The sequence below is a fragment of the Hetaerina americana genome, unplaced genomic scaffold (assembly GCF_022747635.1).
Source record: "Hetaerina americana unplaced genomic scaffold, ioHetAmer1.1.p SCAF_10, whole genome shotgun sequence".
NCBI classification, from domain to species: domain Eukaryota; kingdom Metazoa; phylum Arthropoda; class Insecta; order Odonata; family Calopterygidae; genus Hetaerina; species Hetaerina americana.
In genome coordinates this window covers 37577663-37721841 of record NW_027286070.1, presented here as the reverse complement: position 1 = coordinate 37721841, position 144179 = coordinate 37577663, and positions in this window count along the sequence as shown.

Below are 144179 nucleotides of genomic sequence, written 5' to 3'. Positions count from 1 at the left end.
TAAGGCTGTATCGGACTTCAGTCAGCTCTATCCTCACTTAACGCATCATCCTTCCATTTGATTATTTCAATATTTCAATAATTCTTTTATTTAAATTTTACACTCTTTGCACCTCATTTTGGTTTCCATTCTCTTAGAATTACTATTGTTTATCATGATTTTGTTAAAAGATGGCTCGGAATACAACAAAAATTAAACATATTATTGTTATTTTGCGGAGGTGTATCAAGTTGAACTGGCGTCCAAAGTAGAGGTCATGATTTGCTAAATATGTTGAATATCGCAAAATTGAATATGTACATATATACAACTGGATATTAAGGGATTATATCGCATATTGTATATGATTTACGGCTGTATATTTTGAATTGCAACACCTTTATCAATGTACATTACTAATATTTAACTCCCCCAATGCCAGAACTCTCCAAGGGACAGATTTTAGCACTCTAGCGAAATGATCAGCATTACTAGAGGAGCATACTTGGTCATATCCACAGGGTGCTTATTAATTTTAATGCAGGATCGATGCTGAAGTAATTTATTTTATATCTGAGAATAAACGCAGGTTTACTGCCAGATGGTCAAGTTAATTTTGCGATGGGATATTACGATATACGGCAAAATTCAATGCATTGAATTCCCTAGAATCCAGTGTAACCTTCTCCAGTTACTCCTGCTGGCGCGCCTATCATGTCTGCATCTGTTACGAGACAACAAGAAGACGTGTGGGCCTATCGGCGCAAAAGAGGTTCACCCGTTAAATTCTTCACGTCCTCCCCTCCAGCAGTTCCATCACACCCAGAACATTGAGAAGATAAATTGAGTTTGTTCTAGGACAACATATATCAAAGTTTGAATTTTGGAAAAAATAATTGCAGGTCAAAGTACACATTGCTAAAATGCTTCCAAATGGCATCCTTTTGAATCAACACACCGATTCCAGCGCCTCTGCCTGTCGCGGTACGCTCCATTGAAAGCGTTGACTGGACACTTATTAAGGCACCACGTCACGGACTATTTGCGTTTTCATCGTTTCAAAATGGTTGTCTCTCAAACTTCTTTTTATTCTTCATAAACAAAAAAACGCTCGGTGTCTCATCGGTGTTGTAGGTAATTTTCACAAGGATCCTAGAGATCACGCGAGATTGTCGCACAAGCAGCATTCTGATCTTCCTGTAACTTGGGGACCATTTTAGCAGACTACTCCTTTATCATGAGTGTTAGGTGCCCTGACACTCCTAGCCACACGCCCTTGCGCCGTGTTTTGTTACTATAGAAATTAAGGAAACACGATAAATTAAGCTCAATGGGAATATAGAAATACTTATTGAGTGAAAAGTTCAATTTATTAATTTTAATTAAAACTTAAGAAAAATTAAATTATTGACATTTTCAGACAATAGATCTAAGATATACAGCAGGGCAGCAGGGAAATTAAATAATTATTTCAATAGTTTTAGACCACTGTGAAAACGGATGGTTATGGTATCTGATATATGGCGAGGAGGAACTTATACGAAGGCTTTAATTTGAAAGGGGAAGGAATATTTGGGGAAGGTAGAGAAAGGAAGGATAAAATCGGAGTTGGATAGCGAATGATGGATAGCTCCATGGACAAGGCATGCAAAAAATAAATCGCAAATACATGTTTCGTTGCCTTAATCTCAGAAACATCAATATTAGCAGTTAATTTTTAAGGAAACGGCTGACCGGTTTTAATTATTATTATTTTTATTGTTGGTTCAAGTGTTCTACTTGAGGCATAATGCGGCGAACGCTAGCGCGTTCAAGAAATAAGATCGCACCTTTCCTCGTATTGCAAAAAAGCCATGTCACATCTCGAGCTCCCGCTATCTGGTCAGTCAGGTAGGTAGAATGTTTTTTAACCATGTACATATTTTAACCACATATGTAATAGTTTGAACCGACTCTTTTGGCGTTTATCTAAAGCTCTGGCGTTGGGATTTCATTTCCGAGAAAGGGCGGAGAAGGTAGGCTGGGGTCCTTTTAAGCCGACGCCTGCTTAATTGGGACTCCCGCCCTCGCTCAACCCCAATCTCCTCCACATGCCGCCGCGGCATCTTTTTTTCCTTTTCCCTTTCGTCGTGTTTCACCCCCTCACGCCGACCGGCTTCCCTGCGCCCACGAGGGAGGGGCGGTTAAGTGGGACTTGGGAGTGATAAAGTGGGGCCGGCGGGGAGAGAGGGGAGAACCGAAATTAGTTTCGCTGATGTCTCAAGGCACCTTGTCGCAACCTGTTGATTCTCCGTCGAAGAGAGTGGGAGGGGGGAATATTTAACCTCCTTCCCTCCACCAACTGGATCTGCCTTCCTCTGCCAGGGAACATTTTTTCGACTCTCTTACCCCCTTACCCTCCAGGGTTGCCAAGGAAATCGATGAGGTTCGCGGGGTTACGCCCCAGCACTTCTCAAGGTGGACCTTAAATAAAAAATACCCTATAAAACGTGGCCCCATTTTTACATCCATTTATACCTTCTCGCAGTCGTACGATAGCATACGATATAGTATAGGACGTCGTAGACCTTTTGGTAAGGTGGTCACTGGGCCCGGGAATTGAACAAAGTCGGGAATCGCACAGTTGATTAAAAAAATGCTGTTAATAATCAGGAAAAAGGCCGAATTTATAGAAAATGTGAGGGAACATATGTATGTCCGATTCGTGCTCAACGAGGGCTATCTCTTGTGGAAGCCCAGGCAAATTCAAAAGCTAAATTACGGTTGGATCGATTGCCAGAAAAACCAGAGGTCGTGGCACTTTCTTACCAGGTCTATTTTTCAAGGTAGTTATCAAATTACTAATTCGATGAAGGGGTATATTTTGAGAGCGAAAGGGATGTATAAAGGATTCGGCATTAAAGCATAATTTAATATTTCGTGGGGTGTCAGGTTTTGTCCTTTTGGTCAAGGCTGGGAACTGTACCGGTGATCAATCTGTGACCATCAAAAATCTAACTTAAACAGTAGATCAATAATATTAATGAAGCGTAAGTTATCGCGATCTGGGCGAATGATTTTTAACCACAAAACTTCCCATATTTATTTTCACATCAGTGAGTGACTCCACTAAAGTTATTGTCATGGCATTTCCTTTGAATTCGCACTGACTTTGGTAAATATTTATGATAGAAAGAACTAATCTTCAAGATAACGTATTATTTATTATGTGTGAAATCCAAAGATTTCCAGAAATGTAGATAAGTAGGGAATGAAGATTTCCAGCCAGACTGAAAACGTTTGCCCAACGGTATTTGTGGAACAGGTGAATAAAAGTTTTGGATCTACAATCCAAGGTACACCATTGGAAGAAGAATTCAATCTACAACTTTAACATGACCGCCTTACTTTTATCATGACCATTTTGCTGCAGGTATGCATTGAGCCGATATGGAAAAGAACTGGCTTAGCAAATTTTGGATTCTCATTAGGATTGGAATTTTGTGTTGGTAGAATCAAGCCTTTATTTATTTCATCATATAAACCCCGGAAAGGCTTTTACTGAAGTATAATGCGTTTATTTTATAATTACATGAAAATTATCCGATTAAGGTCGCTTTGAATTTTTCTAAGGATAAAGTACCAATAATAATTACTACGATGTTACAATGAACTATTTATTGGCACTATATAATGAAAAATATAGTAACGGAAAAGGATTTATGAAAGAATCTGAAAGTTTGACCAAATTCTTTATAATGGAGTCCGAAAATGGTAATGGAATAGAAATAAGACTTTTACGGAACGGAAAGAAAATAAGCGCCTCCCCACAGTCGTTTGTTGAAGATCAAAATGTTAAATGCAAAATGTTAAATAAAAAATAAATGTTAAATGCAATGATCGATACATAATATCTTCATTTCATGACCTCCCGTGATATTACAAAGTGGACTGAATCTTTGAGTCATCAGTAATTATATCAGATGATCGCTCGATCAGGGCCCTTCAATTTTCCTTTCAGTCAAATTCTCGCCGATAGCTCTTCTTTTAGAACTAAAGTATCTTTGCACGATGCGCTTGTCTTTTGCCTTCATTGAGCCCATACTTTTCTTTCCCTTATCCCTTACCTTATGGATATTATGTTCCCAACAATGTGTTAGTGTCTCAGGGTGTTACGAATCCATCTGGTTATTCTTTTTATATTATCTTATCATCAAGAAACAACTAACACTTTCAAGTTATCTAAAACTTACAAGTTCATTAATGAAATCGTGGATTGGTTTAAAAATTAAGAGCGAAAATATGAGGGCTATTCAATAATGTGAGGCATTTTTAGCATAATTTAATGCTCAAAGAATTTAATTTAAAATTATACGTTAGCTTCTTGTCATATTTGAATGCAAGGCTGCATATTCAAAATGCGAAGAACACAGGACATTGGCCTGGTGACTCAAGCATCAAAAATCCTTACTCGGTTCGTTAGCTGAAGAATAGAAGAAAGGATAGAAGGAAACCTCTCAAAAATCCTATTCGGATTCAGAAAAAAACGAGGAGCAAGAGAGGAAATTCTCTGCTTGAGAGTTCTGGCCGGAAAAATGAGACACTTAAATAAGCCATTACATGTGGCATTCATGGAATTTAGGAGGCTTTCGACAACGTCAAATGGAACAATATGTTCAAGGTACTATAAGCGCCCGGATTGGGCTACAACGACAGAAGAATTATCCATGACCTCTACAAGAATTAGGTTATAATAAGGCAAACGAATAATGGAAGAAAAATAGAAGCCAAAATAAACAGAGGAGTAAGACAAGGATGCAACCTGTCGCCAGCAATATTCAACGTATACCTGGAAGAGGCAATAAAAGAAACACAAGAATGGGGTATCAAAGGAGTCAAGGAAAATGGAGAAAAATTCAACATGCAACATTCAACAATTCAACGGTTGGAAGATGACATCGCAGTAGTGGCGAAAACGCGAGAGGAACTTAAAGCAACTCTTTTCGCATACTGATGTTGTATATCTTGCGAAAATAAAATGTGCACTGTGATCTTCATTCTCACTATAGTCCAGAGCTGGACTAGATATGAATTTTTCTTGTTCCTCGAAGTGAAGAAACACCTTGGAAATAATTTTTCATCATCAGTTGCAGGCGTACATGAGCATGTTTCAAGTTGCAACGGCTGCCGCTGACGCAATACTGGGGTCAATTCAGTGAAACTTGAGCTTCATTTACATTAGTAATTGCATGAGTTTCATATTTTCACACAAATAATCGTGAAAATAAAAAAAATTGGATAATATATAATTAAAAAACGTCTATTCTTAGAAATAGCTTATTTTACACCTCTCTTTTCCTCAAACGTATCTTCATTGAGTGGGTGTAGTGGTATTCGCTTCAGAAGTAACAGGTTTTAGCCTGTGACATAAAGTTATCATGAATATGAAGTGTAAAATATCTTGAAATTTTTGTACTTCATGCCCGTTGAACTTCTCTCATATTTTATGAATCTATAAAATGAGGTTAATTGGAGGAAGGAATCCATGTATAAAATCTATATTATATCATGTATGTATCTATGTAATATTTTATGAATCCATAAAATGAGGTAGATGCCTGGGATTGCCTGAATTCATTGCCTCACAGAGCAAAGTCTCTCTTCAGCTTTTCCCTTCCGCGTGTGAGCATCTTAATTGCTTACCTTTCGATTTTCATGTTATAGCCTGTAAGTATTATATCGATTGCGCGAACTGATGCCTACGGGTCTTCTGGTTTTTTTACAGTGAGTTACGTTTGACGCCCATCCAAGAGTAACGCGCTTCAATCCCTTGTTCAATGATTCATGAAGCGTGCATGATAGGTATTTGGAACAGCCCGTAATGTTTATTAGCATATACATGCATTCATACGGCGATTAAAAATGAATTCAAACTGATGTTTTATTTATCTAGTACTTGTAAAATTTGCATCATCGTTGGTAAGCCTGGGTGCTTAAGAAAAAACCTGAATGGGTAACGACTACATATAAAATACCTGATTTAAATGGCATACAAGGTTGTGTTAAGCACAACAGATTTTTGGTGATGGGAAAACTGACATGTTTCATTCTTCTTTTTATTGATCTAATTAATTAGGAATTCACGAGAATCCATCGAGAATTCCCATGAATTTTGACTCTGATTTCAAAATTTAATAAAACTAGAATGTGAGTTAAATAATTATTACTCTGATGGAATCTCATGGAATATTCGCCAAATTTACATCTACACAACACCCCGCAAGCCGCCGCAAGGGTGTGTGGCGGGGAATGTTAGGTCACCACCCATAAACTAGAATAAAACTGCATGTTAAACCAAATCATGTTACTTCTACACCAATATTAGTTTGTTCAAGCACTCGACAAACCTCAATCACACGAAAGAAAGTACTTACATGCAACAATATTTAATAACAGGATACGTGCATTCAATCATGCTGCAGAACTATTAAAAACATGGGTCTGTTAAATAAAAAGAATAACATGCTGGAAGAAACATGCAAAATGTCGAAAAGTATATACACTATCTATGCTAATTATTGTCATGTCTATAATGGTTTCTAATTGTTCGAGGTAAAAACGACAGTTTAAATCTATCTTAAAAATATCTTTCTTTTCCTCTGACTGCAAACCTCACGCCCTAACCTTTTAGATTCAAGGATATTTTCCTTATTATTTTGGTAGTCCTGTTAAATTTTGAATAACGCCCATAAAATTGAAATATTATTGTGATTATTATTTTTTGCAAGAATCTACCATTTCCTTATCCATTATTGCTTATCTTCCTCTCTCCACTCGTGTTCCTAAAAAATTAATCGCCCAGAAGGGGCTATGAAGGTTGGAGCAGCGCTATGGGAAGCGTTTGGCAACCACTGTGGTTAGGTGTGGAGTGTTTGTGTAAGAAGTTCGGTCGCCTAAGGAGAGTGGTGGAAACATAAGTTTTTATCTTGAACGACGCAGTCGGACCCTATCGGAAGTTACGCTGCCACAGTCGTAGATGCGAAACGAAATGGGGCGTGATCTGCGCGATATCGCGTCCTCAACTGTGTCGTGCTTGAATTATTATGTCGTCTCGGGAAGTAAGCAGGGGCGGCGATCGCTCCGTTCGCGGAATCGTTTATTTCTTTCCGCTCTGCCGCGCGGACGAAAGCGTGCCCGCGTGAGATATAGATGGGGGGATTGGTTCGGTGGAGGGGGAGAGACGGGCGGGCGAGTGCCGAGTGTCATAGGGCGATCGAAATCCCCCCTCGAGGGTTTACGGAGGCGTGATTCACGCACTTATTCCCTCTCCGGGACACGCATTGGTGGCTCGCCTCGTTGATTGTCAATCTCCTTCCTCCTCCCGAACAGGAAGCCGGTCGGCGGGATGGTGGGGGACGATGGGGATTGGGGAGGTTGCGGTGAACAGCCTCCATCCCCTCTCTCCCCTACCCCCCGTAACTCCGAACACCATTATCGCCCCCCTTCGTATTTGGCCGCAATAATATTCCGGAATGGGGTGGCCTAACCCGCCTGGTTGGGGTGTTTCGATCTCTGTGACATTCCCCGTTCCCCGAGGATATACAGGTCCAAAAAATATACATATATGCGATCGGATCATGGGTCCCTAAGGTGTGACATAAGGGGAGTCAGACTGGCCCCCGTACGAAGGCTCCTCGCCAGCCGACCGTTTTCATCCAGCGTACCGAGTGTTTTTCCATGTTATTTTATGTTTATGCACTGCAAGTTTATTGACGTGAAAGATTTAGTCAATATTTAACAGAAACTTAGTATTGGAGGGCAGATATACCCATGCCCATGACCGCAATATGGCTTTGTTACGGATGGTTCTTATAATCGAATTCAATGGTTTAAGGCTCTACTTTTTGATAATTCATCATCACCGGATAAATGAGCATTGTGTTTTTTCACAGTAAACTTTATTTCACTACTATCGGTTTTGACTCATTGGCGAGGGCATCAGGTATGGTGATGAATGACAGGCTTACATGAAGACATTTGCATGCGTGTAAGTTGAAAGGATTTTGGCATGAATTTATGCGCTACTGGGAGAACAGGTTTTCATGGATGTGTTGATTTTGCATGTGTTTTCGTTCCCTTTTATAGGTGGTAACTTAACACTCACCGCCACACGCCCTTGCGGCGGCTTGCGGGGTTTTATGTAGATGTAGATGTGAAGAGTTCGCCAATGCACCGGAACCGGTAGTGGTGAAATCAAGTATACTGTGAAAATATTTGTGCACATTTACTTATTCAGTAATGATTGTTAGCCTCCATGTTCCAGCGTGGAAGATTGTTTTGTGGATGTTCCGGCTTTAAATTTGTGAGATCCTAAAACACAACATGTACCTTTTTGAATCCGTGTACTTCTCAGGACGTCAGGATATACTGAAAAAGGAAACGGATCTCACTACGCTGACTCACCGCGTTTTTCACCGCTTAGTAATGGTACCAAGGGGCTATCAAACAGACTTTTAGGTTAAGTATTGTGGTTTTGAATTACAGTGGGTTCATTATTTTACTACGAACTTCGCAATCGTGTTTTGAAAAATATTTTAAGGTAGAATTTCAACAGATTCAGTTTTTTTCTTCTCTTGAGTTTGTACCAAATGGGACTGCGATCCATGTTTTTGAAAATTATTCTGAAAAAAACCTAGACGAGACATTCGATCTGGCATAAAAATGCGAAATATTTGAGATAATCTTACCAGCACAGTAATGTCTAGCAGAAGGAAATTACTTACTTTTCTCGACACCCATAATACTATTATTTTGGGCAGTGTGCTGGCTATTTTTAGCTTTAGTTAGTTTGATAACGTTGTTGGCTTTTTGCTATTAGTAAAATCCCGACTAAATATAGCTGCGATGATTTGCGCACATGAGAAATGTATTAATATGCATGCATGAACTTGTTTTTGCATGTGTGGCCGGTACCATAACAACCCGCGCGATACTCTCTACTAAATCTACTTAGGTATACAGCAGGGGATAATTCCATGCCGGCTATGCAGCATCAAAATAGAGTTTTTTTCAATGGTAGTAAATGCTAAGAATGTAAACTTTTTTAAAAGAATGGAGGTAATTTTAAATACAGCCAGATGGATTTCAGTGTCTAACTGCAAAACACTTCTCTATGCGTGAGAAACGATCTGCTAAGATCACTATACTAAGGGTTATATGTAAAATAATATATAATAGATTACTTAGAATTGAAATAATGGAATTGTTCCCTCGGACTCGATTGTTTGTAGTTACTTTAATTGCTAACCGTTCGCGGCAAAAATGACATAATAAATCCTTCAATTCGATCCTTGATATCTCTAATCTTATTTCCATGAACGCTCCTACCGTAGTACAATAGGTCTCGTAATTCATTTTTAACATAATTCCTGAAGAGACTAGATTCTAATTTATGAAGAGATTTATTTTGTAATTTACCTTCTTTCCGTGACCGATTTTGAACCTAGCTCTTCTGCTAATCTAGATACGCTACTAAGTTTATCATAACAACGTTAAAAAAATCTTCCTCATCTTCTCTGCGCACGATCTAATTTGGCAATCAAATTGCCCTTCCGGGGGTTTGCAGGGCGTTGTAAAGTTGAAGAAGTAGGCCTAGTAAAGCGTACCCATTTAATCAGCTTGAAAATGATAAAATAATGAATTTTATGCGGAGATAGCTGGACTAATTTTGACTCCACATTACCATCTTGGAAAAATTACGACTCCTCAATAAAAATGTAATATTTTTAAGAAAAGATTGGTTAGATTTATTGATGCTGAAATGTAACATTTTTTTCTGTCATATTCTCAGCCGGCAAATTTCAGGACTAATGCAATTAGTGATCATCGATTTCGGGTGTATTTTCCAATCTTGTAAATACCGTCATCGCTTCGTGAATAGAGGTAGAATAACGCACGATTTTAGAAATATCAAACAATTTAATAAGACCTTTTATCCTATTTCAATATCACAAAATCGACTTTGTGAGATTTAGGAATATTTCAAAAACGGAAGCGATCTATTTATGCAGAAATTCTATTCAAGTTACTTTATAATTTATGTAGACAGCTGATTTTGACCGGAATGAAATCTTGAAACTCCATGCCATAACTTAGATAGAGTCTAAATTATTGCAGCATTCAACGGCATGGGAATTTCAATTGAATTGCTATTTTTAATTGCTGTGGAATTGGGTTTCATGAGTATCTCTAGTTACGGTCTCTTCGAACCATTAATGTTTGAATTTATAATAAAAATCTTCTCTTCACATTTTCACTCTCATTGCTCAACCCTTCATGACCGAAGCAGTTGGATTAGCAGACGAGGAGATTCCTCGACGAGCTACTCGGTTTGCATGCTTTTTAAATGTCGGTATTATTTAAGGTGGTCGGCGAGTTTACCGTGTATGAAATCGTTTCCCTGGCGTCTTTATCGGAGGTTTCATAAATTTTTATGAGCACTTGAAAGCTATGTATGTCAAGAGTAACGATGCTAAAAAAATCTTGCCTGCTTAAACCCAAGCTAAATAAAACGCACGAATCCGAGGTCTTACATGCAAATTTTCTCCGAGGTTTCCATCGTAGTTTTCACTATTATTTCCAGCCATTAGTTTGTATGAATGTGATTCCGCGTGTTCCACTCGGGTTCTATTATCCTCTGTAATCATAACACATGAATCGTGCCTTCATGAAGGTTTTGTCGAATGCATTGCATTGAGACGGTGCCTTAAAAGGAAACTCTTCCAGCCTGCATTGATTAGGAAAGCCGCAAGCATTCGGGATGTATTTCTGAAAACGTTCATCAGATAACTGAAAAAATCAAAGAATACCACAAAGTGTGTAAATCCTTTCATGGGGTATAACCTTCAGAAGAGTATACGAGTCAGCCTTTAAGAAGCTAGGTTTCATTAAGTCTCAAGTTGTAGAAACATTAAATGAAATATTCAAGGTGTTGCGAGTTCGTAATTTCCTTTCGTTTGGTCACATTTAGAACATGAGGCAAGTAATCCCTGATATCCATTGGAGAAGAAATTATATAAGGGATTAGATAAGGTTCAGAGAAAAGTCGATTAGTTTGCTGAAAATTACTACGAGAGTCGAGTAAGCGTTACGGGTATGCTGAAGAAATTCTCGAAGAGAGCTGGCTGGACTTTTTGGATGGTACAGGGTTTTTGAGTATTCTTGTGACACAGAGGGAATTATTAAGGCACCAAATTAAATTAATAGATTCCACCATCGGGATAAAATGAGAGAGATAGACACCGTTACGGACAGATTCAAGTAATCGTTTTTCCTTTGCTCCATACGCAAACAAAAAAATCGAACCCGAAGATATAGAATACACTTGAATGCTAGAATTTGGTGAATTAGTCAAATGCAACCATTATTTCTTGATGTAGATAGGCATGATGGTGCACGATAGTTGTATATGGGCTAACTTTTATTCAAGTGTGTGGATTAACTAATAATTCTGCAAGCATGGCTGGTACCATAACAACCCCCGCCACACACACTCATGGCTTGCAGAGCATTCTGTGGATGTAGATGTGCGTACATTATGCCGTGAAATAAATGAATGCGTCACGAAGTTACCTATTGTATGAGGAGGGAGCTTCTGGGCTACACAAAAACTTGACGGTCAGCTACTATTATTGCAAGGCATCAATTGAAATTTTGTTTGCGACATCGAAAAAGTAACCCGTGCCCAAAATTAAACTACCAGGCCAGTAAGTGATACCGTGATATTTTGAAAGAAGACTATCAGGCAACTCGATTTAGGGATTCCTTACTCTCTCACCAAATTCTCAACCACATCTACACAGTACCCTAAATTCTCCCCCGTCAGGAAGCATGGCGGGGGTCGGGGTGTTAGAAAACCAGTCATGCACACAAAAATATTAGTCCATTCATGCATTCGAATAAATGTTAGCAATATACTGAAGCACTGTATCCCTACACAACCATTACACAATAAGGGAAATACACATATTTCGATATACCTCTTACTTACAGAATTCCTCCCCATCTTTTTCATGGCCATTGTCTTAGTTTTCCTTTGCTCACTTTCTAATGGCTTTTAGGGTACCCATAGGGTTCATCTTTACCCATACTTAGTCCTCATTTTCAAGAATACTTTCCATACAAAATGAATGTTCGAATAGGTAGGTACTCGATGTCAATTTTCAGGTGTTTATCGGTTCTTGTATGGTGGCTCCGTAATGCTGTTTCTTTGGCTAACGAAACACGGTCGGAGAGGTGGGTGGTAAGGCAAAGAAGGAGTGGAGAATAGGGTGGGTAACCAGGGCGGAGGAAAAAACTGAAGGTTGGGTACTACCTGAGTCTCTCGCCATCCGAGATAACGAGTGAGTTGAGCCTGGGAGTGTCAAATCCTTCCAACTGGATTGTTAAGAACCTTACTTAAATATAACCGTTCAAGGAATTATAAATCCAGCAAATAAGTAGTTTTGCTGGCTTATCTGGCCCAATACATTACGACGGCTACAATTTTGAACTGAAATATTTGATTCTACTCAAACCTTAGACTTAATGAAAATTAATTTTCGACACAAATTGGGCGATGTTAACAATTTCCAAAAACTCATGTCATTAATTTTATATTACGAGGGTCATCCGGAAAGTAGTACCCGTTCGTGAAATAAAGACACAAAAGTAAATATTAACAAACATAAAAAATTTTATTTGAAAGAGGATACTTTAAACTACTTCTCAACATAATCTCCAAGCAAATTAAGGCATTTGTCATAACGTGTGACAAGTTTCTGTATTCCTGCTGCATAGTCCTTCGCCGCCAGCTCATTGAGATACGCGAGGGACCCATCTTGCACAAATTTTTGCATAATGCAGATGGTGTTTAACAATTTCATGAACAATTGTTCGAGAAACATTGGGAAAATGCTCACAGATGTCATCAATTGTGACGCGCCGATCGTTCCTCACGAATTCGTCAACTGAGCTCACCAGTTGGTCTGTAATGACAGACGGTCTCTCCGAACGCTCATCGTCGTGTGTGTTCCCCCTCCCCATGTTGAAGTTGCGACACCACCGCCGAACAGACGACTCGTCCATTACATTGTCTCCATACACCTCCTTTAATTGGCGATGAATATCACATGGGCGAACGTTTCTTGCATTGAGGAATTTAATCACTGCCCTCACTTCACAACTGGCGGCGTTCTCAATTTTTTTAAACATTGTAAACAATCACAGAAACAACACAGGCAATGCTAGCGTCACGCAACTTGGCTCAGAGAAGGCAGACAAGCCACTGAAGCTATCTGACCTCGTCCAGCGGCTACTCGCGTCGTCAGCACTTCATGCGGCACGAACGGGTACTACTTTCCGGATGACCCTCGTATTTCCTCACTGCCATTCATTGCATCTTCCGATGATAGAATTTTGTTTTACTTCTTGGTTCTTGGCTTTTATTCTCAACGATATCGTATACATTATTGACTACAAAAACCTAGATGAGGTTCCAAAGTTCATGTAATTTCTATGAAAGTACTAACCTAATCAGTCTAAAAAAGGATTAGTGTGGATATTATGTGGCATAAGATATGTAATATTTCTGAAAAAAATAATTGCGTCATATCGCTGCAATTGCATTCGCATCTTTAAGTACTTCAAATAACCATGCAAAGGTTTTTAGTGTTCATTTGTTTTTAATGCTTCCAATTAATTAAAATTGCTCTAGATTTCGCGTCCTTTGCTGGCAGAGTCATAAAGCTTTTGAACCTAAGTTTGAGAAATGTAAAGTAACAATCTTTAATTATCGCTGAAGAAATCTTCGTCACTCACAGGTTTTTTTAACTTGCTTAAGTTAAAATACGATAATTTATTCGTTTATTGTTCCCGTCAAGGTACACGAAGAATAACTGAATCAATTTAAGGTATAAAGGTAAGGTAATGATGAAACTGACGCGATATGTAATATTTATTTAGCAAGGATACTCCTGAATATTCAGTACTAACTTATTCGTGCTAGTTTCTGGCTATATAGAAAGTATCATTGGTCTTTATTAAAGTAAGTCGGTTAAACCTGAAATAAAAATCAATTTATTAATTATTAGCTAACTTCAATAATTTATCTTCTAGCAGTTTATTTCTCAGCAAATTCACATATCCTTCCTGTCAAAAGCCCGCAGATGCAAGACGAGTACTTACAATGTTTCAGTTCACAGAAATATTTTTAAAGGTAGTTGAATATATTTTTTACGATGCGCTATATATTTGTTTGCAGAAACGCTGAGTCCTACTCTAGCGGTCGTCGCAGAAAGAAAAGAAAAAAAGAATGTTATTGACTTTTTTCTAGCTCTCTTTGAGTCTCCATGATAAGTTGAGTGCAGTTGGGTTTGGATTATCCGATAACACGAATCTTTATTTCTTCGAGCTAATTGCGATATTTACATTGGAAACTATTTTACTCAACTATGGATTTTACATTTTTTAAGCTGCGCTTGGTCTTCAAATTCACATGAAAAGTCACTTTAGCTTGGGTGACATGCTATCATATTCTCTCGTGGTAGATAGCAGGATAATATTACTTAGTATGCCGTTGTCTGATCCAAAACGATACTGCCACGCGTCGTGTGTGAACAGAACGAAAAATCGCTCTGCGATTATCGTGTATTAATGTCAGGGTTCCCCGGAGGGAGGAATATATTCATTGCCAAAATCCAACGGAAATACTAGTCTCAATAATTTGATCCCTATCAGCCGGAAGTGTACTTACTAATTCGGGAATTTCCTGCGGGTTCCCTTAAGCACCAAAAGATTTCTCCTTTTGGTGAAGGGAGTATCCCAGTATGTATATGTGCTTCGAAAGTACGTAACGACTGCATCATACCTTGTGCAGTTGTAAAAAAAACACTGTACTGTTTTCTTCATGGAGACATTTAGTAAATCGTTATCATAAGTCCGCTTGATACAATTGAACTATCTATCTATTGAAGCATCGATATAGAGGAATTGAGGAAACCGTTGCAACGTTGTTAATATAGGATATGGAATACCGCGATAGCATATGCTATTATCGTTTGTCACGCTTCTCGCTGATTTTTGAAATTTTAAAGATGGTATGATATCTAGCGTATTTTATATCATCGTAAATCGATGCATAAGAATCTCTAGTAGCGTTTCAAGAATATTATATTCTTTTCTGTGAATTTCGAGTTGTCTGAAAAGTTCCCGACCTCAACATGAAGATAGCAGCACTCTTCGACAAAAGTTGGTGAATGTGTTTGCGCGTTGAAAGGCACTCGCCAAAATTTCAGCCATTTTAGACTCTTAGTTGTGGTTTGAAAATCTTCTTAGTTGGTCGTTGCGAGGGTTTTTGTGAAAATGGAAAAAAATTGAGTATCGAGCTGTCATTAATTATATTTAATTTTGAAAGGCAATACGCCCACGGAAATCAAAGACGAGTTGGATGCTGGATACGAGGACTCAGCAGTATCCTTTACGACCGTGATAATTTGGGCAGCTAAATTTGAACGTGGCCTTACCAGCTTGGCTTGGCCAAAAACTGCAGCATCCACCGATAATATGGAAAAGGTTCACCAAATGGTACTGGGCGAGAGTCGAATCACGGCTAGAGTCACGGAGTTTAGTTCATGGATTAAAATTGGCAAAACATTGCAAAAACAACTGCTTTTTAAGAAGAAGAAAGTGTTTTTTCATTCGGACAGCGCAACTGCTAACACTTCGGCGGTCACCATGGGTAAAATAAACGAAATGCTCTTCGAAATGGTTGACTACTCACTATATTCACCAGATCTGAACCCCAGTGATCATTTTTCCTGATTCCTTACCTCAAATGTTTGCTTAGAGGACATATTTTCATCGGATGAGGAGGTTATCGCATACGTAAACACCTATTTTGCAGCGAAATACATCAACCACTATTCGGAAAATTTCCAGACCACCCTCGTCCGTCTCCTGCAAATGGCAGACAGAACATTATGCTGACATTCATGAAGCCAGCATGCAGTTATAAGGCAAGAAAAATATGCAAGTCCGAGGCGATAATTTTACATCATTTAACAATGAACAGTAAAAGCCGTCATTGGAAGTCATTATTTTTTTTATTTCTACCTACTTTCCCAAACCCAATTATATATTTTCTCATATACATTATATATTTTCCACATAGTGCTTTTATGATTCGTGGTTCGAAAAATGGATACATATGTATTCGGTAGGTTATTCGGTACATTCGTTATATTCATTCAATATATATATTCATATATATTCGGTAGGTTAGGACAAAAAGTTACCAAGTATTTATATTCATTGAGGCTTAATTTTCCTCAAAAGTGTCGCCATCAAGTTATATTGCCACCTTCTTGACACAGTTTTCAATCGAATCGAGTTTTGATAAGGAAACGCAAGCATTATTTTACCCTGGCTTTAAGTGTTATTTAATCGTCACGTGTGTCGTGAAGATGGGGGACTTGTTCCGATGGGGACCGTTAATTTTGCTATCGAATGATTTGTCAAGGACAAACTGGGGTGACGGTTCTGTTCGAAATAGCTTGACCACCCCCCACCCCTACGTATTTCCTATGCCCGAGTACTCAAGTACTCCGCAATCCCCCACCCTCATTTATCCCTATCGCACCTTCCTTATTCGCCATGCTCCAAAATTCGTCTCACTCAATGGGATACCGGCCACGCGTGCGCCATTATCTCCCGCAGACATTCGGCGTGCGACGCGTTCGTCACGCGTGACAAATGACCGACTCGTGAGCTCGCTGACGGCAATGTTCCGTTACGGAATGGGAATCGTATTTAATGCACGGGATACTATGCTTTCAATTTCCGTTGATCTGGCAGGAAAAACCTTTTAAGGATGAGTCTACGCGTTAGATGTTTTACAAGGGTTCTACAATTGTAAAATGGGTGTGTACTTCGTGTCCAGAAATGGTCTGTCGATATTAGACAATCCCAAATTTTATTTATTAACAATTTTCTTCCGGCCAGAGTAGGTACTCACAACATCAATTACAATAAACCATTCTTCAAAAGTGGTTATTTCAAAGGAATTCTTAATATTCCACAGACTTTATTTTATGATTCAGGACGCGTCACCGAATTACGTCATAATCATCAGTTCTATGATTCCACAAGGCCCCATGTCCATACTACGTTCATCCCCCTGCGTCAACGACCGTTTACGATGCACAATCTTCACGTCATTATGCATTGAAGGCCCCATGTACTTAACTATCACCTCTTCGTAAAAGCTTCTCCATCTAATGCAATTCTTATTTTTCATAAATATGTATATGTACAGGTGTGTATGTATATATGCCTGTGTGTGTGTATATATATAAAACCACAAACACAGTAATCAACCCGAAGGTCGGTTTGGTAGATGATGGTAGAGTTCACCCAGTAATAAGCCCGACGGCGTGTGAAATTCACACATCAGGGTAGAGGGGTCAATTCCTTTCCGTGTACCGGTTATGGTTTCCCTGGGAGATCTGGTACCCGAAATATCACATAGCTTGAATGGAGCTGCAGATGCTCAGAGAGGCTTGCCCGGGAATCGAACGAACTTTTTTTACTCGAAACTTTATCCTCCTTTATTTCCTCTCTCAACTCCTCCTCCTCGGTATCTTCCACTTCTTCAATATCTGACTCGAATATCACTTTCCTAGATATCGACATTCACCTCCAAAACAATACGTTTTACACCTCAGTCCACCTCAAACCGACCAATAACCAAGAATATCTTCATTTCGACAGCTGCCACCCATCTCATACAACTTGCTCCATCCCCTTCTCAATCTCAGTCCTTGGCTTCCGTCTCTGCAACAACACCCCCTCCCAACAGAAAAACATGGACCAGCTACATGACTCTCTCAGAAAATGTGGGTACCCTGAAAAACTACTGAACAGTAAAATTCTCAAACCGTCGACCCAGTACACTCCTCTCCCCAAACGAAACCGCCCAAAATGCCCTAATGTTATCACCACTTTCTTCCCCGGAACACACAAAATTAAACATTTAATTCGTGACCTTTTACCAACTATTAATAGCAGTCAGTCAACATCAATTTTATTCCCACATTGCCTCTCCGTTTTCGTTTAAACGCCCGTCGAACTTGCGAAACAACTTCAAGTCGACAAAACTAACTGCGAGCACCCCCGTCTCTTCCCCGCCCCTATCTGTATCCCATCGCTATTCCACCAAATCTCCAACCTTCCTTAATTATCCCATCCTTACTCACACTGCTTCCCACAACCAATCTTTTGATGACTGCTTTTCCATTTCGGTGATTGAAACCCTTCCCAAATCTGCAAGTATCATAGAGGTGAGAACCCGTGAGATGGCGCATATCTGGGTGTCCCAGTCATTTAAACCGCCCGGGTTGAACCAAGCCCACTGAATGCATCCCATAGCTGCCTACATATCCCCTACCGCCCCCTTGTTTTTGTCCTATTGGTCCCTTCCCTCTCCTTCCCTCCCCCCTCCCACGCACATGTCTTCTCAGCTCTTCCCCGAGAACGCCATTCTGATGACGACTTATTACCTAGCATGACACCTACCAACTCGCCTAGGATGACACAACCAGACGACCCACGCTTCAATAAACTCTTCTTCAATTCTAAGTCTATTCTTTCCGAGGATGGTGATTCCAAAGAAAGATGGAGATTTTAAAACAGGAGGTAGATTATGCCTAAAAATAAAATTTTATCCTCCGTCCGATTTTAGTCGAACAAATTCTAAAAAGAACACATTAAGCCGTGGCTTTTCGAAAAATGATATTTCTGAGCGGCCGCTTCTTGAGGACAGGATGCGGGGAAAAGAAAGGGTACATTTGACGCCTCTCCCGCCCTCATGAAGGGGGGTTCAGCCGTCACCGCCGCGTCCGACCAAAGAAGGCGAGAGACATGGAGGGAGAGGGAGGGGTAGAGCGGCACGTGCGTTGGCCTCCATTGCCGCGCCCGTGAGTGAAATTCTTAAAAAGCTTTCTATTCGACTTTTTTTCAGCAACTCGTCCTCCCTCTTTCTCGTTCCCCTCGTCACCACCAATCGACGCTTTCTCCTTCCCTTCCCCTGACGAAGGACTCACCAAACCGGGTATTTTCCCGCCCTGGAGGCAGAAAATGTGATTGATATCTTCCCGCATCCTGGGATTTTGTGACAATATTTCGAAACGGCCGCACTCATGTGTCCTTCGCAGAAAAACGTATACATTTACTGACGGATTCCAGATTATTATCCGATTTTCACCTCTCGGGTTTCTCTAAGACGGGGAACATAGGAACTTGTCAATAGGTGAAAGTGGCTGAAAAGCGAAGTGAACTTCGAAGGCCGTAATGTTATCCAGTTTCATCATTGGAATGTGGCTCGCACGCGCTGTGTTGAAGGTTTTCAACCCTGTTATGGGAAGAGGTGGAAGTTTCTTTCTTCTTTCGTGTAGGTGTAATGCGAAGAAATATGTCGAGTTTTATGATGCCAGATTTTATTTGGAAGGAGGCACTCCATTTTCATTCAAATACAAGGTGTATTAATCTCTGTATCTTTTACATATACAGAAGTCATACCCCTGATCATGGCCTTGGACGAATGGACGATTTATGGACGAATCAGGAAAGGAGATCGTTTCGCTTTTGTTCGTCCCATCTGATGATCTATTTGAGTACAACTGAAAAGAAATTGCATTGGAGAATAGAAATTAATCCAGAGAAATGAAACTTTTAATTTGCACGGACCCTCGTACAAGTTAGCACACACCCCTTTAAACCTATTTTATCTTTGAGCCTCCCATTTTGTATTTCCCAAACGTCGTCTGAAAAAAATCCTGGCACAAACAAAACCTCCATCAAAGCTGTAGTGATGTTTCCCGCCCCTCCTAGTTGACGACGTGAAAGATCCCTATACTGCCAAGTGTTTCGTCAACGCGCACCGTTCTTGTAATTTTTCGGCTGCCAATTCACGGAGCAACTGGCAAAATTCAATCCCGAATTAATTTCCTCAATATTGGCTATTTTTTATTTGAGATGACCCCGGTGAAGCAGTTCATTAGCCATATTTTCAATGCCACGAAACAATTGCAAATTACTGACTGAACCAAATAATCGTTTATTTATCGCTTATTCTTTATTTCAGAAATAAACACACCTTACAGAAATATTGAAACACATTCCTTCTTCATATGAAAAGAAATTACTTACCTTGTGATCGTGAAAGTGATAGTGCTGAAGAGGATTACTATAGCTGAATTTATTTTGAAAACGAGGGAATAATTATGGCACAAAATTACAATGGTAGAATCTATCACCGAAGTAAAATATGAATGATAGTTTCAAGTATTCGTTCTTCCATTGCATAATACGCAAAAAAAATCGAACCCAGACACCCGAATATATTTATTTAAAAACATTTCAATATTCAATTAGTTATTGCGTGATGTATGTAAAAACATGTGCATGCATGTGAACGAATGTTTTCGTGTCAGGTAATATGTATTCAAATGCATTCATGAGCTCATGAAGTTAGATACATTCCTGGGGCCCCCGTAATACGCCCTAGCAGCGGTTTGTCGAGTATTATATGGATGTAGAAGTACTTTGAATAGATAAAAAATTACATAATTATTTTAAGAAATGTGTTAAAAATTCTATTCTATTCATAAAAGGTTTTTTGAACAAAAATTGTTGATAGCAGAATTTGTTGTTGATTGTCGCAAAAAGTTCACACTTACTATTATCGAATATTGGATAACGAATACCTTGTGTGTACGTACTAATTTATCGACAAGTCACGTAAGAGGGTGTCCGAGCATTACGTCAGATACAGAGGAGAATGAAGAGATGCAGCAAATAGGAGATGAAGGGAATTTTATAAACTACACAAAAATAACAATTCAACATGATTGGCAACTTTTTTAGAAAGGGTAATTAATGTGAAAAAATTGAATCAAAATTTTATTCCTGAGCGTAAAAACAGCAGTCAGTAAGTTGAAATATGTGTTTGAAATCAGATGCCTTTTTGGAGGGAAGACAAAATGGGCGAGAGTAATATGCAATTAAATGCTTCGAAAATTAGGTACAAAGCGTGATGGGGGAAGGGAAAGGCCCCGCTTCAAATTCATTAATACGCTCCTATAGTCAGGGTTAAAATTTTAAGATGTAAATTTGATGAAGCTCTGAGCATGAAAGATAAAAGTTATAAGTGTATGGAAGCTATTAAAGGACTCCGTAAACGTATTTTTGGTTCCATGTTTTCCCATCGGAGAAGTTGGATTCATAATGTTATTGATTTTTTTCTAACTCACATACGAGTATATTTAAGATTCAGGATTTTCAGAGTCCCAAATCCACTCAAAAGTTGTGTGAGGAGATGTTTCACGAAATTTAAGGAAAACTGTACTTCTAAACTTTAATAAAATGGCCTTTTGCATAAAACATTGCAATTAACTCACCTTTAGCGAGTAAAAGGTAATGTGGATAGTTATAGAAAAAATTGTCATTGATTAGCATCATGCATTAATCAGGCGATAAAAAGGTACTGCATATTGACGCATAAGTGATGTTACAATTAGTTTCGTTTCCTTTTTTTTAGACTCATATAACTTCTATGCACCTTCTTTCCGCCCAAGATACCACTAATTATTATTCTCCTTTCTCCAGCCAAATTAACGTTCTTTCTTCTATGTAATTTGGCAATCCATCAATCATCTATATGTTGTTTATTTTTTCTAACTTCTTCAAATTTCTTCCCTTCTTCCTGTAAATGTTATATTTATTAGAAAATGTGGCGTGAAAATATCCTTTCCATCCCCACAAATCCGACCATTTTCTGTCTCACTTTTTGCAGCAGTCTTAATTTTGTTCATTGTGAAATGAATGGGAAAGCCACATGTTCTACCTCTGTTTGTTTTCCATCTTAACTTCTACTCGCTTTCCTCGAGAACCGAGAAGAAGCGGGAAGCGTTCGTTATTTGTAACTTGATCTGTACATGGGGTTTAATTACTTAAATGACATTACGATTCGCGCCTGCTATCACTTTCTGCAGTACCATTTGTCCATGCATCACATAACAGCGAAAAACATTGCGCATATTTTTACAACCTCATTTCACGTCTCTCTGCAAAGCTTTTGTTGAGATTCTAATGGCCGCTATTCGCGCTGTCGAACACTTTTTTATGGCTAATGGTGCTCCGTTCTCAATACCATTCTGGTTTGAGGACAAGAAACCAAACAGAATAAAAATGAAATGAGGTGAGTGGGAGGCGGGGAAGTTACGACGGCGAAATGGCCATTATCACCTACAAACTGATCTTTTAGCTGGGAGCTTAAATACCCTAGTTTACAGTCACGCAGTGATCTTCAATCGCTGCTTGCCCTCTTCCTTCGGTCGCTCCCATCAAAACCAAACCCTCACCACCCCTCTCCGGGTGGACTTTGACTTTTTTTTCGTGCTTGTGTGCGTATGTGTACTTACATGGGTCGTAAAAAGGATTCATTGGCAACGTTCCAACCGTGTAAAGACTCGTATTGATGATGGAGTCCCGCGGAGGGAGGTTTGGGGACAGTGCTGATGTTGTGGATGAGATGAAGTGGTGGAGGGGCATAAAATAAATAAATCCCACCTCTTGCGGGCATTATAAGTGGCTCGGGTGGTTTTCCTTTAGCCCTCTCAATAACTCCCTCAACTAGTTCAAGCCTCTCCCATCCCCGGGTCCTCCCCGACCAAGTCGAAACGAAGAGGGGGAGATTCTCGCTCACAGACCGCCGTTCACCGCCTCACTCTTCACGCCTAGATCGAAATACCAATCGCTGCTGATGTGACCGCAAGCATATATCTATTGCGCAACTTTCAGATATATGCTTCCCTAGTGGTGATACGTCGATTGTTGTCAAATTTCACTCGTCCTGTCTTCTCGTATGAGGAGTAGATCATACTCAAGGAAAAATGTTACGAGGATGGGCGCCATTTTGGACGGCTTCTTTCTCACGAAAAACCCTTTTGTTGTAGGTATTATGGGTATCTTCGTTGAATAAATGCTGCGTGATATGGTGCACGTGGTTGCACCGTGAACCTCCTGCGATATCAATGTACTCGAGTCAATTAAAACTTTGACAAGGTTATGGCCTTTTCTGTGGAATTCTCTATTGTTTAAAATGCCGTAATATACGACCTAACCTCTTTGTTTCATGGCTAATATTTGATCTCTTCTTCTTTCAAGTATTGTACAAATACTTTAGATTATTTTTAAGTTCCAATTTTAATGATAAATATTCGTTAAGAGATGAAATTAATTATTTAAAATGCACAACACGCAGCAAGCCTACCCAAGACGTGTGGCTTAGGGTGGTACAGCATCAGTTATGCATACGCAGCTAATATTCATACATGTGCTCGAATATCTGTTCGCTGATAAACAAAACACTCGCATACACACGTTTATCAACGTGGGTACATTATGCAATATTTGGATAAATCAGTCAAGGTTTGTCTATAAGTAATAATGTATTTGGCCATTTGGGTTCGATATATCTATGGTTGCGTATTGCGCGAGGTGTAACACACAAGTTTACCAGTTCTGAGATACTTAATTCGGTCACGTCTACATTAAAATTTTAATTTAATTTTTCTTTTCCTTTATTTCAAAACTTCAGTACTGCATATTTTCTAATACTTAATTTTAACTCCCATTCCATACACCACACCGACATATGTCTATATCGCTAGAGAGTAGCCCGACAGTAATCACTGTGTTTTCTGCAAATAATTTAAAAATGGCACTGACGTCACAATTTCATTTATAAATGTATAAAAAGAAAAGTAAGGGTCCTGCAGCACTTCTCCGTGGCACTGGGAGGTGTTTTTCTATTCATAGCTGAGACAAGAATATGTCGCTCATGAGCTTTGTAAATGTGTGGAGGTTACCCGTTGTGCCCTGATTGTTTTGTTGTAGAAATTCGGAAAGAAATTGTTTAGGATATTTTTCTTTTTAATACTTTATATTACTATTTTTCTGCTTTTACCCTTTAAATATACTACAACAGTGTGACCTTTCTCTTTTGTTTTTCTGACATACGACAAATATGATTTTCTGTTATCCTCTAAATATTTCTATAACCATTAGTATTAAAAGGTCTTTTCTCATTATATTTTTTGTTTTTTTTTTCGAAACATGTGCTTTCGTCTCTTTATTAAAACTTTTTTACTAGCTATGTAATTATTTTTTAAATTTTAATCGACCTTTCTTTGCCACCTTAACGCTACTATGACTTCTGGGGGTGGGTTGGAAGCGAGGTTTACCGCACATCATGGAATTTACTATGCTCCTGGAGGCTGGGGAGGGAGATCTTCTTTCTGGATGCCTGAAGTACTGCTGGTTTGATGCATCAGGTGGGCTTAGAAGCTGTTTACTCCTGTCTTCAAAAATGTCTCAGTCCACAGCTAAAACGCACTATTCAAGAATGAAAAATTGTCACCTGGCGGATTAATTAAGGAGCTTGGTGTAAAATGTCCTTGCCATCAACCTTCTTCCCTTTGCTAGAGCTTCTGTGCATATTAAAATTATTTTTACGACTTATATTTTTGTCTTGAGCAAGTGAGACCAATAGGACGATCGACCTATCTGTTTACGCCAACCTATCCTTTAAAATATGTGAAATAGGATGCCTCACTGAAGTTTACTCCAATAAAATCGAAAATATTCAACCTTGGATGATGTCTGTGGCCGTAAAATTCAATTTTTTCCGAAGTATCAAAGCCAATTGTAGCCGAAGACAATTTGGCCACTCTTTCCAGCACACTTCTTAGCAGGTTACTCGCTCTAATTTATACCCCACAAATTTTGATAATTTATGTTATCTTCCCATTTCTTGAGTCGTTGGTTCCTATTTATGTGATCATAGTAATCGAGAGTATAATGAAAAGTTCAGAAAAATCAGACAGAAGACACCTCTAGTGAGTATCAAAGTCATTTCCATGACGTAGCATCTCTTTCAGCACACGCTAATACCAAATCAGATTGATCTATTACTCTCCGTTTTAAGTTCATTTGAATCGAGCTAGTGATTGATTTCTAAAAACTGGGCGAAGAGAATTTAATGGGTTGATGAATTGGTATTTGATGGAAGGCATTTCGAAGAATTGAAGAAGACATTGATGAATGATAGAAAAGAGAAGGTACATGGGATTGCTAATGCACCTCGAGAGAACAAGTACATAATATTTTGCATCAAAATTTGTCCATTTAGAGGAAGCTCTTCGCAAGATGGGTGCACGTTTCCTCAGCAGTGATGTGATGTTTTGTGGGATTATAAAAAAGAAACCCATGATTATTTGAAAATGGCAAACTGTGACAGTTGCATACTATGCCTCGTTATTAGACCGTTATAAAACCGAACTGCCAAAAAGACATCTACAATTGACCCACCTAAAAGTCCTTTTCCATCACGACCACGCACCAGCTTATTCCTCTGCAGTTGTTGCTACAAAATTCGTTCTTTATTCCCCATAATCTCCATATTTAGCTCCCTCAGGCCAATGCCTGTTTTCAAATATGAAGAAAAGGCTGACTCACAATGCCTCTTCCACAAAAGTTCTCTCAGTATTTATGTTCATGGCGCGGAAGCATAATTTGCTGATTTGAATTCAAAACCCATTCAAATCAGCAAGTTACGCTGCCACAACCTGCAAAAATAGTGTATGTTTTTTCTAATCATAAAGTATTTTTAGTGTCCTAATTTGGGAGTTATCGTACATTTATTTGTCGGCATATTGTGTCATGCTTATTTCCTTGTATTTCACCGTTCACACATTGAAGTACCAAATTAAACTAAGGTAATACGGATCGTTCTCATAATCTTTTCGCAAGCTTTTTCTTCTTGTATATTTCCCTTAATTTTAGTTCAGAATTTGATATTTATCTGGAGACTAAATCGTCTCTCCGGGCTTTTGTTTCTGAAAGAGTAGTTCTATAAAGCATCAGGTTGATCAGAGATGGTTGTGTGGGGGTTGTTCTAATTGAAGGATACGGCCTAGGGCGAGCGAGTCATCCCCTCGTCACTAATCATCCCCCCCCGATCCCTTGCCGTGTTTTCTCTGGTAGAGGACTCGTGCCGTATGCTAGTGCGTACTCCGATCGAGAGGACCGGTCACACAACACGTGCGCCGCCGGCACGTGGTCATGCAAAAAGGCTTCGCCTCGGGGCGCTGTCGTGAGAATGGCAGCCGAATGACTGGTGTTTAACTACATGCGATTTGAACGGATGGGCACCGTATTTATGTGAAAATTGCTATGGGGCTCCATATGACTGAGAGAGAAAGAGAAGGCCGATCACGCCAAAACTTTATGACTGAAAGCCGAGACAAATGCCTCTTTTGTATTCACCCATAATTTACTAAGGTTTTTTGACGTTACGAGATTATCGTATTCAAGAGAATAGAGAAACCTCCCCGTTCCATTATTAATTTTCAATAAACTATCGAAATTGGCTGACTTATGAACGATTTATGTTTAAAGAGCATCTGCAACCAAAATATCTGCATGATCTATTTTGCCGAGCATAAGTCGTCAAATTGCCTATATGTCGTACTATATGCGTTGTGGTATAATGAATGCTGCGATTAGTGTATCCGATTTGTCGGCACTGCAGATTGCACGGCCAATCAGGAGGCAGCCTGTTAGACAGGATACATCGTATGAAAACGTAGTTAAAGAAAGAGAAGGGAATTTGAAAGTGACACTTGTGCACTTAGTGTACATGGTAAAAAAAATTAAAATCACGGTGAGCAAAAACAAAGCCAAGGTTATTGTTTACAGCTGGAGAGAAAAAAACATTATAGCTAAGAAAACTTGGATTTAAAGGAAAACTTGTCAACAATGGAATCGTAAAGACGGATTACGTTGCTAGAATAGCTTAGGCAAGGAATGAATCCTACCAGAAAGAAAATCTTCCGATAATCACTAAAAAGAGCATAGAATTAAGAAATCTTTTCATGAAACCTTATATCTGGAGCATTCCTTATCACAGTAATGGGGCGCGGTTAGTGACGGCATCATTAAAGACAAGACTGGAAGCATTGAGGTTGTGGTGTTGCCGGAGAATGTAGAAATGAAATGGATAGATAGAATTATTATCGAAGATGTTCTACGAATAGTAGACTCATAGAAACAATAGAATAATTTGAAAAGAGGAAGGCAAAACAAAATACAAGAATGTAGGATATACATATCGTATATTTTGAGGACACAATGATGAGGACCGATTTCGAAGGAATAGCTAGCTATTGGAAAGAACCAGAGGTGTAGAACAAGTACTGTAAATCGCCAAAGTGAGGAATAATTATTTAAATAAATTGATTAGTCGGTGGAAGAATGGAATGGAGATCATTAGGGGCTACCTAAACTTTAGGAGTGCCAAGAGGAACTGTTGTAGGGTCCCTTCATTTCTTAATATATACCAGCAAGCTAATTTCTCACGTTAGCAGTAATCTTAGATGATTTGCATACGCTACAGTGGTTTACAGAGAAATAAGGACACCGATCGATTGTGACTACTCTAGTGATGAAACTATAACGTATATCGGATCGGTGGTTGGAATGGGAGTTAGAAATATGTATTAGAAAATTTACAGAACTAAAGTTTTGGAATAAAAGAAAATGGAATATGCAATAAATAAATTATGGAATAGATAGGACCGATTCAAGTATCTCAGAAAAAGTCAAATACGCATACTTGAGCGTTAAACTGACATGAAACCTTTCATGGAGTACTTACTTCAGAAGGATATTGCTGATGACCAGTATTAGAATCCACATACATCTAAGCCTAGATACTATCCCGAAATCCGCCGCAAAAGCTTATAATAGGGAGTGGTGGGACACCAGCCATGCATACACAACTATTAGTTCATAGATGAATTTGAATATATAATACCTCATGAAGAAACACTTATACACATATACTTGTCCAGATACATCATTGAGTAATTAACAAAATCATTAAATGCTAGCTTTACGTAACATACGTACGCTGACGTTACGTACGCCTTAACGTCTATACGTAAAATATTCAGGTGCTTTAGTGCGACTGTGTTATGATTGCGTTTTATGAGAGGGAAGAGCGATCGCATTAGCGCGACGGTTACCGTGTCCATCTTTCTTATTTTAACTCGGTGATAGAATCTGCTCGATTAATTCCGTACTTAAATAATTCCTTCGTAGTCGCAAGAAAATTCAGGTACCTTTACGTGCCTTTCTACAAGCCAAAGTCTCGCCTGCTGTCTTAGAGAATCAAGGGGTTCCTGGTAGATATTAGTTGATACAGATATTTATATATTAAAGGCTGGTGTCCTAACACCCCGCCGCACGCCCTCAGAATAGCTTTCCGGACGGCCGACGGTTGCATGGATGGCCTTACGAGAAATTATTACTGGTAAGGTGTCAAGCTAGTAAACGGAATAGCCCGGAGTTATACCAGTAGATTCGATCACCTAGTTAAAATAAGAGAAATAGATACTGTTACCGATGGGCTAATGTGATCGTTCTTAGTAGTAGTAGGTTTTATGGGAGGCGACCGACATCTAAGGTCATTTGAGCCATTAGGGATGATTGGGAAAGGAAGTGTGGAGAGAAACCCGGCGTCGGCATTAGCCTACTCTTGTCGAAAGGCGCCAAGGGGTTCGCAGTTTAACGTCCATCCGACGGACGTCGTCTTCACTCAAAGTGCTCTCCACGAACCACCTCAAGTAGGGATCGGGATACCGCTGAAAATTGCACAAATTGAAAATTTGTGCACGCAAATTGCTTTTGCAGTATTTTCCAAACTCTCATCAGTTATGAACCTAAATGTGAATAAAAAGGTAAAACTTCACCTTTTTCTTTTGAAATACATTTAATACTACTTGACCATCAGTACTTCGTGGTACATTGGTACTACCAATATAAATTTATACACTTGCGGAGCAACATTCTTGATTGCACACAGCCGGTAAATACGAAAAAGAGTTAGTGAGTATTGGCGCAGATATTAACAGATATTCAGGTTTTAATAAGTGAAGTAACTGAATGTTAATAAATAAGGATGAATGGAGGGGGATGCAGCATGTATATGCATTTATCGTAGCGTTATCTCATGATACTATTATTTAACATTTATCGTTTACTTAATCTCACATTAGTTAATTCTCAAAACGTTTCAGTAAAGCGTGGGGAATTTTTTATTTGATACAGAACATAAAGCAAATCACCTGCCTCAGTTTTATTTAGTTGCCTAATTAAATTCATTTTTGTGCCTAATCTAATAATAGAGAAGTTTTTTTGGAGTGCCTACTGTGACGTATTTCTCATTGTTCTCGCGTACGCTTGTGCGTGGGGAAAATGATTCCTTATGACGGCTGTTTCTGGTCCTTTACCGGCTGTTTATGGTACTCATTGATTGGATGAAATTTCGTGACAAAAATTAAAATCATTCTTGTAAACGAATGGAAAGAGGGGAGTGATCATCACTCCTCAGAGGATGCCGTATACTTATAAAAGAAGCCTGGGTTAATTCTGAGTCATTACTTTTTTCAGTTAATTAAGAAAGTGCGAATTATTTTTTTTTCAAATTTTAACAACATTTTTATGATATAATTTTCTCTTCATGTTATTGCGAGATTATGGGTCAAAGATTAAAAAAATAAATTGTAAGAATACCGTGCCTAATTCCAATTTTGATTCCCTCAATTTTAGGATGTCTTGACTTATTTGACATTTATTCTGGTCCCTTTCGAAAGCACTTCGCTTTTGGAAACCGTATCGTGAAAATATCTGAAGTTTTATTTCGTCTCGGGGGTTTTCTGGTGAATGTGCAGGCGTAGGAGACGTTTTATAAAAGCCCAAGGGCCGTACGCTGAGAAGTTGACTGAACTTCAAAGGTGGTTTCAGCCGCTGTCATGTTTCTTCGCACAAACCCCCCAACCCCTCGTCCCGCCACGGTACGCAGGCGTGCGAGAAAGGGGATCGGACAGCGGGATTCGTTTGCTTCGAAGCGTAGGAGTGCACTCGTAGGAAGAGTGTGCGCGGCGGGAAATTGGGAAAGTAGGAAACGGTGGTGGGATTGAGGAGTTGCCGTGCACGAAGGGAGCGATTGGTTGGGGTGTGCAGGAGGGTAGAGGGTTAAAATGTACGCTAGCGGGCCTCCTCTCACTCAGCCTCTCTTCATGCCGCGGCACTTACGTAGCATGTGATGCTGGGGTCGTGTGGGGGTCAGTAAAGGTGAGGAGAGGGAGCGGGGAGGCAGGTGACGCAACACGCGGAAGGTAATTCATGTCGCCGCCGGAGTGGCCTTTTGAGAAAGGGACAAGTTGAGATGAATGGGTTCAGAGCGTGTCTGCGCGTGGGGGTGGAGGGGGCGAAGAGTCGGCCATGGGTTTAGCGCTGGTGACGGAGGTGGGTGGGGGGGGGAGAGAGTTGAGATTATGCCTCCGCCGCCAGCCTCTCACGAAGGGATTTACAGAAGATGGAAAGTCCTCTCGGAGCGTAGCCCTCTCATGGAGACGGTGCCTAGATCTCCAACACGTCCTCTTAAAGTATTCATGAAATATTAGGGTTTGACCCCACACGTTGATGGAGGTGGTGGGTGGGTGGTCGAGGAAAAGGGTGGATAAGAAATGAGATTTCCGACCGGCGTTTATCAAAGCGGTCACCTGGTGCCGTTCCATGAGCCGTCTGTCCGTGGTGATCTGCCTAAAAGTAACATCGTTTTCAGAACCCACTTTGATTCTCTTACTTCGTTGGATAAATTCGTTTGTTGTGACGAGTCTTTCAAGGGAACACAACTTTTAGAGTTGTAACGTTTTCAAATTTTGTCTCCAGTGCGAGACATTGCCCGGTATGGGAAAAGATTGCTTCCTCTCAAGTGAATTAAAAACTGTCTTAGTTGACTTCGAGAGTTTGGAATCGAAACTACAGAATTTAAGCCATTTACTTGCAAATACCCCTATTCCATAATTATACAAGAATTTTTAGGACTTATTTCGTGCATCAGATACTATATTTCATGAGATATTGTTTCATTTTTCAATGAACAACAAAGTATTCGAATTTTCCGCACACTAGACATTTATTTACCAATTTTTCTCGCAATATTTCATATTACATACTTGGGCGAGAAATTTCAAGAGTTTTAATTCACAGTGCGAAGGCTTTAATGAATGTTATTAGCAAATCGTTATTACTGAGGTGATTTATATGGAGTAGTTTTTTCTTCCTTCACAATGTGAACTAGAATAAATTAGAATTTTATTTCCTAGGAAATATGCTACGAGAATATGTTATGTATCTAAACAAAGATAAATTTCCCCTAATTTTATTTAAAATAATATGACGCGTAAAAAAGCAAGGCAATATTTATGTCTCCATCGAAAGAACTTTTAATTGATTAAAAATTGTTGGTAACGATTTTATTTGTAAAATTTATAGAAGCAATTCAGGCTAGGACCACCGCAAACGAGGCTCTGCCCCTCCATACGTGTAAATGCATGCACGACGGCATAGGAAAGAAAATTCTGCAAAAACGCTCAACGAGCGTTTTCATCATATAATTTATAAGACTTGACAACCTGGCTGAATGTTACCTGGCGGGTAAGTGAAATGGGCGATCGGTTTACCCCTCGTATCTCTATACAAGTCTGTAATTTGGCGAGCATTGCAGCGCTGAGTTTTATTTCCATATAGAGTTATTGCCTGCCAAGTACGATATTTTCCCATTTGCAAAATAGTCACTCAATGTAATTCCGTGTAGTACAGCCACAGGAAGAACTTACTTCTCAGCACACAGCATTTGGGACATTTCCAGGCAGTGATGAAAATTGAACGAAGAGGTTACACTCTAATACTATGCTTAAATACCAAAGGTACTTAACTAAATCATTTTGTGTCTCCTGTCAATAGTACATTAATACAAGGACTAAAGCAAATGCTGCAGAAAAATAAAATAAATCTCGTAAACAAGTTTTTCTTTATTAACACCGAGTCTATACATTATGTCATGAAGCGCAGCGTACGTTGACATTTTTTGTTCATTTTTACGTTTCAGCCAGATGTATTATGTACATTTTACCGTGGTGAAAGTCTCTTATACTTGGAATTTAGGTTGATATACTCAAAAAGAGTAGCACTGGCTCCAAAACATTCAAGGCCCGCTTAATGCAAGTATTTACTTCACCATCTGTCTTTGTGTGCTAGTAATAGAAGCAAAACGATTTCTTCAAGAATTAGAACCTCTTCATTTTATCGAAGCCCGCGCTGCATTAGTTTCCAATTCTGCTGTACTCTTTTTATTTTATTTTCAGCTTCTTGCATGAATTTATTATGTATGTAGCTACCGGGGGCGTAATAGTCCTTTGGGTAGATCGTTGAACCAGAGAGACCTCTATTAACGCCTCTGGGCACCCTTAGTTTTTACTCAAGTTGTATGATTTTCGAGTGCTAGAACTTCGTGGGAAACCATAGATGGCACTGGAAAAGGACTGCTCCACCTGCCTTAGCGTGTGAATTTCACTCACCTATGGGCTTAGTATTTAGTGAACTCTATCCTCACCTTTCAAACTGGTCATTGGGTTGAAAACTATGGTTATACATCTTCACAATACCCCGCAGCCGCCTCACGGGCGTGTGTTGGGGATGTCAGGACACCACCCGTAAAATAGAATGCAAGTACATTCAAAACATGCAACGAAAATGCTAATGCACTTCCACAGCGACGAATATATTCATGGAAAGCTTATTTTAACTTAAACAAAATGAAATACATAAATAAACAACTGATATACAGAAGCAAATGCGCCCACGAATGCGCTACATGTCCACGCAGCATTTAAACTTGTTTCCGCTTATGGTTTTGTGGATAGCTACCGAGTTCTAGCGCTAAGATCAATAAATGTATATATTTATTGAGCTCTGCCTCGATATACGAAGAACTACGAAGTATGGAAAGTAGGAGGTGAGTTATTATCGGGATGTATTTTTCATATAAAGTTAGAAGATTCATTTTGAAAAATGGCGGAATCAATCTCATAGTTTAGTGGTTGTCTAATTAGATGCATGCCAACTAATGTCTACATATTTAACCGAGTGTTGAATTAATAAACATTAGCAATTATTATGTTCGTCATTAGCAGTAGTAGTAGCTCACCGACTTTGGAGTAGGTTTTTGATGTACGAGTACCCTGGCGCTCGGCACTCATAAGTCTTAAAAACTGACGTAGGATATCATTGGAATATATACTATTAAGCTCTTTATGGTTTCTGTATCCCTTTCTATATCCCTATATCTATTTCCATTTCTATTCCATCTCACAAGTATAATTCATATTCGTTTCCTCCCACTACCTCGCTATTCCTTTATTATCTTCCCTATTATCGCTTTCAGTATTACCTCTCAGTACGATTTAATATGCTTCAGCTTGCCCTGCTTTCTTTGAATTTTTTCCAGCAGCCGTTGCTTTTCTTTCCCTACCATGCCTGGAAATCCATCGTTTCTTTTACTCCGGGCCATTTCATTTTCTTTATTAATATACTTAACCGCATCTCAAAATTCTCGGATCCACTCATGTCCTCTCGCTTCAAAGGCCTGGGCGATTCAAAACGACGATCCTATAATATTTTTCACTACTCTTTACTACATCTTTATTTTAGGTTTAGGATAATTAACTCCCCGGTTTTCGAAAAAGTATTGGAGCTTTTGTAATAAAATATAGTGTAATCTCTATCATGTAGCATTTGCAGCAAGTTTTTATGCACAGAATTGGAGGGTGCGGCTTTATGGACATGAAGGTGGTTCACGTATGACTGACGCTAAAAAAATCTGGCTAATGGGAATCTCACAATGCGATGTTCACCCCGCGAATCTCATAAAATCATCTCACTCACACCCCCGAGCCGTCGCGTGAATGAAGCTTCACACTGGGTCGCTACTCGGGACGCTTGCCTTACTCCGGACTCCTCGGAAACAATGAGTGGAATGCAGCACGGCCGTGTGAGCGTGGGCAACGGGGCGAGGGGAAACCGTCTACCGCCGCCGCGTTGCCTCGTGATTTGCGGCGTTCGTTGATGGGGGTAGCAAGTGACGGGAAGACGGGAGAGCGAGGCTTGCCTGCCTCCTGGATCTCGGGTCGGCCTATCACCGCCGCTAATGCGCTCTTGGCTCGCTGCCGTCATATTTCCTCATTAAAACGAAGTGATTGCCGTGCTTATCGAGAGCGCACCCGCGGAGACTAGAGCGTTAATGTCCGGCGGGGGAGAGTCCCTCTCGCGCGGTGATGGTCGGGGGGATCATCGAGCCTCATTAAGCGCACAATGCGGTTCACTTTAATGCTCACTTTTAACGCGTAACCACGGAGGGCAAGGAGAACCTGTTAGGGAAAGTCAGCCTCCTGGCACAAACACCACGCCTTAGTTTATCAAGTAGGATATCCTCTTATAATACCTGTTCTATCCCACGTCTTGAAGCGTGATGCAGTGAAATACTTATTTAAAATTAAATAAATAGCCAGTGCAATCAATTGACGGTACAGCTACCTGAAAAATTACCCTTTGCGCAGTTTTTTACACTGTAATGGGAGAAAGATTTGACTAATTCTTCAACTTCTTTTTTCTCTTCTGGGTTGAAATAATGCCGACGATTTGCCACTTAACTTCTTTTTATTTCTCGTAAATGAGTCGGTTCCCTAGCCCACGACTTATTAAGTGAAATCGGTAAAAACATACGATACTCCGGGGGAGGGGCATGGTAGTGCTGTGGGTAGAGAGTTTGACTACCGACCAGAGGGCCCGAGTTTAATGTCGAGTGTCGCCTTTGGGCACCCTCAGCTTCATCCGAGTTTTGTGATTTTGTGGGCTACAGATTCCTAAGAAAATTCCTCGATAGCTTAACTGGCTAAAGCACTCGACCGGACATTTAGGGATCCGGGTTCGAATCCAGGTCAAGGCGAATGATTTTTACACTCTGAAATTGTTGTATTGGGCTACAGATCTTCCTGTGGGACCATAGGCGGCACGGGTAAAGGAACTGCGTCCTCCCCCATACTTATCGATGCTTGAATTTCAAATGCTGTCGGTATTATTATTAGATGAAGCTTTAACTTCACCTATCACGCCAAGCTTTGGGTAAAAATCTGGTTTTATACTGACGGTGGAAAGGCCTAAATATCAAAATTTGAAAATATACAGAATATAATGTACGTAAACTAAGAGAAAAGGAGTATATAAAGAATTGCAGTAAAAGGTATATGGTGATGTTTAATGAGACACAGAATATGATAACAATTTAGGAAGAGAAAATATATAGATATCAATAATCACAGTAAATGACTTGGGACATTCTCAAGAGTGTAGCGTACAAAATATACGAATATGTAAATTTGACACGCAATGATTCGCATCTAATTCCGTTTGATCACGTGCTCGTCGTTATTGTTTTTTTCAGATTGATGCCTCGTTAAAAGACTTGACAGATTCCGCAATCATAATTCTCATTCTAAAAAAGAATGTAAGTAAAATATCAATATTATATTGATGAAATTTCTCTAGTTTATACAAATATTTTCTCTTCATCTTTTTTCTAAATGATTTTACTCCTACGTAGAATATCAGTTTTGATATCTACGACGCTTTTTTTTTCTTTCCGTGATCTTTTGGAAATATCTGCATGGACTACAAGCAAAAAAACGGTATTAGCGGAAATGACACAGTTTCAGGCGTAATATGGTGGAAATTCTTCATGATAAAAGAAGACATTTTGCTTTTCCACATATAATTCTTTTATATTACAACCTGGGTTAGTCACACCGTAACATCTTCAGGTGAAATTGAAGATGGTACGCTGTAACGAGCCCGAGGTCGTAGTATAAAAAAATTCTATGTGGAAAATCAGTGTCTTCTTTCATCGGTGTTAGCGTAATGCATCCCATCGCAACCAAAATTCGCTCCTTCACAATGCTATCAAACCGTATCTAAATATTTGTAATTCATAATTTTTTCAGAATTTTAAGCAGCGAATTGTGAGAAGAAATAAGCATTTCTAGGAACAATGGTTGATATTATCGGAAGAGAGCATTAGCAGTAAAATATCGTATGCACGCAATATTTAAAAGTAATTTTGAAACTTCAGAATGATTTACTTCCATATAGGAAGCTATTCAATTATTTCTTAGCACCATATAGTTGAATTAAATCAGGATTCAAATGAGAGCATATTTCTTCATTAAAAAGCGCGTACTTGAATAATGGGGTAGCCTTCGTCTGGTAGCCATTTCCTGGCCGCGGTCACCTGCATTTGAATATCGAAAGTAGAAATGTTTTCGATGCTTGTTCAAATCCACGAGAACTGTGATTCATATTTACGAGAAGAGTAAATTAGTTCCGAGTAAATTAAAAATAGAGCGAATAAATCCTTAAATTAATTTATAAACCCATAATTTTAGTGGGGTAATTATATGCTGATGGTAATGATAGAGGGGAGAATGTGAGGAAAACGAGGAAGGGGTAGGAATAGATCTGGCACGTTCAACATGATGAAGGGAGGAATTATGTGAAATTGAAGAGAGGTTTATTGTAGTGTTGGATGTAATGTATTTTTGCTGGGACAGTTAAGGAAATTGCTTTTGTACTTTTTTGGATCCTGTGTCCATCCAAAACCGATAGATTACCATTAATAACAATGCTAGTGGTTAGTGAACCTCTACATGTAACAAAGATTCGCAGATGGAGGAATTCTACTGCTAACTGCATTAAATATTCGCTAATATCGATGGAATAGGATATTATTAGTCCAGTGAAGGCAATAATCTCGATCTCGCCTGCGGAAATGAATGTTTACTGCCGTCAACAGTTCCAGAGTTCTAGATAATGCTCGCACAGGTCTTAAAACTGCTATATTGTGGAACACATTTCAAGGATATTGGACTTTTGGAAAATTAATGAGAAATTTCAGAGTATATACAATGCAAATATGAACGAGATAAAGGGGTAAGAGATAGCAACACATATTTTCCCGACTTCTTTTTCCTGGCTATAAGTTTTAGGATTAAAAAATGAAAAAGAGATTGAATTTTCACTCTGCTGCCTAGTTTTCAAGTATTAGGCCATAAGAACTGAGAATCGAGATAATGTTGTTGCAAGAGTACTGGCTTCCAATACGAGGGCCCGGGTTCTAATCCCGACGGTGGTAGAATTGTTCAGAGGCATCCCGATCCCTATATGGGTGTCATATAGGGATCGGGATGCTCTAAAAATGAGTGCGTCGTCCGTCGAATGGGTACGAAAAATTGTAGACCACTTGGTGTCTTTCAACAAGAGTAGGCGAAACCGATGCTGGGTTCCTATATAAATGACCAATATGAAAAAATGTGGCTATTTTTATCAAATATGTACGCTTTGCTGTAACTGGAGATTCCTTATGTTTTTAGCACCTGCACTTGTATCGATACACATGTGACGCAGAAATTGTTATACTTTAATAATAAAGGGACTCGCGATTGAGCATTTACATAATCTCTATGCTATTCCAAAACTTTGAAACTTGTGAATTCGGATTACCTACTTGTGAGGAATAACGAACAATCCAACTGGCAGTTTTCGAAACAATTATTGCGGATGTCCCGGACTACGTATTAGCCAAGAATATCAATGGTCGGTCTTCGCTCCACTAAAAAAAACTTCAGGTCCCCACAAACTAAGCCCTCGCGTACCCCCATGCCGTCTCGGCCCCACCTATTTCCCAATCGATATAACCCTCCCAACCTGAAGCGGGCAGAGGGATGGGGGCCTTCCTCTGAACCCCTCTTCATTTGCCAGCGACCCCGCCGCCGCTATGACATCCTTTTTCGTCCTTCCCCTCTCCTCCTCCATCCACAAACACCCCTCCACCTTTCACTCCCCCGCACTCCCGAAACCTACCCCCTCCTCCCAATTTCCCGACAAATCTAATCTACCCTTCAGCATGTGCGACGGGAGGGGAAAAGAATGGGGAGTGTTTCATGCGATGTGTGTGTGCGTGATGAAATGGGGGAGTTTTCGGGGGAAGCAGGGGCGTGGACGATGCTCGCATGCATCCCTCATGCGTCGTGCACTTGACAGAAAAGGCCGTGATTAGGTTGTGCGCGGCACTTGGCAGCGAGCCGGGCATGAAATGTCTCCCTACCTCCCCCCATTGTGGGGGCTGAATGGCCGGGGGTATGGGGAAGGGAGAGGCATGGAGTAACGAGTGTGAGTGTGGGAGGGTGTGGGACGAAGGGGAGGGGGGAAGCGGAAGAAAAGAAGGGAGTCTCTGGGTGTTGTTCGCGGACTCCACCCTCTCCCCTGAGGGGCCTTGGTCCCCTCCTCCCTCTCTCTTCTCCACGCTCCGTTGGCAGTGTCTGCTGGCGTCGACAATGGCATCGACACTGGCATCGCACTGGCTCCTCCTTGCCTGGACACGACCCTTCTTCTTCCTTTGGTGATTCCCATCCGGTGAGCTCGCCTCAGTGAACCATTTCCGGATCTTCGTAACCCGGTGGCAATTCGCATCCAAGGGTATGAGATGGAATCGCATCATTGAAGTGTTGCGAGGGTTTCTTCAAATGCGTGTTGGGACCATATAGATGAGTGTAGCCCGGGGAGAAGGAGCGAGGGTGTTGAATTTCACATCCCTGAAGACTAACCTGATATTGATGACTGTTTTAGGGCCAGGGAGATAAATGTGAATTTATATATTTTTAAAATGATTCGAACTCTGCAAATGAAATGAGTTGCCACAATAATAGAGCTGTGGACACGTTGTGAGAGTAAAATATATGCTATTCGTAGAAAAATAGCGGGCAATGGTATTCTATCAACCCTCCTCGAACAATCCGTCTTTGGGGATAAATAACATGTTAAGAATCTATGAAATGATAATAAATGTAACCTTTCAATGTATATTATTTATAAATTTCGGTAATATTTTCCGACTACAATTATACAAAATTTCAGTACCAGAACTTGGTCAGTTAAGAGCCGGAAATCACAAGGATTTTATTTGTAAAAGTAAGAGAGAACTACAAAAGTTTTCTTTCCGTGGGTGATGATTTTGTTTTTCTCCTCCAGTGCAGGATGAAGGTTTAACCTGTGAAAATGATAAAAATGATGATGAGTATGTAATTATTTAAGGTATACACGTACGAATAGGATCAGGAGGGTCCATGAAAACTTTAGCTCATCACCATTGAGTTATAAAGAAGACCCGCTCATCATGAGATCATGATGTTCCAGTGAATTTTCGTGAAACGCTCTTTCAGCCCCTCCATGTCTGATATCTTTATGCCTCTTATGTTTTTCCTCCTTCCTTTATGCTTAACTAAAATTCTTTATTCTTCCCTAGATTTCAACATCTCAATATCTCTCAGTGTTTCCTGCATCTACTTTTTCTGTGTTGTTTCGATTTCTCGCAACTAATATTCCGCCCTTCCCATGTAGTATAGCACCTCTATGTGTACTTTATACTTTACTACCTACTCTATACTACCTACTCAGCTTCATCGGCTGTAAGAGAATAATGTTTAGAGAAATATCTTTGTCTCCTATTTCTGAATTACTAAGGAAAAAATATTTTCACTTCTGGTCTTAAGAATATGGCTTCTCAAGTATGAGGGAATAAGAATTTCGGGTTGGAAGCATTAGAAAAAAAACAAATTTAAAGCTTAATTGTTAATAAATTGAAAATTCCGAGTCTAGGAGGGTTAACTCCTAAGGAGAATGGATAACTTTTAGCTAAACTAATAATTAACTAAGTAGAACATACTGTATATACAGAATCAAAGGAAAGAGATAACATAACCAGTTCATTCATGAATTCCAGGAAACATTTTGTTCCTTTAAAGCCCCAAATATTTCAGAGTTTAAGAGGACGCCTCGATAGCTTAACTGGCAAAACACTCCGCCGGGCATCGAGGGATCCGGGTTCTCGGTCAAGGGGAATGATTTTTGAAATTGTTGCATTGAAACGGATTTATGGAATTTTGGGTGAATAATACGAATAACTCAATGGCCCGCATTTTCCTGAGGCCGTTGAGTGAAAAATGACCATAATTCTGTAAAACTCTTATGAAAGATTAGAGTTGTAGAAATCGATGAAAATCGAACGATGAGTTGTATGAGAAGAGGATATGACTAAATTATGTTTTTTTCCCGTAGTTTCCATGCAAACAACAATCAGAAGCAAGCGTGATGCGAAGGCCTGAGAATGGTGCTGATGTGTGGAGGTTTACCAAGGCGGGAATAGGTAAGTTTTAATCTGACTTTGTAATAGATCTCCTGTATCAACCCCATGTATTTTTTCCGTCTAATTGTCAATTTCTGACCTAGGAAAAATCTTTAAGTTACTCCGTACTGTCGATATGCTGCCAGTGCCGTAACATTAGTCATAGTTCTGCTCCTACTGTATGGTTGTATATCTAGTATATACATGTATAAATAAATAAATACATATATATATATATATATATATATATATATATATATATACACACACACACACACACATACACGTAAATCAGTTACAGCAAAATGGTGCCAGCTGCCCGTATATTCTAGTTATTCTTCTAACAATTTGATCAGTTATATGTCGAAGCATGTCGATTCAACCCTAAAACAACAAATAGTATATTATCCCACAAGTTGAGTACAGTTTAGAGCAAAGCACTAAAGAAGGTGCTCGTATACGTGTATGTTCCGATGAATGGGAAACGAAGGAAAATTAAGATAAAACTCTCCGTCGGAATGAACCATATGAAATTTGATACAAAAAGATTGTAATTTTTGTTTTTGAACATCATTTTAAGGTATATAGAGCCCCGGAATCTCTTTGTAAATCATGAAATATGTTACCAAATTGAACGAAATGAAAAATTGCATCCACTAAAAACTAGGGGGTTATTCCAGTGTCGCTAAAAATCAAATTGAAGTATTGTATACAATATTTAAATTCCTTTAAAGTTAAAATATACGTTTCGCCATACTTGAGTATGGCGAAAGGATGATTTTTATAGTTTTGCCCGCCATCCTGAACTAAAAAGGAGCCATATTTAAGTTATGTTCCCACGTTGATTTCTACGTCTGCAGAGGCTAGAGAAATTTACTATAGCACAGTTTCTAGTTGAACAACAAATATGTTTAGTCTCATTTAAATTATGTATAAATGTTGTTTCTTAATTTAAGAATCATAGTCTCTTTCAAAATGGTGAAAGAGACTTTATGATTCTTAAATTAAATGGCCGCCTGAATTATACAAAGTATATTGCGCTTGTTAAAACTCTTTATAAGAGGCTATGCTATATTTTATTAGCTATATTTGTACAAAAATGTTAGTACATCTAGAGTTAGCATTTCCTAAAATTTTATACCCAAATATCGTTCTTTATTCGGTGAGAAAATTTAAAATTAAAATCGGCGAATATTGAAATCCGCCATTTTGAAGCTAGAAAGAGTTGTTTAACACTAATTAAAATTAGATTTTAAAACAAATTTTAATTTAAGAGAAATTTAAAAAAAAATTATCATTTATTTTGATGTTTTCACCCCAAAATAAATTATCTTAAAATCGAAAGGCATTCTCGGATGGCGTGTCTTTTCAATATCCTTATAAATTTTTGACAACGAAATACTATATTCAAACCTAAAAAACAGTCCAAAATAAGCTTACCGTATAAAGTTTTTATATTTAAACCTCTCATGAAGTAAATTTCGAAAGAAATAATTCCATTGATTCACAGCTTGCTTTTCCATTTTATTTGTCTTTGTTTTTGAGATCACGTAACCTTTGTTTTAAAACAATTTGCAGTCATAAGTGCATTTACAAGTGGAAGCTTTCACAAATCCGTACTCAATCATATTTTACTCGAATATGGATGTCTTGGATATTTCGAATGATGATTCACACTGGATTCCTGCTACAATAGTCACTACGTCACTGACGCAACTGAGTCGTCGTGTACGAACGGGTCAGCAAAAGGGCGAAAGTTTTAGGTTTTTGGGGAATATCAATATTTGTCGTGGAATGTGATATTTTATTGATCGTGATTTATTATTTGCGCATCAAATGAAAATGTCCGCTTCTGATTCATGAAACGCTGTACGAATTATGAGTTAAAATTTAAAATCCAGTTTGGAAGAAATTTACCTATCGGTGAAAATAACTGGCACATATGAGTGGGAGCTGGAAAAATGATTGCAAGGAAGGTTTAATATTGCAGGAAATTAAAATTTTTGCCATATATCAGCAAATATATGCGCAATAAATTCTCCCTCGCGCGTCTTCTCGAACGCAATATTTAACGGAAACATGGTCCTAATTAAATAGCGTCTCACAGGCTTGACAGAAGTCCACGGCTGAATGGAAGTCAGTTGTGCTCGTTTGAATCAACCGTTGACCGGCTTCGTGTGACTAAGTAGGCAGATCATTTCATAAGACGTAAGGATATGAGATACTGTTTTCAATAGTATTATTATGTCCGTTTCTTAGGTACAATATAGAGTCATCCCTTCCCCATGGCTGCAGCCTTTATATGGTGCAAGAGCAAGCGCTGGCCGGGCTAGTCTGGGGATAAGAAAGACATTTTTTAGAACGTATGTTGAGTGCAGCACTTATGGGTGTGAAACGTGGAACACCCTAATAGAATACGAGACATAAATACATAAATCAAAGTAATCGAATTTGGGTGCTACAGACGAATGCTAAAGCTGATATGGATTGATAGAATTACTCATGAGGAGGTACTAAGTAGAGAGGGAGAAAAGAGGGATCTATGGCAGCATCTGGTGAAAAAGTGGACATCGTTGATTGCACAATTACTAAGGCATGAAAGGCTTCTCCCTACGACGCCAAAAGGTAAAGTCAGAATAAGGTGAAGAAAAACCGTGACGACAGTGCATACAGCAATTAATGCAGGATACAAGATGCAGAAATTACAGGAGACTCTAAAGGAAAGAGTCAGGGTGAAATGGAGAATTGTGGCAGCTGCGGACACCAAACTTTATCCTTAATACTTGAGAGATAAGGCTGTGGAGACAGATCATATCCGCACATATTAAGCGACACGTTTGAGAAAACTTTATGAGTCAAGTCGTAGCTTTTATGAGGGATGAATTTGGCCGGAAGATACAGTCAGATAATTATGGGTTCCCATCCCAAAAAAGGGAATGGCAGCTTTATGTGAGGACTATAGCTCAATAAGTTTGATGCAGTTAAGCTTCTATTTAGGACGATCAAGAACAGAATGAACAACAGGTGGCCATTATTATGCATGTTGTGATTAGGTCACTAATAGAAAGGAATATAGAATACAATCAGGATGTATTTGTCTTGCGGTTTCTAGAAGTCGTCATAAAGAGTAAATTAGGCAGAGTAATTAATATATATATACAATTATAGCTCTCAACAAACAATTTTCATAATTTTTACCTTAATTCGGAAGGGTAATGATATTAATTATCGCTTTTTCTTTTTAGATTGAAACTGAAGTGGTAAATCCCTCATGATTATCGATAGGTATCTACAGGTATAGCCCTCAATATAGGGTTAAGTTACATTACAGAGTGACCACTCAGTCGGACATATGGGTCGGATATAAGGGAATATGTCGGTAACGAAATTGTTACATTTAGAATTTAGGGAGAAATGGGGATAAGGGCCAATTTTTACCAGGAATTTAATCGGGAATATGGAAATCCTAGATGGGAATAACTTTCCTTTACGTCGTGAGCTCATTTCATGCACGTCATGGGCCATCGCTCTTGCAGGCCTTGGCGAAAACTGGAAATTTATTAGATTTAGTAGGACCGATTTGGGCAATAAAAGTGAATCGCGAAGTGATGATCCACATGAAAATGCTTTTGGGTATTCAAACTTTTGGGAGGGAAATAGTGAACAAAGGTGGTGGGTTCGTCGGAAAAATTGGGAAAAGTTTGATGATGGAAATTTAGAAAATTAGTAGCCACTCCCTGCTTAAGTGAAGACATTAAAGAAAGACTAGTTTAAATCTTTAATACAGAGAGCTTAGCTTTTTATCCCTCGAAATCTAGGCCGTTGAGGTAAGACGATAAGCGCTGATTGGAGGCCTTTGAGATGTGGGTGTGGAGGGAAAAGGGATAAAATAAAATGGAATGGCAGGACAGCCAAGGGTGAGGTTCTAATCACGTTAGGGGAAGGGAGACGGCTGTTGGTTGAAATTAAAAGTCAGGACAAGTGGATGCAAGTGATACTTAGAGGCAATGGGATGCGGTAATAGAGAGGAGAATGGTTTGAAAGCGAGGTAGAAGGAGGAAGTGAATAGAAATTTTGTATGGAATAAGGTAGAAAGTAGTCATTATAAAGAGTGAGTTATTTTTACATGTATTATGGAGTTTAAGAATATTTTTTATGCCATAATAGTTAGAGCTTAGGAACACCGGCTGGGTTCATCGTATGCTTACCTAACCACGTAGGCTACTACTGATACGTATGCTGGGCGAACATATACATCTTTTTTATTCATTTGAGTTCTACTTTGGTATGGACCTCGCGGTATACCTCCCGAATCGTATGGAATTTATTTATTTTTTGTATTTGAAAAGCTTGAGAAATGTTTACCAATACAATCGGTAGCTTTGAGGTAGGACGAGCGAGTCATGAGAATGAAATGTAGTCACCCAGAAATGCTACTCTTGTCTTCAAGATACAATATCAGATAAGGAATTTTTGGCAAAAGGGAATGAAAAAGTTAATAAACATAGTTTATGGCTATAAGAGCCGTCACGTTGAAAAGTAAATCATTAATATTGCATAGGGTGTGATCATGAGCCCGCTAACTTCAAGCCGTCGAAACGGAACAATCCAAGGCCACTAGAGCGATTTCCTACACCACCCGCGGTTTTATCCTTGTCACGTTGGAACAGTTATAAATAATCCTTTACGAGAATTTTAACCTGATAAATGAGATCCTCTTTTTTCCAATTCCCTTCTCCCCGATATCCCACTGTGTCTCCTGCCCTCCGCTCACCTTTTTTGGATCCTTAGCCTTCACCTGCCAAATGACCATAGCAATAATGAGTGACCTAAGCTGGTACCTCTCCGTTCTCACCTCCACTTCCCTCCTCTTCCTGCGTCGTCCATTAGGCCAAGAGGTACGTATGTCCGTTCACCTGTGATTTTTGCAAAGAGTATTATTTTTTCCCATGTGATGATGCCATATCGGTAAAAGGTGGTTACTGATTAAGAGTAAGTAGTGGATTCTCACTAATTTATATCACCTACCAGTTACGCAAGAGTTGCACAACGTCCGAAAACGTCACATTTATCAAACACATCAAATTTCTTTTGATTCACATTTCGTTCAAATAATTTATGGACTACTGTTTACCAATCAGTCTTCACATTACATTTTTTATGTATTGCTCAAAATCATGCGGATTGTAGTATCGACCCCGTATCAGGGAGCTTTTCGATTTATATGTTAGTAGGTAGAGAATGCATTTCAAACGCCAATCTCCCTTAGCGTGTATTCATTACAGCAATTGGGCTGGTGTTTGAAAAGTTTTGTATCAGACGTCAAATATCATGCCAAAACAAATAAAAACTGGCATTGGGTCAGGAAAACATTGATTTGCGAATTAAAAAGTTATAAAAAAATGAGGGGATGGAATCTTTCATGAGATTGAACTCCACTGAGTTTACATAATAGTTTCCATCCAAAGAGCGAGTTTAAGCGAGGGTTGAACTCTAAGATGATCCAGCGAAAAATTGCGAGTTTAAAGAAAGCGGTGCCTCTAGGTATCTAAATAATTTTGCTAAAAGTTTTCTTGGATAAATATGCTTTTTCTTGGAAGCGCTTTTTGTGGAATCATAATCACTTTTTTCACTATGGCATTGAATACACTTATTCGCTGCCATTCAGCATCAATCATTTAAATCTGTGTAAATATAGTAATCAATTGGTTATTGTTAATGAAAGCAATCTAATTGTCAGGGTAGATTTTTCATGACTCCAATTCACTAAGCACTGATACACTTCTAAGCGTCAACTAATAAGACATCATAAATAAACAATGTAAAATATATCTTGTTTAAAGTTGAAATGAAAATAATTTTCATTAACTTTGGTGGCCATATATTTGGTTCAATAACTCCTTTATTTTCGACTTTCGAATTATTTTCCATTCGTTCGATTTGTAAGATTATTTTCCAAAAGGTCGCAACTCAAGTTCAGCTGTAATAAAAAATACTACCTCATTTGATTGTTACCTTAAGTAAAGCAAATTCCACATTGGAAAGAAGCGATAGGTGTATAATAGCGATAAAATGCAAATTTCATTCCATTTATGTTATAATTAACCAGAATCGATATCAGGGAGAATAGTTCTGGACCACGAACCATCATAACAAGGGATATTCAAGTTGTCCCTTTGGTAATTTAGAAGACACTTGTAGCGATTATTAATGAAAGGCCTCTCTTCAGCTCATTTGGTAGATCTATACACTTACTCGTGTCCAGGGAATGCAGATGGAGTGTGAAAGAAGCGCGGTGTTGCAATATCCTAGATCCTTCAATGGACTATTATCCTAGAACTTTGAATAGTCTCATACACGAAAAAGGTCAGTGGACACTATTCATAAGTTTCAGTGTTTACTTCCTTCGCAGTGAGGAAATGCCCTTACAAGGGTACTACTTGTGTTAATGTGAAAAGGGAGGAAAGTAATCCAGACTAATTCAATCAATTTAGTAAATTCGTAGTGATAAATCCCTATGTCCAGGAAGAAGTTTAGTTATGACGTTGTCAGTGGGCGCATTTCAATGCAAGCGAACGCTACTGCTGAATGGACTTCTTCAGTTGGATCTAGCACTTAATATTTTATCCCAGTTATAATTGTACTCATTTTTTATCAAGATTTTTTCTTGAAAAATAAATAAAATTATTTAATTCTGATCCAATGAATGCGTTCGCGCAAATGGTTATATTTATACACCTGTTACTTTGAATGCGCGTCGTATACATTCTTCCATTTGACCATCATATCAAACACTCGCGTCGAGGTGTCCCATTCTCGATAGGAGATGCCCCATCACTGATCAGAGATTATTACATGCCGTAGGGCTTAATAGGGAATAAGATCCACTCTCACCCATAACGTTAAGCCAAGTTTAGGATCGGGTTGTTGCGGGTTGGTACCGACTTCCCACTCCAAGGACCCGTTTGCGAATCTAAACGGTGAGTAGGTTTTTCCCTACTCGGTCTGCTGTGTGGCGAACACTTCAAGCGCGTTGATTCGTTCGTAGGATGGGACTTTAAATTTGGACCCCTTGGTGCCTATCGTTTTGGGCAGGCTAATGTCGACGCCGGGTTTCTATCCACCCTACCTTCTTTCCCTGACAATCCTACGCCAAATTACTTGCATATCCATTATGACGCATCCGTTGGTCGCCTCCCCTAATAATTAACTTACACAAACTAAGGTTTGATTTGATACCTATCCTTTGGGTTCGGTTAAGCGTAAAATGGTTACCATTCATTTGTTTTGTTTTTTAATATGTAAAGTTGAGAAACTTTACCCTTATATTACATGAGGAAATTAAGAACTTCTACTCAAGTAACCGACAATAATCTTTGTTTGATTTTCCCTGGTTGAGAAAGGAAATCCTTTCCATCCAGTTTGTGCTATTATGCGAAGTGATAGGAAAATTAGATCATTTGCAGCAATTGGAATAGGTACGTAAATTGATATGCCTATTCAGGAATTGGAGAGAAATGAGGGAGCGTAGAGAAAAATTGAGTCATCATTTACCTACTCGGTATCATAAGATGCAAAGGACACAAATGTTGACTATTTGATCCCAAAAACCGAGTAACTACTGCTTTTCATAGTTTGAACTTATCTGAATTTAAGAAAAAATGAATTTCCGTATAGTCATTCTGGAGTCAGCGCAATATTACAAGAAACTGAAGGAGATGCCTCTTCAGTAACTTATAACCGAGTTATACGAAATATGCGCATTACATTGCAATAATTTAAGAGTGTAAAAATCATCCGCCGGCCATTCATCGTCCTGGTCGAGGTGAATGATTTTTACACTATGAAATTGTTACATTGCAGTTAGCACAATATATCACTAGGTATCGAAACCAAAGAACCGAGGTTCAGCTTTCATACCAGGCTGTTTCTGTTTCATTTTATATCCTAAGAATGCAGAAAATGTAAATATCATATGATTTCAAAAATAATGCAATGTTAGTCGGCTGAATAATAATATTTAAGTTTATGTGTATTCTTCCTCGATATTACGTGATTGAAAGGAATTAATGCTAGTACATTCATTCTTTTTACCTTTCTTTCTTCATCGAACCGATATTGTGGCCGAAAGAACGAGCAATTCCAAATTAAGGCAAGGAGCACGAAATCTGCGTAGTATTCCTTCATTAATACCATAAATTAAAATATTTCAACACATGCAAGCTGCTCATGTAGACCTGCACATCAGCCAACTAGATGACCAGGGGCTCAAATTCCGTCCCTAATCTGGCGCTCCGATGCCACGTAAAATATTGTTTCTTATTTAGTAACGATATTGTTCTTGTCGTTTGATTTTCTTGGATATTTCTCAATCCCGTTATCGTTTGAAATAAACTGAAGTCGCACTACTAAACAGAATAGGACAATATGGTAATTTTTAAATCATTAGAGAGTTTGAATGCTACAAGGACATGCAAGTTTTAGACAATATAAATATTATTCTAGAAATATTTTGAATAAATAATCGTTTATTATGAGTGTACAGAACGTATTTATTATGAAAAAATGGCCGCAGAGCTTGTAAATGAAAACAAAATTTCAGAACTTAATGTAACCAGCGCATGTTGAAAATATAGTCCATTAAAACGAGCATTAAAAGTTTAATATGGAAGGAAAAAATGGCGGAAATTTGAATGACATAGTTTTAAATTCACGTTCTTTCCCACCAAGAGGATTTTTGCAATTTTAATTATGCCTGTGGCCGAGTGCGCTGTTTCGTAGGCCTTATCGAATTCTAAAATTACCTTAAAAGAATATCTATGGCTGATATCTATTTTTTCTTAGTGTAAACCCTGATGGTGGCTCGGACACCCTCGGGATATCGTAAGCTTTTTTTATCATCAGAACCCCTGAAGGGTATCCGTCCGAGGTTACACATCGCCCAGGGTGAGATTCGAACCCACGACAAGTTATTTAACAGCCTGGCGCGTTATTATCAACCTACCAGGTCAGCCCATGATAAACTTTACTTTGTATTTTCGGCCATTAAAAAAATATTTGCCTGTATTAATAATTAATATTGCTCTTTATAGGGAGCCGAAATGAAAAAATCATTGTGCGGAGAGGTGGTCCTTACAATTATAAATAGTGGCCCTTCTATCGTCAAATCTATGAATTCTTCAGTTAACAGGCACAGGAAAAAACTTGAAAACTAAAGAAATATGTACTTAGATGTTATTTATGTGCAGGTTTCAATGTTTATGAAAGAATTTAAATGAAAACATCGTTAAATTAGTGAAGATACCAATTGGTAAGATCATTTTATTTTTCTTATGGAAATATGAGAGCGTTGAATATCAGGCTAAATTTGACTACTGCAGGATTAAATGTTTATTTATATATGAGCGCAACCTACTCTAAATTTCGTGTATTGTTTTGAAAAATTTGTTTGCAGGAGTTGCGCTGACGAGCACAATCAAAATAAAAATAAACTTTTGTGCTTCCATGAGCTTTCTATTGTATTTGAATGAATATGACGGGCAATGAATATTAATCAACAAATTAAAGCATTTACAGAATATGAATGTGGAATGAAACAGGCATACAGACTCACCTCTGGTGATTATATTTTAATGAAAATTAATGAAATGATGTTAGTAAATGAAAAAATCAATGGGAATTGTCTCTGAATATGTTACTAAGTTACAGATATTATCCTCAACTTAGCGGACTATTTCAAAAGAAAAGGTATAATGCTGGTAATTTGAATAACAACATATTGAAATAAATTTGGTGGGCTGTTTTTCATTGCGATTTTGTTGTTACATTTTCGAATGACGGAATGCAGTACTTGGAGGAAAATAATTTAATGCCATTCTATTGTATTAATTATTTCATAGAGACTTTAAATTATGCCTAGTTGTGCCACTTCAACCCGCCGAAGTCTCTAACTTGTCCTTTAAATATCACTGATAGGATGATTATGAGATGATTTTGGCACGGACATTGGCTTTCTCCTTCGATCATTCCAAATCGGTTTGTTTGAAGAAAAATGAGCTAGGAACAGAGGATAAAAAACTGTTGCAGTTATACTTTCACATTATATTATGAAAGACCTACCCTGCTTTTATTCGCTGCCATGCAGCTCCACCAGATGGGTGGATTAGGGTGTTCATTCCTCTGATGTGATAAATTAAGGAAAAGTGGGCCAACGAAAGAACTGAGATTGGAATCGGGCATATCGGAGAACAATCCGAGCTACTGACAGATAACCTTAGCTATACATTGATAAGGGGAAATATTGAAAAATTAGTTCATATGTGAGGCGGAGGCCTGGGAAATATTTCCATGCAATGTGGCTAGGAAATTACACATGCCTATTAGACCGATTATGTCGTTTATATATATCGTATGTATTTTGGTCAATCGTCTATCCAGCTATTGTCTGGCTTCTCAGATCAATGAAAAAGATTTCACGTTGAGGGTGGGGAAGGATTTCAGGGTCCATGAAAGAACACGGGATGCCTTAAAATGACAATAATATTCGTTGTTTTTATTCCCAGAATGTTGATATTCTGAACATAGCAACAACGTTCGTATTTAGCGTTCTCAGAATATTGGTATTTAGTTATTTGGAAAGAAGCGACAGTGATGTGAAAAAATATTTGTTTAAGTTTCACCGATCAATAAAAATCGTGGATATCTTTTTTAATAAACTGATAATTGTATTATGTAAATTTAAAATCGTTTTGAGCGCAAATTATCAATTCTTTCGAGTAGAGTCAACCTCAAAGTTACGCTCTAATCTGTTGTTCGTTGATCTAAGCTTTATTTTAAACTTGCACCACCATTTTATTCCTCCATTTTTAAAGTATTTCGTTTCAGATGCCAAAAATCATAATTCACCAATACCGAAGAGATTATAAGCCACGTTTTTAATGCCACAGTTAAATTATTTCGCTTAGCTTTGCAACCAAACTATGTATAAGAAAAATACATATAAAGATATGCGTGTGACATCTATTTGTGAAATGTAGGGCTTATTATAAATTTTGCTTTAACATTTGAGTAACATGGCACGCGTACTTCCAAAACTGTGCGCTATGGTACGAGCAGAGGTATTATCGAGCGTACAAAGGCTGAAGCTGATAAAATCATGGTTTTATTTAATAGGTTATTCTATCACATAACATATCACCTTATGGATAGATTTTTTTTAAATCATCGCTCTCATTGCTGCCTTGATGACAGTATGGAAATCGAGGGTGATCTTTTTAATCCAAAAAAATGCACGCTTGGGCCCGAGAAGATTTTAAAAATCGTGATTTTCATCCCGAAATATGTGCAAAAACTTACAAATGACCTCAGTCGCCCAGGCACCTAAAAATCAAACTGCTATCGATATGAGTTTAAGTTTCCTAGCACAACCTAGTTTTATTACGAATTGTTTCAGAGGAAAATATCGAATACTTAATTTCGGCGCTCATAAATATCTCCTATTGGCGCTCCCAATGTTTGGATTACCTGGCACGAGGATGGTGGGTGGAGGAGGCTGCGGGAATGTTAAACGGAGAGGAGGCAGGGTTGGTGGGGAAAAGAGAAGCACCGCCCTACCGTGAAAAAACGCAAATGAAGCGGGCAGAGGGATGGTTGGTTGGGGGGGTTGAGGGATAAAGGGGTCGCGAGAGGGGTTGTTATGGGTGGTTGTGCCGCTGGGGGGAAGGGGTATTGTCCGGATTCAAAAAGGGAGCCGGCTATTGAAATTCGAACGCTACTTCCGAGGGGGAAAAAAGGAGAGGACGAGGGATGATGGATTCCATTTACGCTTCGATGGAAATTGGAATCGTACCCCATCCCTCGCTCACATTTTTTCGACCTCCGTTTCAAATTTAAAATCATACAACGATAAATAATCTGGGTCGTTGCAAATTTAATGACCGAATGCTGCGTTACGGATACTAATTATTATGTGGAATTTTTAACTCATAAATTGACCGTTAGACATGGACTCCAAATTTGTACCTTTAATTCAATGGTCTTAATTGGCCATTTTTGGTAATAATGATAGAATGTCTGCGTGTGGTGAGCATATAAAAGTTTTATGTCGTTGAAACTCAACCCTCATTTCCTCATTTTTGTATGGGGATATATTTATTAACGATATTAAATATTTAAAACGTATCAAGTAACTTTATTCATTTTGTACACGATATTCACAAGAATTTATTCACCCACCAACACGACCGAAAAGTCCACCGAATTGTGTTAGTGGGGGATCCTCCCCTAGATGTAAATGGTAACTGCCAAAAATCAAATGCACGACAGAAGAGCAGTCAAGAAAATAAGTGGAAGAAATTGAAGGATATATTTGTCTATCCTCGGGTGAGATAGGCGAAAAAATTAAAAAGTGATAAAAATATGCCTTGACATGACGAATAGAAGCCATTATAAAGTAAGCCACCAAATGACCCATGCGAGAGCAGCAGCTCTTTGTCTTATGCCTGAAGGTGGATAGACCATGAATCTGTACAGCAACACTCACCTAATTACAGGCATATAAATAATTGCTATAAAAGTGTAGAATTCTGATATTGAAACCGGTGGGAAACTACCAGAAAATTTTTTGAAACACACCCTTTCTTTTTTTAATTTAATGAAATATTAGTATATGATCTCAATCTTTATGACCAAATAGAATCCTCTAGAATAATACAGTTTTATACAGTAATACTGTATATGTCGATGGTAAACCAGTCGCCAAGAAGATCTGTACAGGATGGGGCTAACTCTGATTGTACAAAAGTAAATTGAGTTAAATTCTTTAGGATTAGAATTAAAATTGTAAGATTATTTAACAGCCAGGCAGGGGAACTCGGAAATGAAATACCAGGGAATAATAACTAATATCGGGGTAGGAAGCTTTTGAAGGACACTTACCAGAAGAAGAGGAAAATAATTGGGCACATCTGATGCACAATAGCTTACTGAGGACCATAACTAAAGGGAATTTGGAGGAGAAGAGTTATAGAGAAAGGCCAAAGATGAACTTAGAGAAGAGAATGATGGAAAATGTCGGTGCATGGATCAATGAGGAAATGAATGGATTATCAGGGAATAGGATGGTTTGGGAGGGCTGATAGAAATAATCATCAGATTAACAATTCGTAATGAAGAATTTGGGGATATTTTGGAAATGAATTAAATGAAAATACATGAAGAAATGCACGGTTGAATTGAAGCTTGCATCTTTAATCAAAATTTCAATTTTCTTTAATGTCTACATCAAATTAGAAATAAATGAAACAAATGGAATTGTTGTGTTACATTTAGATAAGGTACTCTAGCCGTTAAAAGAATGTTTTGTGCCGTCACTAACGGTTAGCATCTTGTATATATTGCAAGAACTTCCTTAATTTTCCGTACGTTATTTACTACGTAGAACGTAATTCTACGTAACTCGTAAGAACAAAAATATCACACTGCTGGATTTTGTCTATGCCATGGCTACAAGAAAGAGAAGTGATGATCTTGAGAATCTGGTGAAGACAATGGCCCACCTAGTTAGGCTGAAGTTGAGTGAGAAAGGAACCAAAGACAGTAATCCTTTTTAGCTAAAGAGCAGGAGGCTACACATACTACATACATTGAATATACTATACATAGTATATTCAATTGAGTAATGCCAAGCTGAAAGAAATTGAAGTGTTCTATTACTTAAGAAGCAGAATTAGTCGTGAAAGAAGGAAAATGGAAAGAATAATTATGAGAATGGCTCCGATTTTAAGGGGTGTAGTTGTGCAATGGGATAGGGCGCTGGACTACTGACCCGATGGCCCATGTTCAGTCCCCGATGACTGTGGAGACCCCCTGCCTTCGTTCAAGTTTGGTGATTGTTTGCATTCTTGTTCATCCTCCTGGAAAAGCACACGTTGCTCAGGGGATACGGAATTGCCACCCATGATCTGATGGGTGGATTCAATGCGCCATTGTGCTTGCTTGTAGTATAATTTACTCTCAGCAATCAGACCAAACTTCGAGTTGATTACTCTGTCTAACATGAACCGGCAACACGAGTGAGGAAGTACGAAAACAGATCATATGAACATATTTATGCGTGGTTTTAATGATGGTAAGACACGAAAAAAAGGAAGAAACGGAGATATGGGAAGTGAAGAGCTAAGAGGGTGTAACGGAGGAATGGGGAGAATCATACAGATGAATATCGATTACTTATGAAAGAGCAGAAGAAAGACAACTAATGAAAACTCTGATAATAAGAAATAATTACTGTGGTAGAGGTGGATCCTTTAACTCGCCGAACCAAACCTCCAAAGAGAGAGAGGAAATCGGTAAAACTACAGAGAGATACGGTATAAGTGAAAACATTTATAAAAATTTTGGTGATGATAAGTGTACTCCGAGAAGAAAAGTAACATACCAAAGAACTAATTTTTCGCCGTTCTGAATTTTATGCTTATTTAGCCGGAAAAACATTATACACCGTCAAATCTTCTGGAGAAAGTAAGAGCAAACACACGCTCGCTGACGCCCTTTTGCTCGTATACGAGTATATGGATATGCGTTTCTCGACCGGCACAATTGTCATAGTTCGTCTGTACCGTCCATCGCAGAAGAGACGCGGTCGCCGTCGAATCTGTGTTTCGATTTCCACTGAGTAAATAAGTATGTTCTGCACACGGCGATGATGGTTTATCGCTGTGTCAGTTGGGAGCCAGCGTATTTGAACTCGCCTCATTATAATAATGAAGTGCGCTTCAGCTTCATATCCTTCGCCAACTTTAACCATAGTCGACGGCGACAATTTAATGGAATCATCAAGGATATTTTCGCTTATTCAAAGTTCAAACCGTTTGCACATAACATCTAAAGTTAAATCAGAAAAAATTTTCACCTGCTCATAGTTACTTAGATGCCTTAAATAGTGGAACTTCGAATAAAGTTCACCAGTCTTCAGATTTTGAGTGATACATGTTTTCTTTAAGAATTAAATAACTGGCACAAAAAATTAATGTCATATTTCCATTGTAATAATCGATATCAAGTCACTTGACCTCTCCTATTTTTTCAAGAAAAACTTATATTTTAATAAATATATTTCGCTCAGCCGTGTCCCTTAATTTGGTACCATCCGCATCCAAATATGAGCCTTGGGTCTCTAATACCCACTCCTTCCCTCTAACGCAGCGGAGATGGATCAAATACGAGAATGCACCCTCCATCTTCTGTGTGATAATCCGTTGGGGAAAACGTTCACCAACACTGACAAATGAGCTCGGAATTACGATTGGCGGATAGTTTATTCACATCCTTTTGGATTAATTATCTCCATAATACATTACGTGTTAAAGTTGGTAACTTTAATAATGTGGACGGATACATATTGGCGGTTTTTCTGTCTCCATACTAATCAGTCAAAATGAAGGACCCGTTAAATGCATAAGAGAAAGCAAAACTTAGAGGACCTAAAAGAAAATAGAAACTTAGGGACGATCAATATTTTTCATTTTTCCAAAAGGCTGCAATCATTACAGAGTCAGTATGATAGGCATTGGGTGGGAAATAATCATTAGAAAACGAAGGGAATGCAATTCTCAAGAATTTCGGAAGACTATGATAAACAGAAATAAAAAGAATAAAAATAAAGATAAAGATAGAAAGAAAAATTACGTTGGGTAATGACGCCTTTACAAAAAGGCGAGATTTAATGACAGACACCTGAAGTAAAAATATAAAGAAAATCTGGTGGAAACTTTAATATGAAGAGTAGTTTTTTTTGGCTTGGACACTTGGTCGTTAAGGCAAGCGTTGATTGGAGACCTTTTAAAATGCGGGTGTGGAGAAGAATGAAGAAAATAAAATGGAATGAAAGAAGAAAAATAGTTGAAATTCTAAGACATAGTAGGAGGAGAGAGAAGGCTGTTGGGAGAAATTAGAAGAAGTCAGGACATGTGAATGTAAGAGTCACTAAGAGGCAATGGGATGCTGAAAGCGGTAATAGCGATATGTATGCTAGGAAACATCTACATCTACATAAGCACGACAGAGAGAGAGAGAGAGAGATAAGCGTTTGTGGTATAATCAAGAGAGGTAGAAAGTATACACTTGATAATGAATATTTTAAATATGTCGTATGGCGGGTAAAATTTTTTTCCGTCATATTAGTTAGCGATAAGGAGTACATATGTGTTTAGAACTAGGGTCCATTTAAAGCCTACCCTATACTGCTGCTAATAATATAAAAGCTAGCCGCTTAAATTAAGCTTCCGTCTTGATTGTTAACTAATCTAATCCTTTAATTTTTTTCATCTTTGCACTCGGTCCCAACTAGAGATTCTCCAAGTACTTCAATGAAAGCCACAGGGTAGATCAGGTAAATCGTGATGGTCGATCAGAGATTCGCTTTGTTTTATTTCTGATGCTCTTATATCAACATATCAGCCTCGTGAGAACTTGAAAGAAAACTTCCGGATTCACAGAGTACTTTAACGAAAATAATCACGTTCGTTCAATTCCCTTTACGATTTTTTGCTACCATATTAAACCTTCCAGAGATATTTGTTCATCAAACTCGAATACATTCAGTTATGCGCTGTTTAACCTTTCGTAAGTAGAAATCATGCAGAAAGAATATTATTAGATCCTAAATATTGTTTTTTCATCATTTTTTTGAATGTGTGACTTTTCATATTTTTCAAGCTTGGTAACGACTTGTACATAATGGAAACCCATTTCCACCAATTGACCTTACAAGCTTATGAAACTTAAAATGCTTTAATACCTTTTGATACGATCTGCAGTAATAACCTTGCGAATCACGAAACCCGTTTCCTTCATGTCTTCTGATCCCATTAATTTGCCGCCAATTTCAATGATTTTCCTTTAATGGCACATTTACTTGAAGGTTTTTGCGGTTGATTACTCACCGCTGGGGGTAGATTGAACGGAGGACTTGTTCGGAGGATGTAATTGCGCTATTGGCTGTATCCTCTATGACTGAGCAGGTAATTGATTTGTGCTTGTTCATCGTAAGAAATTTACGTATATATTAAATAATTGTGACAAGAGTGGCATTCCTCTTCCAACGCAAATTATATGAATGGGTTATATTCGTTAGAACTCCCTTTTAATTTTAACATTTTGCGTTACAAATAAACACAGTAATCAACCCGAAGGTCGGTTTGGTAGATGATAATCGGGACATTGAGTAAAGGTGTTGAGAAAAGGCTCGTTAAAATTTTGATACGGAGCAGAAAGTTGCCCATTGAAGTAGGCTGATAGACGTAGGCTGAAGGCTTTTGAAATGTGGTGTGGAGAAGGTCGAGTGGACAGAAAGGAAAATAAATGAGGAAGTGCTGGGTGTGGTGGGGGAGACAAGGGGGTTGCTGGGAGATATTCTAAGGAGACAGGAAAAATGGTTGCAAAGCTTTTTGATCGGCAATGGGATTTTTAAGACTAGTGAAAGAGGGGAATGTTCGGCAAAAGAGGAAAGGGCTGATATAGTATAAGGACGTCGGAGGGAATGAAGGAAGGAAAACGGTACACTGAGATGAAGAGGAACTTTAGAGTAGGATGTTGGGTTTTATTTTTGTCAGGGGAGATAAGAGAAATATTTGGTAATTTCGTCAATTCAAAACATACGTTATCCGGTAGATTACCTAGAGTAAAAACCGTATTCATTAGCCTAACTTTTTCGCCTATATTTAACCCCATTTATTTTGTCCAAAATAAGGGTTCTTTCCCGTTCTCTTTCCCATCACCCAACAGTCTCTCTTTCTTCGTAGAGTTAAACATCCCACCGTCTCTCAGAATCTCTCTTCAATCCACTTGCTCTTCATTATCCTAACGTTTTTCAACATTTTTTTCTCTTTCTATATGACATATGTTCATAATTCTTTAAAAAATAAGTTATTTATGAGAAATAATGCGGAAGGTTAATGAATGTCAGTGAAATGACAGAATGCGATGGTAGAAATTCTATCAGACGAATTTTCTCTCTATGCCCTCATTTACGAATCCTTGGAGAAATTTCTCCGAATGTTTTATAGAAACCTGCTTGTTTCACAATTACCTACAGATATTTCACTTTCTATTAGTTATTTCATAGCTTCAGGCCATCAAGAAACATTTAGACATGCACTGCGGGATTAAAAATCTAAAACGAAACTCTCCGATGCATTGATAGCAAATCAATGTAGGCATAAAGTATTAAAAAAAGGAAAGTATGCTGATTTAATTTGAGAGAACGAGGAGAAGTTTCTTGAAAAATGCATTCAGCTATCGTTTAGAAATTGCCGTTTAACGCCAAGTTAGCCTAAGTTTGCTCTAAACAATAGGAGTATTAATAGCCTAGTTACACGCCGACTCTTTTTTGTTAGTAGGTATTCGTAAGGTGGTAAATTTTGATTTTTGTGTAAAAAAAAATTGCGTAGATTGATTGCAGCTAAGAAAAGGCAAAACGGCTCGCTTAAATATCTGAATGCCTAGCACACGGGAAACCTAGAGGGCTAGGATTTATATGGTGGTCGCTATTTGAATGATGAATTTATTCTTCGCGAAAATTTCATATTCATGCATAATTTACGCTGCTTGAAACGTGAATTAATGCACAACAATTCTCTCACAGCAAAATTATTCAGTAATGTATTTTTATTAGTCGAACCAAAATATGGAATTTTAAAACATTTATCCCACTAGTATCATAACAGAAGACAATTTATTTTCTACTGATTGCTCGCCCTTAATTGAATCGAAGACCTTTCATGCGGAACGCTCAAAGTACCGATGAAATGCGCGTATTTTCCGCGCGACAGCATCCCGTTAAATCCATTTGATTTTCCCCGTGTAATATTTGCTGTTTAAAATTTCATGTTGCATGGGGATGAAATCCTTATTAGTTATTTCATTTACCTAATAAATGATTCCACGCAAACGCATCACCTATACTTTTTATTTTTGGCCGGATCTCATTATGGTTTAATAAGAATGATAAAATGAATATAATTTCACTTTCAAAGATAAATAAAAAGCGTATAAAAAATGAAGTTTTGTTAAAGTTAGACATATTTGTTTACGCTGCCGAATTTTTGAAGGCATGGAGTGGCCGTTGAAAAACCTTTTTACCCTGGTCCCGTGAATGTATATTTTCTTACCTTTTCCATGTTTGGGCATATTTTTCCCACTAAAATGCATAGTATTTAGCTAGTAAATGCATAGTATATCTGTGAATATGTGACTCATTTGATTTCCTTTAATTCGGTAATAACCCACGCAGTACGCACAGTCGAAAGGGCGAGCCAAAAAGGACATTTTTTGCAAGATTTTTAAAACGTTATTTTGATAAACTTAGTACCGTATTCAAAATATTTGAGGTGATAGGCTGGAAATCGCTCACAGAGGGAAGATTAACTTACAAATTAAATCTCTTGCATAAAATGGAAGGATGTCTCTTGAGCAATGCTGTTAATATATGTTATTACCGCCTTCGCCCCACGATAGGCGAGACCATTTAAACAAAGTTAGAGAGATTATTTGTAGAAGAGATAAATTTAAGATGTGATTTTTTCCACGAACGATTATGGCTCATGATAAGATTGTCCGACCGCGGTAGGAGTAATAATATTCGGGTCAAAATTAGTCTGGTGTGTATTCACCCTCTGCTACATACCCTAGCTGTGGCTTGCAGGGTAATAAAAAATAAAAAAATTAATAAATGAATAAAACTTACCAGCATACAGAAACTACTTTTCTACGGATGCGAAATCGTTAGCAGATTCACGACTATAAAAAAGATGGAACTTTTGAAACTCAGAAATAATGGAAGTTCAAGCTGCCAAATTAAGAAAAAAGCTAATGATATAGTCCGATAATACTATGTCCACAATAATGATTGTAGACCTGATAAATTAAAATACAAGACAGAAATTGTTTCAATCAGCATGTACATTTTTCGACAGAAATCAGAGGACTTAATTTTACGAAAGCTCTGGTGGGAGTCAGATTAAATTTGTTTCGTGCTGATTGAAAAATGAGAGTTCAAGAAGACGATCGTAAAAGGCAAAGCAAACGAGATCAACGATGTAATATCTCGGGTACGAATCATGAAACAGTCAATGGAAATCAGAGAATAAACGAAATATGAATGGCAATAGGAATATTTTAAGCGTACAAACAGACAAAATCGAACATAAGATTGAACGATGGTGTTTGTGAATTACATAATTTATCGCTCATAGAATACAGCATTAGGGTATGCTTTGGAGGTCTTTGCATCTTACTCAAAACATTCAAATCTCGTTTATTGATAGCTACATAATCCTGTAGGTTAGTTTGAAACATTAAGTTAGCGTTAACCTATTACTAGTCCTACATTCTGTTTAAGTGAAACATTAATTAGATGCGTAGTCATTGGGCTAGACCGTCCGTTTATTCATTTCGCGCCTAAGAATGAAACAAAAGAACAATAGGGAGCAGAAGTCACGCTGGAAATAAGGAAAGGTGTATAGGGAGGTGTATTCCTATCCTTAAATCGCCCCTCAGTCCGTGTAGACAATAGTTGAATAATATTTTTTTTCTTATGATTTGTCTTCGAGGTGTGCCTTTTCATTACAAATATTTAGCCATTCTCACACAACACGCAATTAAATCAATACAAGCTAACTTAACACTGGAAACGCACTGCGTATGTGTGCCATTAGCCGTTGGAGTGTGTCATGCATAGGAAGACGCAGGTAGCAGCCTTACCTTGTAAATCAGTGTCGATGCTCTATTTAAAGCCTTTGTGGCACCTGTGCAGCTTCCGTGAATGCCTTCGTAATGTAGCAACACCGAGTTGCTGACGATCGGGTTCCTGGAATGATCCCGCACGTGCACGTGAGCACCGCCTTACTCCCGCTTTTTTTCCCGAAGTCGCGTCCCTTGTTTCGTAAGGCAGGAGTCTTTTTAACGACTCTTCCCACCCCCTTTTCCCCTCCGCCGGTCGTGGCCAGGAAACTTCACTCCGCAGAGGAGGAGTTGAAGTGCTTGAACCGTTGAGTGCCTGTGTGCGTGTGCGTGCAGGCGTTCGGGGGTCGCGGAGCGTGGTGTGCCAGAATCGTGACTCTGCCCCCCTCCCTCAACCTTCCGCTTTTACAACTCTCTGGATCCCGCCTCTTGCCCCTCCTTCCCTCTCCCCCCCCTCCACCGCGATCCCCAACTTCTCCCCCTCCATCCCGTCCCCCCACATCCAGTCCCCCGCTGCATCCCTGACGCCCGTGGGAAGGGGGCAAACGAGTCACCGGGCGAGGGAGGTGGTCGGCTGCGGCGAATGCCTCTCTCCACCTACTCCTCCCTTCGGATTGTAAGGGTGGGGGGGGGTTGCGGAGGAAGGAGGAGGCACCTGTGGATGCTGTTACTGCAGTTGCGAGCCCATCTCGGAGATGATGCGGTTCATTCGGAGGTCGTAAAAGAACGGGAGGCTTGTGTCAATGAAGAGGTGGCTGAGAGGAAATGGAAGACGGGAAACAAATTCAGTCACAAGCACTCAGTATGTTGGTGACGGTAAAAGAATAATTGATTTGTGACCTATTCTTTAGGAGGTAGGTAGCGTAGTGGGTAGAGCGATCATCTACAATGAGGAACCCTGATTCAAATGTGGTTGTGTGACTAGATATCAAATGTACCTATTTACATCTACAGATTAGCAATAAGCATCCATAAGGAAGTATCTGTGTAAGGTCACCAGCTGTTAACGTAATTGCTGATTTTTATCACTGGGTAACATTTTTATTGTCCTGTAGTTGGAATCGAGCGTGATGTTTTTTGCTGCCGTGATCATGAATTGTACGAAGGAAAAATATACCTCAAATCTTTTTTACATTGGATTTCCTTTCCTTTCACTTCTTGTCCCCGTCTCTTCAACGATATGGAGCTAGAATGAAGTTGAACCAATTTGCATTTATTTTGCGTGTTAAGCCGCTCACTGTGCATCCAAATCAGGATTTGCAATTTTATTATGACAATTCCAGTTTGTTCGTACAAAACATGTTCTTTTACTCTCCTTGTTGGCTTTAAAAATTTGATCCTTTTTGCGAACTTAAGCTGACTCTAAAACTTGGTTTAAACAGAGCTATAGGCTAGAAATCGAGGTGGGGAAGAGAATTTCCTAGAGGTATTCTAAAGAGACTCTCGAGCAAGGGGAATAGTTTTCTGTGTGAGTATCAGGACCAAAAGCGTTGGGAGAAGCCAGGAAACAGAAATATGAAGCAGAGAAGGGAGGAAGAAGAAGGTTTTTTTAAGGAAAATTAACTGCTAACGGAAATAGACGAGCATAGGCATGAGAAATCAATTCATTAAGGTTTTATATTGAGTAGGAAAACCTTACTATAGATGTGAGACAAGACAATAGGAGCAGTAAGGAAAAGAAAATTTGAAATGTGGTTGTGCGAATGAAAGTGGACCAATGAAAGTACAATGAATAGAAACGAATAAAAAAATGGAGTGCATCGAAGAGAGGGCGAAGAGAGCAGTCTATGGAGAACACTTACAAGAAAATGAGAGAAATTGATTGAACATGTCCTGACTTACCAAAGTTTACTGAAGATCACATCTGAAGAAAACGTGGAGTCCTCAAGCGGAAGGCCAAGGATGAACTACGAGAAACAGGTGATGGATGGACATGCCGGTGCAAGGATCAATAAAGGAACTAAGAGATCGGCGGGGAACATTTGGCTCTCCAAATCCGTCTTCGGATTAATAATCCGTGTCGATGATTCTAAATACAAGTTCACTCTGAGATACGAGATGGAATGGGTAACATATTTTACGCGAAAGCGGAAGTCAGCTAAGGTGAAAGTTATCACCCCCTCACTTTTAATATGAGAATCTGAAGTCCTTTGGAACTAATATTACTTGCTCACCTGTGGCTCATCTAACTAAAATTCGGTCTGAAGATGGTGTTGAATTCCATCATAAAATCGTACTAGTAAATTGCCCTTAAGAACGTACACGTATGTTCAAAGTTCTCTTCCCACCTCCTTAGGATGTATGATATATATTTGTGCAATTACAGGCTGCAATTACCTCTAGCGTCATTGCGCACGATTGTTTCATGCTACAAAATTTTCGTTATTTCATTAAACAACCGAATCATGCTAAATCAAATGCCTATAATTTGTCTGTCTAATCATTCTGACGATGGGATCCGCGGAAACAGAGGGAGATGTTGCGGGCAGCTTAAAGTTGTATGTCTATTCCTAGAAACAATGCGAATAACGGATGCAGGGACGTTTTCTTGTAAGTTTTCCAATGAAGGACTTACGTGAATCAAATAGAGCATTGAAGGCTGCCTCAGTACTGCCATGGCACTGGTTATGGTTTTCATAAAAAGTCACGGCTTTCAGCTGATATACGAGGGGGGACCCAAAAGTAACGGAAATTTGGCTGCCGTGAGTGGGGAGCGTGAGTGGGGGAACCCTTTATTTGGCCGGTCCTACGTCAGGCTCACGCCTCTTGCGTCAGTATGCGCGGTGCCGTCGCTGTGACTAGATCGGTCCGTCCGTGAGAGCTGTTTCAGTGAAACAACTCTTTTCATTTCGGCAAAAACGTGATGGGCGATTATCAAGAGCAACGCGCTGCAGTGAAATTTTGTTTCTTGTCAGGGAATTCGGCCGCGGAAACTATTATAATGCTCAAGACTGCTTATGGGAAAGCTGCCGTAAGCAAAACCAGAGTTTACAAGTGGTTTACACGTTTTAAAAATGGTGAAACGTCAATTGAAGACCAACCCCGTCCAGGCCGCCCTTAAACATCAAGAACTGACGAAAACGTTGACAAAATCAATGCCCTCATTCGTGAAGACCGTCGTAGAATCATTGATCAACTCTGTGAGATGTCTGAAGTGTCATGGAGTTCAATTCTGAGGAATATAGAGGAGATCTTTGGCACACAGGCGACTGGTTCTTCCATCATGACAACGCGCCGGCTCATACCGCCCTCTCCGTGATGCAGTTTTTAGCAAAAAACGGCATGACATCGATTGTCCACCCCCCCTACTCACCGGATTTAGCTCCCTGTGACTTTATTTTGTTCCCCAGACGCAAAAGGGACGTGAAAGGAAAGCGTTTTGACACTTTGGAGGAGATAAAACAAAAATCGCTTGAAGGCCTAAAGGACATCCCGATAAATGAACTTCAGAAATGTTTTGAACAATGGAAGCATCATTTGGAGAAGTGCATTGTGGTCAATGGGGAATACTTTGAAGGTGACCAAAATTTAATGTAAATATATTGAGAACTAAAGAATCTATAACGACATTCCTGTTATTTTTGGGTTCCCTTCGTAGCTGGCGCCGCGGATAATCAACCACGGTGTATCAAAGCATGAAATATGAGGTAGATACTTAGCTGTGTTGCATTTTTCCTTCTGGAGCTCCGTCTGCAGATCAAAACACTCTCAACTACACCTGTCTATGACTCTTCAACTGCATTGTTGCTTGCAGAGGGAAGTCATTCGATGACACGCGTTTTTGTATGGCTGCAATTAAAATCCGAACATAAAAGTTTCATAAGCGTTGTTGCAAAGATAATTATCGGAGTTCGATTTCAAGTTGTTTGATTCCTAATTGATAATTAATGGAGATATGCAAAGACATAACAAAAGTAAGCAATGAGGCTTATGTGCGTATTTACTCTTATCCTTCAATTCACCGTGAATCAAAACCCTGACAATTTAATAGTTAACCGACTATATTAACTCTATAATAACTCTCGGCTCTATATTAACCTCTAGAGTTGTACTGGAGGGGGTAATTAAAACTAAACCGCAAAGGGCCACCCATGCCTTTAGGTTTATGGGAAAGTATTCTCAACTCACAAACCACACATTCTATCATGATTTATCTTGAAAGCAACACTGAATATAATTAGTTTTCAAGTGACCTTGGTACATGTGGTGTACATGACGTTCTTATTTCATTATAAAAGATGATAAAATTCATTAATGCCGCTGACATCTCCATTCATATTATAAATGATAAATATACATGCTACTGAACATTTTTAATATTTACTTATACACTAGAAACAGTGCATGTAAAAAGGTAATTTAGACCTTTGAATACAATAAGGCATTTGGTAGCATTGCTATTGTTGTAGTTATTTAACAATTAAACGGTCTCCTCAAACCGGCAGCGATCAGATCTCAAGCTCTCGGATTCGAAATCAAAATTGGGCACGGATTAAATTTGCCTTTAGCTTAGCTACTTATATTTTATGGTACATTCTTACAGCAATTGAAGATCATAATTAAAATTTCTATTGAAGTATTATGAGTTTTGTTAAACCATTTCGTAATCCTTAAAATTTTTCTAAAAATATTGGAAAATATGTTCGATAAAAGAAACTAAGGGGTATCAAGGTCAGCGGCGTGGTAGCCCAGCGGCCCAAATGGACATCACTCGTTCCCTATCGACATTAGGGCAAAAGACGCTACTGATTTGAGGGATGATAATGCCCATTCCACCGACAGGCCTATGAGCTTAATTATCTTACTCGCTCTTTTCTTCTTCCACTTATTGAAATATCTTTATATTGGCAAAAGTTTTTTGAATTGGAAATGATGTGCTAATGTAATCATATTATATTTTTGTTCGATTAATTTATAATTCAATTTAATTCTGAACGCTTACATTAATTTGAGTTTTGTTCAAAGAACTTTAATTATTCAAGCTAAATACAAATATTCGGCGATTAAAAATGTTTATTCTTTGAGTGAACTACACATTTACTTCAACCTTTCATTTTGCATTTAAACGATTTAATACTATGCAAAGGGTCCAAACGGGAAAACACATGAGGGAGTTTCCCTTGGAACATTCCACATTTGCATCAGATTTTGTAATTATAATGAAGCAATTAAGAGGGAAGGCACTTGATTGAGGGTGTTTATTTTTACGGGTTTGTTTTCGGCCATTAATGGAATTAATTATGTGCATAAATTTGTTTATTTTGATCAATGATCACCCCCATGTAATTATATTTGCCTACTTGTTCCAGCATGGGGCAAATATAGTTATTGGTGGGGTAATATAGGCACTAATGTGAATGAATCTGCAATTGAATACCTTTGATGTCAGAAGTTTTGTGTTTCACAAACATGACTCTGGATGTTTTTTCATTGATAACGAGGCTATTATCATGTGCCCCTTTACTGTTATATATTAAGGCAAGTTTCCTGCCCTGAATAGCTGCTTTTAGTACCCAATTCTTCGAAATGAGTAATGCATCATCAGCATACTATCTACTCGTAGAATTGACAACACTTGAATATGTCATTTATATATATTGTAAATAGTAAAGGGCCACGAATAGATCCTTGTCGCACACCTGATTCTATCTCATGATTTTCACTACATACAGGGTCCGTACAATAAGTATCGTGACTGGTTCGCTGTAGCCTCAATGGAGCGGTGGAAGGGGGTCCGACCGGTCGGCTCGGTAGAGGGGCCCCCACCACTCAGGTGCACTTTAGTTCAGTCACCTCCGGGCATGCGTGGAGACAGATTGATTTTTGTAATGTGTGATTATTTGTGGTGTCGTCGTGTCAGCATGGAGCGCACCGTCGAGCAACGCTACGCTGTAAAGTTTTGCATTAAACTCAGGATATCCGCGTCGGGGACCCTTGAACTCATTAGCGAGGCTTATGGGGATGATGCCTTAAGCCGCACAAGAGTTTTTGATTGGCAAAAAATGTTAAAGCAAGGCCGGGAGCTCGTCAAAGACGAGCACCGCGTCGGACGCCCGACGACCGCTCGAGCCGATATCAAAAAGGTTTTGGACTCTGACAGGCGTTTAACCATCGCCCTTATCAGTGAGGAGCCCGGCCTTTCAGTCGGAACCGTCCAAACCATAGTAACAGACGATCCTGCGATGAGGAAAGTGTGCGCGAAGCTGGTGCCGAAAGTCTTGTGCGAGGAACAAAAACTGTCGCGGGTGGAAATTTCGCAAGAAATTTTGGACTGCGTCCAGGAAGATGAAGATTTTCCCGGCAACGTTATTACCTCAAAAGATAGCTCAAAAGGAGCTGAAAGGATATCGGTTCGCTCCATCGAGGTGGTTCAAGCGGCAACGACAAAGGCTCTCAACAGTATTCCGGGCTTTTGACGTGTAGCAGACGAGCCGAACTAAGTGTATCGATGCAGGAGGGATGTATTTTGAAGATTGTTAAGTAATTGTAATGATAACTGCAATAAATTTTGATTTTCGGAACCAGACCCAATACTTATTCTAAGGACCCTATACGTTATTTATAAAGCCTCTAATTTTCCATTTTTTAAATAGTAAAAAAACTAAAGGTGGCTGGGTCCACGAACTCCTTTACAGTAGAATTTTTTAACAATATATTTTGATCTACAATTTCAAGGATTTGCTAAGATCTATAAGATAGATTGTCAGACTGATCTTGAAAGTCTATGGCCATATTGGGAGAAACCCACAACAATCATGTATTATTATGATAACAATTAACGTGTAAAGGCACTGAATCAATTGCGAGAAACGTGATACAAGGAATCAACAAAAAGAGCAGCAATATCTTATCTCATTTCGCATGTAAAAGCACAAAATTGTGTATCAACACAACTCCGTACTCTTCGAGGGTACAAAGCAGTGAAGAAATTGTAAATTTTAAAAGTAAACAATGCCAATAAAAATAAAACAAGGTTGAAAGGGTGTCTTAAATATGAATAATAGGCATTAGGTACTTATTTTTTAAATTAACTTTGCGAAGAAAATTAGTGATGATATAAAAATTGTTACAATAAGGATTAATAATTGTTGAAGTAAATACTAAATTGAAACATATCACTGCTCGACGCGTACATGCAGCATTATTCCAATATTTTGAATATATATAATGATACACTAAAATATAATAATATACCAAAATATAATAATATACTACACTATAATGATTTGAAAATGATTATCTGCATTTCAGTCAAAGTAAGGGCACTGAAAAATTGGACTGGCTTATCTTCATCCAGTGATCTCAAAAATTTTCTTCAATCTTCTAAATTCCCTCTAATTTGCTAACATCGCTTGCCCCATGTTCCACCGTTATAGGGCTGAAATTAGGAACAACAGAGCCTGTTTTTCTCCATTAGAATATATAGCACCAAGAAAATACAAATATCCCAGTATATAATACCGAGGATTTTCGGAAAGAAGTTCAGGTTATGAATCTATAGTAAATAGATATATTTTTTAAAATAAAGAGCAAAGTAAAGGATTCCACTTCATTCATATATTTGAAATTCATATTTTTTTAAATTAAAACTACATTTATCAATTGTATTCCTAAGTCAGACAAGTGGTCTCAGCAATATAATCCTCCCATCCTGGCTGTGATCTTATCAATCAACATGGCAAGAAGCTTGTCCATGACTAATTCATTCATTTCTGCGAGTCCACATTTCCCTTTTTGACTCACGCAAGTCGACCATAATGTTCTACTTTCGGTAAATAGAGGATTAATGCTGGAGGTCATGATGGTATTATTTACTATTTTTCCTTATTCTTGGAATATTTCTTATAAGATTTTAGTGGTACTATATGGTACCGGACCGTATCAATTTAACTATTCAGGAAAACATGTATGAAATTTGGTTTTAATTACTCAGAACATTATTTCAATCAACATATTTTTAATAGTCTCGAATATCTTTTACTCCAAATTATTCTCTTATCTGGGCTTTGACTGGTTAACATCTATCTCTGGTTCATCTTCAACATCTCCATATCTACCATTTCCACCATTTTACCACTTGACATGATCTGAAAAAGGACAAGGATGTCATAGAATTAGCAACGTCATAGATAATCGCCTCGATAGGAAGTTATTTCACATCTGGGCCTTGAGTTTATTATAATGTAGTATAACGGGGTAGGACCATTGGCGTCATTTTCAAATCAAGTTTTAAGAAGATCAATGTAATTTCATCAACAAATAAATATCCTTAGTCCAATTTCAACATATCTATGAATCTAACCACTACTCTAATTTCTGCAATGATATTTTACTTCAAAAAACCCGTCATCCCCAATCAATTCCCCCCCAGCTTAAATGCTTCCCCTATCGTCTATCATGTAACATCTCCCTCCTGCTTTCATTGTGCTTTGTGTCGCTTTTTCTCACAGGCTTCACACGTTCAACATTTTTGTATATTGCTGTTTTTGTGGTTTGAATACGATGTTCAAATGTTGAAATATTTATCAGATGGTCTTATAAATTCTGTAAAATGTTACTAAATTGTCATATCTTTCCACCCTTCTGATGGTAGTTTGGTGGGTTACGCGCTCACAGGCGAACTTGTTAGGTGTGGGTTCGCGATTCACCTCAAATATTGGAGTTTTTATGGCGTAATGCATATTATTTCTACATGTTTTTGCTCCAAATGGATCTTAGCCGTTAGGTCACCTACCTATAAAGGCCAGTCAATAGAAATACTCTGAAGTTGAAAAGTGAATCTCGAAGTACGATGGTGTTTGTTAACATGCAAGTTTCATAGCAAACAAGCTAGATAATTCTCCTAAGCGATTATGTGGAAAATATGCGTATGATTAGCAACATCCTACTGTAGGAGAGATCATGTAAATAAAATTCGAGTATTAGACGCAGACAAGATAGATTTTAGATGATATTTTGCCCAAAAGATAGGTTATTAGAATAACTCTATTCAACCGCGCTTCGAGGGAAAAGTGCGTCCATTTTTCTGTTTTAATTCTAAGTAGCCTAGTATTTTTTTCATTATCTCAGCTAGACGTTTTTACTGACCGTCTTGTTGCTGACACTCCTCTCTAACAGAGAAGTACTTATATCCCAATTAGATACCTTAATTCATGTACCTGTTGTTATCATGACCTAAACCATTTGAATTATTTTACATAAATATATTGTGATTAAAATTTTAAAAAAACATCATTTTTGATTTCACGTCTGGTTTGTAATCACCGCCTGCCACACACCCTATTGGAGACTTTCAGGGTACCATTTGGTAAAAATAATAATTCCCGTTGTTTTAGATAAGTACGTAATACCCTGTTATCATTTCAATAAACGCAGTAAAGAACACCTGAGTAATTAATGTAGCACGTTACACAGAACGTTATCGGATTTAAATTCCAACTGTATTGCGATATCATTCTCACGTGATTATTCGAAGCATATTGTCTCGAGTAGAAATGCCTAATAGCCCTTTAACTTAGGAGATAGGTAATTTTTGTATAATCATGGGAGATTTGATATTCTGTGAATTTTCGTCGAACTTTACGTACACGTTTTCCGCATGATAATGCTACACAATGTAGAACGCACCGATAGGCACTCTTGCGGCGCCGTGTATTCTGGGTCAATTGTTCCCTACTCACCGCGATGCCATGATCATTTGAGCGTGTAATCACTTCGAGTATGGAATCAGTTCGCAACGAAGACATGCTTGAAATCGACGACTTAATTGTAACTATGTCAAAAAAATGAGCATCTTATTCGCGTAGCTTTGCTGCTGTTGACTTTCATGTTGCTTCGTGGATTACCATCCATTGCCTTTTCCCATGCTAACATTGCTGTCAGTCTAGGAAAATAAGCATAAAAATATTCCGCTACCAATTACATGGCAAAATGAAGGTCTCATGCAATTACCATGCATTACCATGAAGTAACATTGCACTTAAATTCTATAGATTCCAGTTCCATCGGAAATGGAGGAGCTTTATACTTATCTTATTCTAGAATGATGCTGATATTTTGAAAATTTTAGGTGTTTTAGTAATTTAAAGTAGTAGTGCATGCAGGAATATAATCAAATACTCGTCCTAAACCCAAATAATTAAATTGATGTGTGAGTTTAGGACTAGTGGAGTCGAAACGGAATCATTAAACACCCTCACCCACCCACACGAATTACCTCTTACCGCTTGAGCAAGTTATATTGTCCCATTTACAACCCTCTGCACCTATCTGCCCAACCTTTGATGTATATGACTTCAAAATGACATCGTTTTTTACACTCGTACCTGCCCAAATCCTTTATACCTGTTAATGCCTTATATCAGTTAAATACGATGTATCAAATAGTAAAATTCTGTAAGGGAAAATTACGATGTCCCTTCTAATACTATGCACACAAACGATATGTTTTATATACACGGAGGTTCTCTTTGATCATCCAATCCTAAAATCTCAAGTTTTGTATCACCAAGCGTGTCTGAAAAATTAAAGCAAGTCCAATAAAAAACACCCCTTTCAGCCGAGGGAGCGACAAAGGTCAAAAGTCGTTATAAATTACCATGACAGTTAGATGCCAAAGTGGGGTGAAGTCGATTAATGGAAAACATACGAATATTGTTATTGCGCACGATATCAAAGTCTTATTTTCTTCAAATTCATTCTCTATAAGCTCAAGGCAGATATAAATCGACTTGTAACTGGTCGATATCATCAGATCGAATAACAGACGGACTCAATTTGGGAGGCGTATTGGGCGTACCTAAGTGTTCAAAGCCATCGTCAGCAGTAATAGCCACGCCCAAGCCAGCTCAATCAAATGTAAAATGCGCTGATTTACCATTATGATTTCATCAATAAAATTAAGTACACAGAGGCAACTAATGGTGTGGTGATTATTCTGTTACACTTGATAGCTGCCTTGATCGATGAGTAACTCGCATTGGAGTGGCCTGCATTTATGGACACAAAAGAAGGCCTTCCGATGAGTATTCCTCTCGGGTGTAAACTCCTGCGTGTGATGGCAATTTCTTTATGGCATCGATTTCCGGGTAATCACTTGTTCAGAATTCCATGGTTTGAAATTGAATAAGTATTTTTGAAGTTAATATGCAACAATTTCAAAGTGTAAATATCATTGGCCTTGACCGGGATGGAGACATTTTTCGGAGATTTTAACACTATGAAATTATTTTATTTTAAGTGGATGACTCCGTTAAAATTACTGACGCGGCATCCCCCGCAGTTCTTTGAATTTTTTGTGTTTTCCCGCTGAATGAGTTCATTTCCATTGGGTAAAATGGGATCCATTCTATTGTGTTAAATAGTTTCCAGGATAGGAATAGGATAGGATTACAATAGGAATGCGCACTGGTACTCTCCCGTGATCTCACGGATCCATAGAGGCGTGAACGTCTGGGGTGTGAAGTAGGCTTGGGTGGCTCTTGCAGAGGAATGGGAAAGAAGGGAATAGGGATAAAGTGGGACGGAAGAATGCGATGGGGATGGCCGAGGAATCCCATTCAATGCAGATTTCAACGATGGCCTCACGTGGTGAGTAGATGGTGGGCTGGGAGGTTTGTGGGGTTGGGAATCTGGGTCTCTCCCCCTTTCCTCCGAGAGAGAGAGAAAGAGAGAGGCATTTCACGCGCCCCCGGTACTCATCCCTCACCCTCACGTGGTGAGTAGATGGTGGGCTGGGAGGTTTGTGGGGTTGGGAATCTGGGTCTCTCCCCCTTTCCTCCGAGAGAGAGAGAAAGAGAGAGGCATTTCACGCGCCCCCGGTACTCATCCCTCACCCACTCGCGCGTGCGAGCGAATCAAAAGCAGTACGGACGTGACGCGCATCCTGCGCACACACACGCAACGTGTACTCTTACAATCCGAAGTGAAGAATTTTCGTTCGTACATTTCGCCATAACTGATGTTTTATACGCGTGAGTACGAGCAACAGAGCGAGAAAAGGAGAAAACAATGATCATTGAAATGAAAGTCCCAGTTCGCATTGGCTCGTTCTCGTTATCATTTACGCGAAAGAAAACCGCTTGTTTTTCTCCTGAACATCGACACGCTTTCTTTTTGCTTGATGGGCAGACCCAACCGCGGAGCAGATTCGTACCATAACCCGCATTATCCCGTATATTAGGGTTCGATTACAATTTAGGGTTCGATTTTATCTGGACATGCGTAGAGTGAAACCATACACACCATTGCAAAATCATCCCACTTTAATAACTCTTATCGCTGTAATTTTTCTTGCCTGCTATTTCTATTCCAAGCCTTTGTATGAATGTTAGGAATGTTATGCCCCAACTCCCGGAATATTACTATAATATTAGCATTAATTATGGTATTGAAAATAGAATTATTACAATCGTGTCATGAAATATCACTTTGAAACGGTCCTAGCAGTGGTAAATCTTTAATGATTAATAATCTGGAGTTTCACCTCGCACATCACCGAGCCGTTTTCGACGAACAGTTTCGGCTTTAGGCATACGAAGAAATACATTTTTAGGCCTTCTTATCGCTTTTGAATATGTGGAACGATGGACCATCGATGGTTTGTAATTTTATCGTTTACAGTATTTTCAGGCACGTCGGTGAAAACAAAACAAATTTTCTTATTTTTTCATTCGTTCATACATATGTAACGGCTGGTCAATGGCAATGCTGCCTTGTGACATACTGACAAGTCCAACATGGCGGTAGAATTTGTTCTTCGCAGCGGGAATTTTTGTCTCTTAATGCTATTTTTTAGATCTCTCAGCCACTACTTTTGAAATTGGTAATTACGGTTGTCGTCATTTCCTTATAGAACTAAGCTTTCGACATGCATTTATGAAGAAAAGTGCCACAAAACCCTATTGGTTTGTAGCAGTCCTTAAGGCCTTCCTATTATATTCCAATCTCTTATAGTACTTTGTACTTCAGCTGAAAGGTTATATTTAGCACAGAAAGGTTAAAGTTAATTTGGTATGGATATATGTTTCCAACCCGGTAGAAGATTCCACCCAGAGTTGGAAATTTGTATTTCTTTATTTTAAAGCTTGAATAAAATAGTACTTGATTAACAGCTACCCCTATTATGATAACATCGTTAATGTCACCTGGTACATTAATATAACTTCTGGCAAAATGCAAAAGCTTTTTAAACTATGGTATCGTGCCTGCCAAAGGATACAGTGGAAGTGACTTTTAAATTTCGGTGCCCATAAAAATCATACCTATAAATAATTAGCCGCACCTGTATTAGAGCCTCGTCATATGTACGAGGGTCATCCGGAAAGTAGTACCCGTTCGTGAAATAAAGACACAAAAGTAAATATTAACAAACATAAAAAATTTTATTTGAAAGAGGATACTTTAAACTACTTCTCAACATAATCTCCAAGCAAATTAAGGCATTTGTCATAACGTGTGACAAGTTTCTGTATTCCTGCTGCATAGTCCTTCGCCGCCAGCTCATTGAGATACGCGAGGGACCCATCTTGCACAAATTTTTGCATAATGCAGATGGTGTTTAACAATTTCATGAACAATTGTTCGAGAAACATTGGGAAAATGCTCACAGATGTCATCAATTGTGACGCGCCGATCGTTCCTCACGAATTCGTCAACTGAGCTCACCAGTTGGTCTGTAATGACAGACGGTCTCTCCGAACGCTCATCGTCGTGTGTGTTCCCCCTCCCCATGTTGAAGTTGCGACACCACCGCCGAACAGACGACTCGTCCATTACATTGTCTCCATACACCTCCTTTAATTGGCGATGAATATCACATGGGCGAACGTTTCTTGCATTGAGGAATTTAATCACTGCCCTCACTTCACAACTGGCGGCGTTCTCAATTTTTTTAAACATTGTAAACAATCACAGAAACAACACAGGCAATGCTAGCGTCACGCAACTTGGCTCAGAGAAGGCAGACAAGCCACTGAAGCTATCTGACCTCGTCCAGCGGCTACTCGCGTCGTCAGCACTTCATGCGGCACGAACGGGTACTACTTTCCGGATGACCCTCGTATATACCTCCAACTGCCAGGACTAGTTCTTTGTTATGACTCATTATATTTCTTCACGGAAGAATATTAACGCGTACTCGTAATGTTTTTGCAATGAAAAGACTCGCAGGGGTTATAATCAGCTGAGTAAATGAAGCAGAAAATACATTCAATGCCGAACGACCAGGAGCGAAAGAAATAATTACTTAAATGGGAGTAGATGGTCACCGAAACGGAAGGAAGATGGCCGGCTGAGCATTCTTGCCTGCCCTGTAATTATGAAACCGCAATCGGTCGCGACCAGATGGAACAGTGCCCATATATCCGTCCGTATAATAAAGGGGAAGATAAGAGTAGACAGCAGCTCTCTCGTGGAGGGGATGCGGATATGGGAAGGGGAATAAATGGTTCCCGGCTCCCAGTCCTTAGGGGAGGATAATGATCCAGGGTTTAAGCCTGGGTAGGGAGATTAAGGGTTTTGTTCTGAGATCCGGAGGGTCGGTTGTAGTGTGTAATGAATGGAGCCTAGGGCGGACCATACTTGGGAAAGGGGTGCAGCAATTAGTTAGGCAGGAGAAAGGGAAAGACTCGCTGTAAACAAATAATTGGGGCAATTTTTAAATTATTTTGTGCTGATTCGCGACTTTTGGCCTAGGGAACTGGAAATGCCTGAGAACATTCTTTTTAAATCCACACTAACATTTTGGTTGCCAAAACTTTGTGGGGAATGACGTGGGCACATAGAAAATAATCGGTCATCTTTATTACCATATCAAAATTCGTGAACACTTTAGAACTCACCTGTTGATATAAATTTGCGGTTTACCTGTATTTTAATATAAGGCATTTTAGGAGTTGATATTATAACATTCGAGGAAAGAAATTGGTTTTATAGAGCTTACGCTACTACTATTTTTGAATGTTCCATAAAAAAAGGTGTATTGAAAAATTTGTGAATTAAAAATATTTCGGTGCTTATAAGTAATTTTACTTTTGTTATGTTGACATGAATTGTGTAAAAATTGTGCTAGATCGTCACCATCTTACTCTGGGCCAGTAGTCAGAGTTCCAAATGTTAGTTGAAGATCTTTGAATATCCCACCCGTTTTAATTTATAAAATGTGTTGCTCCATGTGCAACATTGACTTTAACTCATTAACTCCACTCAACATTGACTGATTTTAATTTACAATGAGGCCATTAAATTTTTAATTGAGATGTTTTAGGTTACGGGTGTTTTACGTTGTATTACATATTGGATAGTGGCCTGGAACTATTTTACGCAAGATTTTTGTCGTTAGAGAGACCACATTTCATCGCTTCTCGTTTGACCACCATTAGCATTATGATAGAGATATCAAAGATCTCATGTTCATTGGTAATATTTCCTCATCTAGGCACAACATACTTTCTATTCTTCATGATTAGTATACTAATTTCAAGGGTGGTTTACTGCAGCCCTCCATTCTTCTTTATTCAGCGTTCATTACTCCATCCCCTGATAGTTTTTCTGTTTTACTGTCACCTTTATTTGTCCAATGTGGTTGAATCTTGGTTATGCCTTGATTAACGATCATGGCCATTACAATTTTGATAGACTTGCATATATATATATATATATATATATATATATATATATATATATATATCTTGGACAGCAAAAAACAATATAAGAACACATAAAAAGAATACTCACACGTTATTTCTTAATAATTTCGACGGAATTTAGCTCCATCTTCCTCGAAAGAAATAGTAGTACTCATACACTGAGTAGTGATAGTGATATAGTGAGTACTACTGCTTCTTCCGGGTAAGACAGAGCTAAATTCCGTCGAAATTATTAAGGAATAACGTGTGAGTATTCTTTTTATGTGTTCTTATATTGTTTGTTGCTGTCCAAGTTTTTTATTCAACAATAAAGTGTTACTTCGGCGAAATCATATATATATATATATATATATATATATATATATATATCTTATCAGTGAAGGAATTAAAATAAGGTTTCGAGCTAAGGTGTCGTGGTCTGCAATACGATTAGTATACGCGCTTCATCCGTAATGATAAAGAATACAACATTATTTTAATTTTATAAATCTTTGATAACATTGCGCTCAATGCTCCCCCATGTCTTCTATCGGTATGGGAAATGGAAATAAATAAAGTAATTATGAGAGTAATAATCCGAACGCTTACACCATGAAGTAATAATATTAAAATTAATAAAAAAATAATTACAGTAATTATAACAACAAAAACAGCAATAATAGTAACAATATTATAGACAATAATAACGGAGTTATAGAGCGCTGGCGCCTAACAGAAAATATGCATACGGTTACCCTAATGTATTAGTTACGACGTACGTACTTGATCAGCCCCTATGGGTCCTTTTACTAAGTATAATAGTATAGGTAAGGGTTATTATCCGGGTTAAAGAAAATTTAATGCTATTCATCGTTTTTCCGGGAGACTGAACTAAGGTTTACTTACCTTCCTGATATAATAACGCGCGATCAATTAGGTTCAAGCAATATAAGATCAAAGACTTTGCCCTAAAAAAAAGGATCCTTTCCTCTTCACGGCCAATATGTCCATAAAAAGGTGTAGTTAATCGTATGATGATAGTGAGTTCATGAGTCCTAGAACTTACCATATTCAGTCCCTCTTTAGCCGAGAATTTTCCCCGTCAACATTTCGGAGGTAAATACAGTTTTATTGGTCGTATTCAAATTGATATCCGGGTACAAATGAATTTCCATGTTCGCTTACATGTCATTGCCCTCGTTGGTCACTCCCGGAATGACATGCACGAAATTAAGTCTGTCGGCAGCGGTTGAGCGGGGAGCCACCAACTGGTCTCGCCCGCCCGAGCGAGTTTAACGATTCGGTGCTAATTGCAGAGGTTGTTGGGACCTCGGAGGTGCACGGAGCCGGCCAAAAATCAACACTCAATGATCTAAAGGAGTTTTCTTTGGAAGACATCGGTGATCTCATCCTTCAGGTCTTCCTCATACTCATCGTATGCTTCAGCGGTGGCCTCTGTATATAATCCCACAAGGAAAAGATTCGTCTTATTTCTTCGCAGACATCAGCCGTTTTTAATAAACTTGAAGCACAAAGTAAGTGCGTAATTTTAGCTTTTCCCTCGCCAGTATAGGGGGAAGGCTTAAGTGGATTGGGAAAACAGGGCTTTGGTCTGGGGAATCGATGAGAGACAAAATCGGAGATCTTTCCAATTCGCTTAGTCACTTATCATTAGCAAGGATTTAAAGGGACTTTTTTCGGTAATTTGGGCATAATATCTCTTTAATTGTTTATTATTTCTTGTATCAAATCGGTACTTATTTTCTATATTTGAACCAATGATTTGAATATCAACCTAGCCCACTAAGTTGGGAAAAAATAGAAATTGAAAGACCTAAATAATTGAAATTGATGGAATTAACGAGGAGGATTTATTTGCATGTACGGAGTAGCTTTTGCGATGAAACAAAGATAAAAAACACATCTACAGTTGCAGTCATATTTTCAAATGTCAGCGGGAGGATAGCATTGCTCCTAAATTCGGGTTAACTTCTTTTGTTTTGGATGAACTGTATTTCCAAATAAAGAAATATGTTGGGCTTATGTATGGGCAGGTTATTTTAAAATTCGATTATCCAAAACTCTGACTTTTTAAGGTAGTCCGTCTAATGATTATCGTCATGCTGTACATCTGTATGTTTTCGGGATAAATGGCCATAAAAACATAAACACCAACGTAAGAAAAAAAATCCCAAGTAAATGTTTGCGAATACTTATTTTTAGTGATTCTGACAGGTTACCGCTTTACATTTTTAAATAATTTTTTGTTTAGGATATAACATACTTACATTTTGCAAAGCTTCCACACAATTGTTCATTATGCAAGCAGCATTTTAATATTAAAAAATAGGAAAATTATTATGTTTACAGCTTTTGCAAGTATAATTTGTTATAAATAATAAATGTAATTTTATCATTTCTAATAAATAATTGTTGTTCTCGTAGGTTTTCATCTTTATATTTTTATAATTTATAAGTAGCCTAGCTAGAGCACTAAATGTTCTTGTGGCAAGACATTTTATTTCAGAAACCATTTTGTCATAACATCGAGGATATTCTTAAGTATTACTGAATTTAAGATTATCATATCTAAACTAAATATCAATGATGATTTTAAATTTCATTGAGTCGGGTAAGAAGTTATACCTCAATAGTTTAGTGCGTACGTATGATATACAAGTTGTTTTTTAAAATCTGCTAATTTAAATTCAATTGGAATGGCAAAATTTACTAAACCTTAGAAATACTTAAGAGTATACTAATTTTTCCGGAGATCTTTTCAGGAAACGTTCAGCGCAAGAATTTAAAGGATATTTTTCATTTCGAGCTCCTAAGTTCGTATTTTTAAATTAAGCTACTTAACTATGGAATGTCTGTCTTGGATTTCATTCTGCCTGCTCAGATGGAGCTTGAATGGCCTAAGGACTGTAAAATGACTTTCGGAAATAAATATGAATTAGCAGACTTTACAAAAAATAAACGAAAACACATAGCTATCTTGCTGCTTATCGCATGTTGTATCTCGAAAAAAGAACTGCCAATATGAATCAGATAGTATAAACACAAGATTTGTAGCCTTTCAATTTTCATATTTCGACTAAATTATCTTAACTATAAATCTAACGATCGAAATAAAAATTTATTTTGCATTTTTCAATTTTTTGGACACGATTGTTTAGCTGTCAGTGTCCTGAGAGGAAATGTTTTCATATCTTTAAAGGATAAAGAGTACAAGGGAAATCTATAGAGCAGTAAATGTTTATTACATTACTCGGAAATATGTTGAAGTAATTTCTATATTTTTTATACATTACAATTTATTTAAGAGTCATCAGTGAAATTTTCAATTATTAAATCAATTTTCAATTATCGGATTATTAAATTGTAATTGTTTTCCATTATTCCGTAGGAATGTTTTTCCATGTCCTGAATTGAAATATCTGAAACAATAAATTGAAGGTGATGGTAAACATAATGATTGAGTAAAAACAAATCTTATACCAGAATATGTGGTTTACTGTGATTATGAGGAAACATTTCTAATTTATTTCGTGCCAATCGGAGAACGTTTAAGTCAAGTGCCTTTGTTTATGGCCGACTATTTTAAAATATAATTGGCACTTTTAACATTTTCACATCTAAATTCCTCAGTAGTTATATGTATTTTCCATCCAGAAGTCTCTTGTTCATGTCTGAGTATTCTATTTTGTAATTTACACAATGGGGTCATATTTCTTTTTTCGGGGCCGGAAGTAGACTCGAGTTCCACTCTAATGATAATAATTTGAATTTTTTCATAACTAAAGGAACAACAATTTCAGTGTACCCTTAGCTCCATAAAAATTATTTTATTCTCGAGAAAATTGTTGGCATCATCATTGGTGATGCACCCATCTAATTCCCCTCAGTTCTGTCAAAAGTCCCTTGACCTTCCTATATTTCTGGCTTCTTTCGAGGCCATCAGCATCCTACCTTTTATTTCCTGCACCTTTTCTTTAGCCTTCTTCGGATTTCACTCCACATTGATTTGAAAGCAATAGAGGTAATGGGCTACTGTTTCTCACTCCTCTGTCCATTACTGCCCATCCCTATTCTCCCTCTAATACCCTTAATCTTACTGTCCAATTATTTACAAATGACTATAAAACCGCTCATTTACTCATGTATTCAGCAACTATTTCATAAGAAATATTCTCACTACTCTGCTAAACGCATTTTCTAAGCTTTGTTTGCGTCAATGGGAATGTATATTTGGAATTTATGTGGCTATTTAATGAAAAATGTAGTTCGTGAGACCCGAGTATACGCTATTCATTGTAAATATGCAATATCCTAAGAGAAATAATTGTTTAGTGCAGTTTTCTGCAATAAGTCATCAGAAGTCAAATTTAGATACCACAGATCCGTGTACCTGCTGTATTAATTAGTTAATGGAGGAAGGAATGAGAAAAATGAGGTATTTATCAATTTCATCTTAATTTGGCATGAATAAGGTGTTGGAATTCTTTCGATAACAGTATTCGAGTTTAAACTAATCATTTTATTATTTACCAAGCTCAAACATATGTATGTATATGCACTTGCATTAGAAGAGATTTGAAATAAATTTCTGGCTAAAATAATTTATCATAGTTTGATATTGATGATGATTAAGTGATTTGATGGGTACACGGGGGTAAAAAAATTAAAGTAGTCCAGGAAATTCCCTCAGAACCATTATTATACGCCGGAGGCTAGGGTTAAAATGCGAAGGAAAGGACCACCACCAATGCCTTAATCGTGCTCAGGAATTTTGAAATGCCTTTCTCTGCAAACGAACAAATTACGCACTATCACAAAGGTCATTAATTTTAGACTTAAAAAAATATTTTCTTTACAGAGTAAAGGAAAATTAATATAACGTTAAAGAAAAGGAAATACTAAAAAAATGATTTTACCACTTAAAGTAGAATTTCCCGACACATTTAATATTTTAAAAATTGTGATGCAGACCAAAATTACTACGTGTATGCCCATATTTGCCCATATCATCGGAAAGTTCCTCATTCCACTTTATTTATAGAATTGTTCTGAAGCGTATCCGATAGTATTTTTATAAGGAGTGAGGAAGGATATCCGGTGGCGGCGGGGTAACGTCCTCGTCTGCCATTCCAAGGGTCGCGGGTTCGCTTCCCGCCTGGGTGAGTTTACCTCCATCTAGGGCTTGGGTGTTTGTAAATGTGACCATTGTTATCATTGTTAGAAGTTCGATGTAAAGGCCAAAATGTGCTGTTTTCGGACTGATACTGAATAAATAAATATCTCTTTTCTACCGTGAATAAATACAAATACGCCCAAATAACAACGTAGGCATCAGTGTCGACATAAATGTGGGCCATAAAGAGGCCACCCAGTAGTTCTCCGCCTAGGACTACAGTATCATAATTTAGAATTCATTGTGACGCATTACTTGCTCTATCATCCCACACGCACAGTTGCTGAAGAATAAAGAGACCGTGCACGGGAATTTGGCTCGAGAGCGGAGAGTCCTCACCTCTCTCCGTGCTCCCGTAAATACAAACGATGCACGCGGGCAACATCGCGGCGGTATGGTGGTGGGCGTGTTCGTTTTCCTTGCAGCGCATAGGACCATTAAGTCATAAAGTATTTATATACTTTTTGCAGTACCATCCGTCCGTGGGGGCATCTCGGAATGGTGGGAAGGGGAGGCTGGTAGGTAGGGTGGAAGGGAAGGTGGGAGAGAGGGGGGAGTGGAGAGAAAGAGAGGAGGATAAAGATACGCCCTCGATCAATCAAAAGGGTTCGATTTTCGAAGTTGGCGTGGCGGTGGTGGTTGGTTTTGACGCGGTCGAGAGGCGGGGAGAGGGAGAGAAGGGTGGAAAGATTTTTCGTGGGCGAGGGGGAAGGTAGGAGGGTGCAGGTGGTTGGGGGAGAGTGGGGTGCAGCGGATGGGCATTCGGGCGAGATCGTTGCCCTCGCTTGCCCTGCCTTTGGCCAGAGTGGCGAGGCGGATGGGAGGGGGGAGGGGCGCAGGGGTGCTCGTGTGGTGTAGGGAGGGAGGATCGGCGAGGCGAACAGAGTGGACAGGCACGATTTTTCACACGTCTCGCCTCCTCTTTCCCCCTTCCCTCCCCACTCCCTCACCCGCCTCCCTTTAGTGCCCTCCTCCTTTCCATTATCCCGTCCTTTCACTATCTCTCTCTCTCCCTCTTTCTCTCTCGCCCCATCTGATTGCGAGCGGCGAAAATCCAGTAACGAAGCGACTTCGCCATATTTTACCATAGCGGCTTAAACGAGCGAATGCGCACGTTTCGCCATTCCGCCCCCCTTCCACTCTTTGCTGGTAAGATCTCCTATTAGGGGCCGGCTATGACCGCGTCGATTTTAACGCGTTCTGGCCACGATTTTTTAAAAGCTCTGGTGGAACTGGTCTCTTTCTGAAATTTTAATTCTTAAAGCCATCCGTCATCGCCGTCGAGGTTCACCTTTCCGTATCAGATTGATGCCAGTCAGTTTCCTGCCTTGTAATCTCTTCATTTGTTCATATCTTTATTCCTATATATTTCTTTTTTATCTCTATCATATTTTTAGCTTTCCTCGCGAATAACTCCCCCTTATTCTCCTTTCGGGGTCTTCTGAAATTCCGTACTTATTAACATATCCAATGAGTTTATCCCTACATCTTTTCAACGTGTTCCATTGACTTCTAACTTCGATCACTCTTCCTGGAGCTTTTTCGTTAGTCCATTGATTTGTCTAGTATTTCACCGGCAGCATTCTTCTTCAGAATCATACGCCCAATTCATCAAATCTCCTTTTTCCTGCTATAGACACCATACACATGTGGAACCCATGCACAACTTTCACTACATGATACCCTGTACGATAAGCCCTTACTAGTGTGTAGGGAAGATGTGAATCAATACCAGGCATGTAAGATAAAAAATTAACGTTTTCATAATTTTTAACTACAATACGCACTATAAAATAATTCAAATAACGTAGATAATGTCAACTATTGGTACATGTGCTATGGTTTCGAGGTGGGATATACTTCTCTAAGCATACGAGAGGCACTATATGTAAAATGAAAGACAGTAACTAAAGCTACGTGAGATAAAGACAGCATAATAAGATACCTAGAATTAAAAACTAAAATTACTTTTGCCCCCTAATGCGGTCGTATAGTGTTATTCTGATCCATTATCGACAGTGGGAAAAATATCATCTAAAATCTATCTGTTCTGCACTTAATTTTCTAATTTTATGTACATGAGCTTTCCTGCCGTTCGTTGTTCGATGGGGGTAATAATAAATTTTCAATATCATCGCTTAAATGGCATCCTTCCAATCTGTGCAAGGGATTTAATCTATAATTCAACCTTTAACCCGTGAGTGTTTCCCAACGTAACTCATCTACTAGTTTTGATACGCTTCTCAGTTTATCTTAAAGACGTTTCACCAATCTAACTCCTCTAGGATGCACGCGATCTATTTATACAATCAATCCCAGTTCGTGAGGATCTCATACAATAGCAGCATATACTAAATTATAACTAACCCGCAAAAGACAACATCGCCCTTTAACTTCTGGTCATATTTCCGCAATGTTTTTCTAATAAATCCTAATTTTTTGTTAGCTTGTACACAAATACCCCCGTATATACATATTTCACCCAGGAGAGATCGTAAGTGAGGGTAATGCTTAAGTATTACATCGAGTCTGCACTTACTATTTCGGTATACCGGTGAGAGAAATGCTCTTATTCGAAAACATTATCTTTGCAAACTACTTTAAGTACAATCATAATTCTAATTTCGAAGTGTCGCATCAACGTTGTATAGCTAGTATTTTATATTAATTCATCTGACAAACTACCCCGCTGCCTTATCCTCAGGAGAGTTCTCCGTAAACCACTGCGTCTTCAGTAAATTAACGTATCTTACTATTGAATGCAATAATTTCAGAGTGTAAAAATCATTCGCCTTGACTGGGATCCCTCAATGTCCGGTGAGTGCTTTAGCCAGTTAAGTTATAACCAAATAGTTAAATTTATCATAAAGCAGGAATGATAGAGGACCGATAAGACTTCCATGAGGAACACCTGAAGTGACTTCTACTACATAGAGGCTAACGCTATCCTTTGTACGTGACCGTTCAAAAAGTCATCCCAAGATATTTTTATCTACGCCATTGGGTCTAGCTTTGTGAGTAGTTTACAAAATGATACTTTGTCAAAGGCTTTTTTGATGTCTAGAAAAATCGTGTCCGCTGGAATATTAGTTCCTCCGGCACACACTTCATGATATGACTGTGTGAGGGAAACATTTTAGTAATTAGTCAGTCTTCCCTGTCTCCAGTCTTAAATATAAGCGTTGTTTTAGCCTCTTTCCGGGCCAGGCACTGGTAACCGTGTGTTCTATTTGAGACTTTCGTATATGGGCATTAGCAAACTCCGTTTTTGTATTTGATGAAGTGTCTTCTACGCATTTATTTCTGATTACGTGTATTTGTTAGTGGTAGATTTCTCTCTCTAGAGATAACGAATAAGGCTTGAGATTTGTATTTTTTTTCGACGTTTTAGCTTCTTTGCCACTTTAATATCATTGTAATTAACGTCCTTTAAGAAACTTTTTAAAAAGTATTTTCTGGGTTGTACGGAAATTTAGAATAGGCCCGAGTCGGAAACGACTTGCAGTCTCTGTCTGGGTCTTCGTCATACTTTATGCTCTAATTCGCAATCTTCATGGTACTGCGGGCTAAGTCCTCAGCTTGAAAGAGTAGAGAAATATTTGAGTCCCAAAGCAAGAAAAAAGTGGACAAGCAAAAATTTCCACCATTAACAATAATTGTGGGGCTGAAAAGTACGACTTTTCTCCCACGAAGCTCAAAAGACTACGAATTTTCTTCCAAATGGAAAATGCACGAGACATTAGAATTTACTTCTGGCGACAAAGAAAGAATTAAGCACTGCATCTCAAGGGTCCGTTATAAAAACCATATTCATTTTTCAACCATTGGTTTTAACATTCTTTTTAAGAGACATTTGCGGAAGTGACAGTATATGGACTATATCTTCCAGTATCTGCGTATTTTTAGGATCTCTTTGCGAAACTTCGCAAAACAAATAAACATTACCCTAAAAAAAAAATATATATATATATGTATATATATATATTATTAAAGACTGGAGCCCTAAAAAGTTTGCCCCAAATCTATTGGTAGCTTTCAGAGCATGGCATACCTAAAGCTATCCCTCAATTAAACACTAGTGCTGAATTTGTAAATCCCAGATCGATGCAGAGATAACCTTGCGCCCGGAAGGAAATGAGGAAGGACAGGGTGATAATGAGACTTGCTACCGTAACCCGATCCGCGCTATCGATTTCATGAATTTAATGTGAACTCATTAATCGCCATTCTCCCGAATTTCGAACAAAGGAAGGCCAAAATGCGGGGCGAAAAATGGCGACGCTCTTCAGCTTCCGAATGCCCTGCTCGTCTTCCCCATCCCCTCCGAACCCCCTCCCCGGCAGCCGCTCCTCCTTCCTCCCCTCTCCAGTCCCTCGTCTAAACATCCCCTTCCCTTCCCTACCTCTTCCCTCCATATCCCTCCGCCCACATACACGCTCTATATTTAGACACTCCTTATTACGATTTTGGACCGCACTTCCCTTTCCCCGCCCACAGAGATTGCCTTCTTCTCTCGCCCTCATCTTTTGCCTCATTTCGGCCTCGCTGACGTTTTCGTTCCCTTTGTTCTTCCCCCTAGGGATTTTGTGCCGATTCATCGCTTAAAAAATGTTCCTCCTCCTCTGCGAATTCAAACTTGACTGGTAGTTCGGGCAACCGCCACCGGGCTCCAGGCACCGTCTTTACACCACTTCAGTCTAGAGACCCAGCACAGCATTTGGTAGATTTTATTGGTTTCAAAACATTTTCCAAGATTTGAATTGTTATTAAAGAGCCACGGATGAAGGCACGACTAATGAACATAAAATGAGGAGCAGTATGGAAAAAATGCCATAAAAATTTAGTATATGAATGATAAAATATAGAGCTAGATTCCTAACTACCAACTAGTAAAACTACTAACGATTTTTATTTAGGTGTTATACACAGTCTAAACCCGTACTTCTAAATATGGAAAGGGTAGATTTAAAGGCGTTTGAGGCCCGTGTATGGAGATGAATGGAGGATAAAGCTGGAAAGAGAAGAAGAGATAAGCGTAGGAGTATTTGATATGGCAGGGAAAGTTTTCGGAAGAATTTTGAAGGAAGGAGGAAACGGAATGGATACGATACACGTATTAATCGTTCGTGGGGTTTCAAAGACAGTAAAAGAAGGGAGAATGTTATTTAAATACGAGGGAAGAGTTAGTGCCGTTAGATTGATTCTTGATTGCAGTATGGGCGGAAGAAAATAAGAGGAGCTAAAGAATGAAATTTTGTACCAATGGAAAACAATTTCGAAGTTTTCGAAATTACTCCTGTAGTCCACGACGCGTCGCGGCATATGTAGAATGATTTTTTTTTCAAAAGATCCACTGCTCTGGTCTCTTTTGTAAGATAATAATAATAATTGCTTTTTAATAATGAGATTCATAATTTTGTTTGCATTATTAATCTTAAGATTTAAGGTTCCTTCTTATGTTTCGATTTGTTCAGTGGACTATTTGGAAGTTGCCTCTGTATTAAAATGTATTAAAATTAACCTCAGTGCAATCCGTTGGATTTGTATGACTTTTTCCCGAGTTCATCTTGTAAAAAGGTAATCAGAAAACGCTTGAATTTTCATTGTTTACAGTGTTTCTCCTCACTTTCTATAGTTTTCATTGGAATAGTATTCCAAGTTCTAAAAATACACTATTCCTATTTTGTTCAATTTGACTTTTTTCATAGGTTTTTATCAGGTGCTTGTGTGATATATCTCTTAGTTTATGAAATTAAATTCACTTAGAAGTGACTTAATTATATATCTGATCAAATATCGTACAACTTTTTAATTATTACCATAAATTCATGGTCTACTTTTTAAGGTCAAATAAGTTAACTTAAATTCTTCAGAAATATCTGAAGTCTCTTTTATAATTTTTTTAAGTTAGTATTTTTGCCAATATTTAAAACTGTCAATGGGTTAAAATTATTTCAATTTTTCATTGTCCTATTTGTAATTTCTCCGTAACGTTGTAAACGCAGAGTACCAAAGATTTTCTTGCGTAGGATAACAGTGTGAAACTAAGGTTCGAGTTATTCAACGTTAGGTCCCTAATTGATAGTTTATGATGATTCATTCTATTGGGAATATGGTTGGTATGATTGATTCCAATGGAAATGTTTTTGCTTTCTTTAAAAAAATCCATCAGCTGGTTAATATTTCTGCAATTCATAGCCGTCTGAGACTGTAATTTTCTATTTTTCTTTTCTTATGAAAGGATTTTTGCTCGAATTTAATCCCTAAACAAAGAGTGAACTAATTTCTGTGCTAACTGCCGGCGTTTCTGTCTAAAATGCCTCGATTCGATCCCGCAGTTGACTCGCTTCAGACGATTTTGAAGGTACCCAATAGATGGCGGGCTCCTCTCGATATCCCCGTATGGTAGCGTTGTATGACACATGACCCAACTCAAGTAAGACTGGTAGCGGCATAGAATTTTTCTCCGGAGCAACGATCCTATATTTGAATGGATGTAGACAAAGAGTGTTCTTCAATTCACACCCATTTTCCTTATTCTGCTTATTTTTTGCTGGTAATCGTTGCGTTTCAATTTCCTTCTCTTAAGAAATAACAAAACGAACTAGCGAAATTAATACAACTTTTAGTTGAAAAGCCCCTTATAACACCGTCTAAACTCACAATAGGTACGTCAAATTCAGTTTTTCATTTTCTTATTTTTTTCTAAAGGCGACATTTCCTACTAGCATACAAGCAGCTCCTTCGCAACAATTGACTGTTTATACTAGGTGTTTACACTAGGTGCAATAACGCCTGGGGACCGAGGGAAAAACAACCCTAATTCAGTATTTAATTGGCAGGCATGGTTAGGAGTGCCAACTTAACGTTGGTACTGACGAAACTCATCCAGTGTCACTCCAAAAGCAGCGAACAGGACGTTTGATAGGTATTTAGCTTGGAAATGTCGGGAAAATATCGCGACTAAGTACAATAAAAAATAATTCTATATTTACGGTCAGGAAGACCTTTACCGCCCTTTCATCCAGCCGGGGCTTCATCACAATAATAGTATCCAATTCCGCTTCGATGCTGTACCCTGACGTATAAGTACCCATTAGCAGAAGTCCTGAAGACGATGACCGAGTTGGACATCGAAACGTCGGCCAATATGGACGATATAACCCGATGGAGGACCCGAGAGGAATTTACGCACCCATTAGCACTTAGATTCGTTTCCAGCTTTAATCGATATTTGAAGGACCGATAACATACTTGTAACTACACACGAGTCATTCAGTATGAGAGACGTGCATATACTAATGACTCAGTTAAACTGAGGTTTGCACTAAATCAGCCTCAAGTAAATTTCAAATGCAATAAATTCCCTATTCTTTGAGCCGGGAGAAATGGAAAACTACGTACTTATAAGGGAGAATAACGTAAATATCAGTCACCCTTTCATTAAATTTAGCCATTTTCAGGAACGTGTGGCATGAGTTGATAAAATTCTTTGGAAGGTTATTTCTCTTTCCTTTTTCCTTTGCGTCCATTGAATAAATTTGTTCACTTAAACTTTGAGGGTGACCATTGATCGTCCTTAGGACGAAAGCACTGATGATATATTACTTTTCTGGTGGGTTGCAGACAATGGTCCTTCTTCAACGAGATCGCGTGTCATCATGTACGCCAATTGATTCGTCGAGTCGAAAAGGGTATTTTGTTTTGCCACACGCTTGAATGAAGAAGAAGCGATTTCCCTCAACTTCACATTCTGGAATAACAGAATGCATATCTGAGTTACAAAATGGGTCTTCGAATTGCCTCGGGGTCGTCCAGGTCAATTAATTTCCCTCTAGTTTTCCTAAACGTCTTCTTCGGATAAAAATATATCTCCTCAGGAAACCATTAAAGAATCTCTTTAGGTCTTTCAAACACGCATTAACGTTTCCTTAGCGTCGACGGAATGCTTACATAAAGAGGCTAGAGTGACGGATATTAACGACTTATTTGACGTCGGCCAGACGGCTGAGCCAAGAAAGGGACCCCTTAGATTCTTTCGTTACGTCATGACTCCCCCTGAAAGTCAAGAGTTTCCCCTTTACAGAGTTGATGAATGGTAGTAATTTCATCTTGAATCTTGCCTTACGTATTGTCGCCCCGAGTGCAAAAATGTCCGGCGTTCTTATTTTCCAAGCGACTTTTTAAAGCGTGAACGCATCAGGAAAATATCCCTAGATATGATGACTTAGTCACTCTAGAATAAGTAAAAGATCACCCGTCAAAAGGCACGCCGATGTAGAGGTGATAATTGATAGAGAACAGAAGTGCCTTATTGAATGCGCGCAGTTTTTTTTACACAGTTAGGCTTTAGAAAGCTTGCCAAAACCTTGATACTGGATATGTGAAGGTCTATCAATAACTACCATATCGATACCCACTATAACCGTTAACGGTAACGAACAATCGCCGCCGGAACTTGGTGGAATATCAAACCAAGCGGGGAAATTTATTTATGTTCACTAATGGGACTTGAATTTCGGTAATTTCTGCGAGTGCCACACCGTTTCTCCATTTTTTCTCCAAGGTTCCTTCCTTTTCATAGCTAGGTTCAAAGGACGTGTGAAATAAGGAATATGAATGACGATTTTGGTGAGAGAATGGGAAAAAGTGGAGTTTGTAAATAATTAATAACCGTGTGTATATATTTGACTTAAAACATATTCAAATGGTACTCCGTTATATCAAACACTTTACTCACCTTACTTTCGACTACTAATTTATTGGCAAACATAGTCATATATTATTATTTTATGGTAGTATTGCAGCATAATTGGATAGCTATTGATTTTGAGAATGTTTCTGGTTACTGTATTTTGACACGTTTCATTCGCGGCTACCTGTAGGTGAACTACACGTTTAAAAATGTTGAACATTGGGAATTTATGCGATCATAAACCCAAACTTTCAAGAAAAGAAATCGAGGCCAGAAAAATATTAGTTTTTAATCTTACGGAATGAACTTGATAGTGTTTCGCTCGAAGCACTCTCGAAGCACTTGTTTCAGCATTCAAATTTAGATCCTCTCTGGTGTTTATCTACTTTACAGGTAGATAAACATTTCACCAGAATATTATACTGTAACTGATTTGATATGGAATTCACAAAAGCAAAATTCTTCTTTGAAAATACAAAATATCTTGTCATCGTGTACAGGGTAAAAATGAAATTTTGCCAATTATATGGATGAATTTGACAATGAATCAGAGGATTTATACCATATACGAGCTCAAAATATTCATCTATCGCGTGACCAGGGAATGCGCCCTAATCTTGTTTATCTAAATCACTATAGAAAATGGAAAGCGTTAGTATGCGTTGGTATCGTCGTTGTACATAATGAATCTCGGGAAGTAACTATCAATGTTGCCCACGCATAATTACTGCTCTCAAACATTCTCTCAATCCGTCATGGGTTCCTTAATGAGCGACGAAAACCAGTTCTTGGAAAGTCGTTCTTTTACCTTTGCTCCTGCACTTATTCTATTCCGTGGATTCAATGTATGGATAAAATGTTTGTGTAATTTGTAAAGTGTAACTATGTGTTGAATGAATACTGTATCATTCTACGTTGTACATCCATTGGAGTCTTCGTCGGTATAATCTGTCGCAGCTTGTGTTCAATAAATCTCTTCCCCTCGTCAGTGTCTCCCAGTTGCTTCTCTTCAATTACTCTTCATACAACTCTTTCATTAGTCATTTGGTTAATCTGTTTCGGCTTCATCATTCTTCGGTGGCATCACATTTCCACCCATTCATTTTTATTTCTCAGCCGTTACTGCAGTTGGCGCTTCACATCAGTAAGGAAGTAAATTATGTGAACTAATTTTAAACATGTTAGGGTTTCCTTTTCAGCTTTGCTTTTCGGTTGTATTTATTCTTCATGTTAAATAATCTTTTTTAATTGTTCAAATATGATGGAAATCCTCTTTTTTCCAGCAGGGTATCTAATTTTCTATGTGAAAATGTGAGTGCTTCTTTGCTATTGGTTTTTGAACGTCTATCGAGAATAATTTAAATTTTAAAACTTTTGGAACTATATTCCGGTCCAAGTCAGAATAATTAGCGTTGCTAACTAGTTAATGGTGGATATATTTGACAATTATCCACTCAGTTTCGAGGCCTTTCACATTTCTCACGAGTAATGTGTAAACCCTATTGACTCGACCCCTGGGACACTTGATTACAACACATCAGGATCTTCTGGCGGTATCCTAGAGATGCGCGGCCTACAAAAGATGTCAGAGGAGGAAAACAATTTGAACCAGTTATTCCGAAATCGCACATGGATTGGATTTCTGACATTTCCCTCCGTCAGAGCCAGGCTTTCAATCCCCACGAGAAGACCATCCACTCGCAGGTGATTCTAGGATCCGTACCAGCACATCAACCGAACAAAAGCGGCCTTGTTGGTGAAGTAACATGCTAGTGCGAGACCGGAGAAATGAATCTTCCCATCGATGAACTGGACGAACTTCACAAACAGGCTTTCTTGAATTTATTTGTATGTGTGCAAGAATCGCCCGGGTAGGTACGAGTATGTTTGTACACGAGCCGAAGTCCAGGTGGAGGGGGAGGGGAGTAAAATTTTCCTCCCCCACCATCCCTTCGAACGTCGTCCCTGTCATCAACCCCGTCTTCCTCTCGCATTCGCCAGCCCTCGCCTCCTCGTGTCCCCCTAGCCGCAATTCGCCCCCTCTCATCCTCCCAGAGCTGCCCGCCGGTGTCTACTGGTATTTAGACTCGCTCCGCGCCGTCTGGACCGGAGGGGAATGAGGGACAGAGGGAGAGAGAAAGAGAGGAGGGAAAGGGGGAGGTGGAGGTGAGTTGATTGACGTGACAGGGCGGCCCAACACCTTTTTATATCCCACCCTCCCCTTTCAGCCCTTCATTACCAATTCTCCCTCCCAGGGCACGACTGGCCGCGTCCAACCCTTCGCCGGTGCCTCTCCAGTTTAGTTGTTAACCCACGGGCACACACACTCTCTCAACCCTTCCCTCCCCACTTCACGTCTCCCTCACCCTCCGAGACGGTCCTTTCTCACACGCGATTCCTCTTTTACCCCTTCCCCACCCCAAAGAGACCTCATCCCCTCACCCTCACGTCTCCACTCGAGTGAGGCACTGATGTCAGTCTCTCATCGGTCAATTGAACCCGCGGATCGGCCCTTGTTAATCACTTTTGTCTATGCCCATGTCCTCAGCCATTGTCCGACCTCCACTTAACGGACGATACATTGCCGTTGAAGAGTTCGCATTCCCCCGCATAGCGTTTCTCTCGACCGACGAATCTTGGCTCATCAGTGTAACTCTGTTTAAGAGTTACCGAATGTGACTGACGTCGGTTATTCGGGACAGATTACCCGGAGAAAACCCAATGATGGGAGATGTATATTGGTGCCTCCGGACGTAGTTCTTTAGGAAATGGCTGTTTGGCGATGCTGCGGAAGATATTTTGGTTTGCGAGCGTTGAACTTAAGGAAATGGCAACTCACAGCGCTTTTTGTTAGTAACTCCTGAGGGAATATCTTAGTGACTAAACTATCATTCCAACAGCCTCAGTTGATTGCCGAGTCGTCTCGTGTATGCCTTCTCGTCAATCACAGCGGCGGCTGCACGTGTTATTACGGACACGTGCCACTTCGGCCTTTCTCTAGTACCGTTGCTCAAATTCGTGGACATGCCTTAGGACACTTCGTATGAACCAGTGGTTTGTCTAAAATTATCCTTTTAAGTAAAGGCTTGCAATTAAATTTCTTTCACAAGGCAGAAAAATGTATGGCTTTACTTAAATACACGTTTTTTCGAAGGCAAAAGGACGTATTACCACCATTATGTTTAACTCAACCGTCCCACCCCACCCAATCCTACTTTATCATCAGTGGTATGAGAATCATTTTATGTAGTTCTACGCCATAATCACTCATCGGCCAGTTTAGATATACGTGTGAGGGTAAAATATGGTGTGCTATTTACACAAAAAAGTTGGATACGGGTAGTTAACCACAGGGGGAGCCGAACGGGATATGATCCCCCTATCTTACCCAAAATGTTTTCGTCGAATGTGCCAAGCGATGCAGAACCGTTGAATTTATAATCGTAATTAACTCAATCAAAGGGTCTTCCACTAATTTACCATCTCTGTAGAATTTTAAAGGAATGCTAGTATTAGTTTTGGTGTTAGTAGTATTAATCCACTACCTGGCTGCTGGATCGAGACAGACCATTAATGTCCTCATTTCAACTGATACCTAGGTATGTACATGTATATACCGATAAAGCTCAGTGATCGCAAAAGGGGCTTACAAGTTCCTTAAGGAAATGATATGGGATAATTTACACCAATGTAGTTAATCATTTACTTAAGAAAATCGATTCACAGAATTGAGTGTGAAACCTTTATACCGACCCCTTTAGTTGATCCTCTCAATAACAATCTATGAATCTCATAGTAGGGTGTTTCTAACGTGATTTTTTCATGTTAGGTTCGATGATGGTAGTTTCCATTGCTCGACAATCTCTTTTAGGATAATGGATTGATACTGGGAAAGAGTTGAATATTGACTTTCTTGGAAGAGAGAATGCGTGTAATCATTGAATGTCTTGAATTCTATGGTCTCGGGCTCAACTTTGTGGAGGTTCATGTTCGTTTGGATGAAAATACTTTGTAACTTCCACACAATTTTTATTCGTACTACCGGTTTCAACGCTTCGGCGTCATCATCAGGTACCTTTGGGGATTGGATATTTTATTCTTGTTCTTGTTCCTCTTTTCCTCCATTCCAAAACTTCAGTGCTGCTCCTTTGGTTATATTTAATTATAATATCCATTTCTTACACCTATCTCTACGATATCTTGTCTACATTGCTAGAGACTAGCTCGTATTCTCCCAGTGTCCTTGTTTCTCCATAAATCACTGTGGCGTCAGAAAATACTCTAAGTTCCACTAGCGTGGGAACTTAAGTCGTTGATGTTATGAAGAAACATATGATCCCTATAATACCTCCAGGTGACACTCCTGAAATTGGATTTGCCTCTAAAGAAACAAACCCATACTGCTACACAACTACTTTCAGTTTACCCTTAGATTAGAAATTTCGTATCCTGTCAGGCAATTTCTCATTAATAACATAATGTCTTAGTTTATGTATTAATTTCTCTTAAGGGACCTTGTCGATGACTTTCTTGAAATCTCAAAGTCCAGTTTCCACTTATAAATTTTCATTCCTTGATATCAGGGTATCTAAAACGGATGGGATTAAATAGTATTGAATTTTGTGTGGGAAAATGGTTTGTAAATAAGCTAGGACGTTTTATGCGGCACAAAATCTGTTATAATGTTTGTGAATCTTTATTTATTGGTCCAAATGTCACTTTCCTGCAATTTTTTGAAGTCTTAAATGCATATCATCGATACAAAATGAACGGCAATTTTTAATATAAAGATTATAATATTTCATAAACTTTTATTTTGTTTGAATTTTATATCTTAAACAATCTAATTTTCCATTCCATGGCATAAAAACAATATAATACGAACTAATAAGGGTCACATTATGTTTATCTCAGGAATAAATATGTTTTGAAGGTATCGAGTGCATCATCTAATGTAACAAGGACATTTGTTTTGATCTCTCTTCATGTCTTCTCCTGCACTATGAGTCACCGTATTGACTAAAATATGGCCAGTTTGGTAGTCTTCTTGGCTCTCAGCGAATGATGATGAGAAACGATTGTGATTCAATTAATGAAATCATTTCTTTCATACCGTTCTTTTAAAAAACCGGTCATCTGTTCCCATCAATTTTCTCAATCATTGTATTTATAATTTCTGTGATGAGTCCCAAATGTTGGATCAATTTCGATAAACATCATGCCCGGAGTCATAATGCTCCTTTAATTTTTCGTCGGTAAATTTTCCAGGTATATGAGCAATTTACTACAGCAAAAATGACGATAGATGGCCGATGAAAGCGGAACGGTTCTCAATACGATGATATACCCAGTAGTTCTAAACGCTGGTCATGATAGTGCGTCCTTATCTAGGACACTTATAGTTAAAGTCCGCGCAGTTGCTTTAAACTGACCACATTAAGTCCTTTTTTTTATTTAACCTTTGCGTATATTGAAATATTTCCACTCGCATCTAAAAGGGTGATATTTTTTTTGTGCAATTGGTTGATGCGATTTGGTTTTTGATTGTTCCTTTCCCTCACAACTTTTACGTTGGCACCAAAAACTATATTTATACCACTGATTGCGTATTTGTACTTAGGCATATCTAGTACAAAACACTTCCCGTCATTATATGCCCATCTCATCAACTAAAAAATTCATGCTAGTAATTAAGTAATGGTACACTACCAATTGTTCTCGATTCTTTGCCATCATTCCCCTCCGCTGACCAGTCACCGACCCTTCGGCCACTACAACAGCCGACACCCCCTCTCCGATTTTTCATCGACCATAATAACTCGTTTTTATGAAAACCATTCAATCCCCTTTTTACTCCCTCTCCTCCCATTGTACTCTTTATGATCCCTTTCCCGAAAGCGATGAACGGTGACGAGCGGACCTCGAAGGGAAGCGGTTCCCCGCGCGGCGGCCAGGGTCACTGGATTTGCAAGGATATATATATATATATATATATATATATATATATATATATATATATATATATATATATATATACATATATACAAGTATATATATATATATACACATATATACAAGTATATATATATATATATATATATATATATATATATATATATATATATATATACTTATGAACATGTATATTACTGGATAAAGAGAACAGCTGAATGATTGCATCGAGTGTGTAAACGACGAAATAATTGAACAAGTGTTTAATTTTGTGTTTCTAGGCAGAATGCTTGTCGAAGAACGGATGTAAAGGTTAAATAGATCGCGAATTTATACTGTCTAGCTGTTCGTAGTGTGGATTTACGAAAAAAAAATTTTTTCATGCCTCAAAGACACAAATTTCAAATAAATACGGTGGGTACTTGTGGAGTGTCTGTAGTGAAATTAGGATAGAGAGAGAGCGAGGAAAGAGTAGTTTCTACCACTACACAATTCGTCTCCGCCTACCGCAAGGTATGTGGGAGACAAAGGGGGTGGTAGTACATGCGTTGAAATCCATTTACAGTATTGAAATCAAATTAGGCCGTGGGGTTACATAACATTCCGGCGGAACCACTGAAGGGCTTAGGAAAATGTGGAAGACCCTTTACGGACTAGTTCGTAGCATTTATGAGGGAGGGATTTGGCGGGAAGACTTTGTGAGATCAGTGTTGGTCGCTATACCGAAAAAGTGAAATGCAGCAATATGTGAGGAGTGCATAACGACAAGCTCGATTCCACATGTAGTTAAAGGTTTTCTAAGAACCATCACCAGAGGATGGAGAGCAGAGCAAATTAATACTTAAGGGATGTTTAGTTTGGGCTCAGGAAGAGGGGAGGCATCCGTGACGCTATTGCCGTAATGAGTTGATTAATAGCAATCAATCAGGTTATATCTTAGATTTCGATAAGGCATTTGATAGAGTGAATCGGGTTGAATAAATGAATGTATTGTAGAAAATAGGAGAAGAGATAGAGAGAACATAAGACAGGCGGGATAGGAAACCTATATGCAACCGGTACATGTCACTGACTGCACGGGTACGAGTGGCGGATGGAGAGTCCGGATGGGCAGTGGTAGGGTGAGAAGTAAGACTAGAAGTACCTCTTCTTTTAAACATGTATGTGGAGGAAATAGTAAAAGAGGCATCGGAAGAACTGGAGTTAGGAAGGAAAATGACGAGGGCATTCATAAAATTTGGCCATTCGTCAATTTGACTGATTTTATATTTCGGCGGTCAGTCAGCAAAGAGGTTGCAAACTCTGCTAGTGCTTTCGAAGATCAGTGCAATAGGTATGGGATGAGAATTAATGTAGATATAAATAATGTTTAGTGGTTTTCTAGGAAGAGAAAAAATAGCTAAATGTTAAAATAGGAGTGTAATAATAGAGCAGGTGGAACAGTTTACTTATCATGGAAGTGTTTTTGATCAAAATTAGGAATTATTACGAAAAAAAGACGAAGAATTGCATGAGGCAAATAGGCTTTCACTAGGAGGGTATAAATGACGGGTTGTTTGAGTAAGAAAATTAAGGAAAAATCTGGTTGAAACCTTGATTCGGAGCGTGGTTTTGTACGCCGCGGAAAATAGTCATTAAAGCAGGACGGTAAGCTAAGACTGGAGTATTTTGAAATGCGGGTGGGGAGAAGGATGGAAAACGTGAAGTGGGCTGAAAGTAAAACAAACGAGGAACTGCTAGGAATTGTTGGAGAGGAGAAGCGTTTGTTGGAATAAGTCAAAAGTAGGCAGGAAAGATGGATTCAGGGTTGTTTGATAGTCGATGGGATGTTGAAGACTGTGATAACATTTGCCTAACATTCTCCTCTCTGTGCCAGACTTCAACATCCCATTGTTATATATGTCTTACTTGTATAGATGCTAATATTGATGTTTATATATAATATATTATCATACCTCTTGTAAGTGTGAAGTTTTCCATATACTTAATCATGAATATGGCACTGGATCTTGGTAATTAAATCACTTCCCTAAGTATAGCCTTCAGATGTTCGTGGACCGTTGGAGAGGCGCCACCGCATTAAAACATTAACTATTCACTTTCAATTAATTTCATTGAAATATTCCAGTGGACATCCTATCTAGTAGTTTGTTAATTTAGCTGATTTCATCGACTTCATTTAAGGATAAATGCTTACTTGAGTGGTATGACAGACAGCGTAGACTATTTGGTTACTCACAGGATTAACACAGATTCAAGTCGTGGCAATGCCTTTTCGCAGTTCCAGCTAAACCTATTAACCATTATGTTATGTAGCAGCTACGTAATCTTATGATATTTTAGTGCTATGGTTGGTGGCGTAGGGCGAGGAATTTGCTCCTATTCCCTGGCTGAGTTAAGTTCAAGTTGCGTATGGCTCTTTAGCAGGAGGGTTCCACAATTTAACTGTCAAATCGACCATGGAATCGAGCGCCGTTGTTGAATTGGCACTTCATTATCGCGACGTGCTAAGTTTCTGTCCTTTCTCAGTATCTAAATAACTTACACGAATAATAAGTCGAAGGATGGAAAGGAATATTGAAGATAACCAATCAGAAAACCAATTGTGGCCCTAGGAAGAACTATGGGAATCATGCTAGAGAAAACAATAGACGAAGAACGGACCTTATGGAACACCATAGAGAAAAAAAGAACCTGATGGGTTGGCCGCACCTAGAGGAACAATGGATTCATGAAGAATATAATAGAAGGGACATTAGATGGAAAAGTCGCAAGAGGAAGGCTAGGGGATAGATATATGGGACAAATAAAGAAGAAAGTACATTGAATAAAATACCAGGAAGTAAGCCAATTAGGATCAGATAGGGTAGGACGGAGGGCTGCAGTCAACCAATCTTAGGATTGAACACCAATGATGATGCTGTTTTTCGCCATACCATAATCAGACTGTCTCTGGCATAATTGGACGCTTTTACCGCATTAAGAATACGTACAACCGTTGAATTCTTTCTACGCGAATGATGAGAGGCACCATATCCCGGTCTCTCCCCCACTAAATCCCTTCTCCCCTTGCATGCCCCTGAGCAGCTCGCGGGGGCGTGGTGGACGGGGAAGAAGGAGGTGATTGGAGAGGAGGGGGACTGGGAGGGTTCCGGGGCACCCTGCGGCCTGAGCACGCACCATCTCGGTGCATCGGGGAAACCCGATACCAGATTCGGGGGCGCCCTCATGTCGCCAGAATTGCGGCTCGCCTCCGTGCCGTGGTCCCTTTTCTCTTTCCCCCCCCCCCTTAATACCCACTCACACTTTGACTCCCCCACTCCTGGTCCCCACGCTCCTCCCCCACGTCCTTTCCTCCCTCACCCCTTCGCATCCAAGGTCTCTCATCCTTCGCGTGCAAGGACGGTCGGTAATTTTTTTCGTCCAATAAAAGCCGCGGAGTGAGCGAATGGGTGGGCTGCGCGGGGTGGTGGGAGTGCCGCGTATGAGGGTTGGTGACAAAAAATGCAAGTATTCGGTTTTAGCGGTTACCACTTCCATTTTACTCCGGTTCGACAGGCCGTGTTGAAAATCGGTTGGTTCATCAACAAGAACAAGGTGACAAAACTATCGTTTCCGTAAGTACGTTGATGCATAAGGCATTAACGCTAAACTCCTCGGTTTATGGTGATTGTTAGCGACATGTACGTTTTGTGGATAACTGAAATTGCTTCTTGTTAGGACGTGAGGTTAAGTGCGTAGCTTCTAGACGGAATTTCTGTGGTCGAAGTTTGAGGCGGAGCATCCACATTGATGATCATCATTCTATATCGATAAAGACCACGGTTTATGAACGAAGGTTCATCGTGGCGTTGATCAATAAGGTTGGTAGCTTTCAGGAGCTGCGGTGTTGTCCCTGAAGACTCCTTGTGCAAGCTGTCGTGTCCATTGTAGGCAGGCCCGCTGTGCGGACAGAGTAATGACTGAGAGTTAACTTTATAAATACCTTATTGAAGGTACTTACGAAGTTAACGACACTTTTCTTAAGGTATTTAATTATTTATTTTTAGCCTGAACGTTAACGAAGAAGATAAATATCATTTTAAGTTGCATTCGAAATATCGGGGACTCCATACTGAGATCCCACCTCAGCTGGAATGGCATCCAGATACCTTTGTTTCAAGTGCATTTGTAAATAGCACCAACTCATCGAGTATTAGTAGTTTTTACGGGGGGCGACCGCGAGCTAAGGTCATTTGCGCCATTGGGATGGACAGGAAAGGATGAAGGGTGGAGAGAAACCCGGCGTCGGTATTAGCCAACTCTTAACGAAAGGCGCCAAGGGGTCCGCAACTTATCGACTCATCCGACGGACGGCGTACTCACAAAAAGTGCCCTCCACAAAGCACCTTAAATAGGAATCGGGACACAATCGAAAAATATCTTTCGTCGTCGGGATTCGCACTCGGGCCCTCAGAGTGGGAAGCCAGTACGTTAGCCACCGCACCAATCCGATTCCCACCCGCTCACTGAATATCAATATCAGTGGTGAGTTTCAATCAGAAACAAACCGCCGTGGTAACCTCCTAAATTAAATAAATAATTAATATTTTGCTGCAAGAATCAATTAAAATTAAAAGGTTACTTGGCAAATGCTAGACCATGTTTTATCCATGTCGTAAGTGACAGGCCGCATAGGCATTCATTTCTGATTTTGAGCGATTAAACCGACTGCATCGCCTCAAGATGGCGTCGAGTCTGGGTGTCATAGAATGGGAATAGACCAAGGCCATCCTCACCGGATGAGGTTGTACAAGGACTTATTGACTGTGTATTAAATGATTTCGAGTTGTCTCCTTGTTGCCGCATGTATTTAGAGTTAGAGTTATTGTTTCTCTTTTAAACAAAATGTTACACTTTTATTTATCAGAGTGCATTTGAATATGCTGCAATTGTTTTTCTAATTTTTCTGCCTGATGAAATAAAGGCTTTTCATTATACTTCTATATTCAGTTTATTACCTCTATTTTAGTTATTAACATACGTATTTGGAAGGAAAATTGCCTCTCTTCTTGATGTGAATTATACTCATTGTTGACTAGGTAAATGGAAAGCTATAAGACACTCTCATTTTATTTTTAAAGCCATTGGAAATGGACTACTTCCTGATATTCATCTATAACCCATATATAAGCAGCATTGCAATGTGTTCACAATATTTTACGAAATTATATGCTAAAATAAAATTTAAAAAACCTAGATTCTTTGCTAACATAAAGATTTGATCTGCGACTCTAGCAAGTGAGAGCTAAGTTGTGTACGAGGCGCATCATTAGTTGAAATGCAAAAAAATAACTTTCGAAAACTAGTGACAATCCTAAATACAGTAGTTGGTCTTTGGAGGTCAATAGCTATTTCACCGCAAATTGTGGCGAGTGGAGGCCAAAGGCATAAAATATACGCCATCTCTGATCTGGATATTTCCGAACATGGGAGCCTGCCTATCTGGTGTCCGCCTGGCGCAAGTGAGTGCATGTTGCTCTCTATTTATTTTCTGCTGGTCGACTCTTTCCCCTTCCTCCAGGCTACCGTGCCTGAGACATCATTTGATACTCTCTGAAGCGTCGTTTGACGTGCCAAAGGTAACCTCAAAGGGAGCACCACATCTCACTCTTTCCCCCCTACTCCCACGGAGCCCCCTCCTCTTCACCTCCCCCTTTCAGCTAAGTCTTCTCCGATTTCATTCCGTCCCTAGAGCGACCTTTTCCTCAAGCTCTTTCCTCTCCGATCAAAGCTCCTTCCACCCTTCTTCTCCTTCCTCCCCTCCTCCTGTCCCCGACCCACCCTCATCCCTTCCAAATATTAACTCTTTCCTTCAACCCCTGGGGTCCCCCTCCCCATGTTCCGCAGATGCCCGCAGACCCATTTCCCCTTCGCCCTCTTCCCATCCACCCTATTATAAAACCCTTTGGGCCCTTCCCTTCGACTCCCTTCTTTACTTCTAACTCCTTTATTCAATTCACCCTCTCGCCAGCGGCTGCCACGGCACGCGAGGTTTTTTTTATCCCACCGTCCCGTGTCGGTGGGCGGGAGTTTTATTTTTTATCTTCGGTTTTATTTCCCCCTTCCTCTCTCTTCGTTCTCACGTGTCTCCACAGGACCGTTCCCTGCGTCAGCGACGTGAAGTTGGCTCTTCTCTACGGGTGGGGAGAAATACAGGGATTTAGTTTTACCAGGGTCGCCACTACTACCGATCACTATTTCAGTCACCATTTTTTAACTCAGGCGTAAGTCAACTACTCGTATGAATGTCTGAGAATCGTCATCGTACGTTTTATCTTCCAAATAAGCCTGCTAAAGAATTCGCATGCGTGATATGCAATAAGCGTGAAGAGTTTTTAAAGTATATGTGCCATATTCTATTGAATTTTATTGCTAATAAATTGTACGCGGCTATGAAAGGAGTTGAAATACGATTAACTTATGTTACAATGCAGGGCAATAATTAAAAAACTGAAAACAACTTTCAGGTCAAGTAGGTTTTTATTATTCGGGTCAATGATAGCCTTAATTTGCGTAATTTCAGACCAAAGTTTTCTTTAAATATAACAGTGCTTTAGGAAATAATATTATTAATATTCGGTAATTTACTGGTTAAGGTAGGTTTTTGGATGGACATAACTACCATATAAAGAGATGAAGAGCGACCTGATGTAAAGTAGGTTGCTGGATTGTGTTTTGTTCGGAGTCACTAAAAGGGCATAATATATTAAATAATATTTCCTAAAGCCGTAAAGGGTTTTTTACACCACATCAAAAGTAAAAAAGGAAGGGAAAATTGAGATTGGTGTGGCGATTTACGGGGAAAGTCGCCAGTGATAAGACACATATTCAAAATAATAAAACGTTCACATTTATATGGGGGGGGGGTTGTTTCCCGAATAGGTTTACAAGGAAATTAATCCTATTGCCAGGGAAAGTATTTTGGAACTTACAAATACACAAACAATCACACTGGCCCGAAGTGGTTTTTCCCTCGCCAGTGATTGTCTCTGGGCTGCTGAAACCACGCACGTGTGAACTAGGAAGAGACCGAATAGTTTTGCGAGAAAATCTATCCAGACGCCAAGGACTTACTTGGGTGGAATAATAACATGCACACACACACACTTACCCTTACTAACTCTGGTATTACAGAAAAGCAATACCAACACTCGGGAATGTGAAGTAGACAAAACACTAGATTGCCTGATGGCGTAGTCAAAACCGGAAACAGTAGGTAGTTAAGCCCTTAAGACCAAAGAAAGAATCAAATGGAAAAAAGGAGGAAGGCAAAATATCACGTACAAACTAAGGAAACACAATGGTGTAGAAAGTAGTAACGCGTATCTCGAACACAAGCTGGTTTTCTTCAGCGCTCTGAAGGAGAAAAACTACCGCAACGCTAGGTTAACCATCTCTCAATATACCCCTCCTTTTTATTTTTTTCCCATTTTACAGTGGTGTAAAAAACCCTTTACGGCTTAAGGAAATATAATGTAATATAGTTAGTCTTAGAAAAGGCCGTAAGAAGTCAATTTGTTCTTTCCATAGCCGTCATCGTAGAATAGCTATCAACGTAGAAAGTCTACGGTAGAGATATAGGTCTTTTAAACATGCCAGTCATTTTCGTAGATTTTTAAGTATTAGTACCCAGGTCCAGCTCTACTTTCGCTTAATTATTTCCACTATTTCTTCTTAAACCCTAACTAATTAATCCTATTAAAAGTACACATTTTTATAATTATTCGGTAAAAAATCACGAAGGACATATAATTGGATTAAACCTGATTTTCTGCGAGACGTACCCTGCCGGGCATGTCGATATTTATGAAAATATATACATTAACAAATATTTTAATTCTTAAAATTATAATTTATACTTATAATAAATGAATACTTATAGCAACTTATACCTATAACAAATGTATTCAACCAAGCGGGGTGTATCAGCCAGTTACTGCTATAGAATTCCTTTTGATATTTTTAGTTATTTTGGCTACCCGTTGTGCTCCTCGAACAAATATTTGTTCTCCAGATGTCCGCAATGTTCGATAAGCGAACAAAACCAATGTAAATGTTTCGCTCTTCCTAATCAGCTGCAGTTGATTGTCTCAGGATTTTTCCTGTTGCCCCTCTCCAATTCCAACCTTCTTAATACCTTTGAGAACCAGAACATGAAGGGCATCATAACACTAAATACAAGTATTTGTTGGTGACGGGGACATATTTAATTTTTCCTATTTACCAATGAGTACAAGAAAGTTATAATTTCATACCTGGTGGGCATAGCCGAGGTCAGCTATTAGGATACCAAAACCTATCGGTAGATAAGACCAAATATAACAAGAAGAATAGCTTTCACCACTTACCCTATTTAAATATTAGTTCTGTTCTCGTACAATTCGTGTTCGCGGAAAATCAAATTTGAGCAATTCAATACCTATTGAAATAAATGATCGCTATCAGCCATTCTTTTAAATAAATTATTTTCCTCTAATTTATTCTATTGTACGTGATTATGTAAAAGCTGGAGTCGCAACCTACTCACCATACATCCTCGGGCTTGCAGGGCATAACGTGGTTCTGACCCTTAACATATTTAATTTTAAGATATTATTTCCATTCTTGCTTCATCATTAGTCAGTCATGTCAGTGGATCTCCCACTCTTGGATTTATAATTGTTCACAAAACCAACATAAGGTTCATCCTATCAGGGATAACGGACAGGACGGGATTTCTACTCTTTACAACATCTCGCAATCATGTACACATCAGAGCTATTACCATGAGTTACTCTTAAGGAATTCCCCTCAGTTTTTGAATAAAATTAAGTTCGTTGACATTATAGTTTTTCCTATTCGGGTAGTAGTAGTAGTAATTTGGGGGAGGCGACCGGAAGCTAGGGATAAGCGAGTAATTTGGTAGGATAATATATTCAGGGATTGGAAAAAGTATGAAGAGGAACCCGGCATCGGCATTGAATTGCTCTTGACAAAAGGCGGCAAGTTGCCTATAGTTTAGCATCCCATCCGACGGACGCACGTAAAACAGTTTAAGTACTCTACATTTAGCACCCCAAGTAGGGGTGCGGGTTCCAGTGAAAAAGCCTACCACCTCAGGGACTCGAACCGGGGCCGAGTGGGAATTCCCCGCACTATTCCGATTTCCACTTTTCCTATACGGCTGGAATATATTTATAATTTAAATTCAGGGATTTCACAGATAAAAAATCATGCGCCTAGACCGAGATATCCCAGGGAAGGCGAATGATTTCTACGCTGTGAACTTCCCGAAATACAATGCACATTAAAGTTCCATTAAACAAATGTAATGGCTTCCTGCAGTTCTTTGAATATATGTTTATGTCATTCCCATTTCATTTTATTGGTCATTTTAACAAGCTCTTCTTAAGAATGAAACTTTTTTTTAATTCAGAGGCCAATTCTGGAATAAGCATAGATTTAAAAATTTTCAGAGACTACCGAGGCAGAGCCGAAAGAAATTGAATTGGCCAAATAGACTGCGAATGGAGAATCACGAGAGTTTTATGGGACAATGGAAAGCTCTCTTAGATTTGGCAGGCTTGGAATATGAGGCGGGTAGGGGTCTTCGATTGAGTAAACCCACCTAAAATACTACGAATTAGTGTCAAAGTGCCTTGATTTAGTGAATGGGAACTAAATGGGGCGGGTTGTTAGCCACCTATTGACTAGCCAGTAGACGGATAATAGCTAAGTTAGAGAGTTCGCATCCCTACAAATGAGTGGCGAAGATCGTAGTGGTCGGTAGTAAAAAAACTCCTTTCTCTTCAAGAATGATCAGATCTACATTAAACTACAGCTACACTATTGGTAATATTATTTAAATATGGAATGTTCTGGGGCACCGCAGCATTTTATAGTGGAGAAGAACTGAAGAACTGCTTACTATTTTTCAATTTTGCATCGACAATATAAATGATGGAGCCATCTCAAGCAAAATATTAACGAGTTAAACTAGTCCCCATTCGTCCAGTTGTCCACGCCAGATCCAGAAGGAATACGTCAGTTAATTGTAATAATCAAAATAGGTTTTGAATTGGAATACCAGAACAACTCTCGCGAGTGGAATGATGGGCAAATTCAAGAGCAAATGTGGTTTTAAAGCTCTTGCGAAGAATGTACAGGTTTAAGGTAAATACGAAAATCCAATATTATCTCGTAAAAATGGTCTTTTAGAACATTCACTAATCTGGTATAGCCCTCCGAAGCTCTGTTCACTGGTGTAATTTATGATAAAATGTAGAACTCGAGGAGGCAAAAATAAGTTGATTAAATACGGCAATTATATAGTAAAACCTCAGGAAATATGAATCGGAAGCGTTATGGCAAACAAATGCGTGATATCAATTGTAATCGAAAATTATCTTTTTACTATGAGAACATTCTAATTATCCAAATACTCTAAAATAAATGAACGTAAAGATTTGGAAAAAATCGGATAAATAGGCAAATGAATACGCTACAAAGGTAATGACAGTATTTAGTCCTAAAATGGGGTGGAATGCCGATATACAAGTATTGTATTTGAGCTGAGTTCGATTTAGACTTAAAAAAAGCAGAAGGATGAGAGAATGTATACTGGTTGTCAGACTTATCGTAGAAAAGGATATTCAAAGGAAACCAATCGGCCTTAATTGCTTCAATGGGCGCAGAGAAGATTTTTCGTCAATGTAGATCCAACATAATGCTCCTTATTCTTAAGTAATTAGGCTTGAACTATTACGGCAAGGATTGATTCGACGCTTTGCACGAGGTCAGATGGAAATGGTTAAATGTGATTAGATGAGGCTGAAGTTAAAATATCAGATCTGATGTCTAACGGATGCTAACTACTGCTTTTGGTCTTGTATATGCATCGAGGAAGAGTAAAACGTTTTTAAGGAAAAGCTAAAATTGCTATTTGGATATTCGCTACGAGGAAAATAAATTTGATCGTTTGGGAAGGTTACATATCAATCATAGGACAGAAGGGGATAGGTACTTTGACCGTACGCAAAAGGGAGTGAAGAATTATAGCCGCAGCTCGGAACTTAACTCTGAAAATAAAACTATTGAAGAATCAGCTTTAATTATAGTTAAATTATGCTATTTAGTCAGTACAGGCAGGAATAGCCGGCGAAAGGCGATACGTAGAACGAAAATGGAGAGGAAGAGTGTCTAATATTTCTATCAAATATTTTAATAGGAAAAGGTTTTTATTACAAATTACACCATACACCTTATAGGACACTGTTCACTAAACTTATGAACAACTCAACTAATAAAGTCATATTTTCTGGGACTGCTAAATACGAAGGATGGAATTGGAGTGTTGGAAAAATATAAAAAGTGATGGCAATGTGGTTCTTTCTAAGAACGATGAAATCAAGTTGGAAGGGCCAAGCGAATAATGGAGAATCGACTCGAAGAGAGGGTGAAGGAGGGATATTACCGAAGAGGGGCATAGAGTCGAAAAAAAATAATAGTTCGTTTTTTGAAGCATGAGTTGCGAAGGAAGTCAGTGAGTAACATTAAGAGCCATTGTAATAAAAAAGCTGAAAAATGCCATCAATGTATTATGAGGAGCACGTAATAGATAAAAGATTCACTCAAGTATGAATGAAATAAGTGATGGCAGAGTATATATAGTTGCTTAAGGAGCTGTTTTCTGTCAGGCTTCCGGTTGATTATCTACGATAATGAAGAAGAATTAAACTGTTCGATAGTCATAGCCCGCCCATAAATACGCGGGTGGTTCAATAAGTACCCGTGTTATAAATGAAGAAACCATTTTTTCAAAAACATTTTTTTTCAACATAGTTCCCTTTTGAAAGATACACTTCTCCCAACGTTCCGGCCATTTTTTTAACCCCTCCAAAAAACAGGATTAGTCGAACTCACCAAAATACGCCTCTATCTCGGCGATAACTTCCTCGTTTGAGCTACATTTTTTCCCGCGAGCCATTTCTTCATGTTAGGGAATAACAAAAAGTCGTAGGGAGCCAGATCGGGTGAATACGGGGGGTGCGGCTGCAATTCATAGTGTAGTTCATGCAGTTTGGCGGCGACAACTCCGGATGAATGTGCTGGTGCGTTATCGTGGTGAAACAGCCCCTTCTTTTTCGCCAAATGCGGCCGTATCTCCCTCTCTGTAGTACTTCCTAGTGATCGTTCTTCCTTTTTCTAAAAGATTCCTGAGGATGATCACATTTGCATCCCAAAAAACCGTCGCCATGACCTTTCCGGCCGGCCGTCTTCAACTTCTTTGGAGCAGATTCACCGGGAGAAATCTATTGTTTTGATTGTTGCTTAGTTTCTGGTCTGTGATGATGGTTCCAGGTTTCATCAACAGTGATAACTCGACGCAAAAACACCTTCGGATCTCGCTTAAATTGCTGCAAACATTGCTTCGAAGTTGACAGCCGGATCAGCTTGTTGTCCACCGAGAGGAATCGCGGCACCCATCGGGCCGAAAATTTTTTCATCGCCAACTTATCATGTAAAATATTAATTGCCGTTCCGGTTGACACACCCACGGCCTCTGCTACTTCGCGCACTTTCGTTCGTCGATCAGTGAGAATCATGGCGTGGACATTTTGATTGATTTCCTCGGTAACCACGTCTGCCGGGTGCCCTGGTCGCTCCTCATCAAAAACAGATGCTCGCTCACGTTTAAATTCGTTGAACCAATATCTAACTGTGGTCATAGATGGCGAAGTGTCCTCATAAAGAGCATCCAACTTTGCTTTTATCTCCTCGCATTTCTTCCTATCCAAAAACAAAAAGCGAATTACCGAACGATACGCCTCTTTTTCCATCTTAGCGAAAATCACGAAACACGGCTTACTCGAATGGCTGCCAAATCCAAACTAACATTTAAATCAGTCTGAAATTTGTTTCATCATCATTTGATAGATGACAGCACACGATGATAACATAAACTTCCCTCAGGAACGCCCTTTGCCGTCAAACACGGGGTACTTATTGAACCGCCCTCGTAGTCGCGGTTCTCGTATATTCTAAATACCTTTTAATAAATGTGGTCAACTTTGCCGTTCGAATGTGCCAATGGTATTCGCTAGAAGGAAATTTATCCTCATGATTGTGGGAAGAAAAAAAATGAAAATGTTATTAATGAGGAAAATTAGTTATCTCATCCACATATGCAGATAAGGGCAATGCCATGGTCAAATATCATTATTATAGAACTAAAATGGAATGTGAGATCTTTCAGCGTTATCAGCAATATAAGTGCTTGTTCTTGGGAGTTGCGCCACCAGCTTAGTCTGTGAAGAGCGTGGAATACTTTCCATTTTACTCTTATATTTTCAAGAGGAGTAGAAAAAAGCATGGCGGACCGCATCAAATACTAATGGCATCGAACTTAACATGGATGAACATATTTGGAGTTGCATTGAAGAAAATAGGCTTCACAAGTAAAGAGGAAATATTCGAATGAAAACGCCAAGGGGGTGACTTTAGCTTACGTTGGTCAGACTCAACCTGCGTAACGTTTGTGTACTTTTACTGCATATGAGTGCTTTTTTCGGACCTAATTTTTGAGTTGGAATTGCAACAATTAGAGTTGAAGTACAGCAAGCAGTTAAAATATATTAATTGCCTGTCAGACCCTTTATTCCTTCATCGCCCATGTTATACTCAAAAATAGTAAACATAGCGCATGAAAAATCGTACGGCTTCTCAAGTTTTTCCTTAAGTAATTGTAACCTTATGCTCAAAATCATCAATTATCCCCTGCCATGGGCCCAATAGCGGTTTGCAGGGTATTGTAGACGTAAATTTCACCTTGAGCGCATTTTCACGGACATTTTCCAATCCAATCCCGGCTTATTTCTGGTGTATTTATGCTGGTATGTATGGAAAATATTAATCGATGTTTCTGACTTCAAGGTAAATGCGTATGTTACTCACTGAGTGAAACGACTTCATTTTACCACCTTATAAATTTCTGATCAAGCACACTACCAATTAGCAAACTATTGAGTTCGCATAACTGACCTCAAAGAGTGAGCTGCGGAAAATTAGGGGATTATACTTGTGATTACGAGGTGGCGATTAACTATCATTAGAACGACACACAATGCCGGTCTATCAAAAGAATCTCGCTGGGGGCATTTTCAATTTACTCCCAAGTTCCCCGCTCTTCCCTCCGCGAAATAATAACCCTGGCTGTAAACAGCCCCTTGTGGAAATTTAATGGGATTTCGTCAATCGGGGGCGAAGTAGAGAGGGGGTGGGAAGAGGCGGGAGAGAGGGAAAGTGGGGTTGGTGGGAGACTGCCGGCACCCAATCGATAACAAAAGCGGGGGTGGGGGCCAGAGGGTGGGGGGCGCCACTTAACCGCGCGAGGGCCACGTGGGTGGATGGCCCGATAGATGGCGTGCCAATCGAGGGGCCCGCAAAGCGCATGTGCCCTCTCCCTCCTTCGCTCCCCCCACCCACCTCCCCCTCCCCTCCCTCACGCCGTTGCTTCCCCCCCTTCCTCCTCCTCTTTTGCGGTTTCCCTTCTCTTACTTCACCCATACTCCCCTCCAAAATGTACACACTCACACGCTCTTACTTTCCCCTCTTTCAACCCTTAGGAACTTATAAGCTTCAGAATAAGGGCCTTTTTTTTTAAACAACAACATTGTTCACCTAGAAGCTCTTTCAATAGAGTAAATGGATTTCCTTACCTGCCGCTTAAGAATAGGCCCCTTTTTCGAATAGGCGAAGGAGTTTCTGTCCCGAAATGCTATAAAAAATAACTCTATGTATATTGATGGAGTAAAGAAGTAATTTAGGTATTATTATGAAAACGGTTTGGAATTATTATGAAATCAGAAAGAGAAATATTGATAAACTAATTATGTACTATGACATACTCCTATTAAAACTTGTGTTATTTTAGAATCTCAGAGGTCGCTGCCATACATATACATTATTTATTATAAATTAGACCAAGGAGTCTTATAAAGACGCACCTTTTTTTACGCCGTTCCTCTCACTCACGTAATGGTATTCCTCTGAATTACATTCACCCGAGGAGCTTGGCATTAAGGAAAACAATTTTCTTTAGGATGGAAAACGTGGTATTTAATGAAAAATTAATTTGAAAAAGACCTTCTTTCTTACCGGAGGCATTAAGACCCCCAAGACATACCAATCTGAAGACAACTGTGTCGAAGATACCCAAACCATCCTGTTGTGTATTTGGCATTACTATTGCATGATTCCTTGCAGTGACGTCTTCCATCATTTTCTTCTAATCTTTGGTCTTTCCTCAGTTTTTCTCCTCTTCTCTCCCGATATATTTTAAAGTACTGTTATTTAAGAAGTTGTATAATTTCTCTTTCGTCATAAGTGCTATTCGCTTACATTTATATCAGCATTATACTCCGTCTACCTGTTGCGCGAAAACATGGATGAGTACCAAATTAAATTAACAAAAAAACAATGTGCTCTCTTGCCCAGATCATAGCAATGGCTATGAAATGTATTTTATCATAATGCGACGTAAATAGCTTTTCGACGGCGAAGAAAGATGGGAATAACCTCTTGTGAAGGAACTCAAGCGGACATAAGGGTCACCTTCAAGTCTTGAAAGCAACAGAGGCCTGCAGTTTTTGAATTCTTGAACACTGAAAAAAATTGGTACTGAAAAATTCTTGAAAATGCCTGGAAGAAATCTCGATTCGAGTAGTAAAACCTGAAATTTTGGAGAGTGAATGCCATTTTTTACCAAAGGTTTTTACAGTAGTGAGAGAAAGGGTATTAGCTCCCTCATTCTCGTACATACGGAGAACCTTAAAAATCAAGGAAAATTTATAGCATTCATGGAAAAAATTGAAAACTAAACCGTGGAGGTTAGTAATTGTTTATATTGTTATGTTAACATATTTCTTGTCAAAAATTTGATTTAAAGGCCAAAGCGTTGTTTTCCCTTAAATACTTAAGTTTAATCATAACTTCTACAGACCGGATCATGAAAATAGAGAAAAAACATTTCAAAATAATATTTACGATACCTCGAAATATTCAGAAATACTAATAGAAATCTAATGTTCATCAATTTTCCTGTCATTGGGGGCATCTAAGATAGCTTAAATAATGAACGTATAGATAGATAGATAGATAGATAGTGGTCTTTATTTAGGCGAAATTGAGACCAAATGGTCCCTTCTTCCATTTAACCCATCGTGGTATACATATTATATTAGCCATTAAACTTATAGTTACATTCATATGTACACATAAATACATATAGACAGACATCAATTCATTTAGTACAGATTTGCACATCGAAAAGAAAAAAGTATATACATATATATAGACACACACATACACATACACACACATACATACATATATGCATACACATACCTACACATATACATACATATCCACACACACATACATATACACACATAAACATACATACATGCATTCATACACATACATAAATACATACATAAGTACGCACATATACACCCATACATAATATACATATATAAATTAAGAATACACCTACATATACTCAAATTAAATGACAGTGAAGATAGAGTACAATAAAATGAGGAAAGTCTAAGCAAAGAATGAGGTTTGTGGGAAAAGCTAAGGAGAGCGTGGCATTGCTCAACTAGTAAAAACCCACGCAGGAAAAACACCCACGAAGAGAAGGGGGGTGTGAAAAACCTGCGAAAACCCTATTAATTAGAGGAAAGATACATGTACATTGTAACAATCATTTTTACAGAGTATACATATTATTAAGTTACTGAAATTGAATTGGAGAAATTAAATACATTGACAACACATGCGGAGTAATGAGAAGCGTGATATTTCTAAAAATAATTATGCAAACTCCTACCGCTTGAGATGACAAAACAAAAAAGCAGGGTAAAAAAAAAGTAGACACAGTGATCTGTGTAACAGCTGAGTGGAATGACGGAGGGTATACTGGTTAAGTTAAGTACCTGAGGAAAATGAACTTGTGAAGTGCTCTTCTAAATGTTGTTGTTGATGAAGAGTTTTTTATGTCATCTGGGAGAGAGTTCCACAGACGGCATGCTGTAACATGAAAAGATTTGTGATAGATTTCCGTGCGATGGTGTGGGACAAGAAGTTTAATAAAGGAATAACATTGTCATAGTTCGGAATGAGGGAAGATAATGCTTCTTCCAAGTCGGAAAATAACCTACCTTGGGTGGGCGGTAAACTATGCCTAAAAGAATTTTTTGTAGGTTGAAGGTCATCTCTAAGAATGCAAACTCGGGTCTTTTGCAGTAAATGGAAGAACTATTTGATATAATTTTGAATGAGAGATCTTTTCTCACGTAGACACCTACGCCTCCACCACCCTTGCCGATACGATCATGTCGATAGAAGTTGTAGCCAGGAATGTCGATGGATGAGGTAGGCATATGAGGCTTAAGCCAAGTCTCAGCGATGGAAATTGCATGAACTTCGTTGTCAGGTAGAAGTTGACACAATTCGTCAAGGTGCGCAGAGAGACTTTGGGCGTTGAGGTAAATCATTTGAAAAGAACGAGGGTGAGATCTAAAAATGTCGCATAAGGTTAATTGATTGTTAAGGAATTTACTTGGAGCCATGTATCGTTCACGTAGATCAATGGTTGCAGAGGAAAGACTTCGAGACGTATTTTTACCTTCAAGTTGGAAAGAGACGAATTCCGGTGCCAGAGGATTGTGTATAGCGGTGTGAGTATAGCGGTGGAAATGTGGTACTTCAGATAAAAGGTAGATCGAATGACTAGCAAAGAAATATTCCAATAATTGGCAGAAAGAGAAAAAAGCCAACGCTATTTGATGATGATCTTTTTTAAATTTTTAAAATTTAGATAACACCAGAAAAGGAGTAATGTGTGAAGATGAACGAACTTTTCGTTGAGTTGGGTAACTTATGTAAGGAAGGTGGATAATGCTATAGATTAATGGTATGATTAATAGAGGTGAGTTTGCAGTGCTACCTCTAATCATTCAAAGTATTATTAACTTGCGATGATGATGAGGGTCTTGCAGTATTCAGAACATATCCCGTTCATAGGAAATGTATTTTGGTGAAATTGTCCGCAAATTCAAAGGATATGGTTCCATAGAAGTTGTTTCATTTGAAAATTTAATATTTTAAAAATGTTCCAATGTGAAATAACTAATAATAATAATCTGCATTGAACCGAAAACTGCGTTTTCAAAGTGACCCTGCTTTAAAATATGAAATATTCAATGTATAGTATTTCTAATATTTTTCATTCCATTGTTTTTTCAATTTCAGAATTTATACTGCAGATTTTCAGGTGGAATTTTTTACCATAGTTTGAAGGAAGGTAGGCAAAGAGTATAACTCTGGTAGTAATCGGAAAAGCCCGAATATTTTTGCCTTATATTTTAATAAAGTGAAGACTTTGATTGCTCTGCAGTGATGAAAATATTATGTATTGGTCACTAGCTATTTAAAGCAGAGGCCAGGAATCGTTTTTTTCTTTTTAAGAATTACTCCCCTGTTAACTGATTGGCTCTCCTCAAGTTATAGGTGAGCAGCACGCTCTTTCGGATTATCACGAGCACGTTTCCGAGTATGTTTCCACCATTAGGAAAATAAATAGTTATTTCCTAAGTTTTTGAAGATTTATCATGTTTCTTTTGGCATTCCTGAATGAAACTCGTGGGGGCAGTGAGGTCCTACGGTTAATTTTATATTTATTTCGGACTTAAGTGCATTGAATTGGTAAATCTTGACTGCTCTTTGCTGACATTGTTGCGCAGAGAAACTGAAACATAAGCCTAAAAAACTTAGAAGAGCTAGATTCCTAAATTCAAACGAGAATAGGCAGTTTATGCAGTGCAGTAAAACTGTCAAAGTCTGCCAATGTATGTGATGATTAATTTATTTATGCATTTATGTATTCATATCGCCCAGCATCATATTCGGAAGTAATGAAAGTTTGTCTTGGCGTGGACCAAATCGCTTAAAACCTACCGCTCCCCTGGATTCCTGCCGCATCATTAGTTTTCATATCGGCAGTGCTAAGTAGCCACTATTTTTCCCTATTGAGTGCTTATTCCTTTACCACCTCTCATAGATGCCTTTTGTAACATCTTCATCAATTTACTTCCAAATTTCCTGTACAAATATTTTGTTTCCTTTCTTTTCCATTGCGCCATTGAAATCTTAAACCTATGTATTTCTTTCGCTACATTTAATTCCACTATGGTGATCTCCTCTTTCCTGTTTCTCAATGTGTGTCTTAATGGCCACACCTTTTTTCTATTTGACTCTACAAATGATCTTCGCCAGCCCCATTTTTGAATATCAATGTGCTGCATAGTTAGATGCACGAAGGATAACATTATTTTTCTTAATTTTTTCGATTGACATGTGTTCGTAAAGGCAACGGATTAAACAATTAAGGATTTTTTTAAATATTTTTTAATGCTTGCTAATACGAGTACGTTTGCAGTCTCTTACTTTTTTATCTGGCGACTAAATATTTCCTGTCATAGTGCCTCCTTTGTTAGCGCTCTTTATTTAGGTATTTATTTGGAAAGCAATAACTTAAGGATGTTTTTGTGAAATTGCTTGAGCTCTAAAATAAATTCGTCCCGCGGTTAAATGTTGACCAAGAGTCCAAATTTTAACCAAAAGTCCAAGGAGTAAATGTTAACAAAGAGACATTCCTTAAACGAGTAAACCATTGAATACGCACTCAACTTGGGTGTTTAATTTTTCAATCGGTATATTCTGATTCATTGTTTTGTGATACTCCAGCCAATGGGCACATTTAGAGTATACTACATCTTCATTGAGGCCCTCAAAGTTGTTAATCACCAAATTGGATAAAAGGCCAATGATTTATCAATGCTATGTTGAAGAAATAGAATAAGGAAATGTTTTCAAGCTCATTGACAAATCTAGTTCAGAAGTTCCTTACGTTAAGAATAGTGCTTAAGCGTCATATTATATATTTGAGTTAAGTGCAACACCCCTCATGAGCTTAATTCCCGGCTCTAATAGCCAATCTAAATAATAAGCTGAATAGGTAAAAGACTTGAAGGAAGAATAACGCATAGATTTCGTCAGATTATACACCATAAATTTAGCATTTCCAAGGTGGAATACAGGGTTCGTCCGGAAAATAAGTGTACTGAGCTCAGGAAAAAAAAATTATTACACTTTTACATATCTTAAGCTAATATTCCTCAAAATAGGACCCTTGTGAGTCGATACACTTGTTCCAGCGGCGTTCCCATTCCTGGAACGCTCCCGCGAAGGCATCATCGGGAACCTCTCGAAGACACGTCGTCACGGCCTCTTTGACGGCGTCCAAAGTCCCGTATCGCGTTCCTTTCAAACTCCTCTTTATCTTCGGGAACAGAACAGTTCTCTAAAAAATGTGGATCATTTTTGCAGTGATCCGCAAGTTGTGTCGCGATTTCCAAACGATTGAGTCTTTGATCATCACTGAGCACTTTCGGCACCAACTTTGCACAAATTTTTCGCATCTGTAATTGCTCCCTAATAATCTCGTGCACTATTGTTTTTGGCACATTACACTGCTCTGCTATCATCCGAACACTAAGATGACGATCAGAGTTCAGTACATCGCGAACTTTTCGCACATTTTCGTCGGTGAGTGTCGTTGATGGGCGTCCAGGCCGTGGTTCGTCGTCGACCTCTTCTCTGCCCTCCACGAACATCTTGTGCCACCGAAAGATCATGTTTCTGGACATGGCTGACTCCCCGTAAGCCTGGTTAATCATACCGACAGTTTCGGTAGACGATTTCCCAAGATTTACCGCAAATTTGATGGAATAACGCTGCTCCAAAAACTTCGGCATCGCGTTCCGTGACGTGGGTCGAGCGTGGAGGTTCGCGTTAACAGAGCTCCTCACTACACCACAGCTCAGAGCCGACTGCCTTTTTCAGCGTCGCTTGCCAACATACCCCCCTCCAATCGCAGCCCGTCAGAGCGGTGCTGGGCGCGCCTGGAGCGGCGGGAAAAAATCAGTACACTTATTTTCCGGACGAACCCTGTATGATGAAAACCAAAAACATAAATAGAGCATAAAGAATGAGTGGAAGAAAAAGATGAAAAGTTATTAATTACTAGAAACTACGGAGCAAAAGCTTCGGTAGTTTATAAAACAAAAAGAAAGGGTTAATAATCTCATATCAGGAATAGATTCGCTACTGACACGCGAGACTAAGTTATGATATACTAGATGCGCAGCTGTGTGAAACAATTTCTAATTTGCGGTCGCAACTGGAGAGAATATTTTCAAATAAAACTATTTAATGCTAAACTTGAGTCTGAGGAAAAAATTTGCGGCGTAGGAAATGAGAATGAGTATACCTTGTAGGCTTTGAGGCATAGGCATGTGAGTGTGGTGTCGAATTGAGAAAATAAGTAGGAACGAGAACTAGACTACCGCTGAAATTTTAAATAGGATAGGTAAACAAAGTAAGTTGCTGGGAAAATTCCCATAAGGCAGAGATTTTAGATGGTGGAATTACGCGTATTGAGAGGAAGTGGTATGTTGAAGGCCAAGATAGAAGGAAGAACGTTTGTTAAGCGGGATAGAGAAAGTGAGTAGGCTTCTTGGACAGTATGAAAGCAGAGAAAAGTTATGAATAATTGGAGTAAGATATCATGTGAAGCCAACAAAATGAAGTTATCGTGATATATAGAACATAATAGTCGATAGACTATTATGTTATATGTATCACGCCCCTGCCTTTAATTGGGCTGAATACATTGAATAAAGTTAGCAGAAACACCAGCTATTAAAGGAGGAAGTAGGTTAGCACACATACAAGGAAAAAATTATATTAAAAGAAGCGACTGGCAACCGAATATAACAGTTCATCAATCAGGAGTTAGTTCTTGAGAACAAATTGAGTAGTTTCAGGTGTGATGTGGTGGATTGTTACTATATTTTCTTTAAGAGTTCTTGAGAGACTCGTGGATGTTTTTTATCTTCTATGACCATCATATGATTAAAACACAAATGCAGCAATAGGGAAGAAGATAAGATGTGATGGGAATAAGATTGCAAAGATGGAAAATGGATGTAAAATGATGACCAACGAAGCATGCTGATGAAGTTGATGAAGAAAGTATTATACCTATAGGCTTATATAGAACTGAATTGACAAATACTGAGCAAGAATGTTCTGCTGAAAGCCATATAACTTAGAAAAAATGTGTAAAGATGGCTTAGAATTAAATGAGAAAACCATTCAACCAAACTGGTACTTTTTGTTTCAACACTAATGGCAATCTTACCTGGGAGCAGAGCTTTCTTTGGAGGTTCTAGTAATTAAGAGATGAATAAAAATGGAACGTCAATAAAAGGAACTAGGCAGAAATAAAGATCTTTCTTTGGAAAAAGGTACCTTGATGGGCTGCTATATGAGCAACCAAGGATTAAAACCATGAATAGGTATTTTTTATTCCCCTTTTTTGTATTTTAATTGACCATCCCGTAAATATTCACTCTCTGCTCCGCATTAATACTTCGCTGCTTAGTTACGAAAATTTGTTCGTAAAATTGATGAAGAGAAAATTTATTTAATCTCCCCATACATATAGTATTTTATTCCCTCACTTTATGCCCTTTTTTCCTAATCTTATCATTGAATCGTGACGAGATCCTAATACTTTTTGGGTATCTTTTTTTAACCCCAAGAATATCTTAGCTTGAATACCATATCAAAACTTGCCACAATTTGTCTTGATTGCCTCGAATACTGTCTCTTGGAAGTGATTTGTTGAATTCATTTTAAGTTGGGCGAATTATATCCTGATTTTATCTTCCAATTATATCATTAAAAGGTTTTCCTCTTAATATTGATGCACTCATCATCTTATTTTATTACCTAAAATAAGTTGTTTCTTGGTATCGAGGGTTTGATCTCTGTGTAATATTCGAATTACGGTTCAAATATGGTTCATGTATAGATCCATAAGCACTTCTCCGTCAGTTTTTGCGGGGGCAACTATATTTACAGCCCGTCTACCCTTGCTGTAAGAATTCAATCTGCCGTTCTAGAGGAATTTTGGTTGGTGAAATCTCATTTTCATTAGTTATGATTCATAACTTAATAACTCTCCGAAGTTGTGAAAGCGCGGAAAGTTAATTGTGCCACGTATCGCTTTCTATTTTAATAAAATTAATCGTCAGTATTTTCAATAAACCGTCATGTTTCACGATCCTCCTTGTCTCTGAAATACAATGCAGACGACACACAATTACATTATGTGACATATTCTAATTTACTGTTTATTCTCCTTAATCAAGTTATCGAGCAATTGAATTGCATTCATCAATCCTCCCGTTATATGTACCTGTATATGAAGCATGTTGATAAGCTGTGTAGGCTGTTATTTTGTTGGCTTCACTCATGATGTTGCATTTTTCATTGTGGGACACTTCAAAATGTGGACGGAGGCCGATAAATGCCTTATGACGTATGTACATGCGCCGCAATGTATTTAAAAGAACCCATTAGTACATCCAATAAAATTGCGAGAAATGCAAATCTTTGAATTCATTAATACAATTAAAATTTCACCAACAGAAGTAGGGGACAAATAAGTGGGCGGTGAGTTAACCAGCCGATCATGCTAACACTAAGCTGCTGAGTGAACTTTGTATTTGTAGATGTTACTCCTCATTTAAAACGTGCTGCTAGTAATCGGAATCCTCCCAAAGTCGGTTTTATTTTCGTTTTTAACGAAGAGGATCTACATTTGTAGAATGTTTTTATAATAAATTCAGTATCGTATTTTATTATAATAACCAAATCGGTAACCAATCAGAGACTAAAGATTAAATTGCATATTAAATCTCTTGCATCGTGAGAGCCGATCTCTTTGACTATGGTGTTGAAAATGCATGACTAATCCCAGAATACAACGGCTAAGGATATTATGAAAATATTACTAAATAGATCAACTCCGACCTGTCATTGAACGAATTAACTTAATAATGTTGACAGGCTTGAATGTCACTTTTCTGCGAAGGATAGAAAATTAGTAAAGCTGTACGTAATGGCGCTTAAGAAACTAACCTAGTGTGTGGTCATTATTTATCTAAAATTGATTTTATCATTTCTCTTTCCAGCAGTCTGTCTCACTTGTGAAGAGTATTTAAAAGTAAAGTTTTGAAGTTTGGCACCTTGGTGAATGTGAGCTGTTGTAAAAATAATGTCCATGATTTGAATTATTTGCCATTTATATTTTGAGTCGAACAATATGGGAACATGTATAAGCGACTGAAATTTCCTTACAGTGAAAATAAGTGTGCTGAATTTAATTTTCATTTGAGCATACAAGTGAAGAAATTTGTTCATGACATTAGATGATCTGAATGTTCTCAGGTTTACGTGTATAGGAAAAGTAAAAAATACGAATGCGATCACCAGGGAATGCATTTGGTATGCCATGATATATATTATAGTATAACTTTCATGCACGCAATACCCCATAAGCCGCCACAAGGTCGTGTGGAGGATTTAATTAATTATAGATATGGTATTTAATTCGTTTTCGGCTGGGATTTAATTAATTACAGATTCATTCTTGGTATTCTACGAGTTTTAAGGAATTTTTTGGACGGTCAATTTATTTTCGGAATGGCCATAATTATCTACGTATCCCAATAACGTCATATTTCTTTGATCTCTTTTAGTTCTTTCTGCATTTCTTCGTAATATCTTCCTACCTTCAAACTGCCTATTCCCTCCTTTCCTATATCCCACAGCACAACGCTCCTCCTATTTTCGTGACCTTAAACACACCACTAACTTTCAGTATTTCCTCTATTTCATTTCTCTCCTTTTTTCGGATATCCTCCCCTAACTTACTCTCTTCGCCCGCCCTATTAAAAATCTCAGCCTTGTTCTGCCTCCCTTCCAACTTATTTTCTCCAACCTCCGCCGCACCACCATCTCTAAACCCCCAAGCCCAAATTTCATCCTCTTGCATCAACAGGTATTATACATATAAAACACCACGCTCCGTATTCAAGTCTTTACTAATATTTTCTTCGTATCTTTACTTAGAGCATCCGTCATCAAATTTCTTCTTATTGTACATTTTTATTTAGCTAACGCAAATTGTCTTCTATTATATTTGCTATTATACCCCTTCTAATCTCTACCCTCCCTCTTTGGGCAGACTCTAAAAGCCTGCCCAAATACATGAAATGCTACACTTTCACTTCTTTATCCTCCTTACTTTAATGTTATTTTAGTTAATTCCTTCCTACTGCTCGAGAATCTTATTACTTTTTTCTTATGGGTAGTCTTTTTCCATACCACTCGCATTCCTTCTATAATGCACTCAGTAATTACTGCAATCTCTGGAATGCCCGACCCACTATTGCTTGCTCACCTTTAAATTAATCAGCTCACCGCCCACTTTCATTCCAATCTCCAGCCAAACCTATGATATTCTTATAATTTTCTCAGCATGTACGAATGAACAGTATCGATGATATTGGGCAACCCTGCCTCACTCCTCTGCCGGTCCCTGTCCATCCTGATTCTCTCGTCTGTGTACTTTGCCTGTGGTTCAATGACTAATTTTTTAAAAGTCACTCATCCTTCTGGTATAGTGCTCCCATATTTTGCAATGCTTCCATTCTTTTCCCACACTACACGGTCGAACACCCAAAAACATCCTAATTATATTCGTTATACATTTCTACTAGAGCTCTCGTTACTACAGTATGCCACTGCATGCGTAGCTCCCCCTTTTAAAGCTCAAACTGATGATCGGATAAATAGTTGTTTTCACTATTTTGTAATCTACTATTGATGGCTCTTAGTACTTCTTTCGCTACATGTAAAAATTACAGTTATGCAATTGAAAGAAATAAAATTTCTCCAGAATAAATAATTAATTACCTTATAATTTTATAGTATACTACGTGAGCTACCCATTAGAATGTATACAAAGCAATAATATGATAAGTTTCTTGGTGTTAAATCCCTCTCGTTCTCCATCCCTCTCTCGCATATGCTAGCCCGTGAGGTACAAGTGAACAGCAGCGGTTAACACGCATACTAATAGACTTTGCACTTTCCCGCTGAATTTATGTTATGGTACCATTTTTACTATAAAATAAATCTTATGAAGTACGAAGTCTTTTAGAGTGTATGCTAAAAACTTCCACGAAATAAGCCTGAAACCGTAGAATATAACAGCGATTGAAATCTCATGTAATTGTTCGTTCTTTTTTGTTTCTCCGTGTGAGATACAGGTATGCTGCGTATTATTTTATAATATTTATTTCTAATAAGTCTTAAAAATTTTAATGCACATTTTTCAAATAGTAAGTACATGAGACATAATATTAACGTAATGAAAGTTTCTTATAATTATATACTACCTATAAATTTAACTGAAGGGGAGGTATATCTCTACCGGGAACTTTAATAGAGCGGCACTATTGGTCACTGTAGAGGTAAGGGACATGGGTTAAGCTGCCCAATATGGTTAAAAATGAAAATATAAGGAGGGAATGGGGAGAAATGGCAGGGAGCGGCAAATTTAAAAATCACCCCGGTTGCGAGAATTATAAATGCACAATTGCTTTTGGAATAATCATTCCGACTTACCATCCCGAAGTCCGTTGAGATTAGTCGTAGACAGGCACGTATTGAGATTGAGAGATATCATCCCCCAGAATATTCATCGTGTCGTGAAGACGGCAGGCACCATTTCGTGGTGCCGAGATGTCTCAAGGAGTCGGGGCTAATGGCACAATAAACGTAATGCATAGTTACTATTATCTTGCGCTTATGTTTAATACAGAGTTAATCACATAGTCATACGTTTATCACTTAAATAAACTAACTTATGAGTGGCTAATTTATTTTCCCCAAGTAATACTGCTAGCTGATTTAATCCCTGTGATTTCCTAGTTCGGGGCATAGAATATTAACTTAGAATTATTATTCTTTTAAGATAGTTCATTCCCATGGAGTTAGAATTTAACTTACGGAGAAATGATGTTAATCTTGAATTATTGAAAATGTGCAAATACAATCCATGGTCTTAGGAGCACTCCTTCAGGAAGGATACAATGGATTCAAACGAAATATCGTCGTAAATAGTTAATTACAACTTTAAGCTCGTGTTTTCCTGTCTTAATTTTCTGTGTGACCGAACCGTATTAAAGGAAGAATTGGAAGTTAGGGGAAAATATAAAAATTACCCGCTAAGTGTCCATCATCGGGTCAAACTTGTTTAATCATTTAGATGAAATAGTTCAAAATAATGAATTCTATTGACAGGGTTCGAGTAAAGATCCCATAATTCCATTTGTAATATTCCACAAAAGTGGCAAAATTGGCTATGGGATAAATGTTGTTGCCCTTTAAATTACCATGACCAGGAATGCGTTAATATTTTGAATGTGCGAAATTAAAAAAATCTGTGATTATAAGGTCCTTGGCATTATTCTTTCATTCTGAATTTGAATAAATTTACCCCAAGTTTAAGAACTAACCTTCATTTATTGAATAATGTGATGAAGGATTGTAGAAACATAATTACTTAAAACTTGAATTGAATATATTATTACTTGGTTACAAGTGACCTTAAATTATCAGGAATACTAAATGATTTTAACTAGTATATGCCGAGAGTGACTAATTCTTAATTCAAACAAAATAGTATATTTCCTGTATTCGGAATGGAAAATACTACACCTACACTGTCCTTTGCTCTATGCTCTTCATATTTTCTAATTATAACTTTGCCAAATCAAGAAGTTATCCCTTGGGAACACCCTCCAATTTTAATTATAAATACTTTCTGAAGGTTGTTTCCATTTGAACCATCTGTTTAATCAACTAGCGACGTCAAATGATTTCCAATATTTTCCTCTAGATTTTCAACTTTCCACTATTTTTCGTGACCCGTCAGACATTTTTCTAAGTTTGAATGACAGGATTTATCTGATGACTGATTGATCTGATTCTTTTTTATTGAAATCGCGTGTTTGTAATTTAATGTCTACAATTAACGCTCATTGAGTGTATACAAATTTCAACTACAAATAAAGCAATAAATGAAAATTAAAATTAATAAAGTGTGTGGAATTACAAATTCAATAATTTCATTTCAATATTTTATTTGACTCCATGAAGTTACGCCAGAGACAACAAATCTAAAAAAAGCTCTACCACAAATTTGACTTCATCCGTATTGAAATAAATTTAAATTTGAATGATAATATAAATTAGCGAACGATAGGGATAAATTTTCAATCTGTATTGCTAAAATTAAGATAAAATTTGCAAACCAACAGAACATAGAGGAACCAGTATGCCCATTCGCAGTATATATTTCCAGAAAATATCATGGTAATCAATGGTTGTCGAATAAAAAATAGACATAAATAGTACTCTATTATGATTGGGACTTAACGGATTCACGGTTACATAAGGCTATGGGGTTTGTAAGTAAATTTAATTCACTATTACCCTAATAAATATTACTCATTTGAAGAGTTAGGAGCTTATGCGACTGTTTATGACTCTCGTAAATAGGTTCCAAAAACTGCAAGAGATGCCGCGACAGTAACTTTTAACTGAGCCATCTGCTATATGTGCGTAATAATGCAACAATTTCAGATTGTCAAAACCAATGATCGCGTAAGTAGCATGAAAGTCACTCCAAAGAAAAAAATCTCAATCCTCGAAAAAAAATTACTGCTAATTGTTATGATGGACACGTACGTGTGCGTAGTTGATCTTTTGCTCCTGGTTAAACTAACAATTTCAATTCCATTAAGATGCAGCTCTTATATGGATGACATTTAAATTTCATTTCAAACACTTCATCAGAAAAAAAGCTCCAGGAAACATATCTTTCATTTTTGTATTTTATTTCGTATTTTCACGTCGGTGCACTCATGTTTACAAAAGCCTCCGTACAACGTGCTCACGGTAAGAGCTATTTAGTGTTTTAGTGTTTATATTCACTATCAAAATTCAGATTTGGGAAGTTCAATTTTGATTCATTTGTATGAGCATCTCACGAGTACTTTTTAAAGTTTAAGAAATTATTAAATTTTACCTACACGATTCTAATTTCTATAATCACTTCATCCTCCCTAGTTATTAGGGCAAGGTTCTATCTGTAAATTATCTCTTTGCACTTTTTCGAAAGATGGAGAATCCGATTATGCATTCATGAATTTTACTTAATAATATGTAATTGAAAAATATGGTGTAACGAGATCGTACTATTATGATATGGCATTGCGACGACCATTCAATTGATGCTATTTTGAAATTTTGTTCAGGTTGAGTTATGATATCGTATCATTGGATCCTTCTTAAACGACAGAATGTGGACACGGATAGCGATGGGGAAAATATGTTGGCATAGAATCCTTTTGCCGAAAAGGTCTATTTGCTTCCATCTCATAGATTAGAACTATTTCCTGTTTTTCGTTTATTTTCTTTGAACTTCTAAACGATTTCAGCAATTGGACGTTTTCTATCCAGAAAATTAACACTTTCGCTTGAAAACTTTTGCAGCTTAAAAGATCCATAGACTTCTATTTATTCAAGCTGAATTAAGAATTTAATTAATTTCGGCTGAATTTCTTCTAAAATTAATTTTAATTTATCATGAGAACGTTAGGCCAAGGAAGAGAGGTTAGTGAGGTAAGGGACTACGGTTTAGGCACGATAAATGACCACGGGGAGAAAGCAGTAGGGTTCTGCACAAGATTAGAGTTAACTCTAACGAGCACTTTGTTCACACACCACAAACATCGTAGGAACGCATGGAAAATCCCCGGGGATTCAAGAAGACATTAAGTATACAGTTCGTTATTTTAGTCACAGATTTCGTAACATGATTAATTTGCAGTTTCCCGGGGGTGGATGCGGACTCAGATCAAAATTGTTGCGGACTCAGATCAAAATTGTTATGAAGTGCAGCATCCGATTTAAAAAAACGCAGGGGAGGTGGGTGAGGAATTGGAATGTACGAGAAGCATCAACTTGATTGACAAGGAAGGAGTATCAACAGGCTGTAGAGAAAATCATGAGTGAGAGAAAGGAGCTGAGTGCCATCCGAGGTAAAATGTGAATATATCCATTCAGAGACATCGAAAGGCTCAAAACAAACTATTGGAACTGTTAACAGGAAAAGGACAAGGAAACCATGGATTACGGATGAGATTATTAGAAAGATAGATGAGAAAAGGAAATGGAAGAATATAAATACAGAGTTAAGTAGAAGGAAGTGCAAAGATTTAAGTAATAAATTGAGGTGGGTAACAAATAGACTAAAAGAAGCGTGGTGGAAGACGCAAAGATTTGGAAAGTTTACAAAGGAAGGGCGAAATTCGTGCGCTGCACAAGAAAGTGAATACATAGTCAGGAAGCAATCAGGGAAAATCTGTGAAAATAATCGAAGATAAGGTAGGAAAATTATTGACTAAACCAGAAGAGATTCAAAAGAGATGGAAAGAACTGTATGGTAAAGACGTTAGCCAGCAAGCTAAGATATAGAAAGAGAATAGGACGTATTAGCCTAAGCCCAGGCTTACTCAATGGTGAGATAGCGAAGACATTAAGGGAATTGATATCAAATAAGGTCGCGGGGCAGACAGCGTTCCGGCGGTATTTTAAAGATTTAGGAAAACGTGCTAATTTAATCGAAGAAGGGTTTATTTTAGTGTCGCATGTCAGGCTGTGTTTTTTTAGGAGAGGTTTGGAAGGCTTTGCTCATCCTAGAGCTTCCTTATCCGCTAGAACGGTAAACAAATATCTCACACGAAATGATTTCTTAAATGGATATTGAAACGTGAATGGAATTAAAACGAGAAGTTGAATGCCGAACACCTTATTCAATCATAGATTTAGTTATGCATGGTACAATTTTTATTTAATATACACATGTATGTAATTTTTCATAACTTCACTTATTAAATGTAATCTGTGACTCTCCAAAAATAAATAGGAGTATAATTTCTTATGGTATCACCCATTTCGGTTTCAGAAATCATTTGTCCATTCTTGTTATCTCTTATTTATCAACCGTTATCGCTTATTCCTTCAATCATCACAAAGGTCTTCTTTGGCTATTACATATTTTCATTATTTTGTGATACCAATCTATCACTGTTTTCAATTTTTTCTCTCATTTTTTATAGCGTTTACTTATTGAACTCAAAAAGATGTATTGTGCAAATATTTGTTTTTTGATGCATTTACTGATTTAGTTCCAATCAAAAATGATTTCAAGGTTCTTTTACTGATTGTTTCTCAGAATGAAGTTATATTTTGTATCTAGCTCCATTGCACTGTAGTATCTACAGGGAATTTTAATTTAAAATACTACATAAGAGCCAAACTAGTTTTCATAATAATAATTAACACGTGTTGTAAATGATTCTCTATTTTTTAACTAACGAGTATTTTCTAAGCTGCGTAAACTTCTACTCTTTCTCCAAGATCAGTTCATCGGAAATAATATTTTTGAGGAACTTCGTCGAATTATTTTTTAGTCAGACCCTCAAAGTTAATAAGCAAATTACTTCAATTGGTTCCAGAAAAGTAACCTCAGATAATTTTGTGCAATACCTACGTATTGTAAAAACATTGTATTGCGTCTTAAGTTCCGTTGTGAAATGTTTTCTTTGGTTCAAAGTAGTGAGAGGAGAAAGAGGCGAAAGGACATTGAGATCAGATTGCGGCGGATGTGCGTGGGGGGGGGGGGAAGTGGGGAGGAGGGGAGCGATGAGGCAAAAGCTTGAGTTTTGCGTGGGGCGAGGGGTAGGCAATTACAGGTACCATTTGCGACCAGTACCTCCTCTCCTTATTGCATCTCGTAAATTTGACTCCATCTCATATATACTAGCAGCCACTAAAAAAACGTGGGGCGGTTGAATTGGTTCTCTTCTTGTTCCTGTAATTTCAACCCATAAACTATCCCCTTCCATATTTCTCCCTCGCCCTCCCTTCCTCCCACTACGTATCTGATATATTACCTCTGCTCGACGACGCGAGATTATTTTTCAGCATTTCCGTGAGTTTCAATCTTAACCGCTCTCCTCCAAAAATATCATACCGGTGTTAGAAAGGCGCTATCTCTTCGCTATTGTGTAATGTCTGAGTATGCAAATATGTCGGTTGGTATTTTGTCATTATTTTTCAGCTGTAGTTACGTCAGATAATCCGCATAAAGACATTTTTACCGGATTTAGTCGAAGTTAGAATTGAATCACTCTCATAGTTAGGAAAACTGCGTGAGAACAAGTGTATCTAGACATAAAATTTGGAGTAGCAAATAGGCTCAAGTAAATAATACCTTATTACACCATAGTATACCTGTTTACCATTGTGACAAAGTTGATTTTCAAGTTCCTAACTACGTACTCTGTTCTATCTTATAGTTTGTAAAATAAAATTAATTGCGATTGGAGACGTTCTAGCTTTGGAAAAGGGTAGAGGAAGATGAATATATTGACTACTCGTGTGTACGTCATGCTGTGTGACGAAACGGAGACTTGTCGCAAGATATGTAACTAAGCCATTCTGTATTATTAATTAGGTTCAATTAGGTGTCTTTTTAACAGAAATGCTAAATTTAGGTTTTCCGATGATTGCAATTTGGCTAAGTGCTTCCCTTGTGCCTATGGCTTTAGCCAGGTGCTGAGTGAGGTAAGAATACCTGATTCTGCCCATGCCGCAGGCCATTTCTCTTCCTTTATCCAGGTAGTTTGAACTGGAAATGTAATGATGCGGTGGGTTCCCCTGATAAACTTAGGTGTTCTGTACCTGTTTTAGCGTATTGGCCTTTCAATTACTTATCTTGCCGTTGAATGCACCAAAAATGATGATGGGTCTTGGGATTACTTTTCCCGGGAATATCCGAAATACTATATTCCCCTCCAGGGAAATAACCGAATTATTTTAAATAAAACTAATACTCAGGAAAATTCTTCAGACTAACCCCTAGGTCTATCATTCAGAACTGCGGTAGCAGTGTTTTTGGCTGGTAATGAATTGAATGGTAATGAGTCTGTAAACACAAACGTTTTTGCTCGTGCTTCTGGCAGATGAAGAAGTTGTTGAATCATACATCTCAGCATGGTAGGAAAAATGGGTTTTGGTACTTGCACATTTATATCGATGATTTCATCTAAAATCTCTGTGAAATATCCAGCTGGTGAATTAAGCTCTCGTGTACGTTGAATACGATATGTTCATACTGGAGTGCCGCTATTGGCATTGTTAAACGAATGCGAGGAAAACATAGGTTTTTGCTAATGTTTCCATTTTCACATGAACTAAAATTTTTCACCCTTAAAATTGAGGTTTCTTGTGGTTATTCCAGTTAGTGAATCATCTCACAAAATTCACAACACGAGGAATATTATGTATTCTTTCACTTAAATCCATTGTTTAGGTGCAACTACATCAGTTTATCGTAAATGGTACTGAATATCAAAAGAATATGCTTGTTGGGCATATGCATACGAATAGGACGGGGGAATGTATAGTCTTCTGGGAAGGTGAAGGGATGGTGAAAGGGAAATCAATGAATGTGAAGGGAAAGAAGGGAAACCTTTCGGCGGATCTCTGGAACGTAATTTCTCATCTCTAATCTGGTGTAAAGAGGCCGCGGCTCCAACAACCTTGACTTGATTTAGGGGATTAACTCTAGCCGTTCAATTATTCAGGCAGCGTTCACCGTTCACTCAAGTATCACCGCACAATCCCAGTCCATTATTCAACTTCACTCACTAATATAGCCTAAGCTCGTTTCGAAGCGCGTTCACCCCGCCAGTAATTGTAGCTCGCACGTAACGAGTATGTACGGAGAAAAAAATACTTGTCCACCTCATCTCTCCTTGTTTAGCAGGCGTAAGAAATAAAAGCGTACGAACACTAAGTTGTGGTGGAGGGGGACGTTAAGAGGCGTATTCTCTCCGGTAGATTCGTAATGGGGTTTTTTCACAAGTCGGAAGAAATTAATGCGACAATAATCAGGGAAAAAAATCAATGACATCGTGCGTGTACCTACGATAATAAAACAATCCAAACAAGTAAAGGGAGACAAATGCTAACCAAGCATTTATAATTCTGTAAATTATTATGAATGCGTCGGTAAAATATCTTTTTTCATTCCCATGCTACTATTCGTACGCTACTATCCATGTATTATGATTCGTATTACTCCGTATGAAACTACGAAATTAAGCGTATGTTATGAAGAAAAATACAGGAAGGATTCCTGTAGGAATGTTTTGAAAACGAGATAGCCGAGACCGTACACTTGATTCGCACTAGGTTTGTGAATGAGGGGAGGTAAAACAAATTTACTAGTTAGGAGAAAGATATGGAATCACTTGGGTGTGTTTGACCTTTGAGGAATGTATTGTTTCGATGATACACATGATATGATAATATTCTTAAAAGTAACTAACGAGGCGACTCATTTAACCTTTGACAATGGAAATATTGGAAGCAAAAAATGAACAGAATAGAAGTGTGAGGAAAAAATGGTCACGGATTCAAAAATGTTGAGAAATCATTGACTTAATTTGCTGCGGCCCCAATCCAAGCCATTGTTATGGAGGGAGGTTTCTGAAGAAAATATTTGATTTACGAAAAAGTAGGAATATTCATACCAATCAAGATACCGAATGACATGTATTCGCAATCCAAATGTAATCAGAACATATGATATAAACCATGATAGTTATTATCCGAATACACTCATATATTCACCGACCCCAGTGGCGGTGGAGTAACATCCTTCGGTGGGTTCGATTTCCGCCTAGGTTGGTTTTTCTCCATCAAGGGCTGGGATTTTTGCGATCGTTTCTATTGTTATATCATTGCTAAAAGTACGACGTAAAGGACAAAGAGCTGTTTTCGGATTAAGGTGAAATAATAAAAGACAAATATATGTATTAAAATTTTACAAATTAACTAGAGTGTCGGAACTCAGGTAATTCGCTATGCTTGCCTTTACAACTCTACAAAATCACTAATCCATATCCACATATTGGTGTGAAGCGGCTCTCTACTCGTATCTTTAATCGGTGAACCTCTTCATATCTACTTATCACTTCACTTTGACGCTTGGGATCCATGCATCTCATATCCGCGGTCTACCAATACAGTTCTTCCCGTTTACTTTTCCCTGGACAGATGTTCTCTTTGTTTCAAATTGCCTAAAAATATTCCCGATAAGGATATATCCCTCTTCTCTCCAAGTTTTATTGAAAATTTCTCTGCTCGAACTCCTCTAAGAAGCTTTTCCTCTTCGGTTATTCAATTCGCCCATTTGGTCTTTATCATTTTCCGTAGCATGGCATTACTGATTCTCTCTCTTCCTCCGCCGTAACAGTCAATACTTAATACAATAGCCACCAAGTAGAAGTACGTTCTAGGTACGTACGTGAACTGATTTCTTCCAAAATTTCAGAGTAATGTGTCTGTAGTAGAATTTTATTGTTTTAAAGTGCCTTATTTGCCTTTCTAATCTACGAATTATTTATTTCTTTTTCTTCCATCGTTAATGATCGATTCCTATATTACCAAATGATAGCAATCTTTTGCTTTTTCTGAAAGCTTTTGTTTCCACGGTGGAACATCTATGTTTTAATCTTCTTGCACAAACCTTTATTCTTTTCTGTTCAATATCAGGTAGAACCTCTTCATAATCTGTTTATTAACAGGCGTTTCAGGAGTGATATGGTGGCAATGGAATATATGAATGACCAAATAATATTGATTTTCCTCTAGACCGGAGATTAAGATGATCCACGGCCTGAATATGATGTAGTACATCGAAAACTTGTCGGTAGTCAATTTGTATCCGTTAATTAATTTTTGGTCTCTAAAAAAGCCCTTTTCAACTTCTCCAACAAAATCATTATATCGTCATATATAATTTTTAAAGAAGTTTTAACATTAATTAATAGGGCTATCTTAGCTTTACAGAATCTGAGTTTTGTAATCAACAAATCAAATCAAATTCATTTAAAGAGAAAGTCTAGAAAGTTTTAGGATTGACATAGCAACGGTATATGCATAGTTCAATGTTTGATTATAGAGTCTGAAAAACACATTAACTCCACTAATAACTAATTAGAGGAAAATGGAATTGAAGAAAATAATTGTAATGAAATTATTTGACATTTAGATTTTGAAGTGCGGTACATACACATCATATTGGTGGGATTTAACATTTACATGCATAAACACATCCTGGAGAACGTTCGAGAAATATGTGTGAATGTGATATAAACAGCGAAACGTATGATTCACCTTTTAAATATGAACAACTCACTGCTTCCTGTGATTAAGATACTGTTCGAAAGCGCCCTTCACATGCTTACATGGTAGCTTTTGTATATAAACGTCATCCAGAGTTGTGTAGGTTGTAGGAATGGATTTATTTTTTATTGAATACATTTTAATGTATCAAGAAACCATGCTATGCTAAAAGCACGTAAAATAAGGCTCATGCAACAAAACTAGCGCTTCCTCGGCAGAATCAATGGGAAACTTGAACGTATGAATACTTAAATATTCAATTGTTCCCGGCTCAACTTTGTTGGAGTTCATGTTCATTGAATTAAGAACACAATGTATCTTTCCACTGTTCTTTATTTACGTACAACTAGTTTCAGCGCTTAAGAGTCATCATCAGGTACCTGTACCTGATGATGGTTGCGTTGGGAGCGTTGGAAATAGTGGTACGTAAATAAAGAACAGTGGAAAGATGCATTCTGTTCTTCATTTAATGTATCAATAATTCTCTGATTGAAGGTTTTCGCAAGATATGATGTTTTCGCTTGTCAATTTCGGGAAAAACTCGCCGCATGCACTGAAATAGTAGAAAAAACACCAAAAGTGTTACGATGCTACCGGTAAGCTTCCAGCGCCATTAAATGCAATAATCCTAATTTAAACCATTTATAAAATAATATTAAAGTGGTAATAATTTCATTCGCCATATACATATACGTACACTGCCTATTTATATATTAATCCTTCGTGTGCATCTTCGATAGGCAATAAATTTAACTAACTCCCCCAATTTATTTATTTTTATAATTTTCTTATTTTCAAAGATTAACAAATGATATAGCTACTATGCCAGTTGATTTTAGGAACCACCAGCAAGGCTTACAATTACTTTGCTACCAGAAATATTGATAGAAAGCCCACACATCAGAGAGAGAAAGTAACCATTAAAGAAATGGAAACTTCAGCATCTGCAGTAATATTATTTAGCATTAAGTGAAATATATTAGTTCCATATCGCCAAAATAGTCTCTAAAATTAAAAAAGTCGCCTGACATTCTCCTATTTTAGCCAAAAGAAGACGCAAAAAATACAAAAAAATCTAAAAAAATTCTTCTATTATTTCCCTGCACAAAGGAAAGGAAGTAAGACTTAAACACTTCAATGATCATTGTTTTTTTTAACTTGCCTTTACAAGCTGAAGTATAATATTTTAAACTTGCAAGCCACATATCGCATTCAATAGCAGCAGATATACTGGTAAATTATGATTGCGATTGATGAAAGATACTTTCAAAGGCACATTTTATTTAAAGCTTAGTTTGGGAAAGCTAATCAAATATGAAAGTAATACTACCGATTACTACTCATTTTCACCAAGAAGCTACACTGGCCACATGTCGCTCTTTTTCGGCTCAGTCTTCTGATCTTTTGATACAATAGTTGACTCGACGACCGACACTCGTAGATCACACGACGGGTATTTAATGTCATTTATAGGATTGATGGTAGGCATAGGTGCTACTCGTACTCTAGGGAAAAATAATATGGAATATTTATGAAAACCTTTCAGTTAGAAAAGAAATGCTAGCAAAAACTCGTAAAAAAAGAAAGAAATTTTAACTCGCGTGGTGAAAAAATTATGGCCAAATATAGAAAGTACAGGCCAAACGGTACAGCATAGTAACCTTAAAATGCCGAAGTATTATAAACAAAAGAGCTGAAGTTGAACATATATTCTGAAGTTTAGATGGTGACATAGTTCTCGGAACGGATAACGTGCTAACCGAGGATGTTAAGGACGATGAATTTTTCCTTTTAAGATAAGACGGGACGGTTTACAGGAGCGCTATTTGCATACATTTGACGCCCGAACTGAGAACATCCCGATCCACTTCAGACTCAATACACTTTAAGCTTTTGCGTTACGTATCGTATTAATGCATACGACTACAAAAATATAAGTGAATAAGTCTTGAAATTCATGCTTAGGATTATTTCACAATTTTTGTTTTCCACTGGAACGACTGAATAGTTTCAGGAGTTCCCAATCCTAATTGGGTTGCTCTGTGGAGAGGACCTCCAGTGGAGTACGCCGTTCGTCGTACGGGACGATAAACAGGTTAAATCCTTAGGTGCCATTCATTAAAGAGTAGGCTACTGCCAATGCCGACGAAGGGTAACTCTCCACCCTTCTTTTCCCCCACTCCCCGAATATCCTACCTCTACCAAAAAATCTACATATCCCTAATGGCATAACTGATCAAAGCTGTTAGTCTTCTACTTTAAATACTACTACGGACTACTACTACGACAGAATAGGTCACCGAGAACTACAGGAAGCAACTGTATGTATCTCCGCTGATGATTATCTTAGTTTTTGATAAACGCTGTACTACCTTAAATAACGTTATTACTAATGTGATAAACTTAAAAAAAACCCAAATGTGGAAATCACCTACTCATCGCCGCGGTAACTTGCGAACGAACATAAAAAAACCCATTTTTTTAGATTTGTGTTTTTTGGATTAAACAGTAAATTCACAAAAAAATTAAACATTTCAGGTACATTCAAACAAATTGGTCGGAATGATGAGATCCTACAAGAGATTGCTCAATAATGGGAATATTGCGCTACATCGGAGAAATTGAGGTAAGCACACCCAAAAAATATTACAATTTCAAAGAAAATTTAATTGGAAAAACCGCCTTTATTTGTACACTGTACGCATTTCTGGGCATATGGTTATTTTCCGCAATACGTTTGTGGTTGACTCCTTTACTCAACGAAACATGATATGATGTTCACTAGCATAAAGTCCTGTCTTGCATTTATGCGAATCGTAAAAAATGATTTAAATCACATTTCGCCAAGTGATTATTGACGATTAATTACATCAGCAATAGGATACATTAGTAATAAGTAGGAGAAGTTTTAGCAAAAATGCATATTTGTCCTCCAGTACGGTTGATTAAATAAATTATGTTTTTATTAAACATCCTTTATGCATCCAAAGTCGACGACCTCTTGCTAATTATTTACATCTTTATTTCTTATCAATTGATTTTCGTAGGGAATTCCTACGGGTGCTGCCACTTCACCTAATTCTTCTTCGTCTTGAATGTAATGAGCCTTAAATATACGCTATGACCTTTCCAGCATAGATTAGGTCTGGTGGAACCAGTAGTAACTCATCTATCGATTCTCAATTGATTTCTTTTTATCTAGGGGGGCGGAATCAAAACGTCACCCCCCCAAATTAACAGCCTGTTTTTAAGCTTTTTCAAGATCAATTTAACCCGTCACGTCTCAGTCAAGTGTTTCTGTGAATAATGACATTTTTATTAAAGGTTTGCGCAGAGTACCTAAAATTAAGTAAAAATGAGTGTTCTGTTCACCTCATTTTGCTATCCTAGACTTGGCGCTAGACTCCTACTCATCGGTGAATGGTAAGGTTTGAGTGGCCACCAGCCATTAGTATAATTAGTACTTAATGACAACATTCTTTTCGGGAAGTTGAAATTGTCGTACGCAATGAATATTATTTCCGTGGACACAAAATGCTCTAGGAAAAATTATATCTTTATTATTGATTAATTCATTACAATATGGAATATTGATCAATTACAATAAGGAATTAATTAATATTATTACAATATTTAAATTATTATATTAAAAATGCATTAATTAATTCCTGAATGGCCTGGTAAGCATGCAGATTTCCTTAACTTCATGCAGATTTCCTTAACTTCATGCAGTGGTCTTGTTTACGAGAGTAACGCAGTATAAGCTAAAACTATTTTTTACTTTGTTAACGTGAAATTCCTTTGCATTATGGTTCAGTAATTTAAATTTTGCACGTGAGCCTCGCGTTTCCAATAATTCAATATTATGGCGCAAATCCTCTCTTTAATAATGGGTCGGTACTAGTGGTTTTAATCGCTGACATTCTTGTTTCTTATGGTGCAAAAATATTGATGAAGACGGATATCATATGATTCCACTTTTGGGTTTCATTGCAACTAAAATAAGAATTTATTAAAGCAATATTTATCAGTAAAGAGTACCTCCATCAGCTTGAAACCATTTGTTATTTTATACATACTTACTGTTCGGCCAATGATAATTGTTATAAATTTTGATCAAATTATTGGAATTAATGTGATAACTAAATGGCACTCTAATAACTTTTGTATGACTCACATGAGCGGTCTGTCACCGCACCTGTTTGCGTCAATAGATGGCTGTTAATCTTCCGTAAATCGCACTGTTGGCATAAGGAGGCTATTTTACTTATTCCAAATAAACGTTCCAAATTAGAAAGTACGTATTTTTATATGCCAGATTATGCGATACATTCGTATTTCATCTTGCTTCATTTACTCATTGATTTATTTGATTACCTGTCCTGAATCAACTTCATTGCTATCTTTTCTATATTTCCCGTTCTAACTTTAACAACAATATGCAGTGCATTTTCCGTTTGCTGTTTTTTAATTTTTTTTGGGAATCCTAACACCACTTACCACACCATCTTATCTTGCAGCAGTCTGGGTAATATTTAAGCAGGGAGACGGAGTGGCCTTTTTTGTACCCCCAACCCCTCAGGGTCAAGTTTTTAACCACCGCTGGCGTTAAACGCTTGAAACCGCTGCCCGCTTGTCCTCCCCTGTGACATAAATCCGTGTGCGAACGCTCTCTCTCCTGGTGCGTGCCTCGATCTCTGATTGGCCGGCGTTTTCCCACACGGTCCGCATTCCGGAGAGGGTTTTTTTATGATAGACGGGGAGCGAGGATCCGTCGGGTGCGGGGGGGAGGGGAGGGTTTGTTGGGGGGAGGAAACGGTGGGAGGACGGGGAGGGCAGTGGTGGGTGGGGGTTGTCGGAGCGAAAAGGGGTTTGAGGCGACGACGCTGGGAGAACTTGGGGAGAGGTGATGAATGAAGCGGTGGGATGGGGCGGCGGGATCGGCGGGAGGAGGGATGAGGCGGGTAGGGAGAGAACGGGTTCCTCGGCTCAGTGGTCCATTCCTGCCCTCCCACCCCATCTCGTCCACACCCCCCGCTCCTCCATCAACCCCTCCACCACCCTCTTTCCAGCCCCCTCACTCCCCACTCCAACCCACCGCTTTTTCAGTCCTCCCCCTCCCCCTCGCCTTCCGACTGAGTAAGTAGTCGCTCCATCTCGGTCGCCGCGCGGACGTCCGCGGCATAAATATTCATTCGCGGGGAAACCCGAGGCGGGGCTCGCAATTTGAATCGCCCGAAAGGGTCGGCGCAAATGAATGTCTCGGTTAGATGGTGGAAGGCGAGAGAGAGAGTGAGAGGAAGGGGGAACAGAAAAATCATCATCGTTCGCTAACATTTATTACCATTAATGGCCATCGTTTTGAAGTCCTTAATCTCCCCAGCCGAAAGAATTAAGGACTTATGAAATTAGCAGCCCGGTAAACTATCAGCAAGAGCTTTTTAGACTACTCTTAAAACATTAAGTAGCGTTGAACCCCAAGGTGGTCATTTCTTTTACGTTATTCGTCCATAAAATTCTTATCGTGGGACATCAGGACGAGAAACAAATGCAGAAGCTCAAGCTGATGGAGAGAGTTAGGAATGGAAACCGCTTTAATTCACATGCAGATTGCTGAGTAATGGAAAAGGTGGTAAAGGGAAACGGCTTAAGCTGAAAGAAAATACCCTGCTGCTTTAAATTCCGCATATACAAGTATGCAAAGGGATGATGAGAAATGAAAATGAAAGTGACCCGAGAGGTTACGTTTAAAAATGTATATAGTGAGGAAAGGATAATTCAAAATAGTACGTATAACTATTATGAATACTTAATGAACAAGCGTTTTTTGGCTCTTAATTACGGAAATTAACTTTATTCTTTGATAGTCGTCCTCGGGTCACATCCCTTTTTTTCTCTTACGTCTCCAAATTTCATATAAATTATAAATAAAACTCTACGGGAAAACTTATGAAAATTACCACTCGCTTATCTATTAGAAGTTTAAATACTAATTTTTAACCTATTGAGAAGGTGGAGCATACGGTTTTATATTGAATGGTGAATATAGATATTAAGTATGAATTTTATAACATAGTTAATGTCTGGTATCGTAGGTGAATATGAGCAATTGGGGCAAATGACAAAAAGTTACCAAGGTGGAGTAAGTTTTTTAACCACAAAAGTATATATTTTATTCTGGAAAATTAAGTTTTCGAAGTAAATGTGACTGTTTCCATCAGCAGGGTTATCAGGTTCCCGAAATTTGAAAATTACTTTTTTTTCTGCTCTCTTTATTAATGTAACTTGCATATCCATGGGAAAAGAATGTTCACGAAGGTATATTCGTTCGTTTTACGCCACGTATGTGTTATATTTACTCGTATGATCTTGCCTCTGAGGATCCTAGAAGTCATAAGTAATTGCTGAGATTGTGTCAAATTAACATAACTTCATGTTTTGGACACTGTAGATACGAGGGTCATCCGGAAAGTAGTACCCGTTCGTGCCGCATGAAGTGCTGACGACGCGAGTAGCCGCTGGACGAGGTCAGATAGCTTCAGTGGCTTGTCTGCCTTCTCTGAGCCAAGTTGCGTGACGCTAGCATTGCCTGTGTTGTTTCTGTGATTGTTTACAATGTTTAAAAAAATTGAGAACGCCGCCAGTTGTGAAGTGAGGGCAGTGATTAAATTCCTCAATGCAAGAAACGTTCGCCCATGTGATATTCATCGCCAATTAAAGGAGGTGTATGGAGACAATGTAATGGACGAGTCGTCTGTTCGGCGGTGGTGTCGCAACTTCAACATGGGGAGGGGGAACACACACGACGATGAGCGTTCGGAGAGACCGTCTGTCATTACAGACCAACTGGTGAGCTCAGTTGACGAATTCGTGAGGAACGATCGGCGCATCACAATTGATGACATCTGTGAGCATTTTCCCAATGTTTCTCGAACAATTGTTCATGAAATTGTTAAACACCATCTGCATTATGCAAAAATTTGTGCAAGATGGGTCCCTCGCGTATCTCAATGAGCTGGCGGCGAAGGACTATGCAGCAGGAATACAGAAACTTGTCACACGTTATGACAAATGCCTTAATTTGCTTGGAGATTATGTTGAGAAGTAGTTTAAAGTATCCTCTTTCAAATAACATTTTTTATGTTTGTTAATATTTACTTTTGTGTCTTTATTTCACGAACGGGTACTACTTTCCGGATGACCCTCGTACATTCTCATCAGAGTTAGGTAACTTTTCAAGAACCTCATAGATCTTCTTGTTAAGTTTTATATAAAGACGTGTTTGCTATTTTATGAATCAAAGATTTCTTGATGGAAACGATTACCCACTCCACGTTGCTTAGAAAGTGTATGCAAGAGATGTTTTATGGAGGAAACCTTAGAACGTAATTGATCAATTTTTTCATATTGCCACCATCTTTTGATGATCTTCGATGACTATGTTTAACATTTTCTCATGAAACATTCACCAATTTTGAAGAGGCACCCAGTGAATTTCTCGTAAAACCTACATTTATTTCATCGCACTTGACATATTTCTGTTCTCTATGCCTCGCCATTGAACGAGAAGGACAAGAACGATGAAGAAAGATTGACGCGAGGAATATAAAAAAAATCATTTCACTTTGCCTTCACTTTTACATAGAAAAACAACGCAACTAGTCATTTTCAGTGCAGAAATTATTTAAATAATAAATAACAAACATTCTATGCAATATATTGTCATGAAATTCCGAATTTTATTCCCTATGAGTAGCAGATAATATTTGAGGAGGGCAACAGGAGACCCGATTAATTTTTATCCCAATAGTTAAGAAAATAAGCCGTGTCAAACTACAGTACTGCTCATTTGATCGTGTTTCGTGGAAGGAGAGTAAAGACATCCACAGTAGTCATGACGTGAAATACTCGCAAAACGGAATCGAGAGCAGCAGAGGAAAATAAGACACAGATGTGGACCTAACCAGTTAAAATAGGGTGGTGTAAAGGTAAGTAGATTTGAGATTGGAAACAGAGAAAATATAAAACGGGAAATGGAAAGAGAAAATTTATGTATCTTAGGGGTTGTGCGAGGTGAGGTGGAAGGATAGGAGGAATTGCTTGCAGAGATAATTATTGATTAATATGCAGCGGATGGTAATAGAGCCAGCTGATGGCAGTAGTATTGAACAAAAAGCTAAGAAGAAGGGTAGTAATTTTATTGCATTTGAGTGACATAATATTATTATTGGTAGATGTAAAACCTGAACCCACGAAATGGGTCATTTTTCAGGTTTAAATGCCAGCATGCAATTATAGGGAGGAAGAAATAGATAGTACACACAAGCAATTAAGGGAAGCCATTGCGAGTATCCCTGAAAGGAAACATTTGATATTTATGGAGTATTAGAACTTGATGGTCGGCGGATAGAGAGTTGGGAGCGAGGCTGGGAGATACGATTTCGGAGCGAGGAATGAAAATGACCTCAACTGTCAGTCACCTTCCATATTAAAAACTGCTATTAAGAGGAATGATCGCGAGAGAAAAGAATAGAGTTCTGTAGGAAAAAAAGGTAAGTCATAACTAAAAATCAGTCCTAACGTGAAAATAAACGTAGGCATACATGGAAAACTCCCGAGGTTTCAGTAAGATATGTAAGACTATATATTGATTACGAATAGGTTTAGGAATGGCGTAAACAATTTCCACAGATTTCCGAGAGCAGATAGGGCCTGAGATGATAATTAAAACCAATGAAGTCTAATGTCAGATTAAGGAGGATAAAACGGGAGAAGCGGCTGAGGAAATGGAATATTGAAGTATTGACTGAAGAATTAACGATAAGGAAGAAGTATCGGTAAGCTGTAGATAAAATTATAAGAAATGAATTGGAAATGTGTACTGTAGAAATATAGCTAGGAAAAATTCATCCGGTAGTCCTTTTTTTCAATGTTTTAATAGGATTTGAATTTTGGCACTTCAGCACTTTGGCACTTTTTGAAAGTTGGCACTTCAGAAGGTACACTACATTGCTAGATGTGCAAGTAGAGGAGGGAATTGGTGGGAGAGACTTAAAAAGCGGGTGGGAGAGGGATGGGATTTTGGTTTTGAAAATAGGGCATGTTTTGCATCTGGGTTTATTGCATGGCGTGGGAGTGGTTTTGGGACGGGTTGGGGATTTAAGGAGTGGATTGGTAGATTTGAGGAGATCGGATAGGTTGGCGGGGCGTTTGAAAGTAACTGAGGGACATTTGGGAAAAAGGTTGGCGGTGGCATTATGATTTTTTAGGATAGGGTAGAGGTCTTTTAGGATTGATCGTAGAGATTCTAAGCCTGGGAAGTATGTGGTGCAAATTGAAAGAGGGTGGGGTTCCGCGGTGGAGGAAGGTTTGGGAGTGTACACATGTTTTCGGATTCTTTTGTTGGAGAGGGATTCGGGATAACCTCGTTTGAGGAGGGAACAGTGTAGACTTGAAAGGAAATTATCAAGGGAATCAGGGTCATTGCAAATTCTGTGTGCTCTTATGGACAGGGAGTAAGGAATGGAGCGTTTTGTGTGATATGGGTGGCAACTATTGTAGTGTAAGTATTGCTGTTTGTTTGTGGGTTTAACATGTACAGAGTTGTGAAATGTTTAGTTTCTTAATGTTACATTTACATCAAGGAAGGAGATTTGGGAGGAGGAAACTGTAGAACTGAAGGAGACAGAGGACGAAGCATTGAGGTCGGAAATGAAAGCTTTCAGGGAATCGGTACCATGTGGCCAGAGGAGGAAGATATCATCGATGTATCTGAGCCACAATAGAGGTTTCAGTGGTTGTTTTAACAGCAATTTCTTCTCTGCGAGGCCAAGAAAGAGGTTTGCATAGGAAGGGCTGAACCTGCTACCCATGGCACAGCCCTTGATTTGTAAGAAGAATTTATCGTTAAAGGAAAAGGAGTTGCGGAGTGTATATAAATATATATATATATATATATATATATATATATATATATATATATATATATACATATATTTACATGCATGTGTGAAGATGTATGAGCTGAAATGACCATTTTAGAAGCCAAAAATATGAAATAATGCAAAATCAATTAGAGAGAAGCTGGAGATGCACACAATATTCCATGCACAATTGCAGCACGTAATATTCATCGTATCGTCCAACTTCCACTCAAACAGACTGAATAAACTACATTAGTCCAAAATTAAATAGGGACAGAATACCAGGCCACCTGTCACTGCCGCCGCGGCGTAAAGGCGTCTGCTCGGGGGCATGTACCTCATATATTCAGCGATCAGTTTCAACGAGGGCTAGAAGATACCTTAAGCGCGGTGTGGAAGCTGCTGGCCTAATTGGCGGAGAGCCACACCCCATCCACTTGACTTATTACTGATTATAGGATAACTCAAGTTGATGGAGAATCTGAAAGTGCAGGTGTTGGAAGCAGGATGCATTAGTGACGAGAAATTAGGCATTATTTATTTGGAGTGATACATTAGCGTGTTTAAGAAATAAATATAGACAGGTTTCTCTTGTGGATATCGTAGGAAGAATGGAAGGTGTGGTGTCAAAAAGATGGATAAAGAGAAATTATCTGTTAAAATTCTTAGTGATAAGTTTGATATGAATACAGTAAGAGAAAGCTAAGAATCTTAATAAAAGTAACGTTGCGTCTGCAAACGTGGTACTCAACAGGAAAATCGTTAAAGGAGGCTAGATTAATAAATATATATGCAAATAGAATAATTAATAATAGAAATTAGAGAGCTGTGGAAAAGAGAGTGTTTTATTGAGAAACACGGGCCAACTATATCTATGACTGGAATTCAAAAAGAAAAATAGCTAAAAACCTTAGAAAATTTATGGAAGATATTCTGCCTCTCATATATAGGTTTTGGGCGGTCGCTAACAACTAATACATTATTAACCCGATAAATTCCTCTTGTTGGCCCTCCACACTTCTTTCTTCAGTTCTTCGTAACATCCATTCCTTTAAGCTGTATGAAAAACCTATTCTCTCTTGCACTTGGCTGATACGATATTTTCCCCACTCTCACGTCCTTCAACATTTTATTTCCTTCAATATTTCCTCCACCCACTTTTTCTGCCTTTTTTGGCTTACCATTTTTAGCAACTAACTTCAACTATTTATAGCCCTCTCCCACTATGTTTAATACTTGATCGCTTGTCTTCTTTTATACCCAACTTATTTTTTCCATTCATTACCATTCCTCTCCGTAGCCATGTCTCAAAGTGATTTAATCTACCTTGTCATTTTTCTTCAAATACCAGATTAACGATCCATGTAATGCTAAACTCCATATTAAAGCCTTGTCTATTTTGCCTTTA